General features: G+C 46.4%; 2 protein-coding genes across 7 annotated transcripts; one reads left to right on the top strand and one right to left on the bottom strand.

Annotated features, from left to right (window-relative positions):
• The first annotated feature begins 75,014 nt into the window (after positions 1-75,014).
• Positions 75,015-94,660, top strand: LOC118094331 (zinc finger matrin-type protein 1). 3 transcript variants are annotated; one of them, XM_088655915.1, is made up of 8 exons: positions 75,144-75,280; positions 75,606-75,925; positions 86,252-86,358; positions 88,133-88,237; positions 88,929-89,097; positions 90,312-90,578; positions 92,366-92,465; positions 93,390-94,660. In XM_088655915.1, the coding sequence occupies exons 2-8, from the start codon at positions 75,892-75,894 to the stop codon at positions 94,204-94,206; spliced, it is 1,599 nt and encodes a 532-aa protein (XP_088512041.1). In that variant the 5' UTR covers positions 75,144-75,280; positions 75,606-75,891; the 3' UTR covers positions 94,207-94,660. The 3 variants fall into 3 exon arrangements, with proteins under 3 accessions (XP_060138294.2, XP_088512041.1, XP_060138295.2); XM_060282311.2 differs by lacking the exon at positions 75,606-75,925 and having other exon boundaries at positions 75,015-75,280; XM_060282312.2 differs by lacking the exons at positions 75,144-75,280; positions 75,606-75,925 and adding an exon at positions 81,743-84,043.
• A 22-nt stretch (positions 94,661-94,682) lies between these two features.
• LOC118094330 (transcription initiation factor TFIID subunit 1) lies at positions 94,683-136,635 on the bottom strand. 4 transcript variants are annotated; one of them, XM_035134604.3, is made up of 40 exons: positions 136,413-136,635; positions 134,995-135,112; positions 133,764-133,880; positions 132,599-132,718; positions 131,484-131,725; positions 130,025-130,243; positions 128,926-129,147; positions 127,951-128,146; positions 126,425-126,541; positions 123,273-123,440; positions 122,404-122,531; positions 122,205-122,312; positions 121,639-121,812; positions 121,314-121,487; positions 121,119-121,223; positions 119,492-119,692; positions 118,857-118,998; positions 118,422-118,552; positions 116,888-116,968; positions 116,587-116,736; positions 116,186-116,308; positions 115,931-116,106; positions 114,905-115,146; positions 114,078-114,291; positions 113,292-113,457; positions 112,031-112,242; positions 109,681-109,789; positions 109,336-109,434; positions 108,397-108,574; positions 107,442-107,509; positions 107,085-107,207; positions 105,263-105,355; positions 104,324-104,408; positions 103,029-103,096; positions 102,817-102,933; positions 100,487-100,612; positions 99,227-99,328; positions 98,836-98,983; positions 97,005-97,182; positions 94,683-95,707 (listed from the first exon to the last, which is right to left on the bottom strand). In XM_035134604.3, exons 1-40 carry the CDS (start codon positions 136,539-136,541, stop codon positions 95,488-95,490), a joined length of 5,889 nt encoding a protein of 1,962 aa, XP_034990495.1. In that variant the 5' UTR covers positions 136,542-136,635; the 3' UTR covers positions 94,683-95,487. The 4 variants fall into 4 exon arrangements, with proteins under 4 accessions (XP_034990495.1, XP_034990498.1, XP_034990499.1 ...); XM_035134607.3 differs by having other exon boundaries at positions 116,186-116,305; XM_035134608.3 differs by lacking the exon at positions 99,227-99,328.
• Positions 136,636-143,670: the final 7,035 nt, after the last annotated feature.

Raw genomic sequence — 143,670 nt, 5'->3', positions numbered from 1 at the left:
TCAAACTAAAGGTAAACCACCAGAAGGGGGAGCCCTATGACTTACATCAAATAGGGACACCCCAAGGGGTCCCCGTTGGGGTTGTGGCATGGCCCTAGCCCACGTCCAGGCATCAGACAAGATCCACATACCCGGATCCCTTTAACAGGATACCCTTACTGAGGAGGGGCAGGCGAAGGCTACAACTTCCCCTCCCTCCTTAAACAAAGGCTTACCCAATGTGGTTTAAATTACTTGCGGCCACGCCTCCCGCTGGACGGGTGGGGGTAATGCGGCCAGAGTTGGCAATCCCCTGAGCCGGGTCACTACAGGGACCCAGATGCCTGGCCGCAACGCCGCTCACTGTGAAAGGTGAGCGTTTTTGTTTTTTTTAATGCTTTTTATTGATTTTCTTATATGGTAAAAATTATACATTCCAAATAAGATACAGAAGAAACAAAAGATCACCAAATAAACAAACATATATAAATCCTTAAATTCCTAAAGATGACTTGTATTATTTAAGTACTTTTCTTAATTCTCAATAACTTACCCAATTTCTCCATATGACTTCCAACCTCCTCATTGAGGGTTCATCCTTTTTTTTCTTTTTCATGATCACTGCTTCAATATTCCTTATCTCCATTTCTTTCTTTATCTATCTCATGTATTCTTTATCTAACTTACAGATTGCAGAGTTTAGTCAAAGCATGTCCAGGGTTTTCACTTGTGGACAATGTTTAATTAAATATTCTTTATAAGTTCCCCATTCTTTTTTATACCTTTGAGTTGGCTGTCTCCTAACTGTCTCTGTCATCTTTGCAAATTCAAGATATTCAAACAATTTCTCCTGACATTCCTCTTTTCTTATCAACTCCTATGCAGGGCTGGAGAACCAAACCCTTGATCTATTTCTGGGTGGAAACCTGGAGGTTGCCCAAGTGTGGCCAGACAATTATTCCTGTCATCACTGACCATTGGCCATGCTGGCTGGAACTGATGGGAATTGGTGTCCAGTCATATCTGTAGCAGCACAAGTTCCCCATCACTGTATTGCAAAACCCAGATTCTGTAGCAAGAAAAGACACTCTGCCAGGTCTCCATCACCTTCTTCTTCTACCCAAAAATTTATATTTTTGAGAGTAGTGAGAGTTGCTCGTAAGCACCCTCAAATATTTGCAATGAATGCTGGAGCCTTTACAGGTGTTCTAGTGGAACGTTGCAAAGGCCCAGCTTACCAGGTGAGCAATGGGATACTTGTGCATAGGGTTGTGGGGGAAGGGGGGAGGGAATTCAATTCAGTTCTCATTTGATGGTGAATCTATCAAATCCACACATTCTGAAACACAAGAACCGAATCACAGCCATCTTTCAAAATTCACACTTAGCCAAATTTTGTAATGCAGTTCTCCAACAAAACATTTTCAAAAATTCAGGCAATAGGTAAAATTCTGCTTAATCATGATATGTGTGAATGTATGTATGTAAAAAAGTAAAGGTACCCCTGACCGTTAGGTCCAGTTGCAGACAACTCTGGGGTTGTGGCACTCATCAGGCCGAGGGAGCTGGCGTTTGTCCACAGACAGCTTCCAGGTCATGTGGCCAGCATGACTAAGCTGCTTCTGGTGAACCAGAGCAGTGCATGGAAATGCCATTTACCTTCCCGACGGAGTGGTACCTATTTATGGTACCTATTTATCTACTTGCACTTTGACGTGCTTTCGAACTGCTAGGTTGGCAGGAGCTGGGACTGAGCAAAGGAACTCATCCCATCGCAGGGATTTGAACTGCCGACCTTCTGATCAACAAGCCCTAGGCTCAGTGGTTTAACCCACAGCGCCACCTGCATCCCTATGTATGTATGTATGTATGTGTGTGTGTGTGTGTATGAATATGAAGTATATTGGAATAAATTGCAAAAAAGGATACAGTAGTCAACACTGTGGGAGATTGCAATCAAACACAACTAGCAGGCATAGTGAGTGTGCGAAGGAGTAAAAACAATAGAGCTGGGTTCGTAGACTCAGCTAGGTCAACCCACTCTGCTCCAGAGAGAAGAGAAGGGAAGCTTTCCACTTTCCCTCTCTCTCTCCCCCTCTCTTTCTCTCTGTGCCATGTAACTGTCCAAGGAAGGGATGCCTAAGTAAGCTTACAGTACATGTTTGAATCTATATTTCTGTATTTTCTACCCAAGAATATTCTGCCTGTGTTTGCCTTGCTGCTGCTTGGATAAATGCATGAATCCAACCTTTGGAACATTTTGTAAGTAAATAATTTTAAACTGCCTTAACAGTGTGTGGTCTGTTCATTGCAGGAGGGCTAGAAAGAGGGGAGAGCTTGGCAAGCAGACTAAACGGGATATGCAGAAGGTTTAACAGCCTGGATTCCTAACGCTTCACTGTGCTGCTTGACTGTGAGTTTAAACTCTGCTACCAGGGACTCTCTCGCAGGAGAGTGAGTTTTTAGCCCCACTTTTTAATCCAGACAACCAGCCGATTCTTTTGTTATTCACCCCACACATGTGGGTCACAGCAATTCTATTCCCACCCCCCCACCCACCCCAGACACATATAAATTGCATGGAAACTGTGTTTATTAGAGAAATTTGCATTGAATTGCTGAAAAAATTACATGCAGCTATTCTAGAGACTGTTAAACCTAGCTGGTGATAGTTCATCATACAGCATTCTGAATCTGAATAACCTTGTTTTCACAAAAGTCATACCAGAGTGTTTTTTCTTCAGAGGTTAATTTGTCCCATGTTCATGCTTTTTGTGTGTGTTGTGTGTGTGTCTCTCTGTGTGTACATACATGCTTTACTGTGGAACTCGCTGCTCTGTCCTGAGGTCACATTCCCTGCGGCAGGTGAGAGAAGATTTCTCCACTCATAATTTGAGTTCAACTCAGGTCAGTCTGCAAGCAGCAAGAACCTTGGCGAGTACAGCTGTCTTTGAGCCCTGAGTTGGAGGATGCATACTGTACATCTGTGAGATCATAGCTCATAAACTCTTGAGGCAAAGAACTAGAAGAACAAAAATTGTACTGGATTGCATGTGCGATATTTATCGCCTGAGTGAGTTCATTTAGGGACTTAGTATGAGTGAACATCTAGCCCAAATAAACCATGTCCATTTCTTACATAAACTTACATAAACTTTTACGCCGCTTCCTAGTAAGCCCCAAAACCACCTTTTTTGTGTCTGGCCATGTTCCCATGGAGCATTTAAACCTCAGTTCTCCGTCCACTTTATATAAATACCTGCCTGTTTCTATTCGGCCACAGAGCTCTGGTTATTGGACCCCTTCATTGCTTAGCTTAAAAAAAAACCCCAAAACTAGCCTCTTCCTCTGGATAGGATTGCAGCCTTGCGTGCCCATCACATTGCTTTCCACACTCCAGTTCAATATGGTTCTTTGGAATGAATAGTCACCATTCCCTATGGATCCAGAATAAATATTCCCACTTGATTCCTGCCCCACTTTTGGAAACGCGCACTACTCAATAAGCATGAAATTAAAGGTTTGTGTGATGCTTAGAATAATTGTATTAATTTGTAATAGCCTGGTGACAATTTGTTAAAAATTATGGAAAATCAATTTTAAAAATTGGCATAAAAATAATAGAATTGTAGAGTTGGAAGGGAACCAGAGGTTCATCTAGTCCAACCCTCTAAAATGCAGGAAACCTTTTGCCCAACCCACGACCCAGAAATTTGTGAGATTTTTACGTTAGGGGGAAAGCGCTAAGAGTGTGCTCGGGGGTTTCATTCCCATCTCTTTCTCCCCCCCCCGCCCCCGCAAGTAAATGTGCTTAGCAGGTTCGCAGCATAAAAGTTTTCAGTAAGCAAACCAAGGGTACAATCCTAAGCACTCATACTGTGGAGTAAGGTTGCAGTTCTAGGAGAAAGTCTGCTCGATAGGGCTTACTCCTGAGTAAACATGCAGAGGGTTGCCTTGTAAAAGATCAGTGACCTTACTACGCCTCTGGTTATTGCCCCCTGCATCACAGGAGTCCTGGGCCCGCATCATGCCACCCCGCCAGCCAAAAGGTCGACTACTCTGGGAAATGGGGGGGGGGCGCCGGAGGGATCTTTGCACCACGGCGCTGGATATGCTTAAGACGGCCCTGCTCAGATAGATCCTGTAGCTGCCATATGTTGATGGACTCAAAATCCCGTCATCCCAGACCACTGGTTAGAACTGATGGGAACTGGAGCCAAACAATTCCTACAGCAGTGGTGGGGAACATGTGGCCCTAATTAGGGCCCCCAGGCCTCTCCATTTGACCCAGGCAGGGGGCCACCCTGGGTGTCACCACTGAGGGGGGTGACAAAATGCCTGGCGGCACTCACCACGGGGCCTACAGCGCGCCCGAGCCACGCGTCTCTCCTGGGAGTGACGCGGTGGCTTGGGCGCCCCAAGGGCAGCTGAGTGGGAGGAGGCAGGCAGGCTCCTCGGAGGCCCTGCAGAGCATCCTGTCCTGGCTCGCCCCGCCCACAGGCGACTGGCCCCGCCCCTGGGCGCAGGGCAGGCACACCGCCCCAGGCGCCCGATCAGCTTGCTCCACCACTAGACCCAAGAAGCCGTTTGGTACAAACCATGCCCGCAGGCCAATCACCTTGATATAACATGGCATCATATGATGTCAGGCATAGGACAATTAAAGGGATCTCTTACGCTTACTAGTGCTAAACGTATTGCTCTGCTTTCCTTTGGACCACATCAGCGAGGCCAAGAGGTAGGTCTTGGTAGCCCAGGACCTCCATACACACCGCCCAGGCTTGCACCCTGGGAATGTGCAGCAAAACCCATGTGGAAATACAGCAGTTACGAGTTATGGGTCTCTGAAGCCGCAGCAGTCTCCATGATTCTGTAAAGTTTTCACTTCACCCCTGCAGGTGCAACTCCAGGCAGCCCTGTTTAGGGAAGCTTTTAATGTTTAATAGATCATTGTATTTTAATATTCTGTTGAAAGCCGCCCAGAGTGGCTGGGGAAACCCAGCCAGATGGGCGGGGTATAAATAATAAATTATTATTATTGTTATTATTATTGTCTCTTGAGACAGACAGATGCTAACAGCTCTTATGGAATGGGAAGAAGCTTTATCTTTAATCTCAGGACCGTGGTGCTTTGCACTAAGTTCCAAAATAAAAGATCCCTCTTCCTGCTCTTTCAAGAAGGTACCAACCTTCTTGATGCATCTTTCCTTTCTCTCCTCCTCCTCCTGCTAGTGTGTGTGTGTGTGTGTGTGTGTGTGTGTGTGTGTGTGTGTGTGTGTGTGTTCGTTCTCAGGATTCTTTGTATTGAGAAAAAAAGTTGCGTACGGCACATTTTCCCATCAAAGGATCATGGGCACTGTAGTTTGCTAAGGGTACTGGGAATTGCAGCTCTGTGAGGGGTAAGCAACAGTTCCCAAAATTCTTGGGGAGGGGGGTTCCTTTAAAGGTTTGGTGCTTACACAGGCTGGAATTTTACAATCCTGTTGTTCCATTGTAGGAAGCTAGCTCTTTGTGTGAGTAATTTTTTGCCCCAACCTCCAGCCAAAAGGACGTCCAGAGTGTTTTACAGAAGATTAGTAGAAGCAATGGTGAACACAACAGTCTTTTCTTCCCACCCCATTTCCCCAAAATGTGTGAGCAGCTCCAAAAACAAACAGTGGGAGAGTGTGCCCTGGTCACAGAGTAATTGGCAATGCATACATACGCTAGGTCTCTCCAATCAAACCTGCTACCATCTTCTTCCCTCTCCCTCTCCTCCATCATTGCTGCGATCCTTCAACTCGTGGGAAATGATAATATAAGAGAATTTAATAGAAAATATGGATATTTTGAGGATATAAGATTGGGAGAGTATGGAAAATAGAATGGGGAATATGATAAGAAAACTGCTTAAATGAGTTTTAAAATGAAAATCAGAAAAGGGGGAGGTAGGGGAAGCCTACAAAACAATGTTTAGGGAAAAAAAGGAAAGGTATAATTATTATTATTTTTTTTAAAAAAAATCTTTCTTTTTGGGTTTTTCTTTTCCTTTTTCTTTATTAATATTTTTTATTATATCTTGTTTCTTCTTTTTCTTTTTTGTGATTTTGGTAAAGATTGGATAGATAGTTGGGTGGACACCCGCCTGTATCTCTTCCTGTTATCCTAGAGCCACTCGGTGGCGGGGGGGGGGATTCTGGGGAGAGGGAGGGAGGGGTAGGGGGATAAACCCAATTATAAAATGTACCACCTTTGACTGCTCACTTTTTGGGGGATTCTCTCGTGGCAGGAGAGATCCCATGGAGGGAGGGTAAGAAAAAGGGGGATAATATGTCATCTATGGGTATGTATTTTCTTATTATGCAAAATTAATAAAAATTATTATTAAAAAAAATTTTTTTTTGAAGTTTTAGTCCTTAAATGCAGCATCATCTCATGTTTCTTCAGTTTCACTTCCTTTCCGGCGGGCAAGGGAACAAGGTTATCCAGTTCCTCCTGTATTGGGATCTTCATCTGTTTTGATGATAGCTGCCAACTTTGTGGCATCAGGAAATTTCATTAACACACTCATGGCTTTGATGCCAAGGCTATTAATTAAAATATTTATAAGTCGGGTCCCATAATGAATTCCTGAGGAACCTGCCCAGTAACTTCTCTCTCTCTCTCTCTCTCCTCTCTCTCTCTCTCTCTCCTCTCTCTCTCTCTCTCTCTCTCTCTCTCTCTCTCTCTCTCTCCTCTCTCTCTCTCCTCTCTCTCTCTCTCTCTCTCTCATATTAATCCTTCACTTAAAACAAAAAAAAAACCCCTGTCATCTTCTCCAAAATACTGAACTCCAAATAGAAAAAAATTAAGCAGTGTTTGCCAGCCTGCAAGATGGGCTCATCCAAGATTGGCTCCTGCTCTGATCATCGTCTGGTGATCAGAGGATTCGGTCCGGCTGGAATCCACTTCCCCCATTCCTTCCCTTCTGGTGAGAACATCGGGGTTGCCTGCCTCTCCTTCTTCCCACCCCACCCTGCATCCCCTAACAGCCCCAGATCGCTCCAGTTGGCCACCTGGAATGCCCAGTGCCCAGATCCCCTCAAATGAGCCCAATTCAGTTTGGGATTTGAACCAACCTGGTGCACAGCCCTCCTTCTCAGCAGGTACAGTTGTTCAATGCCTTGCCTTAAGACTGTGGTCCCCTCATCCCAGCGCTGGTGCATGCCCAGAAGTGGAGCTCACGATGCTCTATCAATGGCATCAGTAGCAGCCATCGAGCAATGACAAGCTACTCCGTGCTCCGTGCCTGTCGTTCAGCAGGTAAACACCGCACAAGGGCACCAGTGAGGGCAACAACCTCAGCCATGGTGAGAACACGGGACAGGGCCTTCTCGGTGGTGGCTGCTCCCAGACTCTGGAACTCCCTCCCTAGAGAAGCCAGACTGGCTCCCTCCTTGCTGTCTTTCTGCGGGCAGCTGAAGACCTTGTTGCAACAGGCTTCCGGTAACTGACTGCTTTTAGCGAAAGGGCTGGTTCCATGCTTTGCTTTTTTAAAAAATTGTCATTATTTGTATGTTTTAAACAGTTTTTATATATGTATATAGTTTTAATCCTATGACAGTGTTGTTGCTTTTCCATGATTGTTTTTTCTTTGTTTTTAGCAATTTTAATCTGTAAACTGTCTTGAGCTCTGTCAGGGCAAAAGGTGGGGTAATCATAACATAATCATAATCATCATAATCATGTAATTCTCAATTCCATTTCAGCAGCAAATAATAATAATAATAATAATAATTTATTTATACTCCGCCCATCTGGCTGGGTTTTCCCAGCCACTCTGGGCGGCTTACAACAGAAAAATGAAATAAAATAATCTATTAACCATTAAAAGCCTCCCTAAACAGGGCTGCCTTCAGATGTCTTCTAAAAATCTGGTAGCTGTTTTTTTCTTTGACATCTGATGGGAGGGCGTTCCACAGGGCGGGTGCCACCACCGAGAAGGCCCTCTGCCTGGTTCCCTGCAACTTGGCTTCTCGCAACGAGGGAACCGCCAGAAGGCCCTCGGTACTGGACCTCAGTGTCCGGGCAGAACGATGGGGGTGGAGATGCTCCTTCAGCAAGGACAATTTGGTGACACAGTCCTGTACTTTCCTATCCCCCCCACGCCCCCCTGACGAGCAGGTTTGAGCCAGACATGCCACATCAGTCTTGCACATATTGAATGCTGCTTTAACCACAGAGAGGCGCATCAGAATGTATGTCATGACAAGTGAATTCTACGGAGGTAGTTTTGTTAATTTGATGCAGGAAAAACAAGCATGAGTCTTATGGCACATCCAAGCCAACTGCTGTCTTCGCAGAGTGCTCTGCACTGCCGTCTGGTGGCTAAAAAGTAACATCTATCTGCTCCACTTCCAGGTGTCTGAAGTACAACTTCTACCAGGGACGCGGGTGGCGCTGTGGTCTAAACCACTGAGCCTCTTGGGCTTGCCGATCTGAAGGTTGGTGGTTCGAATCCCCACAATGGGATCCGATCCCATTGCTCTGTCCCGGCTTCTGCCAACCTAGCAGTCCAAAAGGATGGCAGTGCAAGTAGATAAATAGGTACCACTGTGGCAGAAAGGTAAACAGTGTTTCCATGTGCTCTGGTTTCCATCACTGTGCTCTGTTGCACCAGAAGCAGTTTAGTTGTGCTGGCCACATGACCCGGAAAGCTGTCTGTGGACAAACACCGGCTCCCTCGGCCTGAAAGTGAGAAGTGCGCCACACCCCATAGTCGCCTTTGACTGGACTTAACGATCCAGGGGTCCTTTATTTACTTTTTTTACCTTACTACCCGGAGTACTTTGGGGTCAACATCCACTTTGAATTGGGCCAAGAACATAACTGACAGCCTATAAACCTAGGACGCAATTCAGGCTTAACTTCTCTAGGGTACCAGCCTCGTATAACTCTACATGTTTAGATCTAATTTGTGCATGAAGCAATGAAGCCATACAGTAAGCTGTGCTGTCAGGCTTAACCTATGTCATCACTTCCCACCTTGAGAGGAAATGGATCCCCAAGCCTTTGTTACCTCTCTCTCTCCATGTAAACTTTGGTATATAAGGAGCTCTGAGCATGGCTTTTACCAGCCTCTTTTGTTTCAGGCCAGAATAGGGTCTGAAATGAGCATTCACACACACACACACACACACACACACACACACACACACACACACACACCAATAGTTTAGGAACTTTTGCTTTTGGCACTAAGCAACATGTTGACTGCCTGTGCATCATTTCTGACTGCTGTATGAAAAAGCACATGAATCTAACCTTTGAAGACTTTTGTAAGTAAATCATTTTATGACCAACCAAACATGTGGTCTATCTCTATGCTAGAGAAGTGGGATAGCTTGGGAAAAGCTTTTGGAACTCAATGAAATGGCACCTTTTTAGGTTTTATAGCCTATATTTCCACGCAGTTTTTTGCTGCATGTTTTTCACATCCCTTCAAAACGCATTGCTTTTTGTACCTCAAAAATGTTTGTCATCATTTTCTTCTAAGACAGAGTTCAGAAGACTACTTGATTAGTTTGTGAAAAGTCTATCTACCTGCCAGACAGACAGGTCCTCTCCTTGTGGTATCATTCTGTCTAAATCTTTATTAGAAACATCTAATAAAGATCATCAAAGATCAGTATCACCAGTATCAGACAGCTGTGAAGCATAAACATAGCCCGCCATATAATTATTTTTAAAATCCAAATACAGCTCAGCAATTAGGTCTTGCATTTGACCAAATAACTCACGATCGTTTAAAAGAAAAACAGGAGCTGCATGAAACCCAACATCTAAGATATCCAGATGCTGGGAGTTATAATTTATCTGGAGGAATTTGTTTATTTACCTATTTAAAACCTCCCACAGCAGCTGAAAGGTCAGTGCAAACACCACAGTCCCTGCCCTTAGGCTAACAGACTGAAAGTACACAAAAGGAAAATGGTTTGGGAGGGAGAAGGAAATAAGCAAACACAGATACACGTTCTGCTCTGCCTAGCCTTGACCTCGCACCAGGGTCCTCGGACACACAGGTCAAGGAAGAAAAGGCAAGGCCCCCTGGGACATTTTGCCGCTCGAGGCAAAATAGACAATGTCACCTCTCCCTCTGCCTGAATCTCTCCGCCCCTCGCCCCCCCCCTAAAGGTGTGGAGTAAATGGCGACCAGAGAGGTGGTGGGCAGGCAGGAGACTGCATCAGCTATGACAGAGAACCGCCCACTCCTCGGAGGCTGGATCTGTCCCCTGAGGCAGCTGCCTCACCTCATAGGCAGCCTAGCCCTGACTGAGGATCCTCTGGGTTGATACTGGATGAAGATCCCCTGGAACTGTCAAAGGAAAAGGTGAAGCCACCCCTCCCATCAGACTATGGAGTGTGTGACTTTATACAGGGGTCCCCAAACTAAGGCCCGGGGGCCAGATGCGGCCCAATTGCCTTCTAAATCCGGCTCCCGGACGGTCTAGGAATCAGCATGTTTTTACATGAGTAGAATGTGTCCTTTTATTTAAAATGCATCTCTGGGTTATTTGTGGGCCATAGGAATTTGTTCATTCCCCCCCCAAAAAAATATATATAGTTTGCCCCCCCACAAGGTCTGAGGGACAGTAGACCGGCCCCCTGCTGAAAAAGTTTGCTGACCCCCTGCTTATATATGTCATAGGGAGATAAAATGTGAGGGAAGCTTCTCCTCCTTCTCATACCGCAGCACAAAGGCATGTGGATTTTTTTCGCCCTTCCTCCTTGCCTTGCCCTCACTCTGGATGCTTGGGCCACTTAAAATGTAGTAATTTCTAATGTGGATATTGAGGCAAAGTGATTTTTTTTCTTTCCTAGGAGAGGGACGCTGATACAGCTGCTTGCCAAGGGCACAAGCGACCCAAGGTACAATAATATTTGGGGGGGGACCACAAAGAAAGAAACATCTCATATCACCTCCATCACTGCCACTCAGCTCCCTGAAGTTCTTCAGGATGGGGCAGGTGACGGGGGGGGGGCTGGAACTTGTGAATGTGCAGCAATGCCTGCAGAAGAATCTGGGTTTGGCAAGTGTGCCAACAGAGTTGGTTCTGTTCCCCATTTGGGGCCAAATCCCCGGAAAAGTGCTTGTGCGTCCTCAAAGCAAGGATTCAGGTTGCTAGGGTGGATGTTAAAGAAATACAGATGTAGTCCAAAACACCTGGAAGGCCCCAAAAGGCTGGCATGCAGCATGGTGGCATGACTGAGTCAGGCATCCCCAAACTTTGGCCCTCCAGATGTTTTGGACTACAATTCCCATCATCCCTGACCACTGGTCCTGTTAGCTAGGGATCATGGGAGTTGTAGGCCAAAACAGCTGGAGGGCTGCAGTTTGGGGATAGAATCATAGAATCATAGAGTTGGAAGAGACCACAAGGGCCATCCAGTCCAACCCCCTGCCAAGGAGGAAACACCATCAAAGCATTCTTGACATATGCCTGTCAAGCCTCTGCTTAAAGACCTCCAAAGAAGGAGACTCCACCACACTCCTTGGTAGCAAGTTCCACTGCCGAACAGCTCTTACTGTCAGGAAGTTCTTCCTAATGTTTAGGTGGAATCTTTTTTCTTGAAGTTTGAATCCATTGCTCCGTGTCTGCTTCTCTGGAGCAGCAGAAAACAATCTTTCTCCCTCCTCCATATGACATCCTTTCATATATTTGAACATGGCTATCATATCACCCCTTAACCTTCTCTTCTCCAGGCTAAACATACCCAGCTCCCTAAGCCGCTCCTCATAAGGCATTGTTTCCAGGCCTTTGACCATTTTGGTTGCCCTCTTCTGGACACGTTCCAGCTTGTCAGTATCCTTCTTGAACTGTGGTGCCCAGAACTGGACACAGTACTCCAGATGAGGTCTGACCAGAGCAGAATACAGTGGTACTATTACTTCCCTAGATCTAGATGCTATACTCCTATTGATGCAGCCCAGAATTGCATTGGCTTTTTTAGCTGCTGCATCACACTGCTGACTCATGTCAAGTTTGTGGTCTACCAAGACTCCTAGATCCTTTTCACATGTACTGCTCTCAAGCCAGGTGTCACCCATCCTGTATTTGTGCCTTTCATTTTTTTTGCCCAAGTGTAGTACCTTACATTTCTCCCCTTACATTTCAGTCAGGGATGCCTGACTGAAATGGTCTTCAGTTGGTTTTTGGAATTGTGCTTCCTATTTTGCTTCCCCCCCCCCTCTATCTATCTCTCTCTCTCTATATATATATATATCTCCACAAGAAGACAAGTGCAGATAATATTTCACAGGTCTCTGTCAACCTGCAGTTAAAGGATACAGTTGCTTCTCCTTACTAGCAAAAATGCACAGAGGCATTAACACACTCCAAAGGAGTGAATCATTATAGAGAACAAAAGAAGGTAACTCCTTTTAGGCATTGTTGTTACCTAGGATATGAACACACGCCCAACCATTAACCCTTTATCAAAGAAAATAGGATATAGTCAGCACTACAGACGTTTAACTCGGGAAGAATCTCACTCGGCCACCTGTAACTGGAACAAGGTTAAAGTGCTTTCTTTACTCAACCAACAGGATGCTTAGCATCTGATAAAGGAGCTGAAGAGAAAAGCAGCAATGCAACGCTCCTCTCTAAGCAAAAACAGGCCTTACAAAGGAAACACGGATTCTCTCTACAGGTAGGTAGCCGTGTTGGTCTGCCGTAGTCAAAACAAAATAAAAAAAATTCATTCCAGTAGCACCTTAGAGACCAACTCCTTAACTGCACAATCTTATGGATGTATATTCAGAATTAAGTCCCACTGAGTTTCACAGAGTTTATTCCCAGTAAATAGTTTATAGGATTACAACTGTAATCCTGTTTTCCCTCATTGCTATTGCAACGGTTCCAGGTGTAAGTTAAGCAAACAAAAGAAGGGACATCCTTGCCTAGTATAAATGTGTTATTCAACATTAGGTTCCCAGACTACAACTTCCAACGTTCCCAGAGGAACTATCATTTAGCATGCGTAGAATCTGTGGCTTTGTATATATCAGATTAACCCATCAAACAGGATGAGAGTCGAATCCAAAATTATTTAATGTATACGTCAGACAATTCTAGTTAACACAATCATCAGCCTTTTGAAATGTAGTTATATTGTGTATTGCTTTAGCATTGATGCTGTTCAAGTTTTTACTGAATGAGTGAGTGTTGTATTAAACTATTGTTGTGTTATTTAACTGCTGGAAATGTAAAATCACAGAAGGGACATTTTTCCATATGTGGTGGGATTGCAAAATCATAAATAAATATTGGGAAATGATTTATAATGAAATGAAGAAGATGTTTAAAATAACCTTTGTTTTAAAAAAACCAGAAGCTTTCCTATTAGGTATTATAGGAGTGGCTCTACCAAAATCACAAAGGAATTTATTTATGTATGCAACTACGAATGCACGGACTTTATTAGCACAATATTGGAAAAGAAGAAGGTGTCCCAGCTAAAGAAGATTGGCAAGTTAAACTAATGGAATATGCTGAAATGGCAAAACTGAAAATGAAATTAGGAGGAAGAGACGACAACAAATTTAAGGAAGAATGGAAGGTGTTTATTGCATGTATACAGAAGCATTGTACAGAGGTTAATACATTAGCAGGGTTTTAGAATTACTTGTAATTTTGTTATGAATGGATAATAAGTAATTTAAATGAGATTTTAAACTGAGCAATGGACATGCAGTACATTGATAAATAATGGAACCAAGGAAGGGACTAGGAAGTCAATTTGTTTTGTTTTGTTTTGTTTTTGTATTGTTTTTATTGTTTGTTGTCTTTGGAAAATCAATAAATTGTTAATAAAAAAACCTGTTGTTGTGTTATTTACACCCCTCACCAGGTGGGGCGGTAGATCGCAACTGCCCCCCCTCCTGTGCCCCCCCCTTGTCTCATTTGCCCCCTGCTTTATCTAGTCTGTCTGAAGGCCACAACACTCAGCCAGTGACAGAACACAAAGAACCTTCCTGGGAGGCTTTTAACCAGAGGTTAGATGTCCCCCCTGTCAGGGATGCTTTCGTTGTGATTCCTACACAGCGAATTGGACTAGAGGACCCTCGTGGTCCCTTCCAGCTCTACAATTCTGGGATTCTATGACTGTTGCTTTTTTCAGCCCATTGATGCCTTGCAATGCAATTTTATTATGGAAACAGGGCGTATAATTAACTGTGATTAACAATGCAGGAGGTTGCTGGGTGCCGGCATATAGACAAAAACACACACCTATATAGACAAATGTCTTTTACACGTGAAGGTTACATAAAGCAGCCATCTTCCCAAAGGAATTGGCTAATAATAGACAAGCCTCCCACTCTGCCAGGAGTGCCAACTTGAATGAAATATTCAATAACTGATCACAAGACACAGAGCGCGCACACCATTTGAATAGCAGTAGACATCAACTTTGGCAGAGGATGGGCGCCTCAAATATTTCATTGGAGCGGACAAATGGACATCAGCCCCTAGGAGTTGGCTCCCATGCCCTCTGCCCCCTGCCAACCAGAGATCAGCTCACCTAGGGGACTGAAGATGACTGTGATGCTATAAAGTGATGCTATAAAGGAATTAAGCTATTTCGGTGGTGGAAGTCATGGGCGTACCCAGCGAGGGGCGGGGGGCAGCTGCCCCCCCCCAAAGCAAAAAAATTTTTTAATGGTTATAAAGTGATGAAACGAAACAAAATTAGGTAGGGTGGTGGCGAATAATCAGTATGTAGAGCCACCTAGCGACTGGTAGAGGAATCTATGTCAGCCAGCCATTGGGATTCAAGGGAGGGAGAGGTCTCTAGCGGGCTCTAGCAGAGAGAAGAGGGAATCTTCTAGAGGGGTCTAGTGAGTTCCGCGTCACTAAACTGAGTCGCCCGTCGCTAAACTGAGCTGCCCGCTATTAGTTTACCTTCTTATTTACATTTAGAAGACATGGAGGCTGCCTAAATGGATATAAGAAACTGGTTCCAAAAAGGTAAGTTAAGTCATTTCTGTAGAAAATTAAATTTTAAAGGGTAAAGACCTGGCTCAGAAGTACAATGGGAGAGGACAGACTTGACTGGGTTGTGTTTGATAAGCGTCCATCGGAAATTCTTCAAGGAAAATCAGGACTGGATTGAAACGAAAGTTTTGAACAAATTTTCTTCAAACCCAAGAAAAATGATAATAGTATAAGACATGTAACTAGAATAAAAATTATTATTTTTTCAAGCAAATAATTGTAATAACTACCGTAATAAAGCACTGCTATAATTATATATAATTTTCTTAAAATTTTGGTTTCATTCGCCTTTTCCGTGCTGAACGACCATGGCTTGCCCCCCACCCCACCCTAGTTTTGATCCTGGGTATGCCCCTGGTGGGAGTTCTTTCTCCTTAAAGAGGAAGAGCCTTAATGTCAGGGTCTGGGCAGAGGAGGAATGGGGGAGACTGACTACCAAGCCTGACCCCTTCAGGGAGAAGGAAGAGGAAGGCAGTTTAGATTTACAACAGGGATTTGAGGGAGGTCGCAGCTCAGAGGCAGATGAGGGGAGAAGTCGGGAAATAATGAGAGAGGAGGAAGCAGAAAAGGGGCGACAGCTTACAGACACAGTGTCTTTAGAAAGCAAGACCTACCCCTCTCCCAGAACCCGGCAAGCCTTGAAAGTAGGAGAGCAAAGAGCTAAAAGACAGAAGGCACGTAGCAGTACCCATAGAGGAGAATGACGAGTGAGGAAGTGGGAGAGTCAGGGAGTGGAGATTCATGTGGTACAGCGCCATTATCCAAGAGGCTGGGTGCTATAGCCTCTCTCTGTGAAGATTGAATTAAAAAAGGAAGGTAAGAAACTTTTCCTTGTCTTTATACTTTTCTGGGCAACCAGGCAGGAGCTGCTGGCAGAATCCTGACATTTAGCCTGAGCGGCAATTGACCAGTGAGATAATTCATTGAACAATCCACCTCAGTGTTTTCTTTTTCTTGGTGGATCAACAAAGCATCTCTTCTACAACAGAGACATATTTATCATTTAGGCTTCACAGGCTAGAAGCTTTTGAGAACTTCTACCCGGACTTCAATAATTTCCACTATCCTAGCCAACCTAGGTCTGTCATTTAAGCTAGTCCCTCGAGTGAAAGAGAGCTGGCTGCCTACGTTTCAGGTTAAGTACGGACTTCCGGAACCAATTACACTCACTCGGGTTAAGTACGCTTCAGGTTGAGTACTCTGCGGACCCGTCTGGAACAAATTAATCCACTTTCCATTACTTTCAATGGGAAAGTTTGCTTCAGGTTAAGTACAGACTTCCGGAACCAATTGTGTTTGTAAACCGAGGTACCACTGTATATCATCCAAAACCGGTTTGAAGTCCATACCGTGGTATAAGTTTCATAAGTTTTGACCCGGCAATATATCGCGAATCATGGTGTGTGTGTGTGTGTGTGTGTGTGTGTGTGTGTGTGTGTGTGTGTGTGTACTATGGAAAAATCACAGTGAGGGGGAAACTGTGAAGCCAGGCAGCGCCTCTACATAGCTCCATCCTTATTTCAGACATCGTGAGATATCGTTCTATCGCAATGATTAGCTGGTGCTGTATCACGGTGTTGAAAACCAGGTATCGCCCAGCCCTAGTCTGGAAGTACTTTAAGCCTTGCAAGTGATTTTCCACCACCTGCTTTGTTTGCATATTTATATGGAGTTTCCTCTGCTTCCTGGATTCTCATTCCTGGTTTCCTCCCGCATACAGTCTCATTAAGTTCAACAACACTACTTACTCCCAAGTAGGCATGTATAGGTTTCCGCCTTAATCATTTTGATCTCATCTTCATCACTCAAGCTCAGGACAGACCTTTTCTTCTGAAGAAATGATGGCTTTATTTTCCTGTGTGAGTACATAGCTACATGTTTGGTTGCCAACGCCACTCACATTCCTCATTCCAGCTTGATTCATGTCTTATATTTGTTCTTTCTCCAGGTAAATCATATAATCACCCTTTCCCTTCTTTCAATATTACATTGGGTGCTGCTTCCATTACAACATTTTGAACAGGCTGTTCTTGCGAACACTCCCTTTGTTCTCGCATTCCTCTAATAAGCAGCCTAAAAAAAGCTTGTCGAGGTGTTCTGTTGTAACAGTTGCATTTAGTGCTTGGAGCCAACAAAAGGATTATTTAAGGAAAGCAAATATCTAACTTCTGTTCATTCTGAATGTACACATCCAAGGTTATTTTAGATACGTCATTGCTAGGTAATCAGAATCAACATTTAATTCTCAACATTTTCCCCTCTAAAATTGAGCTACGCCTTGGAGAACACCAGCAAATAAAGAGGTCTGCAAAAGTGGATATCCTTCAAAATAAGCCCCCCCCCCATATGGGACAAAACCACCCAGAAATTAGTTGCTGAAAAGTGTGCATGCATATACAACCCCACCATTCTTCCTCAACAATTCACTTTGAACAATTCCGAGCTGGGAATTTGGGCATAGCAATGGGTGAAACTGTCAATTTTGATTGATTTTCCAATGTTGCCCAATTTTACACATTTTTGCAAAGCATATTTTCCTTTGGCAAATTGCATTTTCATTTTATTTCTTCACCGATATATGCATTTTGTACGCTCTCTAGCTCGGTGTGTGCATTTTTGCACACATCGGGTGGCTGGAGAACAGCATTGCAGGATGGGTCGGAAGTATGAATTTCAAAGGGTGCCCATGTGGTGTGGGAACTCAGTGCCGGATTTATGTATTTGCTAAACAAGCTATAGCTTAGGGCCCCACTCTCTTGGGGCCCCTGAAAAAATTATGAGTCTTTGTAAATTGTGTTTCTAAAGGAACATTTGTTATTGCCAAATGCCAATGTGTTTGCATTATTAAGTTTTGTTATGAATAAAAAATCATTTTAAGATAGAGCTTAATAATTATTTCACTATTAATAGACTCTCTTGGGGGCCCCGAAAAAATTATGAGTCTTTGTAAATTGTGTTTCTAAAGGAACATTTGCTATTGCCAAATGCCAATGTGTTTGCATTATTAAGTTTGTTATGAATAAAAAAATCATATTAAGTTAGAGCTTAATAATTTCACTATTAATAGACTTCTTCTTAATTGTATTTCACTATTAATAGACTTCTTCTTAATTGTATTTCAGTTCAACAATTACTTTGATAAAATACATTTTTTGTTATGTGCAAATGGCTTTAGATACCTATTGGGTCCATAAATTAAAGGTAAAGGACCCCTTACAGTTAAGTCCAGTCGCAGACGACTCTGGGGTTGCGGCGCCCATCTTGCTTTACAGGCCGAGGGAGCCGGCGTTTGTCCGCAGACAGTTTTTCCGGGTCATGTGGCCAGCATGACTAAGCCACTTCTGGCACAACGGAACACCGAAACCAGAGCAGTGCACGGAAACGCTGTTTACCTTCCCGCCGCAGCGGTACCTATTTATCTACTTGCACTTTGACGTGCTTTTGAACTGCTAGGTTGGCAGGAGCTGGGACAGAGCAACGGGAGCTCACCCCGTTGCGGGGATTCGAACCACCAACCTTCTGATCAGCAAGCCCAAGAGGCTCAGTGGTTTAGACCACAGCACCACCCGCGTACATATAGCGTATATTCAACACAAAAAAACAGTGACAATTAGTTGTTGACAAAGGACAGCTGGACATATAAAGGGCCCCATTACCTTCAGTAGCCTAGGACCTCATCAAACCTAAATCCGGCCCTGTGTGGTGTCATGTAACAGCAGTTCCCCAAAACTTTCTCATCCCTCCCAGCGTTGAAGCCTGGGCATTGCTGCTGCGCCTCATTGACAGCTGCGAAAGGAAAGGGCAGCAAACAGTCGACACCCATAAGCCCACCTCTGCCTCCCCCTCGTTCACCTTTGCAAACCACCCAGAACAAACTTCCCACCCTCAGTGACTCATGCTATCGCCTCCCATGGACTCAAATGACCCTTTGCCAACCTCTTCATACATCCAAGAGGGTCACACACCCTCTTCCGCCCTGCCCTCCAAGCGCTTCTCCACTTGCTACTGAACTGTCAATTTCCTTCTGGGTAGAGTGTATAGACACACAGCTTTAGGGCTAAATTTAGATGTGATGTTTAATGCCTCTTTGTACTTATCCTGCTTGGTTTTTGGTTTGTTTTTTAATGCAAATAGCAGCCACAGGGAAAGGTGGGCTGATAATTACTAGGATCACAGCAGGCAGGGGTGGGATTTTAACACTTTCCACTGCTGCCCAAAGTGGTTCCCTTTGAAGTCCTTCTTTGTGATGTCATAAGAAGAGACCTGCGGGGATCAGACCAAAGGCTTACCTAGAACAACCCGAAACCCACAAGCAGGGCAATCCCACTGTTCTTCCATAGCGACTAGTGTTCGCTTGTCCTGAATGGGGTGACTGTGCCCCTGAAGGACCGGGCGCAGGTTAATTCTGTGTCCAGGGCAGCTGTTTATCAGCTCCATCTGGTACGCAGGCTGAGACCCTACCTGCCCGCAGACTGTCTCTTCAGAGTGGTGCATGCTCTGGTTATCTCCCACTTGGACTACTGCAATGTGCTCTACGTGGGGCTACCTTTGAAGGTGACCCGGAAACTACAACTAATCCAGAATGTGGCAGCTAGACTGGTGACTGGGAGTGGCCGCTGAGACCATATAACCAATGGCATAGGAAGAGAAGTGTGTGGGGAGCGCACTGTCCTCGGCAGCGCGATCCCGGTGGGGTGCCGTCATGACTGCCCCACCCCCACCCCGCCTGCTCTGCCCCGCCCCCCAGTGCCAGAGCATGAAGCTCCACCATTGCATATAACACCAGTCCAGAAAGATCTACATTGGCTCCCAGTACATTACCGAGCACAATTCAAAGTGTTGGTGATGACCTTTGAAGCCCTAAATGGCCTCGGCCCAGTATACCTGAAGGAGCGTCTCCACCCCCATCGCTCAGCCCGGACACTGAGGTCCAGCTCCAAGGGCCTCCTGGCGGTTCCCTCACTGTGAGAAGTGAGGCTACAGGGAACCAGGCAGAGGGGCCTTCTCAGTAGTGGCGCTCGCCCTGTGGAACGCCCTCCCACCAGATGTCAAGGAAATAAACAACTATCTGACTTTTAGAAGACACCTGAAGGCAGCCCTGTTTAGGGAAGTTTTTAATGTTTGATGTTGAATCAAATACAGTGGTACCTCGGTTTAAGAACAGTCCGGTTTAAGAACGATTTGGTTTACAAACTCCGCAAAACCAGAAATAGTGTCCTGCTTTGAGAACTTTATCTCAGTCTAAGGACGGAATCCGAATGATGGAAGGGCACTGGCGGCGGGGAGCCTCATTAGAGAAAGCGCGCCTTGGTTTAAGAACGGTTTTGGTTTAAGAACAGACTTCTGGAACGGATTAAGTTCGTAAACCGAGGTACCACTGTATTCTGTTGGGAGCCGCGTTGTTGTTGTTGTTGTTGTTGTTGTTGTTGTTGTTGTTGTTGTTGTTGTTATATAAAATACATAATGACTAGGGTGCTTGGGGTGTTAGGGGAGGGGCAGTGCCTTTGGTCGCGGACACATTGTGCTCCTTGTTGTTGTTGTTGTTGTTGTTTAATCGTTTAGTCGTGTATGACTCTTCGTGACCCCATGGACCAGAGCACGCCAGGCACTCCTGTCTTCCACTGCCTCCCGCAGTTTGGTCAAACTCATGTTCGTAGCTTCGCAAACACTGTCCAACCATCTCGTCCTCTGTCGTCCCCTTCTCCTAGTGCCCTCCATCTTTCCCAACATCAGGGTCTTTTCCAAGGATTCTTCTCTTCTCATGAGGTGGCCAAAGTATTGGAGCCTCAGCTTCACGATCTGTCCTTCCAGGGAGCACTCAGGGCTGATTTCCTTAAGAATGGATAGGTTTGATCTTCTTGCAGTCCATGGGATTCTCAAGAGTCTCCTCCAGCACCATAATTCAAAAGCATCAATTCTTCGGCGATCAGCCTTCTTTATGGTCCAGCTCTCACTTCCATACATCACTACTGGGAAAACCATAGCTTTAACTATACAGACCTTTGTAGGCAAGGTGATGTCTCTGCTTTTTAAGATGCTGTCTAGGTTTGTCATTGCTTTTCTCCCAAGAAGCAGGCGTCTTTTAATTTCGTGACTGCTGTCACCATCTGCAGTGATCAAGGAGCCCAAGAAAGTAAAATCTCTCACTGCCTCCATTTCTTCCCCTTCCATTTGCCAGGAGGTGATGGGACCAGTGGCCATGATCTTGGTTTTTTTGATGTTGAGCTTCAGACCATATTTTGCGCTCTCCTCTTTCACCCTCATTAAAAGGTTCTTTAATTCCTCCTCGCTTTCTGCCATCAAGGTTGTGTCATCTGCATATTGTGCTCCTTATGGAGTAGTTTTTCCATCTTTCGTCCCCACCCTGCATTCAACTTTCACCTGTAGCTCCTAGAAGTTGTCAACATGCGACATCGGCCACACCCTGGGTACGTCTTCAACTGGCCGGCTAAACTAGGTGAGGGTAGCTGATGGGGTTCAAGCCCTTCTATGAGTTAAATACTTTTCCTGCATTTGAAGACAGGCTCCTGCAGATTGAAGGAGGAGAACAATAGTGGGTCCAGCATTCCTAGTATCCACAATTAGCTATAGGTCAGGTCCATTTAAATCAATGGGACTTACTTCTGAGTAGGCATTTGACACACTTTAAATAGTTGGGATCTTCACTTCTAGAGATGTATGAAGCACAGTAGATTTAAATTTTAAAACCATAAAGGCAATTACTGAAAATCTGAAAAGGTGGAAATCCTGAAAGATTCTCACAATAAATATCCACCCCTTTCTGGTGCATATTATTAGAGGCTTGCCTTTAACCAATCCTGAGTAGTAGTTTCATTAATTGAATATATTGCTTCATTACTTTCTTTGGGGGGGGGGGAAGCAACACTGAATAGTTTATAACAAATGATGGCTAGTAATGTCACCAAAACCCCAAATCAGAAGTCAAATCTACTATGTTCATGATTCTCAAACGTATTTACAAACCAATTAACTTTGGTATTTTACAAATGCTCCTTTTTGAGGGGTGGAGAAAGGGGGCTATTTGGGATTCCAACAGGATTTTGGCACAGCCCTTGGCCCTGTGGCGTGGCTCTATTGTCTTCTCTTCGGTGGAGTGCTCTGTGACGCAGGCAGTGACATGGCGGGTGACGTATTAATTCACATTTTTATCCTCCCTTCTTGCCTGACCTGCTCACACCTCTGACGTTCCCTTTCCTGCAGTATGGGCCCCCTGCTGCCCGTTGAAGCACTGTCTGTTAGAAGGTCAACGAACAGCTGTACACGAACAGCAAAACTTTTTGCCACATGGTAAGAAGGTGGTGGACCGCTGCCACTCTTTGGTTAGCAGTTGGCCACTGTGAGAACAGGATGCTAGACTAGATGGGCCATTGGCCTGATCCAGCAGGCTCTTATTTTATCGTAGTGGTGGTACCTTTCTTCCTCTCCAATCTTCCGTAGTCCAATTCCCCACCTTCCCATCAAACCCCCGGCCCTGTAAATACAGGGAAAGGTCTCATCCAGGCTTCTGTTTGTCCCTCCACTTTCCCCCAGGGAAACCCAATCTTAGCCTACCACCAGTGGCGTAGCATGGGGGGTAAGGGGGTGGTTGCTCCAGGTGCAAAATTGTTAGGGGTGGGAAAACTCAACACCCGGTACTGCCTCAATACAGTGGTACCTCGGTTTGAGTACACAATTGGTTCCAGAAGTCTGCACTTAACCTGATGCGTACTTAACCTGAAGCGAACTTTCCCATTGAAAGTAATGGAAAGTGGATTAATCCATTCCAGACGGTCCGCGGAGTACTTAAACTGAAGCGTACTTAACCTGAAGCGAACTTTCCCATTGAAAGTAATGGAAAGTGGATTAATCCGTTCCAGACGGGCCCGCGGAGTACTTAAACTGAAAGTACTCAAACCGAGGTGTACTTAAAGCTGCTTGCTTCCGTCCCTGGTCTCCACTGAAAATGGCTTCTGCATGCGAACCTCTCCACACAATGGGATGACCCTTCTTTTCTTATCTCTGTGACTGTGATCTCCTGGGTGATGGGGACGCTGTTAGGCAGTTGAATGTGCAGGCATACTCCATCTGTTTCCTGCCCTCCCCTCCTTCTCTGTGGCCTCAGGAGCCGGCAACCCACGCTATGCCACTGTTTGCCACTGAGTCAGAGCAAATGTCAATCGGGTCACAATTCACATTTCAGTATGGTTCTCAGGGTCTGGGTGTGTTGCTGTTGATTCCTTCTTTTTCAACTGCATGGAGCAGCCCATCTCACAGCGGCACTTTTGTCCTGGACTCTATAACACCCTTTTAGCCTTTGCTAACCCGGATCCAGCCAGATGTTTTGGCCTCAGCCAACACTTGCTGAATAAACAGTGAAACGGATTATCAAGAAGACACCCCCAGTCATATTGCAAAGAGCTTGCATCAGTAAACTGAAGAAACTTAATTAGATAGCATTGACAGGTGAAACTAAGATCGCATTGTTTGTTGTTGGCATCTGTCTGTCTCGAGAGACAATGGAGTGTATCTCCCGGGGTGAAGTCAAACTGATGCATTAGCAGCACCGAAGTAACCTCCCCGGGGCCCAAGCTTGGGGAGTGTGCCTGGAGGTCCTGGGCTGCCCTCTCGGCCTCGCTGATTTGGTCCAAAGGAAAGCAGAGCAATATGTTTGGCACCATCTTGGCTGCAGGAGTTGCTGGAAGGAGGCATACAAGGCGCCATCCAACCGTCTTAGGGACTCCACTCCGGAAATGTTTAGGGTTTACTCCTTAGCTTTTTCTTCTCTAGGCAGTGGGTCAGTGGACAAATAATATAAAATGGATTTAAAGCCAGTTCTCAATGCTGTATGACATGGGTAGGCAAACTAAGGCCTGGGGGCTGGATCCGGCCCAATCGCCTTCTAATTGCTGGTATGCCCCCCGCAGAGGACATTAAGGTCCACAAATAATAACATACTGGAGATCCCGAGTCACAAGGTGGTTAGACTGGCCTCGACCAGGACCAGGGCCTTCTCAGTACTAGCCCCGACCTGGTGGAACGCTCTCTCTCAGGAGGCTAGGGCCCAGCGGGAGTTGTCATCTTTTCGTAGGGCCTGCAAGTCAGAGCTGTTCCGCTTAGCCTTTGGACTGACTCAGTCTGACTCCGGTGTTACCCTCCCCTAAGGTTTTATCCTACAGATATTTAAATGAGGTTCCACTTGTAGATTCCTAATTTTAAAATTGAATTTTAACATTGTATTTAATCTGTATTTTAATTGAATTGTTTCTTTTATGTTTGCTTTGATATTCTTGTTGTTAGCTGCCCTGAGCCCGGTCTTGACTGGGAAGGGCGGGGTATAAATAAAATTAGTAGTAGTAGTAGTAGTAGTAGTAGTAAATCCAGCCCGTGGACGGTCCAGGAATCAGCGTATTTTTACATGAGTAGAATGTGTCCTTTTATTTTAAATGCGTCTCTGGGTTATTTGTGGGGCACAGGAATTCGTTCATTTTTTTCCTTCAAAATATAGTCCAGCCCCCCACAAGGTCTGAGGGACAGTGGACCAGCCCCCTGCTGAAAAAGTTTGCTGACCCCTGCTATATGACAAGTTTGTGCGAGAGAGTTGCCTGTGATGGGCAGCGATTTTTGTTTTGCATGGAGGGCCTGAAGTGTCCTAGTCACACGGAGATCCCATTCCATGGACCTAAAGATGGAAAAGGCGTAATTCAAGGCAACAAGTGGGACCTGCAACAAAATGTTGCAGCATATCCTCACATACTTTCGTTCAGACAGCTGGTTATGCCCTGCTTCAGGCTACTCCATTGCATTCCTCCACCCTCATTTGTTTATTTTCTAACTGACAGTCAACATTCCCTGAGAACTAAGCATGCCTGGTCTTCCTTAGGCTGTGTTTGGGGGGATGTTCCCTTCAGTTCTATTTAAATTGTACTTCTGCTAATGTTGGGGTTCACCTAAATGATAAAGGTAAAGGGGCCCCTGACCATCAGGTCCAGTCGTGTCCGACTCTGGGGTTGCGGCGCTCATCTCGCTCTATAGGCCGAGGGAGCCGGCGTTTGTCCACAGACAGCTTCCGGGTCATGTAGCCAGCATGACAAAGCTGCTTCTGGCGAACCAGAGCAGTGCATGGAAACGACGTTTACCTTCCTTCCCACTGTAGCGGTACCTATTTATCTACTTGCATTTTGACGTGCTTTTGAACTGCTAGGTTGGCAGGAGCTGGGACCGAGCAACGGGAGCTCACCCCATTGCAGGGATTCGAACCGCCGACCTTCTGATCAGCAAGCCCTAGACTCTGTGGTTTAACCCACAGCGCCACCTGGGTCCCTTGCTGATACCTACCTCTTATTTATCAATAGGCTCATTTTGATTCAATTTCTGTTGACACAGATTCCTCCATTCTTTCCATTTTTCCCCCTTTTGCTCCTCTGCTTTCTCCAGGAAAGCCCACATACTTCCAGAGTTTGCTTTTAGACGGATCTCCTTTGTGAACCATCATAGGGAGCAAGTTCAGGTGTGAAGTCACATTATTGCATCATCTTTATTTCCGTCTTTCACAGGTGCTAAACCATCAAACATCTTTTTCCCCAAGGCTGCTTCTGATTTCTGAATTATACCTATACCATCCAAACACCAGATCTGCTTGATAGGGCCTTTCTAGAAATCATTCTAAAAATCTGCTTGCATTCGTGCTCACCAGAGAAAAGAGGATGGGAGAAAGGCTTTACACGATGTGGGATTTTGTTGTCAGCTCAGCAGGACTTCTCGGAACTGTGTCTTTGCCCATAGTATAATTGAGCAAGCAGTGCCAAAGGGAGTAGCTTCTGGGAATTGAAGAAAGTTTTGCAGTCTGGGAACAGTGGTGAGGGAAGGTGTGCTAACCAACCAGAAACGTTTAGCTCTCGGTCTTAATCCTTTGGGTGGTAGTGAATGTGAAGCAGCAGGGAGGGAAATCCTCCTCACTGAGATCTAGCCACATGAAATTTAAACCTCTGTAAGATTTCCCTCACCAGATGAAAGGGGATGTTCACCCTCTGTTTCACTAGAATGTCATTTCCTTGAAAATGACATTGCCAAAACACTGAAAAGACTCTCTTTGAAATTCTAAGTTTTTAGGCTGTTGTTATTGCATTGCTGACTTTCTTTAAATTGCTCTAGTTGTTCTTAATTACTGATCTTATTGTTCCTTTGCTGTTTTTGCATTCCTATTAGCCACTCATTCTGAAAACCTCTGGGTTGAAGAACAGAATAACAATATTTAGGATAGTTTTAGAGCTTATCATGTGTGTCTAACCCAGAATCCCTTCCAGAGAGCCAGCATTTTCCTGATAATTGTCTCCCCATAAAATGTCCTTCATGCTCATGAAATATCTAATACCTAAGGTCCGCCTTGTTACCTCTTGCACTAATTACAGTTATTACCTGGCTAGACAAACGAGTCACAGGCTTATAATTCCATCGCGAAACAGAGACATCTCTGGGGATCCTTGCCGTTTCATTGTATGCAAATCTTTCACCTCTAGAACCAAACCTGAGTCAGGACTTTGGGGAACATGCCTCTATTGCAAAGACCAGGGGTGGAGAACTTTTTTTTTTCCAATCCAAGGCCCACATTACCTCATGGACAACTTTCCAAGGGCTGCGGCAGAAGGAAAAGGGGGTGGAGCAAAGGGTGCATCTCAACATAGTTGGATGCACTGCAGCCTTGCAAATGTCAGGCATGCATATTCTCCCCCCCTCCATGCATGCAAGAGGCGTTATCATGGTTCACGGCAGGGCCGGCTCTAGGTGTAGGCTGGGTGGTGCGGCGCACCAGGGCGCCGGCCCGGCAGGGGGGACGCCGTGTTGCGCCCTGCGCCCGCCCACCAGCCACGCCAAGAAACGGGCTAATGCTGCCAATTTCTTCAAAAGTCCAATACAAAACAAGCAGCACGCAAGGGCACAAGATTCAATCAAGTTTCAATCAAGTATTATTAATCCAAAAAGAAAACAATAAGAGAACCATATACAAGTGCTGACACAGAAGCCAAAATCAAACGTTAAACAGATAGCATGTACAGCAAAGTGGCAGCAGGTCGAACGAGGTGTCAATGGTAGACAGGCTGCCGGCGTTTTTCGCCTGTTTCGCCCATATGACGGGCTTCTTCAGTAGTTTCTCCTGAAGTTTCTCCTGCTGCCACTTTGCTGACCGCTATATAGCTTCAAAGACCATAAAGACTGGTTTGCCTTTTGGTATTTATTTGTACATGCTATCTGTTTAACGTTTGATTTTGGCTTCTGTGTCAGCACTTGTATATGGTTCTCTTATTGTTTTCTTTTCGGATTAATAATACTTGATTGAAACTTGATTGAATCTGGTGCCCTTGCGTGCTGCTTGTTTTGTATTGGACGCCAAGAAACGGGGCAGAGCGGGGCCGCCAGAGCGATCTCGGCACCACGGCGCCAGGGCGCGCGGCACGCTTGAGGCGGCCCTGGTTCAAGGACACAGTTCAGCCAGACCAAAGCACTCAAGGAGGGCATGGAGCAGGGCTGGCGAAGGCTGTGTCTTTGTGGCATACAGTGGTTACAGGCGCTTCAGGGCGTCTCAGGGCAGTTCACAGAAAAGACCAGCATATAAACCACAAAATATATAATCAAAACCACAACCCAATAACATCCCCCTAAAAAAAAAGCCACATTTTTAAAGGGTATAGGGTATAGGATGTCAATAAGGTCAACCAAAGGCCTGGTTAAAAAGGAACGTTTTTGCCTGGCGCCTAAAGGTGCATAACGAAGGCGCCAGGTGAACTTCCCTGGGGAGAACCTTCCACAGACGGGGAGCCACTGCAGAGAAGGCCCCGTTCTCGTGTTGCCACCTTCTGGTCCTCTCGAGGAGGAGGCACACGAAGGAGGACCTCGGAAGATGATATTAGGGTCCGGGTAGGTTCATATGGAAAGAGGCGGTCTTTGAGGTATTGTGGTCCTGAGCTGTTTAAGGTTGTAACCATAAGTTTCTGCAAGTAAAGTTTTTAAATGTTGAAGTCTGGCCGTTAGTTTAATTTCCAAAGAATGGTGTCAGTTTGCAGAGGCGGAGCTAGCTGCTCTGGCACCCGGAGCAGCGCACATGCTGTGTACCCAGGGGCGGGGCTAGCTGTCCGCAGGGGCGGGACGAGCATCCCAGGGTGGCAGGGCGGCGATGTCACCCACCCCTCAGGGATGACACCCGGGGCGGACCGCACCCACCGCACCCCCCCTTCCTCCGCCAGTGTCAGTTTGGGCTTCTTAACAGCAATTTCACTACCCTTACTTCAACATGGAAGCCGACCAGTGTACAACTACATGAACAAAGACCCACACCCTGCAGGTGTTTCTGCCAAATATGTAGGCATCGGGGCTACTCAGCACAGTCTTGGTCCTGGCTTCCCCATACAGCAGGTGTGAGGAACCTTTGGCCCTCCAGATGTTCCTGAAGTGGTTAGAGCGTTGGGCCAGGACCCAGGAGACCAAGGTTCAAATCCCTACTCTGGCATAAAGCCCATTGGGTGACCATGGGACGGTCACTATCTCTCAGCCTGGCCTGCTTCAGAGGGCTGTTGTGGAGATAAAAATGGGAAGACGCATGTACGCTCTGTGGAGGAAAGGTGGGGAAGAAATGCAATATTGGTTCGTTGGTTGGTTGGAAGCCAGTTTTTGTTGCATTGGGCAAGATAAAAGAACTAGCCGCTGCCACCACCAACAACAACAACAACAACAACAACAACTATTATTATTATTATTATTATTATTATTATTATTATTATTATTATTACATTTGAGCTCAAAGTTATTTTCCTGAGACAGTCATAAGAAAACCAGGGCAGCAGAGTTTGTCTGTTCTCTTTTCTGACCGACCTCTGTATTCTGTAAAAATAAATAAATTAGTCTGTTTGCTTCACAGTTAATGTGGCCAAGATGTAAGCAATACTATGGAGCCATCCCATTTGCCTTGGTAAGTAAACTGGGTGACTCCATAGAGGCTGATGTATTGATTGTTTCCCTCACCTTGCCTCTTGCTTGTCTCAATGCCCAGCTACTCAGAAGAAGATTCCTTTGCGGATCATCACGTTGGCTCCCGATTGGCTGGTTGTGATGTAACCTGACTTCTGAAGAAACTTCTAGGAAACAGGAGGAGGAGGATTTTCTCGCCAGTTCTGTGAACCATGCACCCATGTTGTTCACAACAGCAGATTCCTCTTCTTTGTCTTCAAGTCTGCCTTACCTAATCCCAGTTTTCCCAACAAGGGATTTTTAGCTTCTGTTGTGGCAAGACCTATCCTTTCGTGGCATTGCCCCATCTTTCATTCCCCACCCAGGATCTTTTATTTGAAAAGCGGCATTCCAAAATATAGTGCCTGCAAATTGTTTGCCATTCCACGCAAAAGCGTTTTTAATCTTGAAATTCCAGGGAGGGGATTTTTTATTTTGTACATTTGGATTTTAAAAAAATATATAAGGATGTACTACAGAAACAAAAAAAAGGCAAAACCCCAAAGACTTGTTCGGGGCGGTCGGATGCAGTCCTGCTTTCAATACTGGTCACACTGCTTTGTATCCGGTCAGTGCACATTCCATAACTTCCTGCTGAAATCCACAACTTTTAATATCAGAAATGTCTTGGTTCGTTTTTGCCCTGCTTTTGTTGCACTATAGCCGTTGCAGACAGCAATAACGTGGTATCATCGGGGAGGCATCACAGAACTAAAGCGGAATAAATCTGCTGTCGGTGCACTGATATTGTGCCAAGACCATGCTGCAGAATAATCTCAGGGTCATAGCTTCAAGCCCCATGGCGGGCAAAAGATTGCAGGTCCAACTCTAAAATTCTGTGATTCTATGAATATACCAACAATAAAACAGCAGGCTGAGAAGGCCCTGTGATGCAAAGACTAGTATTTGAACACTTTTTGAAACAAAAAAAACCATCTCCCTCACCCCTTTTAAAGGCACTTATAGAATCCCCAAGCTTCTTGCAGACATTCTTCACGGAAGCAAGTTTAATCTTTACAAAGGAAAAAGTGTCAACATGGAAGTATAAAAGCATTAATCTTGTCCCTTCCTCCTGGGCACACAGGTCTGAGGGTGAAGTTCTCTGGAGAATTCCGTGAGCTTGATCTTTCCATCTGAGAAGCGGAAACTAGCTGAACTGCAGCACTTTCACAAAGTGAAACTTGGCATCCTTTTTCAGCCTGCAAACTGAGATACAGCTTCTTCCAGGGAACTAATATCCTCCTGTTATTCTGGCCAAACAGGTTCATCTTCAGTTCACAGGCATGAGGTCACACAATGAAGGTTTCATCCCACGGCTGGTTTCCCCCCCCCCTCCCCCTGGAACAATGTTTCCCGATATACCCAGATAATTGGAGTACACATGAAAAGAAGTCTCCCAGGGATGCAAGGCAGGAAACGCCCGATGAAGTTATTCCAACGCGCTGTGCCACACAAAGAGTAAGATCTACAGCAGAGATGGAGAATCTTCAAAGATGCTGCAGGATTACAGCTCGCAGAACCCCTCGCTGGATTAAATGGGGCTGATGGGAGCTGGAATCCAACAACATATTGAGCATGTCGGATATGTGCATGGTGTCAGGAGCAAGCCAGCAGTAAATCACACTGTGCAAGTTGGAGTTAACTCTTTATTAGCAAAAACGCAATCTGTACAAGGAGTGTCAGGCCTAACGAGGACAGAAACCCATCTCCCCAATGAAGCAGGTGAAGGACTGAAGGTCCCTGCCTCCCCACAGCTTCTCAAGTCCCCTCCTCTCCAGGGTTGCTTCCCCAAGCAATCGGGGACTGCGCCTGCATGAAAACTGAGGCTGCTCTGCCCTTTTCATGCCTCTACTGGTTCTGGAAGACAGGAGGGAGAGGAGCTAGTTGCAGCAGGAGGGGGACACACCTGTGCCACTTCACTAGTTGGACTCATCTCTGCCTCTTGCCCCCCCCCCCACCCTCAAATTTCATTTGCCTGCTTCAGCCTCTGCCTCTGATTCTGGGCTTCTCTCTACCACAGACTCTCCCAGCTCACTAAGTCCTGTTACTTCTTCTTCAGGTTCTGACACCTTCTCTTCCCAGTTTGCTCCCTCTTCTCCCTCTGACCACTCATCATTGTCCCACCATCAATCCCCAGGCTCTGAGCCTTCTTCCCCTGGGGGTTCCACTGCCCCACCCCCAGTTCCTCCCAACATTTCTCTGTGTCCAACCAGTCCAGGACACAAAGGCACTTAAAAGAAGTACCAAAGATGCATTTATGATTTTAGGGCAAAGAGTAAAGTGTGTGTGTGAGAGAGAGAGAGATTCTAAATGGGTTCAAGGAAATAACACCATATAAACCAGGCATAGGCAAACTCCGGCCCTCCAAATGTTTGGGACTACAATTCCCATCATCCCTAGCCTTACCTTCCAAGTCCCAGACTGCAGAATCCGGGACTTGCAGCCGTGTGACACCGAAAGTTGCGTCAACGTAACTTCCGGTGTCGTTTTGCCCTTCTATGGGCACCAAAAATGGCAGCCGCCGCCAGCTTCGAAAGTCGCTTGTACGCATGTCAGGAAGTGCGTTGACACAACTTCCGGTGTCGGCAGCGGCCATTTTTCGTGCCCATAGATGGGTGGAGCGACACCGAAAGTTGCGTCGACACACTTCCTGACATGCATACAAGCGACTTTCGAAGCTGGCGGAGGCCATTTTTGGTGCCCATAGAAGGGCAAATCGCAAAGAAAAAAAATGGCCGCCAGCAGGAGAAAATAACGGAGAAAAACGGGAGACGAAGTGATATGGGGGACCACCGGGAAAAGGTAAGTAAAAAACGGGGGGTTTCCCGGGGAAAACGGGGTACTTGGCAGCTATGTCCCTAGCTAACAGTACCAGTGGTCAGGGATGATGGTAATTGTAGTCCCAAACATCTGGAGGGCCGGAGTTTGCCTATGCCTGAATAAACAGTTTATGCATTCTACAATCTCACATGTTGTGTTTTCTCACAATGCAGTCTCTGCACACCAAGGGTTTCCCTTAGTCTTAACCAAAGAAAAAAACCCATCTCTTTCTTGGCAGGTTGGGAGCAATGCTGAAGCCTGGATCAGTGTTAACGTCAAACTTTTAATATTATGTCACACTACTGATTGCTTATCTTATCTTAATTTGCAGGGCCCAACCCTATCCAAGTGTAATGATAACTTGGTCTGCTATGCTTTGACATTCTAAACCTTTAATTCCAAAAAAAAACAAAAAAAAAAACAGCTTCTTGTAAAGCTTATCTTGAGGTGCAGAGGGCAATCTTGTACATGCTTATCCAAAAACAAATAGTGCAGATTAACTATTCAGGGTTCTCGGGACATCAGACTTGCAGAGCTGCTTGGCTCCATTCGTCAATTCCAAAAAATACATTAAAAAATCATTCATTTTAAACAGGAATGCATGTTTACTCATTTATGCAGGACTGGACTCCTCCTTTATCCTGCTCTCTTCTGTGTTACCTCGGCGGGGGGGGGGGGGAGGCTGTATATGTTGGTTTTCCAATCTGAGGTTTGCTTTGACACATTTCTGCATCACTTTGCAATTTCCCCTAATGCGCATTTTTGCAAGCAATGCTCCCTCACGTAATGCATTTTTGTATGCTGTTTTCACTTGTATAATATGCATTACAGGTAGGTAGCCGTGTTGGTCTGAGTCGAAGCAAAATAAAAAAATTCCTTCAGTAGCACCTTAAAGACCAACTAAGTTTATATTTTGGTATGAGCTTTCGTGTGCATGCACACTTCTTCAGATACACTAGAAACAGAAGTGTCAGACCCTATATATATACAGAGGGTGGTGGGGGTGGGTGGCCATCTACAGGTTTACCACTCCCATCAGCCCATCACCCATTCCCACCCACCCCCACCACCCTCTGTATATATATATAGGGTCTGACACTTCTGTTTCTAGTGTATCTGAAGAAGTGTGCATGCACACGAAAGCTCATACCAAAATATAAACTTAGTTGGTCTTTAAGGTGCTACTGAAGGAATTTTTTTATAATATGCATTGTTCCTCACACTTTCCCCTCCTAGTTGTCTTCCTTTGTCTTCCTGTTGGCAAGTGAAGACCTTCTTATTCCAGCAGGTTTTGAGAACCGACTGTTTTAATGAAAGTGTTGTGCTGTATTATGGCAATTATCTGTATAGTTTTAATAGATGAGAGAGAGAGAGAGAGAGAGAGAGAGAGAGAGAGAGAGAGAGAGAGAGAGAGAGAGAGAGAGAGAGAGCTTTAATTCTATGAATGTTTAATTGTTTTTTAATCATGGATGTGGGTGTTTTCCTATGTTTTTAGCAGTTCTTATTCTAACTGCAAGTTCCTGTCAAGGGAAAAGGTGGAGTATAAACAAATATATAACAATTATAATAATCATAAAGTCATTAGGGAGGCTCATTAAAATGCAAGCTAGAGCAAACTTCCCCCCATTCCTAGTTATCTTATGGTGTTACACAGACCCTATAACTGTTTCCTCAAGTCTTGTGGCATAGCTGCCAAGTATCCCGTATCCGCCGGGAAAACCCCTTTTTTCTTACCGTTTCCCGGTGGTCTCCCGTTTGGTGAAAAATCCCGGTATTGTCCCTTAAATTGGCTTCTGCCCGGAGGCCATTTTTCTGGTGCCGCTTTGCCCTTCTATGGGCACCAGAAAATGGCGGCGGTGGCGCCAGAAGTCGCTTTTACGTGTTTCCGGTCATGCGCGGAAGCGACTTCCGGCGCTGGCGCCGCCATTTTCTGGTGCCCATAGAAGGGCAAAGCGCCACCGGAAGTTGCGTCACGCAACTTCCGGTCATGCGCGCGCTGCCGATCCCGGATCTTTACGACCCGGACTTGGCAGCTATGGTCTTGTGGTCCTCTCTGCATCCTGTCAAATTCATTCTCCTGTCCCCACAGAAAACCTAGCAGATGCCATTTTCACCAACCCAAAAGCAAATGTTTCCCTGGCTGGATCGAGACACATATAAAAAAATGCTTCAGGAAAACGTATTGTATAGCTCATACAGTCGTACCTTGGAAGTCAAACGGAATCCATTCCGGAAGTCCGTTCAACTTCGGAAACGTTTGACTTCCAAAGTGCGGCTTCTGATTGGCTGCAGGAAGCACCTGCAGCCAATCGGAAGCTGCAGAAGCCCTGTTGGATGTTCGGCTTCCAAAAGAATGTTCAAAAACTGGAACATTCACTTCCAGTTTTTGATTGGAACATTCGACTCCCAAGGCGTTCAGGAGCTGAGGTATGACTGTGATGGGAAATCACGTTGCCAAAGGATCAAGCTCTACAGTGCCATCTGGTGTTATAATGCATTTAATACGCTTTTTTTGACTAATGTAGCTGAGTCCCCTGAGATGACCTGGGTGACCCCGTGTCCCCTCTTGCTCACTAATATCCTGAGTCAGCCGAACCAGTTCCCAGCAGGCAGATGTTTCACTATAGCAGTCTAGTCCAGCCTGCTTCAAAAATGTGAATGGGAGTCCAGCCATATTGTACTTCATTGTATTTTTAAAAAGGGGTAAAGGTAAAGGACCCCTGGACGGTTAAGTCCAGCCAAAGGCGACTATGGGGTTGCGGCACTCATCTCGCTTTCAGGCCAAGGCAGCCGGCGTTTGTCCACAGACAGCTTTCCAGGTCATGTGGCCAGCATGACTAAACCACTTCTGGCGCAACGGAACCAGAGCGCACAGAAACGGTGTTTACCTTCCCGCCACAGCGGTACCTATTTATCTACCTGTGCTGGCGTGCTTTCGAACTGCTAGGTTGGCAGGAGCTGGGACAGAGCAATGGGAGCTCACCCCGTTGCGGGGATTCGAACCGCCGACCTTCCGATCGGCAAGCCCAAGGGGCTCAGTGGTTTAGACCACAGCACCACCCGCGTCCCATGCACTTCGTTGTGTATCTCATTGTGGAAAGGACACTGGGCCTGCAGTCTGGCTCACCCAGGAGGCCATTTGAGGCAACCACCTTGAGCAGCAGATCCAGCCTCCAAGGAATGAATCGCCTGCTGTTGCTACAACGGTGGCAATGATGGCTGTGATATGCTCCTCGGAGGCTGGATCTGCTGCGTCCTTGGCAGCCATCCTTCATGCCATCTCTACAGCGGCATCTTGGTGAATAGGAGGCTCTGCTAGTCTGCCCTTGTTCCCAATGTAGATCTTCACTTTCTCCTTCTTCCTTGGTGGGCGGGGGGGCACCATTTTGTGGTTTGCCTCAGGTGCCAAATTGTCTTGGGTCAACCCTGCTTCCTAAGCAATCTATTTGTGGCGGGTTTTCTGCATTATAGTAACCCAGCCACATTTCCCCAAGTATGAGAGGCACCAGCAATTTCATGATTTAGAACAGGCATCCCCAACCTTCGGCCCTCCAGATGTTTTGGACTACAATTCCCATCTTCCCCGACCACTGGTCCTGTTAGCTAGGGATCATGGGAGTTGTAGGCCAAAACATCTGGAGGGCCGCAGGTTGGGGATGCCTGATTTAGAAGAACGGTGAGCAAATTCTACAAGTGAATTAGGGGAAGCGACCTTTTTCTTTTCTTTTTGAGTCATTCCTCTTGATAATGACTTTACTGTACATTGCTGAAGTCACATTAAAACAAAAATGTAAGACGCTGAAAGAGTAAAATTAAGACGCCGCCTTCCTTGTTTTCTTATCTCAGTGCCATTTTGTTATGCTGCCATCTTATGGCCATCTGTAAGCATAACAGGAAAGTAGACTTGGGAGACTGTAGGATTTGAGAGCTTGGACCCTTAAGCTCTCCTTAATATCAGGTGTTGTTTCCAAATGAATTCTGTAACGTTTGCTTTTCAGTCCTCGAGTTCTGGAGTCCAGAGGGAGATAGCCAATGGAATAAAACACCTGGGAAAAGGGGAAAGAGCCAAACTCTGAGTTTCATGACATCTTTTGCAATGTTGTACATTTTCCAGATTGCATTATGGGAGAATGTGACGCTAAAGTCCAATACCAAGAGTAGGGTTGCCTTGTGTCCTCTTTTTCCAGGACACACCTTCTTTTTCAGTTCCGGTTACCATATTTCCTCCTTCTCCCTAAACATGTCCTCTTTTTCAGGATTAAAATTTCTATCAAGGTGGATTTTTTAAAATTGGCAAAATGTTGGGGGTTTTTTGTTTGGTTTTTTGGTTTACAGTAACCCAAGAATTTTTTTTCTAGTGCATTAGACTCAGATTTAAGGCACCCGGCTGAGTTAGTACAGTGGAACCTCGGTTTATGAACACCACGGTTTATGAATTTTCGGTTTATGAACGCCGCAGACCCATCTGGAACGGATTAATCCACTTTCCATTACTTTCAATGGGAAAGTTCGCTTCAGTTTATGAACGCTTCAGTTTATGAACAGACTTCCGGAACCAATTGTGTTCATAAACTGAGGTACCACTGTATGTATCAGAGAATCACAACAGAGCAGCATCTTAAACAAGCTACATACTGTTTAAATCCCTTCTCTTGTGGCTGAACTCAAAGGACGCTGGCTCAGCTACAAGATCTTGGAGAAGGAGTCTGGGACGGCAGGAGTTAATATCCCCCTGCCTTTAAGGAGAGTTCATATGTACATGTTAAGGAGTTTAGTACATTGTTCTCTGCACACCTATGTTCACAAAGATGTGAATATGTGCCCAAATACTTTCATGTGGCAAGTGAGGGAGCAGTATGTATGTATGTAAGAACATTGCTACTAGCAACATATCACAGCTTCTATAGCCTATATATAGCGGGGGGGTATTTAAAATGAGAGTTGTTGTTGTTGTTTAGTCATTTAGTTGTGTCCGACTCTTCGTGACCCCATGGACCATAGCACACCAGGCACTCCTGTCTTCCATTGCCTCCTGCAGTTTGGTCAGACTCATGTTCGTAGCTTCGAGAACACTGTCCAACCATCTCGTCCTCTGTCGTCCCCTTCTCCTAGTGCCCTCCATCTTTCCCAACATCAGGGTCTTTTCCAAGGATTCTTCTCTTCTCATGAGGCGGCCAAAGTATTGGAGCCTCAGCTTCACGATCTGTCCTTCCAGTGAGCACTCAGGGCTGATTTCCTTAAGAATGGATAGGTTTGATCTTCTTGCAGTCCATGGGACTCTCAAGAGTCTCCTCCAGCACCATAATTCAAAAGCATCAATTCTTCGGCGATCAGCCTTCTTGAGAGAAGTTATCAAAGCATTAAAAGCAGAAGTCGGCAAATGTGTCCTCTTTTCTGCTCTTCAAAATATGGCAACGCGGGTGGCACTGTGGGTTAAACCACAGAGCCTAGGGCTTGCCAATCAGAATATCAGCGGTTCGAATCCCCGCGATGGGGTGAGCTCCCATTGCTCGGTCCCAGCTCCTGCCAACCTAGCAGTTCAAAAGCACGTCAAAATGCAAGTAGATACCGTAAATAGGTACCGCTACAGTGGGAAGGAAGGTAAATGGCGTTTCCGTGTGCTGCTCTGGTTCGCCAGAAGCGGCTTTGTCATGCTGGCCACATGACCCAGAAGCTGTACACCGGCTCCCTTGGCCAATAAAGCGAGATGAGCTCCGCAACCCCAGAGTCGTCCGCGACTGGACCTAATGGTCAGGGGTACCTTTACCTTTAAGAAGGTCTGCCAGGCTTGCATGCTGAGCACTCTGCTTTATGGAAGTGAATCGTGGGCAACCTACACCTGCTAGGAGCAACGCTGTATGCGCTGTGTCGAACATGGATAAAAGCAGTCATCGAAGTGTTTTGGAATAGAATTAGACAATGTAAAAAAAAGGTAAAGGACCCCTGGACTGTTAAGTCCAATCAAAGGTGACTATGGGGTTGTGGCACTCATCTCGCTTTCAGGCCAAGGGAACTGGCGTTTGCCCACAGTCAGCTTTCCAGGTCATGTGGCCAGCATGACTAAACCGCTTCTGGCGCAACGGAACGTGATGAAAACCACAGCGCATGGAAACGCCGTTAACCTTCCCACTGCAGCAGCACCTATTTATCTACTTGCACTGGTGTGCTTTCGAACTGCTAGGTTGGCAGGAGCTGGGACAGAGCAATGGGAGCTCACCCCGTTGTGGGGATTCGAACAGCCGACCTTCTGATCAGCAAGCCCAAGAGGCTCAGTGGTTTAGACCACAGTGCTATCTGTGTCCCCTTAATTAGACAATGTATGTTATTATTAACAGTACTGGAATTCAAACAAATCTGCAAGTTGTCCTTTTTCTTTTCAGAAGAGGAGGAGGAGGAGGAGGAGGAGGAGGAGGAGGAGGAGGAGGAGGAGGAGGAGAGTTTGGACTTGATATCCCGCCTTTCACTAACCTTAAGGAGCCTCAAAGCGGCTAACAATCTCCTTTCCTCCCCCACAAGAAGCACTCTGAAAGTTGAGAGACTTCAGAGAAGAGTGACTAGCCCAAGGTCACCCAGCAGCTGCATGTGGTGGAGCGGGGAAGCGAACCCAGTTCACCAGATTATGAGTCCACCACTCTTAGCTGCTGATGCAGACACCTTGACTATAACTCTCTCTGCCCCCAGCTTTAGAACAGGGGATCCCTGGGGGGCACATGTGACCATTGGCACCACCCACCACCTCATTACATGGGGAAGAGAAGGTTTAAACCTTCCCCCAGATGTGTGGAAATCCCATGGTGCCTCCCCAGCTGATTCTAGAAGCTGTCGTGAGCCCTTCAAGTCTAAAATGGCACATTCCTATCACAGGGTAACCATCAAGTCTGTCGATATGCCTTTTCTGTGGCTTTTAAAATGTGTTTGTTGGAGGAGGGGTTATTGGTTTGTTTTTGTTTTATTACATATTTTATGTTCTCATTTTGTATTTTTCCACGGTGAACCGCCCTGGGATATTTGGATGATGGGCAATACACACATTTTAATAATAATAATAATAATAATAATAATAATAATAATAATAATAATATCCCAAAGTTGCTTGTAGTCACAATCATTTCTTTGTAGTGGTTTCTATTGCATTGTTCTTATCTTGCACATTGGCTTGAGCTGTATGCTCAACAAACAACCGGACCTGACAGTAAGGATTGTTCGTGCTGTGTGACAGCGGGGGGGGGGGGAGGATAAAGCACCCTCCTCCCACTTTGTGTCCACACAAATTTTGTCGTACGCTTTGTCCCTGTTCGCAGCCTCCATCCCCACATCACGAAAAGGCCGCCTGCAGCACGATTTAGGAGGAGGAATTTCGGCTTATTCTACTTCAAGAGCTTATTTGGGATGTAATAATAATAATGATGATAATAATAATAATAATAATAATTTATTATTTATACCCCACCCATCTGGCCGGGTTCCCCCAGCCACTCTGGGCAGCCTCCAACAGAATATCAAAATACAGAAATCCATCAAACATTAAAAGCTTCCCTAAACAGGGTTGCCTTGAGATGCCTTCTAAAGGTCTGGTAATTGTTGTTCTCTTTGACCTCTGGTGGGAAGGCGTTCCACAGGGTGGGTGCCACTACCGAGAAGGCCCTCTGCCTGGTTCCCTGTAACTTGGCTTCTCGTAGCGAGGGATCCGCCAGAAGGCCCTCGGCACTGAACCTCAGTGTCCGGGCAGAACGATGGGGGTGGAGACACCCCTTCAGGTATACTGGACCGAGGCTGTTTAGGGCTTTAAAGGTCAGCACCTGTATACATCTATCTATAGACTTACACCACCCTCAATTTGCTTGGGAGATATTAGGCATGGGAAAAGGGTCAGTCATGTGTTTTCTATGAGCGTAGTTCTCACACCCTTTCCTATTGCAGCCGAGAGGGTGTTGCCAGGGTAGCCTCTCAAATCTGCATAACCGGAAATTAAACAATGGAATGCCATTCCAAAAACTGAGATTGTCTTGAGGCTGTGGGAGGGTTTCCCCCTTTCTTTCAGGAATTGCTTCTGGGAAACTCTTGAGGTTGGCCAAACCATCTGACTTCCAAGTGTTACATGCAGTGCAACCTTCGCCAAACTGGTGCATTCCAGATGTTTTAGGTGTATTACTGGCCGGGCCTGATTGTTGTAGTCCAAAACATCTGGAAGGCATCAAAAGTTAATGTAATTATATATACAGTATATGTCTCTGTTGTAGTAGGTAGCCATTCCCCCCCCCCCCATATAAACACAAGATAAGCCCGGCTGCATCAGGCCCAAGTCTCATCAGGAACCGACTCTCACAGTGGCCAATCAGATCATAGCTGCCAAGTCTCCCGTTTTCCCCGGGAAATCCCTGTTTTCCCAGCTGTTCCTAGCTGAAAAAATGGATTTTTTTTGTTTTTCCCCGGTTTATTCTGGCGCGGCGGCCATTTTGGAACTGGGCGGAGCATGCTCAGAAGCGACTTTTGATGCTGCTCTGCCCAGTTCCAAAATGGCTGCAGTGCGAATTCTGGCGCGGCGGCCATTTTGGAACTGGGCAAAGCGGCATCAAAAGTCACTTCTGAGCATGCTCCGTTCAGTTCCAAAATGGCGGCAGCGCTACTTCCGGCCTGCTATTTCCGGCCCGGTCCCTTATTTCTCTGACAGCAACTTGGCAGGTATGAATCAGATACTTACAGGGAGCCCACAAAGAGGATGCTGGACTAGGTGAGGCAGTGAGTCTTAGGTCATATGAGAAATAAGGCCGGACTCTGACACCTTTAATAGGTGCATAAAAGAGAGAACCTCAGTGGGTGTCGCTGAAGTGGTCACCATTCCACCCTACTCCCCTTGGGAATGACGGGAATGACATCATGTAAGCCATGTCACCGTGTCCATATGTTATATCACTCCTCTGATGAAAATGGGACATTTCTCATTCTCCCCCCACCCTCAGCTGACCCTCCTCAACCCCCTCCCCCTGGAGGGCATTTCCTTTCAGAAGAAGGGCGAGTGCCTCGCTTGCAGAAGCCATATGAGGGCTCAGAAATAAAAGGTTCATAAATAGATCTATAATAAGCAATTAGGTATACAGTTCGTCGTGGGAACATGAAAGGCGCAGAACAAAATATGGCTGGAAGTATCAAATCACGCACGGTGGAGGGGAGGGGAGGGTGGTGGGGAAAAGGAACACAAGAATACAAGAAAATATTTGCAATTTGGGGGGGGAAAAGAATTGTTATTATGTTCTGTTTTTTGTCTGATGTTCTGTTATCATTTGGTGTTACTTTGTATAGTCTTCTTTTCTTTATTTGTACACATAATGTACATATTATGTTGAATTTTATATGATTATAATCTTATATGATTTATTATTATTTATTTTTTCTTCTTTTTTTCTCTCTCTCTTCTTTTGCTTCTTTCTGTTCATGCTTTTTGTGGCATTTTGATTTGTAACGTTGAAACATAAAATAAAAATTTATTAAAAAAGAAGAAGAAGAAGGGCGAGTGCCGCCATCACGACACCAACGGGACACAGCACAAACACCCTCCAATGTCCAGAGAAAACCCCTTAATCCTGATTTGATTTGTTGTTGTTTTTTGGTAGATTGACAACACACACACACACACACCAATAAATAAAGGGGAAAGATTAGACGTGGACACACAAAGCTTTTTTTTTTTTAAAGAAACAAGACTCCTTGAGCTCCCTCTTTCTTCCCACCCAGGGTGCCCCTGCCCTTTGCCTGCCCCTCGGAGCCAGCGCATCATGTGGGACTGGGTCTCGGCAGCAGCCTCTCCTCCTCGTCCTCACCCGCCCAAGGATGGAAGCCAGAAGCAATGGCCACGGAGAGGCAATGGGGTGCTTCCTCACTGCTGCTGCTGCTGCCACCTCTCGGGACAAGCGTCGGCTCATCCTCCTCCCTGAGCTTGTGGCACGCTGGCAGGGGAGATAGGGTCATTCCGGGATCAAATCAGAAGCCAGGACACTTGGAGGGTATAGTTACAGGTAGGTAGCCGTGTTGGTCTGAGTCGAAGCAAAATAAGAAAATTCCTTCAGTAGCACCTTAAAGACCAACTAAGTTTATATTTTGGTATGAGCTTTCGTGTGCATGCACACTTCTTCAGATACACTAGAAACAGAAGTGTCAGACCCTATATATATACAGAGGGTGGTGGGTGGGAATGGGAGATGGGCTGATGGGAGTGGTAAACCTGTAGATGGGTGTTAATGGCAGCCATTAAGAGGAGCCTATATATACCACATAACACCGGCCTTGAAATAATAATAATAATAATAATAATAATAATAATAATAATAATAATATATTATTTATACCCCGCCCATCTGGCCAGGTTCCCCCAGCCACTCTGGGCGGCTTCCAACAAAACATTAAAATACAGAAATCAAACATTAAAAGCTTCCCTAAACAGGGCTGCCTTGAGATGCCTTCTAAAGGTCTGGTAATTGTTGTTCTCTTTGACCTCTGGTGGGAGGGCATTCCACAAGGTGGGTGCCACTACCGAGAAGGCCCTCTGCCTGGTTCCCTGTAACTTGGCTTCTCGTAGCGAGGGAACTGCCAGAAGACCCTCGGCGCAGGACCTCAGTGTCCGGGCAGAACGATGGGGGTGGAGACGCTCCTTCAGGTATACTGGCCCGAGGCCGTTTAGGGCTTTAAAGGTCAACACCAACACTTTGAACTGTGCTCGGAAACGTACTGGGAGCCAATGTAGGTCTTTCAGGACTGGTGTTATGTGGTCTCGGCGGCCGCTCCCAGTCACCAGTCTAGCTGCCGCATTCTGGGTTAGTTGTAGTTTTCGGGTCACCTTCAAAGGTAGCCCCACGTAGAGAGCATTGCAGTAGTCCAAGCGGGAGATAACTAGAGCATGCACCACTTTGGCGAGACAGTCCGCGGGCAGGTAGGGACTCAGCCTGCGTACCAGATGAAGCTGATAAACAGCTGCCCTGGACACAGAATTGACCTGTGCCTCCATGGACAGCTGTGAGTCCAAAATGACTCCCAGGCTGCGCACCTGGTCCTTCAGGGGCACAGTTACCCCATTCAGAATCAGGGAGTCCCCCACACCCGCCCGCCTCCTGTCCCCCACAAACAGTACCTCTGTCTTGTCAGGATTCAATCTCAATCTGTTAGCCGCCATCCATCCTCCAACCGCCTCCAGACACTCACACAGGACCTTCACCGCCTTCACAGGTTCTGATTTGAAAGAGGCAGAACCACTAAATCGCACTTTGCACATGTGCAGAAGCGCTGAATCGCGACCCGCACATTCACAGATCCCGCACGGATCACGTTCGCAACCTGAGCGTCCACTGTATCTGACTTTTAGAAGACATCTGAAGGCAGCCCTGTTTAGGGAAGTTTCTAATGTTTGATGTTTTATTGTGTTTTTAATATTCTGTTGGGAGCCGCCATGAGTTGCTAGAGAAACCCAGCCAGATGGGCGGGGTATAAATAAATGATGATGATGATGATGATGATGATGATAGAAGGATAGCAACCCTTTCTTGTTTCTTCTGTCGCACCACATTTAGAGGTCGTTCTAAATTTGTTGGAGAGCAGCCCATTGCTGAGGCATCATTATTACCAACTTTCCCCAACTTTTTGGGAGGGGGGTTTCCTGAGAGTAAGCCCCACTGGACACCGTGGAACTGACTTCTGAGTCAACAGGTGGAAGATGCTACTCTTAGACATAGACATTTCCAGATTTCTGGGCATGGCAGGGGGGGAGGGGAGAGAGAGAACCAGCAAGTTCCTACAAGTTCAGGTTGTCGTGTTGAAATCAGGCACATTCCAAGGCCACAAGGAGTTTCATTTCTCGCTAGGTGTTGGCAAACATTGTGTCCCTCCTTGTTTGAAGAAGTAAGGAAAGTTCTCTCTTTTTCCTGGTGGATATTAAATGTCTGCCTGCGATCCTCTGAGCTCTGTAGCGACTGGCCCACGCCTCTAAAATAAATATAGCAACCAATACTTTCCAGAATGTACAAGTTATTGCTTGAGTGGCATACGAAAGACGAACAAACAAAGAATGTTATGATATTGTGGGCAAAGGACGTGGGACATAATATTTTGATGGAAGATTGGGAAAAATTATGGAAACAGAATTTAAAGTTTACTGCGTGTAATCTTTTAAGAGAAAATATAATGAAAATGATGTATAGATGGTATCTTTCACCAGTAAAATTAGCTAAGATTTATCATAATCAGGATAAAAAATGTTGGAAATGTAAGAAAGAGGAAGGATCTTTTTATCATATGTGGTGGACTTGCCCACTAGTAAGGGATTTCTGGGAGAAGATTTATAATGAATTAAAGAGAGTGTTGAAAAACACATTTATTAAGAAACCAGAATCCTTTCTATTGGGTATAGTTGGGAAAGAGATTCCTAAGAAAAATGGCGGCAAGAGTATTACTAGCCAAGAATTGGAAGACCCATGAATTACCAACAGTGGACGATTGGCAAATGAAAATGATGGAGTATATGGAACTGGCTGAGATGACCGGGAGACTCCGCGACCGGGGAGAAGAAGCGATAGAAGAAGATTGGAAAGATTTCAAAATTTATTTTAAAAAAATATGGTAAAATTGTATATTGAGATTAGATTTAGAAGTTTATAGAAACTGCGGGTTTGGGAATTATGTCAAGTAAATTGATGTATGAGAGATCTGAAATCATAAGGCGTTTTAAATAATGAATTGGAAATTGCTAAAGATAAAGGAGTATTGAACCGCAGACGGAGGGAACTCGAGGATACAATGCTAAAAGAAAAGGATTTTGCAGTTGGATTTATGTATTTGTCTTCTTAATGTTGTTTTATTGTGTTTATTGTTAGTCTCATATTGTTGTATTTATTGTTATTTTTATATTGTGCTGTTTCTTTTTGTTGTAAAAGTAATAAAAATTATTATAAAAAAATAAAATAAATATAGCAACCAGTTCCAATAAGTAGAGGAATCAGGTCGCAGGTTAAGACACATTAGAACAGGGGTAGGCAACCTAAGGCCCGTGGGCCAGATGCGGCCCAATCGCCTTCTCAATCCAGCCCACGGACGGTCCAGGAATCAGCGTGTTTTTACATGAGTAGAATATGTGCTTTTATTCAAAATGCATCTCTGGGCTATTTGTGGGGCATAGGAATTCGTTCATTCCCCCCCCCCCCCAAAAAAAATAGTCCGGCCCACCACATGGTCTGAGGGACGGCAGGACGGCCCACGGCTGAAAGCACACCAGTGCAAGCGGATAAATAGGTACCGCTGTGGTCGGAAGGTAAACAGCATTTCCATGCGCTCTGGTTTCCGGCACAGTGTCCCGTTGCACCAGAAGCGGTTTAGTCTAAGGTTACCAAACGTCCCTGTTTCCCAGGGACAGTCCCCTGACAAAATCCATTCCCGGAATGGGGAAGTTGAAAAGTGTCCCTGGATTCATTGGAGAAAAAAAATCTGGTAACCTTAGTTTAGTCCTGCTGGCCTGAAAGCGAGATGAGCACCGCAACCCCATAGTCGCCTTTGACTGGACTTAACCATTCAAGGGTCCTTTACCTTTTACCCTTTGTTATTATTTCAAATAATATGGAAATGTAAAGAGAAGGAGGGTACCTTTTTTCATATGCTGCGGTCATGTAAGATAGTAAAAGCATTCTGGGAAATGATTTATAATGAATTGGGGGGGGGGGTGAAAATAGTGTTTGTTAAAAAAACAACCCAGAAGCTTTTCTTTTAGGTACAATTGGGAAAAGAGGGGGGAGACTATTTATGTATGCGAGATGAGCGTGCAACCCCAGAGTCGGTCACGACTGGACCTAATGGTCAGGGGTCCCTTTACCTTTACCTTTACCACAGCTTGAAAGGGACCCAGGTGGGAAAGGGACCCAGGTGGCGCTGTGGTTAAACCACTGAGCCTAGGGCTTGCCGATCAGAAGGTCGGCGGTTCGAATCCCTGTGGCGGGGTGAGCTCCCGTTGCTTGGTCCCAGCTCCTGCCAACCTAGCAGTTCGAAAGCACGTCAAAATGCAGGTAAATAAATAGGAACCGCTACAGCGGGAAGGTAAACGGCGTTTCCGTGTGCTGCTCTGGTTCGCCAGAAGCGGCTTTGTCATGCTGGCCACATGACCTGGAAGCTTTACGCCGGCTCCCTCGGCCAATAATGCGAGATGAGCATAGCTGCCAAGTTTTCCCTTTTCTCGCGAGGAAGCCTATTCAGCATAAGGGAATTTCCCTTAAAAAAAGGGATAACTTGGCAGCTATGGAGATGAGCGCGCAACCCCAGAGTCGGTCACGACTGGACCTAATGGTCAGGGGTCCCTTTACCTTTACCACAGCTGCCCAAATGGTTTACGCCAAACAATGGAAAGAAGAAACAGTCCCAATGCAAGAAAATTGGCAATTAAAACTGATGGAATATGCAGAGATAGTGAAACTTACCAGAAGAATAAGAGATCAGGGTGAGAGACTTTTTTTACCAGAATGGGGAAAATTTGTTGTATACTGTATATGAAGACAAACTGTAAGCAATTAAAAATGTTAGCAGGATTGATATAAACACGAGCAGTAAAAAAATAACTTATAGGGAGCAAAAAGATTAAATTTAAAAATAGGTTGGAATTGGTTATGCAGTAAGACTGTGATATAAAATAAGGAACTGCACAGAGGGGGAGGGAAGTTGAATAAAATGTTTTGGGTTTTTTGTTTGGATGTCATTTTTGTTTTAGAAACATTGTAAAAACGAAAAATAGGAAAAATACAATATATTAAAAAAATTATTTCAAACCTCAAATTATTATTTCTCAGGCACATAAATAAATAAAAATCTAGTTAGGAGCTGTAAAATTAAACCACGACAAATTATCTTAATCTTTCTTGCTTTCACAATTTAATCTTACATGTATCCAGCAACAGGGTTCTAAAGCTTGCTGTAAATTTTACTCACCTGCCAACTTAAATTCCTTTTCTCCTTTCTACCGAAAGCTGAAATGACCCTCCTGAGTACCTGTTTGCTTTGAGTCTCTTTTTAAATGGTCAACTGGCAACCCATTTGGGACCTGCCTAATAATAATAATAATATAATCGTCATCATTATATAAATTTATATACCGCCCTTACAGTATAAAAACACAAAAACACATAATAACAGGAAAATAACCCCTCCACATAGAGAGAGATTAAAATGCATAGATCGTTTAATTAGCCAAAGGCCAGGGACAAGAGGAATGATTTCACCTGGCACCTAACGATATGTGACGAAGGCGCCGGGCAAGTGTCCCTGGGTAGATAGCTCAGTCCACAAAGCATGAGATTCTTAATCTCGGGGACGTGGGTTCGAGCCCCACGTTGGGCAAGAAGATTCCTGCATTGCAGGGGGTTGGACTAGATGACCCTCATGGTCCCATCCAACTCTGCAATTCTATGATTCTATGAAAGGAAGTAACAGAGCCAAACATTCCATCATTTCCACAATACATCTGACCTTTCACCCCCACCTCCATGCTAATGCCAACCCTTGCCTAATGAGCAGGTGACTAATTGTTTCAACCACCAGATCTAATCAAGGCATCATGGCACTTAAAGTGAAGCATTTTAAACCTTCACATTCTATTTTCAAATGTTGCCTAACCCAGGCATCCCCAAGCTGCGCCCCCCCCATATGTTTTGGCCTACAACTCCCATGATCCCTAGCTAACAGGACCAGTGGTCAGGGATGATGGGAATTGTAGTCCAAAACATCTGGAGGGCCGAAGTTTGGGGATGGATGCCTGGCCTAAACCCACATTTTTCCGCCTGCAGTTGAATCCCATAAGCAGTTGCGTCCCCAATCAAAATATTGCACAAGACATCTTCCATCCATGTCTTTTCTCATCTTGGGTTTGTACACCGGCGACATCTCAAATAACAAATTGTACGGTACCCGGTTACTATTGTTGCGAATGATGACAGTGTTTAAGTTGAGATAGAATTGTCCTAGGCTCCCGTATGCATTTTATGGCTATTTGAGCCCACTGTATTTGTTTCCCTGCTGTACGTTTCTGTGTGAGAGAGAGGGAGATGCTGATGAGACTGTCGTGCAAAAACGGGTAACCCCCCCATAAATTGTTAAACTGTTGTCTTAACCTCATTTATTTGGGAAGCCTTGACTTCAGCAGGACTTGCTTCACAGTATGTATGGTCAAGATCAGGGGTCAGCAATCTTTTTCAGCCGTGGGCCGGTCCACCCTCCCTCAGATCATGTGGTGAGCCGGACTATATTGGGGGGGGGGGTTGAACAAATTCCTATGCTCCACAAATAACCCAGAGATGCATTTTAAATAAAAGGACCCATTCTACTCATGTAAAAAAACGCTGATTCCCGGACCATCCGTGGGCCGGACTGAGAAGGAAATTGGGCTGCATCCGGCCCCCGGGCCTTAGATTGCCTACCCCTGGTAAAGATGGTACTATAAGTCTTGCAGGTTCAGAAATCCTCAAAAGCCCAGTTTGACCCCAGTTTGAGGACCGGCTAGTGGATTTTTGCTTGCCTTCTTTACCAATGCTCAGCTTTGCAGAGAAATGGGCTAGGGACTTATCCCAGGCAAAGTCCACACTTTAAAGCATGGGTGTCAAACACAAGGCCCGGGGGCCAAATCCGGCCCGCCAGACCTAGTCATGTGGCCCGCCGAGCGCCCCAGCCAGCGGGACCCAGCAGCGGGACCTTGCTGCTGAAGTGCCGCTCCGACAAAGCGCCGACAAACAGCTGGGGCCGGGGGGGGTAGAAAGGTGGCCGGAGCAGCGCTGCGTGGAGCGCCCCGAGCCACAGCAGGAGAAGGAGGAGGAGAGTACCGAGCCTCTGCGATGCAGCAGTGCTCTGTAGCACTTTGAATCCTCCTCCTCCTGCCAGGGCTCAGCGCCTGGAAACGGCTGCTGCTGCTGAAGCACAGACAAAGCACCCAGCAGCGCCGCATGGAGGAGAAGGAGGATTCAAAGTGCTACAGAGCACTGCTGCGTCCCAGAGGCTCGGGACTCTCTGCACGGTGCTGCCGGGCACCAACCCGGTAAGCCGCCTCCGCCTCCTACTCCTGTTGCCTCACCTCCTCCTCCTCCTGCCGCGGCTCAGCCTCATGAACGTGAGCTCAGCAGCGGCTCAGCCTCACGAACATGCAACTCTGAGGCTTTACGCACTTCTCCTAAAATGGACACCCGCTGCCTCACGCTGCACGGGAAATGCTTTTTGCCCCTGGGTCCCTTCGCGCTCTTTTCTGGCGCTGAATCAAGGCGGCGACCCCCCCTTCCCTTTCTTTCTTTCTTCCTCTCTCTCGTTCTTATTCTTTCTTTCCCTCTCCTTCCTTCCTTCTTTATCTCTGTCTTCTCTCCCTCTTTCTTTTTCTTTCCTTCTTTATTCCTTCTTTCCTACTCTTCTTTCTCTCACCTCTTTCCTTCCTTCCTCTCTCCCTCCCACTCCCTCTTTTCTTCCTTCCTTCCTTCCTTCCTTCCTTCCTTCCTTCCTTCCTTCCTTCCTTCCTTCCTTCCTCCCTCCCCTCCCCTCCCTCTCCCTCTCCCTCTCCCTCTCCTCAGAAACATAGGATGCTGCTTTATACTTCTGGCCCTTAAACCCTGGAACCAGGAGAGCAGCTTCAGTGAGTCAACCTCAGCCAGTCCCTTTGGTGAAGGGTGGTGGCTCACTGGCAGAACATCTGTCCTGCATGCAGAAGGACCCCAGCATCTCCAGGTACTAGTAGCTCTGCAAAGGTCCTGCATGAAACCCTAGCGAGCCTCCAACACCCAGTGCAGTTACCAAAAATCATTTTTCAATAAATTGTACAATAATTGTACATTTGAATATCTACTTGCCATTATTCTGACTATGTTTCTGCTTTCAGAGCTAGTTATTACTTACATTATTACAAAAAACAGTAATAATTGAATGCAGTGACAATAATTTAAGATAATAAAGAGTGGACACATAGTCCTACAGATACAACCGGCCCTTTGAGGGTGACCAAACTGCTGATGCGGCCCCCGATGAATTTGAGTTTGACACCCCTGCTTTAAAGCATTCCCTCTCTTCCTCCAACTCCAGAGCTTTCCCTGAAAAATCCTGCTCTTTGAAGCTCGGTCAGAGCAAACATCAGTCCACAGAAAGCTCGAACTGACGTTTGCTCTGATTCAACTTTAAAGAACGGGTTTTCACAGGGAAACCAGCTACGCAAACACGTGTCATCCCTATGAAAACATCAGATTCTATCTGTCTGACACTAGGCGGAATCCAATTCTACAAATCCCTCTAGTGCAAGGATATATGCTTGTGTAATGGATCTTCCCCTCCCGGTCCTCTCCCTACCCACAGCCCCACAGCCTCCCCAAATCTCATTGGAAGCATTGGGAGGAACCAAGAACAGAATGGTGGGTGCAGGAAGAGAACGAGGGGAGGTTCCTCTGGCCATCCTAAAGTCCTTTTCTCTTTAATGGGATGCCCAAGATTCTGTCACATTCCAGCATCAACTAACTATGCAGTTGATTCAATTCATTACAATTTGGAAATAAATGCAGGTGTGTCGATCACATATTTTGGGTCCTAGAATGAAGGCATACTGGGAACAAAGGTTAGGAGAGACCTTAATATAATCATGGGATGTGAACCACAAAGGGATCCACTAAGAGGGTGTGTTTCCGAGAAGACAAAGAAATGGTTATCCACCTACGAACAGCAGCTCATTTGACTATAGCACAAGTTTGGGGAAAGTCACAGACAGCTAAGCTTGAAGACTGATTGGCTCATCAAAAACTGGGGCATTGCACAAACGGTCAAAGAGGCAAATATAATTAGGGTGAGGCAAGATAGATTGCATGACAACCATTTCATGGAAAAGTGGAGCCTGTCCACAGACCACTCGGAGCACTTTGTGGTACTTGGATATTTTTTTGAAAGCTTCAGAAATACTCTGTTTTATTGGAGAAAAACTATCACTCTCTAACCACAGGGGAAATGCCAGGATGGGGTGAAGAAAGGGTGGAACTTTCCCCCAGAGCCTAAATTTACCATATAAGGGAAATGAGAGGGGAGAGGGAATGAAAGAACTCATTCATGACTGATATGTCTCATTGTCAATCAGAAAGGAAGACTTACCATAGCTCTACAGCAGGCATCCCCAAACTTCGGCCCTCCAGATGTTTTGGACTACAATTCCCATCATCCCTGACCACTGGTCCTGTTAGCTAGGGATCATGGGAGTTGTAGGCCAAAACATCTGGAGGGCCGCAGTTTGGGGATGCCTGCTCTACAGTCACAGTAGCTCTGGCTATTTTGGAAGGAAGGGCGGGATACAAATGTAATAATGAATACATGAATAATATAAATAAATATTTTCAAACCACATGGTGGAAAGGAAATCCCTTTTATTTCCAGCCAAGTCAACTTTGAAGCTGTGTGGCACAAAAGACCCTGGACCTGTTTGTCTGTAATTTGTCATATTAGTTACCCAAGGACGCCGCTGCCACCTCTTCAGTTTTCAGACCACTTGCCCACAAAACATTGAGTAAGGTTAAGTGATTCCTTGCTCACATAACCCTTGCAAAAGAAAACCATTGGAGATGTCCTGAAAATTGGTAGGTGTGATCCTAGCTGCCAATTTCATCCCATTTCCCCCCAAAAGAAAGATTAAAAAATGACATTTCTTTTTTTTAAACCAAAACAAGGGCTTCAGCTCCCAAACCCTGGATATATTTGCCTGTGATTTAGCAGGCTTAATCCACCCCCATGCAATGCCTCCAAATTTCATCCGCTTTTGTCAAAAAAGGATAAGTAATAGCCGTTTAAAAAATTCTTCATTATACTGAATGGTGGGAAATAGAGGTTTGTCCTTAACAAAGCTTCTTCAGGTTCCAGGCTGAATCAGACAGACGACAGAATGACTCAAAACAGAAAGGACTGCTTCCAAAGTGGCAGATACAGACCTAATATTGTGGACAGTGCACAGCTTTAGTTTTTATATCCTTTAGCAGAGGGTAAAAGGCTACAACTTTATTGATTACAGATGTAGGTTGAATTTTAGCTCAGGCAGCCATTGGGTTGCCATATTCCCCAAAGTGAAAATCTGGACCAAGTTTTCGAGCTATTTTGGGAACATCTACCCAAAAATATTACATTCTGGGGCGTTTTGTGATTTTTATGGGTTTTTCCAGTCATTTTGCCGATTCAGCAAAAATCCACCCGGCCGCCATTCTGCCGCCTAAATCCCTAGCTATATATCCCTAGAGGTATATCCATTTCAGGGTCTTGCCAAGGAAAATGGCCTCCTCCAGGACGCCAATTGGAGGGGAAGTATGCCTGGCTTTTATAGGCTGCCGGTTGACCAAACATGGCCCGCAGCCAATGCCCAGCCTGCCCACAGTGCACTACCCACCCTGTGGAGCTTCTGATTGGCCCAACTGAAGCAGGCATTTGGTAGGGAAGCCCTGTGCCTTGGTTCTTCTGGCCAGCAGAACAGGTAGGGGACGGAGGTGAGCTCTGCAACCACTGCCCACCTGAGAAGGGGTGAGCGGCCATTATAGGTTTAGCATCAACATCCTGAAGCTAGCAAGTAAAGGTAAAGGTACCCCTGACTGTGAGGTCCAGTCGCGGACGACTCTGGGGTTGTGCGCTCATCTCGCTCTATAGGCCAAGGGAGCCGGCGTTTGTCCGCAGATAGCTTCCGGGTCATGTGGCCAGCATGACAAAGCCGCTTCTGGCGAACCAGAGCAGCGCATGGAAACGCCGTTTACCTTCCCGCCAGAGCGGTACCTATTTATCTACTTGCACTTTGACATCCTTTTGAATGGCTAGGTGGGCAGGAGCTGGGACCGAACAACGGGCGCTCGCCCCGTTGCGAGGATTCGAACCGCCGACCTTCCGATCGGCAAGCCCTAGGTTCTGTGGTTTAGACCACAGCGCCACCCGCGTCCCCGAAGCTAGAAAGTAGGAAACATTAATCTACCCTTCAAGAACCAGACGCTTCTAGAAGCTTCCAAGCAAGTCATGAGGGTGCTGGCTTTCCCCTGTCATTACCCTCACCACCTGAGATGCGCTGCTTTTGAGCATGGAAATTACACCAGTTGTCACATAGGTAATAACCACGGCCGTTGCTACAACAGTAGTCAAATACTCTCCTGCCTTCCTGTACCTATGCAGCAGCACACAGCAATCTTGTGGGCATGCCCATTGCAGTGAAGAACCTCAGTTTAGGTGGGTGGCGGATGTGCATTAATTTCATATCGTGATTAGAATTACCTGCCGGCAAATTCGCATTACTTATCTGCAATTGTCCCATAAAATGCTAATGCAATGCCTTGACTTCTGACTGCATTGTTCTCATTAAGGCACGGCATGCTAGGTCACCCCAGCCTCACCCCCAGTTCCAAAACAACAAGTGGAGCTGGAAAATTACTACTAGGCTCACATGGCATTGCATCACATGGCTATTGGATTTCTAATGATGCAATGCAGGACACTGAAGGGTATTTGTTTGCCAAGCCTAGTTTTGGGCCAAAGACTGAAACTGGTGGGGCTGTTATAATTGCACAAAGCTGTCAATTGAGTCAAGAAGAAGGGGAAAAAATGCCCGCTAACTGTGGGCAGCATGCAGAATTATATCTGAGATGACTTAGTCATAATTTCATCACCATCAGTGCCTCAAACACGGCTGTGAATTGGCGCAAGGGAAACTTATTTAGGTTACAAGGCCACCAATTAAGCACAGAGAAGAAATTGCCCAAACATTGGTAACTTTTTAAAATGCTGTTTTCATGCAGCTTCTGATAACTTGGGACCGGTTTACCTACAAGATCACCTTACCCCACTCAACCATTTTGATCAGCGGAATTGGCACTACTAGAGGTGCCATATAAATACCCGTTCTGCATTTGTAAGAACTTGATTGTTTAGTGTTGGAACTCCCTGCCTTTTGAGACCAAGCAGGTGCCTTCAATGTACTCTTCTCAGCACCTGCTCCTAATACTTTTGCTTAGACAAGTCTACCCAGATGCTTAGGGCGCTGAGGGAATTTTAATCTCTTTGACTATTTTAACTTTCATATGTTTTAAAGTATGGTCGTAATTTTTTCTTGATTTTATTGTTTTATCTTTTTGTTTTTGTTTTTGTTTTACAATCAAGCGGTGTATAAATTTTATGAAAAATATATATAAAATAAACGCTAACTATGGACTCAGCTACATTAGTAAAGAAAAATACATTTTATATGCGTTATAACACTGTGACACCAGATGGCGCTGTGGAGTCATGTGGCCAGCATGACTAAGCCGCTTCTGGCGAACCAGAGCAGCGCACGGAAACGCCGTTTACCTTCCCGTCGTTTAGCTTCCCTACTTGCACTTTGATGTGCTTTCGAACTGCTAGGTGGGCAGGAGCAGGGACCGAACAACAGGAGCTCACCCCGTCGTGGGGATTCGAACGAACGACCTGATCGGCAAGCCCTAGGCTCTGCGGTTTAGACCACAGCGCCACCCACATCCCCTGGGGGTTGTTAGGAGAACCCTATTCCCCTCACAGAGCTACAGTTCCCAGAGTGGTTTAACAATCAATTCCTCTTCCCGTTGAACTCTGAGATTTGTAGCTCTATGAGGGACGCGGGTCCCCTAACAACAATCACCTTTATGTACTACAGCTTCCAGGGACGCCATTACTATTTAAGTGCTATAGTGCTGATAAGACCACTCTTTAAGAAACCATCCCTAGATTCTGAGAGCCTACGCAACCACCAGCCAGTTGCCAACCCCCCTTTGGGGAGGCAAGATTCTTGAGTGGGTAATCACTGACCAGATCCAGGCACCCTTGGAGGAGACTGTTTTTCTAAATCTATTTCAATTGGGGTTTTGGTGTAGTGTTGGCACAGAAACTGCCCTGGTCTAGTGTTGGCACAGAAGCAGCGTGGGCAGGGTGAGCTGTGTACGGGGGCGCCGCATGGGGATGCCGCGGCGATCCACCCAAAGGGGTGGCATGGTGATCCGCCCAGGGGGCTGGCGCGGCGAGCTGTCCATGGAGTCCGCCTGGTGGACACAAGCCCCACGCTGCCATTTCGGACAGCGCGGGGCCCCGAGCCACTGCATCACTCCCAGGAGAGACGTGTGGCTTGGGCGCGCTGCGGGTCAGGCCCCGCGGTAAGTGCGCCCCCCCCTCGCGGTGTGCCATTTTGTCACCACCTCAGGTATGAAACTTTGGGCAGACCACACACCCCTTCCTACGGCTCTGGGTCGCCTTACATAATGATCTCTGTCAGGAGACAGGCAGGAGCAATGTATTTTATATATATATATTAATTTTTTTATTGAAAAGCAATCAAATCATACATAAACAATAATCAAAATAAATTACAATTGAATAAACCCAAATAAACCTAAATAATAATAATAGGAGAGAAAAAGAAAAGCCTGATTACCCTTCACCCCCCAATGTTTTTCCCCCTCCCCCCTCAGACTTCCCTCCGCTGTTTCCTCGACTTTTGTTTCCAATTTTACTTCAGTTCTGCAAGTATAATTAATTACTTATTCCTCTGTATATGTTCTTTGCATGCATTCTGTTTTTGTATATTTTCCTATCTTCTTTATCTCCACTTTTTATCTTTAATCAAACTTCATACCTTTTTTATTCTAAGCATGAGAGCATATCCTCTCTTACATAATATTTCTTTATGTATTCATCCAAACATTCCCACTCGCTTCTTAATTTTTGTTTCGACTGATTTCTCAAAGCTGCTGTCAATTTGGCCATTAATAAGTACTCGCTGAATTTACTAATCCACTCCTCCTCTGTAGGTATTTTAGATGTCTTCCAATATGTAGCGATTAAAATCCTGGCTGCTGTACACGCATATAAGCACACTTTCTTGTTCTTTTTGGGGATCTCTTCATTTAATAATCCTAATAGGTACATCTCTGGTTTTTTTCTTTATTGATTTTTTCATGATTTTCTTCAATTCTTCATGTATCGTTGACCAAAACTTTTTTTATTTCTTGGCATGTCCACCACATATGTATAAATGTGCCAGGTTCCAGGCAGGAGCAATGTATGCACGATCTCTTAGCGGTTTTTGATACCATTCACGGCTGTATCTTCCTGAAGAGGTTATCCGAGATGGGGGTGAGTAGCACTGCTTTGAAGTGGTTCCAGTCCTACTCGGATGGTCGTCTTCAAAGGGTGATACTTGGGGTGTGTTATTTGGCACCATGAGGCCTTTGATGTGGGATTCCTCAGGGTTCCATTCTACCCTTCATGTTGTTCAATATCGATGTGAAGCCGCTGAGTGGGGTCAACTGGAGTTTTGGAGCGTACTTTCAGCAGGATGCCGACGACACACAGCTCTGCTTCTCATTTACATCTACAGGTGTGGCAACGGAAGTGCTGGACCGGTGTCTTGCCTTGGTAATGGACTGGATGAGAGCCAATGAACTGATGCTCAATCCAGGTAAGACAGAAGCACTGTTAGCGGGTGGTTCCCTAGGCCAGAAGGATGGAAGGTTGCCTGCTCTTGGTGGAGTTACGCTGCTTCTGAGGGAGTGGATACATAACTTGGGGGTACTCCTGGATCCTTTGCTGTGACCTGAAGCTCAAGTGGCCTTGGTGCCTTCCATTTGCTTCAGCTGAGCCCTTATCCGGACAGGGATAGCCTACCGTCTACGTTCTGGTAACCTCTAGGTTAGGTTACTGCGAGGCATTATAGTTAGGTTACTGCGATGCCTTATGAGGAACGGCTTAGGGAGCTGGGTATGTTTAGCCTGGAGAAGAGAAGGTTAAGGGGTGATATGATAGCCATGTTCAAATATATAAAAGGATGTCATATAGAGGAGGGAGAAAGGTTGTTTTCTGCTGCTCCAGAAAAGCGGACACGGAGCAATGGATTCAAACTAAAAGAAAGAAGATTCCACCGAAACATTAGGAAGAACTTCCTGACAGTAAGAGCTGTTCGGCAGTGGAATTTGCTACCAAGGAGTGTGGTGGAGTCTCCTTCTTTGGAGGTCTTTAAGCAGAGGCTTGACAGGCATATGTCAAGAATGCTTTGATAGTGTTTCCTGCTCGGCAGGGGGTTGGACTGGATGGCCCTTGTGGTCTCTTCCAACTCTACGATTCTATTATTCTATGTGAGGCTGCCTTTCAAGATGGTTCAGAAACTCAGCTTGTGCAGAATTCAGCGGCCAGGTTGTTCACCAGGGCAAGACAAGTTGAGCATATAACACCAATCCTGGCCTGACTGCACTGGCTGCCAATTATAGTAGTTTCCGGGCCAAATTCAAAGTACTGGTGCCGATCCATAAAGGCTTACATGGCTTAAAACCTCAGTACCTTAAGGACTCTCTCTCAAGAGATCGCTCCCACCCACCTGGGTCTCAGGGCTCATTCTCCTCCATCCTCTTGCTGTAGAGTAAATGCGAGGATTACAAATGTTTTACGGATTTATTGTCTAAATTAGGCCAGTAAAGGCTGAATGAATGAATGTCTCTCCCCATATGAACCAACCTGGACCATGCACTTGTCCTCTGAAGCCCTTCCCTGTCCCGGCCGCTGCTGCCATCATCATCATTGTTACCTGTCTTTAGGTGTCAGGTGAAAACAGTGCTCTTTACCTAGGCCTATGGCTTTTTAAATGTGGAGGTGGGGCTGTCATTGCGATATTTTCCCGTGATCGTTTATTGTCCTTTATTACGATGCTATGTAAATTATGTTTTTAATGTTGTACACCGCCCTGGGATCTTTGGCTAAAGGGCGGCGTTTAAATAAATGAATAAATAAATAAATAAATAAGTAACCTTCCAAAACAAAACAAAACACTCATAAGAAAGTTAAGATACGTTTTGCAACCAACAGTGTAACTGAAGTATATTTAGTCGGTATAGCGCACATAGCTGCCAAGTTACCCCTTTTTTAAAGGGATTTTCCCTTATGCTCAATAGGCTTCCTCACGAGAAAAGGGAAAACTTGGCAGCTATGATAGCACATGGATGGGGAAATCTTGTTGTCGAGAGCTTGGGGTGCTGGGGAGGGAGTCTCAGACCCAGTCTCCTAGGAACTGGGTTCCAGAATCATAGCTGCCAAGTTATCCCTTATTTTAAGGGATTTTCCCTTATGCTGAATAGGCTTCCTCGCGAGAAAAGGGAAAACTTGGCAGCTATGTCCAGAATAGGAATTCCTGAACAAACAGCTGTTCAGCATGTCTGGCGAGCTCAACTCTGTGGTTCAGGGGCTCCATCTGCAGGCCTGAGTGTCGTCAGATGACCCCAATGGCTGATCTTGCTTGAGGGGCCCACACAGAGCAACTCATCCCAAGGATGAGGATTCTGCGGACACTTCCACTTTCAAGACCCCTGATGAGTGACTGAGTGTGTAGCCTGCTTTTCCCCCTAATGGGACTCAAGGCAGCTTACAGATAAACAAAGAACCGCTAAAAACATAGGAAAAAAAACAATCTTTTTTTTTTAAAAAAAAAAAGCATTGATGGAATTAAAACAATAATAATCAGTGCTTTTTTTCTGGGGGGAACATTTTGTGAATCTAACAGGAGAAGAAATAACTTTTTTTTAAAAAAAAAATTGCTGTATTTTTCCACGTATAAGATGATGCTTTTTGCTAAAAAAGGGGGGGGGCAAAAATTGGGTGTCGTCTTATACATGGATAGTGAATAATAATAATAATAATAATAATAATAATAATAATAATAATAATTTATTATTTATACCCCGCCCATCTGGCTGGGTTTCCCCAGCCACTCTGGCAGCTTCCAACCGAATATTAAAACAGTACAACATTAAACATTAAAAACTTCCCTAAACAGAGGGGGGATGTGAAATTAACAGAATGCAGAGGGGGGGATGTGAAATTAATGGCAGCAGCAAGCAGGAGATTGGCAGCGGCAATTGGGCAGGTGATTGGTGGCTGCGGCAAGGCCTGCTGGTGATTAGCTGTGGCTGCGGCAGTTGGGCAGGCGACTGGCGGCTGTGGCAAGTAGACGGATGGGCTGGTGGTGGTGGCAAGCGGGCAGACAATTGGCAGCTGCAGCGAGGTGTGTGTTGGCAGTGGCAGTGTCAAGCAATCGGCAGTGGCGGGCAGGTGGGTGAGCGATTGGCGAAAGTGATCTCTCCCACCCCCACCCCCCCAAAAAAGCTAAATAACTTTATTTCTTAATTTTGGGTTTTAAAAAAAAATGAGTCGTCTTATACGTGGGGGCGTCTTATGTACGGAAAAGTACGGTAATTTCTTCTCTAGCACGGTGAATCATCAGTTACATTGCTACCCCCGATGGCGGCCTCATTCCCTATCACAGTGTTTTCTGAGTCTCAGATGGAAGCGAGCGTTTAATGTGTGAAGTAGGAGTTGGAATCTAGCATGGTAATTGGTCAGTTTCGTGGTTGCCACCTCCAATGGCAGCTTCCTTCCCTTTCCTGGTGATTTTCTTGTCAAAATGAGAGTACCCCTAAACTTTTTTTGGGGGGGGAAGCACTAATAATAATAATAATAATAATAATAATAATAATAATTTTATTACAGGTAACTAGCTGTGTTGGTCTGCCGTGGTCGAAACAAAATTTAAAAAATCCTTCCAGTAGCACCTTAGAGACCAACTAAGTTTGTTATTGGTATGAGCTTTCGTGTGCTCACGTACCTGAAGAAGTGTGCATACACACAAAAGCTCATACCAAACTTAGTTGGTCTCTAAGGTGCTACTGGAAGGAATTTTTTTTTTTAATTTTGTTTCGAATAAACTTGTATGCCACAGCACCTTGCTGAAGCCTGATTCTTGCAGAAGCTGCGGCACACTTTTCAAATAGAAAGTTTTCTCCCACAGACGTTGACATAAGATATATGTGTAATAAACGGCTTTAGATGACCGATTTCAAAGAAATTGTGCGAAAAGTGCAGTTTGCCTAAGGAAATGACTCTCTCCCTCTCTCATCTGTCAATACTGTTGCCTTGCAAGCACATTCAGGTGAGCTTAGTCATTTGCAGAATTCCTAGCCTCATGACTCCCAGTTTTATTACAGGGATAGGACTTGCTGAGACCAGCCCTCTCTGTATGCTAGGAAAGGTGCTTTGATTGGGGAGGTGTGTGACCAATGCATTTGTAAGCGTGGTGGTGATACAAAGTTGAGCGGCAGTGATGCAAGATGCATGGGCTTGGCTCACAGGGTTATTGTACCACACCTGCTTCCTGGGTGCTCTGATTGTTGCCGCAGCTACACAGCTGGTTGTTTCTTGGCTGCCGACTACGCTGAGTTGGCCAGCCCCAATGGCTGGTGTTTATGAGGCCGATCCCAAACCTCTAAAACAGTCCTGCACGGTTGGGTTGAATCCCGACAAGACAGAAGTACTGTTTCTGGGGGACAGGGGACAGGCGGCTGTGGGGGGATTCCCTGGTCCTCAACATAGCTGCCAAGTTTTCCCTTTTCTCATGAGGAAGCCTATTCAGCATTAGGGAATTTCCCTTAAAAAGGGGGAGAACTTGGCAGCTATGGTCCTCAACAGGGTAACTGTGCCCATAAAGGACCATGTGTGCAGCCTGGGAGTCGTTTTGGACTCACAGCTGTCCATGTCTTTTTAAAAACATTTCCGTTTTAGTTTTCGGTTTTACGACAAATACATAATTTTTGAAATCATCTTGTTACCTAAAACTTCCTTTCCCCACCTTCCGTGGTTTGTTAAAATTTCCCCTATTTGACTGCATATCCAAAATACTCCTTTACCCTTTTATTTCCACCTTCAAGTCTTATTTCATTTTATTGAACTTCCTCTACTCTGGTTATCCTAGTCCTGCTAGCATTTTAAGATGTTTACAATAATTCTTCATGTGTTCCATACATTTCTCCCATTCTTTCTTTAAAAACTCCTTCTCTTGGTCTCGAATTCTGCTTCCTAAATCCACCAGTTCAGCATATTCCCAGTTTCATCTGTCATTCCTCTTTTGTCGGTATTACTCCTTCCTTCCATTTCTGGGCGAATAACATCCATGGGGGCACGGGTCAATTCTGTGTCCGGGGCAGAGCGCCGGCTGAGACCCTACATGCCTGTGTCTCTCCAGAGTGGTATATGCACTGGTTATCTCCCGCTCGGACTACTGCTGGATCCAGTTAAAGGTAATAGAATCATAGAATTGTAGAGTTGGGAGTTACCCCGAGGTCATCTAGTCCAACCCCCTGGAATGCAGGAATCTCAGCTATAGCATCCATGACAGTTGGCCATCCAACCTCTGCTTAAAAACCTCCAAGGAAGGAGAGTCCACAACCTCCTGACATAGCTGTCAAGTTCCGGCCTGAGAAATAAGGGACTGGACCGGAAGGAGCAGACCGGAAGGAGCGCTGCCGCCATTTTAGAACTGGACGGAGCATGCTCAGAAGCTACTTTTGATGCTGCTCTGCCCTGTTCCAAAATGGCCACCACACCAGAAGTCGCGCTGCAGCCATTTTGGAACTGGGCAAAGCAGCATCAAAAGTTGCTTCTGAGCATGCTCCGCCCAGTTCCAAAATGCCCGCCGCGCCAGAATAAACCGGGGAAAAACAAAAAAATCTGTTTTTTTCGGCTGGGAACAACTGGAAAAACGGGGGTTTCCCGGGGAATACGGGAGACTTGGCAGCTATGCCTCCTGAGGACACCCAGTGGCTAACCAGGTGCCTCTGGGAAACCTACACTGATCACGCTGAGACATTCTAAGCATGCTGAATACACATAGAATACTTCCTTTTTCCATTCTGGTTTAATAAATTAATCCTGCTTGTATGTTTACCTAGAGGCCTTTCTGACTTGGCCGTGACACCGGCCCCATGAAGGAACTAATGAGGACTACAAAGGAATAGTTTCCTTGAGCAAATAATTAAACTGCCGCACTATATAGACAGCGAGATAAGAAAGCCAGATTCCCAGCTGTCACGGGGAGTCTTTGTTAGCAAAAATTGGCAGCCATTCCTGTTTGCTTTGCCGCACAACACCCACAAACATTCCTCTCAATGCCACCCTGTTTATAGGCAGTCCACACCTGGCAACGCACAAAGCCACAAAGGCTATCCTGGCAATCTTCAGGCAGTGCCAGGATCTCAGAGCTGTGGTATGCCTGCTCCACCAGTACTGATCCCTACCCTGCCCACCCCAATGTTCTTGTTAGCTGGGTCCTGGAGCCATTTAAGATTATCCACAGCGCTGTTGACCTAGCACAGGCATGCCCAAAGTCCGTTTCAGGGGGCCTAATCCGGCCCTCCAGTCAGCTTAATCCAGCCCCTGTGGCAGTTTATTTCCTGGGGTAAAATCCTTTAAAAACCTCCACAACTTCAATCCTAAAAAAATGTCAACAACTGTCAGGAGTATGGGCAGGGGTCAGGCTCTGGGGCCTGTAGTGCTTTGCAGGACTGGGGCCTGCCTCAGCTTGTGCTGGAGAAGCAAGGAGTGGCCACTCAGGTGAAGACCTCAGCTTGTGCTGGAGAGGCAAGGAGTGGCCACTCAGGTGAGGCCACTTGATACCTCACTGCACCTGGTGGCAGGAGCTGGCAGGGATAAAAGCTCAGCATTTCCCTTCAGCTCTTTGCCACAGCAACGCTATCCCTGCCTGGTTGCCTCTGGCCTCTTGCTCCTTGGACCCTTGCCGACCCCTTGACCCTTGGACCTTCGCCTTGCTGACGCCTTGATCCTCAACCCTTGGACCTTTGCCTTGCCGACGCCTTGCTCCTTGACTCCCAGACCTTCGCCTCTGCCTTGCTCCTTGACCCTGCGACTGCCTGCTGCTGGACCCTCAGCCCTGTACCTGCTCCTGCTTCTACACCACCATCTTGCCTCTGGTCCTGATGTCCTCAGCCAGGGCTTCAACCGCCCGCCAACCGGACCGTGACAACAACTTTGGTTGGCCCTATAGCCAGCCTTCACGGCCCTTCACTTCATCAAATCTGGCCCTCTTTGAAAGACGTTTGGACCCTACTGACCTAGCACCACATCCGTGGCAGTCTTGAGTAGCATGGCGCCCTGTGCAAGGCCAAAAATTGGCGTTCCCCCAGCCCAGTTCTCACGCTGCCTTCGCCATTGTGGGTAAAGAGGTGCCCAGCTTTGGGAAGGAGGCGTGTGGGCTCTGGCAGGGTCCTAAAATGGCGGGGAGAGAATTACATTCAAAGGCAAACCAACCTAATTTGAACTTTCTGAAACAATGTGTAAACTGAAACACGGTTGCCCTTCTAAATTCACGATTCTCTGAAATTCGCAGTGCCAAACTCCTGACAAGTGCTGTGTACAAAATTACAGATATTAGGGTAAAGTGTGCATTAAAATGCATTTATTTTTGTGAAAAAAGCATACAAAAGTTCATTACATTAAGAGAAGTATAAATATCCTGTGCAAAACTGTGTCTAGTAGGCAAGATCGCTTTTAAAAAATGCACTTTAAGGTTTCTTGAGAAAATTGCACAGAGGTGAATTTTCATGGGGATTTGATAGAAAAACCACAAACTGATGTGGAGAACTTAAGACTAAAAAAAAAATTAAAAATTGAGAGGAACCAAAAATGACAGATTTGCCCATCCCTAAGGCAGAGCCAGGTGGCGCTGTGGTTAAACCACTGAGCCTAGGGCTTGCTGATCAGAAGGTCGGCGGTTCGAATCCCTGTAATGGGGTGAGCTCCCGTTGCTCGGTCCCAGCTTCTGCCAACCTAGCAGTTCTAAAGCACGTCAAAATGCAAGTAGATAAATAGGAACCGCTACAGCGGGAAGGTAAACAGCATTTCCATGTGCTGCTCTGGTTTGCCAGAAGCGGCTTTGTCATGCTGGCCACATGACCTGGAAGCTGTACGCCAGCTCCCTCGGCCAATAATGCGAGATGAGCGCGCAACCCCAGAGTCGATCATGCCTGGACCTAATGGTCAGGGGTCCCTTTACCTTTAAGGCAGAGCCAACCCAAGATGTTTTTCTGCCCCGTGCTTAGAAGCTGGCCGGAAGCCAGTGCCCCACTTACAGAAGCTGGCTAGCCGAATCTCAGTTTGAACACTGGCAATGGGACAATGCAACTTGGATAAGAGGGCACAGGGCAAGCCGTGGGTCATACATGGCTCTGGCCTCCAAACACCTCACTGTTGCTCTCTGCTCCAAAGCATCAGCTACCTGATTCAAACACCTCACTCTGCCCATTGGGAGGGACAGACCATGGGCTTTATTTTTTTTCAGTCAGAACTCACCGGAACATAGTTCCGGCACCTCTCAGGTGGGCGCCATTGCCATGATAAGAGAACAAGGGAGGCATTTGTGGTGAGTTCCGGCACCTTTTTTTCTAGAAAAATAGCACTGGCAGAGTCGTTTAGTCGTGTCCGACTCTTCGTGACCCCATGGACCAGAGCACGCCAGGCACTCCTGTCTTGCACTGCCTCCCGCAGTTTAGTCAAACTCATGTTCGTAGCTTCAAGAACACTGTCCAACCATCTCATCCTCTGTCATCCCCTTCTCCTAGTGCCCTCAATCTTTCCCAACATCAGGGTCTTTTCCAGGGAGTCTTCTCTTCTCATGAGGTGGCCAAAGTATTGGAGCCTCAGCTTTATGATCTGTCCTTCCAGTGAGCACTCAGGGCTGATTTCCTTCAGAATGGATAGGTTTGATCTTCTTGCAGTCCATGGGACTCTCAAGAGTCTCCTCCAGCACCATAATTCAAAAGCATCAATTCTTCGGCGATCAGCCTTCTTTATGGTCCAGCTCTCACTTCCATACATCACTACTGGGAAAACCATAGCTTTAACTATATGGACCTTTGTCGGCAAGGTGATGTCTCTGCTTTTTAAGATGCTGTCTAGGTTTGTCATAGCTTTTCTCCTGAGAAGCAGGCGTCTTTTAATTTCGTGACTGCTGTCACCATCTGCAGTGATCAAGGAGCCCAAGAAAGTAAAATCTCTCACTGCCTCCATTTCTTCCCCTTCTATTTGCCAGGCAAAGACCCACTGTTAAATGTAAGATTCACTGGCACAGTCCAGCACAGGCCAAGTGACTCTGAAAAAGGAATGAGTAAACACTTTTTCAAAACTGTGAATGTTGCTTCCTGCCCCCCCCCCCTCCCCGAGCTGCATATCTGAATAGGCACAGGCAGGTGTGGTGTCAAGAAGTCATTTCCTAGGAAATTAAGGTAAAAATGAATCAGACCTCGGCAGCCTCCAAGTTGTGATGCGGGGAGGTTCCTTCCTCATTGCCGAGTGTTTAAATTATGTACCTGTCTCAAAGAGCTTGTGGTTTGCTTTGGAAGGCGGCCATGTCGTCGTTGCTGCAGGATATTTTACAAGAATGCTGATTTTGTAATAGAGATGACACGTGCTTTGTGCTACCGGGGTGGGTGGGGGTGGGGAGAGAGAAACAGAAGTGCCACTTGACGGCTGGTTTCCCTACCGTTTTTGCACCTTAGTAGTTGTGTTAAAATGGCATGAATTAAACTCAAAGAATTGTGCTCCTGATTTGAAAGCATGATCTCTCAGCAATTGAAACCTTAAAAGCAGCAGTAGTGGTGAGAGAGACTGGTTGGGTTGGGAATCTGGTGCTGGAGTGGAATAAAACATACAAGCATCTATATAATGAACTGAAAAAGATTTTTAAGTATACCTTTCCCAAAAAACCAGAGGCATTTTTATTAGGAATTATTGGACAAGAGATTGCAAAGGAGGACTATACAATATTTTTATATGCGACAACCGCGGCTAGGACTTTATTAGCCCAAAAATGGAAAACTCAGGATTTACCGATGATTGAAGAGTGGCAGACAAAAATGATAGACTATGCAGAACTAGCGAGACTGACTAGCAGGATCCGGAACCAGGGGGAAATAAGGTTCCAAAAAGATTGGAGTAAATTTGTGGACTATATGGAAAAGAACTGTAGAAGCTTAAAGACACTTGCAGGACTGAAATAAATCCTACGAATTGACTTTATATGGATGGAATAAAGGAACTGCGAGATAAGAGCTAAATAGAAAACCAAATGAGGGGAGGGAGGGAAGTCAAGCTCGGCAGAGCATTGAGAAGAAGAAATTTGGAAAGAATTGCTTAAAAGATAGTTGTGGGTGTTGTATTTGTTTTTGAATGTTTGTTTGTTTTGTTTATTGTTTTAAATGTGTTTATTTGGAAAATTTAATAAAATGCTTTATAAAAAGTAAAAATAAAACATACAAGCATCACAGAGCGTCATATTTGTAATTTAAGGCAAATTTTGTCTTGCGAGAAATCTTTGGGAGAAGAAAAGGCTAAGGAGTAAACCCTACCCAAACTTGGAGGGGAGTCCCTAAGGTGGTTGGATGGTGCCTTGCACGCCTCAGCTCTAGCCACCAAATCTGACGGGCACCACATTGGCCACCCCTGCTTTCGAGCTTCCATGCAACATGCTTTTATACCCAAGCTATCCTTTATACCTAAAAATGCCAAGCGCAGGTGAGACAGATACCCATTTTATACAGGTGCCTTCATCAAGAGACCAGGATTTGCTGCCTTAGTAGCCTGCTACTGTGTGAAATTATCGTTCAAAGAACCTAGCAGCAAAATATTTCCCCCTGTGCTTGATGATTGTGAGAATCATGGTATACAAAAGATGAACAGGTAAAATCAGTACTGATGCACTGGGCGAGAGACTTTGGGTATAATATGCAACTTACAGCACTAGAGAAGTTACGGAATTGGGATTTAAAGTTCACGGCATGTTATACGTCGAAAGAAAATTATATGAAAATGATGTACCGATGGTCTTTAACTCCTAGCAAATTAGCAAAAATGTATAAAACAGGCACAAATGCTGGAAATGTAAAGAAAAAGAAGGCACCTTTTATCATATGTGGTGGAAATGTAGAGGTAGTAAAAGGATTTTGGGGGATGATATATAATGAGTTGAAAAAAATGTTTAAAATAACATTTGCTTAAAAAAAACCTGAAGCCTTCCTTTTAGGAGCCGAAATCCCAATGGAGCAGAAAATATTATTAATGTATGTTTTTTATTATCTATTTACAGGTAGGTAGCCGTGTTGGTCTGAGTCGAAACAAAATAAAAAAATTCCTTCAGTAGCACCTTAAAGACCAACTAAGTTTTTATTTTGGTATGAGCTTTTGTGTGCATGCACACTTCTTCAGATACACTGAAACAGAAGCCACCAGACCCTTATGTATATTCAGAGGGTGGGGGGTGGGGGTGATGGGAATGGGTGATGGGCTGATAGGAGTGGTAAACCTGTTGATGACTGTTAACGACTGTTAATGACTGCAGTTGGTCTTGCGGGGGGGGGAGCAAGGGCTGAGGTGCTAAGGAAAGCTTGATCATGTATAATGAGATAAGAATCCTATGTCTTTGTTCATTCCAGGTGGCTCCATGGTTTTAAGCTTGCTAATGAGTTGCAATTCAGCAACTTCTCTTTCCAGTCTGTTTCTGAAATTTTTCTGTAATAAAACAGCTGCTTTGAAATCTTGTATAGAATGTCCTGGGAGATTGAAGTGTTCTCCTACTGGTTTCTCTGTCTTGTGGTTCCTGATGTCAGGCTCTGGTACCAGTGTCCATGACTTAACAGACTTAACTTAACTTAACTTAACAGACCAGACTTAACATGGACACTGGTACCAGAGCCTGCAATAAACCCAGACGCCAACTTTGCTGCCACATACATCCGGACAACACCATTACTGGCCCCAACAACATCCAACATACCATCTCAGGACTATTTAATTGCTCATCTTCTAACATTGTGTATGCCATCAAATGCCAACAGTGCCCTTCAGCTCTCTATATTGGACAAACAGGCCAAACCCTACGCCAAAGGATAAATGGACACAAATCAGGGCACAAACAGGCTGTGAAAGGAAGAAATTCATTTTACGCAGAGAATGGAGTGGGGATGGCCACTCTCCCTCGAACACGTCAACCCTTTTCTACAACAAAATTAGATGTGGAACAAAATACTAAATTTTAGTGCCTAACTTTGAAACAACTACATTGTCAGCGCTGCTGCAATTGATTTGGGCAGCGACTCTGGCATGAGGTAGGGAGAGTTCAAATGTAAGGAAACGGTCCACCAGACATCTCACTTGAGAGCAAAGGAGTGCAGGTATGGGCATGCACAGATCAGTAATGTGCCACCCCCTCATATGCTCGCATTGGACAGGCCCTGCAGAGAGAGATGGAGGAGAAATTTGCTTCAGTTCTCATTTGAATGTGAACTTAATTGATTCACAATTCCTGAAATTACATGTGTGAGAGAAAATGGCTTTTTTGGGGGGGGGGGTTCAATACAGAGACTCAAACCAGATTCCCAATTAGTCAGACTTTTATTTGGTAATACATTGCAGTCTAAAAGAGTCTGTGAGAGCACCCCAGTAAAACACTCCCTGTCTAGGAAAAAAAAGTCCTCTTGGCTCTTTCATCCTCTTAGCCAACCACCTGCTTCTACTCCGGCACCTCCTCATCCCAGCATAGTACTTGAAAACACATTTTTCCCCCTGTATATGCAGTGGCCTTCTTGCATCTGATCTAGAATCATAGAATCAGAGAGTTGGAAGGGACCCTGAGGTTCATCTAGTCCAGGCATCCCCCAAACTCGGCCCTCCAGATGTTTTGGGACTACAATTCCCATCATCCCTGACCACTGGTTCTGTTAGCTAGGGATCCTGGGAGTTGTAGTCCCAAAACATCTGGAGGGCCGAGTTTGCCTATGCCTGATCCAGTCCAACCTCTCAACAGTCTCCCATCCAATTTGAAACCATGCTGACTCCTGCTTAGCATTGCAAATATGTCAGCAGCTTTATCGCTGCACCACTGGAACTGTTTTTCACTGATTCCTCCTAAATTGGTTCTTGCCAGTTTTGTCAACAGGTCGTACGTGAAGTTGACCCTGCTTATAATGGGTTTTGCAGAATTTCCACCTCACGTGCAAACTGAAATGCAGCTATCCTTCCAAAATCACACTTATCCAAATTTTGCAATGCAGTTCTCCAGCCATGTAACGTGCTCAAAAATGCAGGTGGGGTGGGGAATATGCATTAAAATGCATACTGGTATATATTGGTGAAAATGAACCTACAGAACTGCATTATATTAGGTGAAATGGCCTAAATTTGGGGAGAAAATTGCATTAAAATGTGTGTATGTTGGGAGAAATTAGCACTTAAATACTGATGAATTTCCATGATGACCTTTTTTATTTAAAAAATTTTTTGCATAAGAGTGGAAAAATGAAAAACCATGATTGACAGACCCACCATCCCTCCCTCCCTGCAGATATTTTGTCCAGTGCCTCACCAATTCTGGTGCTTGCCCTGAGTTTTGGGCAGGCTTAGAGAAGTATAAAATAGCAAACGGGTGTCCCAAAGTATCTCTTGAAAATGAAGCCTAGCTCAGAAGGCACTGAAGGTCTTAGCAAGCAGCCTTTCCCCTCCCTGTGAGAATCTGAGATTTCCAAGTCCAACAACGACGCATGCTTGAACGGATGACCACAGTTTTCTTCCAATCCTTGTGATTTGGTGAATGGATATCAGGTTGCTCTCAGTGTAGGTTTGTTTGTGTGGGCTTGTGTGTGGAGAGGGGAGCTGAGCCCACTTCCTGTATATTGTGAAATTATTCCCACAAGTGATGCAAGGAGAGGAAGAAGGATTAGACCAGGCATCCCCAAACTTCAGCCCTCCAGATGTTTTGGACTACAATTCCCATCTTCCCTGACCACTGGTCCTGTTAGCTAGGGATCATGGGAGTTGTAGGCCAAAACATCTGGAGGGCCACAGTTTGGGGATGCCTGGATTAGACCAAAGAGAGGCATCTGCTTCTCTCCAAGGGGCAAATGAGGGTTCTTCTGTGACGACTGGATATGGACAAGGTGCAGGCAGCACATTTAACCATGTGTCCTCTTGACCCCTGTCCCGTGTGGCTTATTAAATCTAGCAGAGAGGGGGTCTTTCTAGTTGCATCCAGAGTATGCTTAATGTTTCATTGCAGGGGGGGTGGTCCCGCTTTTGGGACTGGGACAGCTACAAGCATTCCTGGATGAGACAGATTATTTACATCCATTTCGATCCGGGTTCAGGGCTGCTGACCATGGTACTGAGTTGACCTTGGTCACCCTGATGGGTGACATTTGCAGCGTGTGAGACAGGCAGAGAGCACCCTTGGTTTTGCTTCTTGATCCCTCTTCAGCTTTCGATATCATTGACCACGGTATCCTCATAGATTGGCTTCCTTAATTGCTTCTGAAACCTCAGACAGAGATGCCATCTAATTTGCTCTGCTAAGATGATAATTTACTGCATCTTGTTCATGAGTAACCCCATAATGCAGAAAAAAGAAAGAAGAATTGGCCTCAGCCCTGGTTCTTTGCCTTCTTTGCCTCCTCATACCCAGATGCCTGATAGCTTAGAGCAGGCATGTCCAACAGGTAGATCGTGCTCTACTGGTAGATCACTGGACGTCTGTGGTAGATCACTGGTAGATCACTGGCTCCCCCAAACTTTAGCTCCCCTAAAAAAAGCTCAACAAGTTTGCCCTGCACCCACCAAAAATGTGGCTTTCCTCCTCCCCAAAAGGTCAACAACTTTGACCTGAACCCCCCCCCCCCAAAAAAAACAGGGCTTTCCTCCTCCCTAAAAAGTTCAACAACCTTGACCTGAACCCACAAAAAGGGGGTAGATCACTGCCAGTTTTTAACTCTGTGAGTAGATTGCAGTCTCTTGGGAGTTGGCCACCCCTGGCTTAGAGCATGTCTGTGCATTGAAAAGTAGGGGGGTGGAGGATGTTGCAACTTGCTGAAGCAGAGGATGTTCTGCAGTGAAGCCTCCTCACGTCAGATCCTCAGCCCCTGACCTTTTTAGTCATCCAGGTGGGTGCACATTAGGTAAAGAGAGCTCTGATAAAATCAGTCTGGGAGATTAAAGGGCCATGGATTTCCCGTAGACTTGAGCGCAAATTGACGTGCAAATTCCACTAGAACAACGAAGTGTGCCAGTTCCAATCTTATTTTCATATTTGGGAAATGGGCAATTGTGTGCACAGGTGAAGCACACCAAACAAATTACCTCTGCGTCTGCTGTGCTCTTTCTTGTTACTGGCTTTGGCGTTGTTGTTGTTGTTTTTTTAAAAAAAAAACTTATTTAAAAGGCTTCACATTAACAGTGTCCTTAACCTGCCAAATGAGTTATGCTGCCAATTTCCCCCTTCTTATTGCTATTCCTGTAATGGCTATTTTGGGAAAACTGGTGTTATTGGGGGTGGGGTTTGGGGGGGGGGAAATAGGTTACAAAATGTGAGGTGGTAACAGAAAATCCCACAGGTCCTCTCCAATAGGGAACTTTGCTTCTGGGTAAAGATGCACATGATTGCACTCTCAGTCTACTCTACGGTATATCATTACTTAGAAAAAGCAAAAGGTATATGTTGGCCAATAAGAAGGGCAGTACTTTTACTAGGCCAACCAAAATGTAATAAAGTAGCAGGCAAGCTTTTTCAAGTTATCCAGAAGTCTTCATCAAGATGTATGTTAAACATCTTGCAAGCTATTTTGTAATGCTTTGGTTGCCCTTAGTAGAAGTATTGTTCTACCGGTACTACGGATTTCGGAATCAAACAAGTTTCAAAGTAACATCGTGATGGCTACTACGGTAGGATAATCAATTCATCCATGAGGGTGTAGTGCCATCTTGAGGTAAAATGCCAGATTCAAATTTCTTTCCCCGTAAATCCAGGGTGCCTCCAGACTAGGAGGGATTCAAGAGCATACTGGAACTGTAGGTTACATTAAAATGCGCTCTTGCCCTAGCAGAACAAATCTACCCTCTTTTAAAAATGGATCTTTTTCAGTTAAGTAAAGTGACAGGGAAATGAATTGAAAAGTGTGCAATGTGCCGTCGAATAATGGTAAGAAGTGTCAACAGCACCCTGCAAGCAAATCAGGATGAATGCTATATTGATTGGGAAGTTGAAGTGCTGGAGGGGCCATATGCAGAACATTTGGGAAACACCCAACGCAAGCATACTAAAGATCAGTAGTATTCTGGTTGACCCGAGAATCTCGCAATCAATCTAATCTCACCTTTTCTTCCCTGCAAGCTAAAAACAACAACAGGCGTTCATATGAAACAATGGAGAAACCTCCACCCCACCCAAAAAACGTAAGATAGGGGAGAAGAAAATATGTTCTCTCTAATTCTAATTAAGAACATTATCTCTAAATATATATATATATTAAAATGAACCACCAAAGTTTTTTGTTTTTTTTATAAAAAAGGTAAAGGACCCCAGGGCAGTTAAGTCCAGTCAAAGGCGACTATGGGGTTGCGGCGCTCATATCACTTTCAGGCCGAGGGAGCCGGCGCTTGTCCACAAACAGCTTTCCCAGCCATGTGGCCAACATGATTAAACCGCTTCTGGCGCAACGGAACAACGTGGCAGAAACCAGAGCGCAAAGAAATGCCGATTACCTTGCCGCTGCAGCAGTCCCTATTTATCTACTTGCACTGGTATGCTTTTAAACTGCTTGGTTGGCAGGAGCTGGGACAGAGCAATGGGAGCTCACCCCGTCGCGGGGATTCGAACCACTGATATTCTGATTGGCAGGCCTAAGAGGTTCAGTGGTTTTAGACCACAGCGACACCCAGGTCCCCAATAAACCACAAATGCAGATATACAGTTCGTATTGGCACATTGAAGTGTGGTTTGTGTGGCTGTGACCAAAACAGAGACTTAGGAGCAGGTATAGGCAAACTCAGCCCTCCAGATGTTTTGTGGTCCGCTGTTTACACTGAATGTTGGACAAGGTGGGACAATTTGCAACACCCCTGCAATGTTATGCTTAGCAGCAGAAGACCAAATGTGGGGGAACCTTTGGCCATCGTCCATACATTGCCAAACAGCATTGCTCTCGCCAGCCCCAGCAAACTTCCAACAGCCAGTTTCCAGAGATTATAGGGAGTGTAAGTTCAGCAACCTGGGGGGTGGGCAAAAGGTTCTCTACACCTGAAATATATCACAGAATCCTTTCCATATACGATGATCAATATTTTTTAAATGCCACTTTAAAAATGCATTGGTGGGATTTTAAAGGAAAAGCTCGTGTGCGTGCACATTGTCCATAAAGTTAGTATTTTAGAATTGCTTTTGCAGCCCCTCCAAAGAACCCAACTGGGAGGGGGGCACTTCCTGGTTGCAGCAAAGGTACACCCCACTTAAAATGCCACTTCAACCTTTCCACCTGGGTGGGATGTTTTTGTTTTCCACCTCAGCTTGAGCTAGTTCTGAGATCTATGAGGTTTTGGTTAGTTGGTTGTGATATAGAAAAATAAGGGCGATTGGCTTTTGCTGCCCTGCTCCCCAAGGGACTGAGTCCCCTAATTCCAGAGATGAATGGATGGAGGGCAGGATGAAGTGAAAGCAAGGCATATCTTTATTTTTCTGTTGCAACAGAGTTCCCTCCCCTCCTAGCAAGGAGGCAAGAGAGACCCAGAAGCCAGAAGAAGCCTCTTTTTTAGGGTTTGCATTTTGGCGTAGAGAAGAACGACATCCCCTCTACAAAAAGTCAGAAATTACATCACACTTCAGGTGGGGTTAATGTGGTTCAGGCAGGCCAAGGTGCAATATTACTGAGGATTTAGCAAGCTTTGCATAGTTCCAGACACAGTTTGCACAAAACATTCACATTTGATAAGACAATCAGGATGCCAGTCAGAGAACCCTCAATGACAATTAATACCAAGGAGACTCGTAGCTATAGGAGAGGAATCCGTTCAGGAACTTCCCCTGATTGCTATCAGGGAAGGGGGATTAAGGAGGCAGAGGAAATAAATATTGAGTGTCTTTAGGAGAGCAAGATGGCTTTTGGATTGCTCTCCTGTACTCTTTTAGACATGTGGTTTATATACTTATTTGTGTGTTTACCTTGTTTATGTATGTGTGTTTACTTTGTGCAATTATAAAAAATAACAACACCACAGAGGTGTTCTGTTTCATTCACCCAGTCAGGTGATTCATATTTTTATAAAGAAGCCCATCTTTTGGTCCAATAGCACACAGACACTGGGTGGAATTCAAATGTTTTAAAATTATTTTTCGCTTTTAACTTTTAAAAAAAACTTCTTAATGATTTCATGGTATATGATATATAACTATATATATATATATATATATATATATATATATATATATATATATATAAAACTATATATCAACAACCTCAGATATGCAGATGACACAACCTTGATGGCAGAAAGCGAGGAGGAATTAAAGAACCTTTTAATGAGGGTGAAAGAGGAGAGCGCAAAATATGGTCTGAAGCTCAACATCAAAAAAACCAAGATCATGGCCACTGGTCCCATCACCTCCTGGCAAACAGAAGGGGAAGAAATGGAGGCAGTGAGAGATTTTACTTTCTTGGGCTCCTTGATCACTGCAGATGGTGACAGCAGTCACGAAATTAAAAGACGCCTGCTTCTTGGGAGAAAAGCAATGACAAACCTAGACAGCATCTTAAAAAGCAGAGACATCACCTTGCCGACAAAGGTCCGTATAGTTAAAGCTATGGTTTTCCCAGTAGTGATATATGGAAGTGAGAGCTGGACCATAAAGAAGGCTGATCGCCGAAGAATTGATGCTTTTGAATTATGGTGCTGGAGGAGACTCTTGAGAGTCCCATGGACTGCAAGAAGATCAAACCTATCCATTATTAAGGAAATCAGCCCTGAGTGCTCACTGGAAGGACAGATCCTGAAGCTGAGGCTCCAATACTTTGGCCACCTCATGAGAAGAGAAGAATCCTTGGAAAAGACCCTGATGTTGGGAAAGATTGAGGGCACTAGGAGAAGGGGACGACAGAGGACAAGATGGTTGGACAGTGTTCTCGAAGCTACGAACATGAGTTTGACCAAACTGCGGGAGGCAGTGCAAGACAGGAGTGCCTGGCGTGCTCTGGTCCATGGGGTCACGAAGAGTCGGACACGACTAAACGACTAAACAACAACAACAATATATAACTATATATAACTATAACTATAACTATATATAATATATATATATATATAATAGATAAATAATAATAAATACATAAACGTACCCCGCCCCCTCTCCCCCCTCAGCGCAACTCCAAATCAATCCTGACTGCTTTTACATTCCATCGGACAGAGAGCACCTGATTGGACCGAAGCAGTGATTGACAGTGCCTCGAAGGCCAACCAGGAAGGCGCGGGGCTGGCGGGGCGGAGCTAAGCTATTTTTTAAAAAACCGTTCGAAAGGAGACGCCTGCTGCGGACGTGAAGTTCCGGCTTCCGACGCTGCCGCTTTCTCCTTCCGGGTCGCGGCTGCCATCTCCTCACCTCCACACCGCTCGCTTCCCCCCGCAAGGGCTTTGCCGCCAAGGGTGGGCGGGGCCCGCTTCCCCAGCCATGGCGGCGGCGGCGGCACCTGCTGCTACTGCTGCTGCTGTGGGGCGGGAGAGGGCAGTGGGGGGAGGGGGCGCCCCCTCCCCCCCGCTGCCGCCACCCCCCCGCGGCCAGAGAGCAGGTGAGTGGTGAGCTGAGTGGCCGGCAGGGAAAGGCCCTGCCCACCCCGACTCTTAGGTAGAGGAGGGGGTGCGAGAGGAGAAGGAGGAGGAAGTGACGCACAGGGACTGGGGGGGCTGTTGTTTCAGATAAATTGGGGGCTTTCTAGGATTTAGTGGCGGGTAGAGCAAAAGTGGCTGATAATGGGGTGATGTGTCTCTGGGAAAGAGGAAGCAGCTAGAAGAGGAACCTTATTTTTGAAGAAAAATTGTATTATTATTATTATTTAGAAAAATACTACTACTACTATTATTTATTTATTTATACACGGCCTTTTCCCCTGACAGAGACTCAAAGCGGCTTATAAAGAAAATAAGAAAAACTAAAAATGGGGGAGAATCCTTAAAACACACACACAATTAAACTTTGGTAGATTTTATACACAGTTTCTATTACAAACATGCATAGAATTCAAGTGTTGGGACGGCAAGAGTCATCTTAGTCCAGCCACCTGCCACGCAGGAATCTTTTGCCCATTGTGGGGCTCGAGCCCGTGACCCCGAGATTAGTAAGAGTCTCATGCTGAATTACAGTAAAAACCAGCACAGCGCCAGGTGCTGAAAGGGCGGTAGGATGGGGGTGCGTCGACACGGAACCAACCCAATAGGTGAGCCACCTCCTTGTGAGTTGTGTAGTGTTACAAACAATCAAAAACTTTAAAGGGAGAACAGAAGGAAAATAAGGGTTGGGTGTGTCCTGCTCAGGTGTAGATTTTACTTCTGTCATATTATGCTGCCCATGCACATCATCTGCTCAGATAAGTAGTAACTTGCTTAGATGAACTTGGAAGAAATACGGTCTGCGCCAGCTCTAGTGTCATTCTTGCATATAGAGTTGCTGCGGCATTGTGTTGGATTTATTGATTTGGACTTTGTGTCACACAGTTCTGGTAAGCACTCGAAAGCGGCTTCTATGGCAAAACAAAAAACAAAAACCATAATAAATGACAAACGGCAGCCAAAAGTTTGAAAACAAGCAATCATGATGTTGTAGGAACGAAGTGGTGTGGCAGGGGTCTAATGGCACAGTGGGTTTCATGGACAACACACATGGAAAAGATGGGGAAATGTAACTTTTCCCCATAAGTATTGGCCACACAGACCATCATGTGTTAAGAATCCTTTGTGCAGCCCAAACTTGCTTCGTACCACAGGGTTGCTACAGTTGTCAAAGCACGTTGCAGGCAAACTGTCCAAGAATCCATTAACAAGCAGACTTGGAGACCACCTCATAGAGAATCAGACTTGCAGCACTTCCCAGGAATGAGTGGCAAGAGATTTCCTCCCTACAACATTTTACTGGCTCTGAAAAATAGGCAGCAACAGTGAGTGAAATCTTAAATCTCATACAATACACCCACTAAAAGAAAACCCCAACTATTCAGAAACCAAACATTTGAAAAAATATCTTAAAACATATCACTTTGAGTTAGAAACAAAATTTTCAGCCCATATACAATCATAAAATTGTAGAGTTGGAAGAGACCCTGAGGGTCATCTAGTCTAAACCCCTGCAATGCAGTAATCTCAACTAAAGCATCAGTGGCAAATGGCCATCCAATCTCTGCTTAGAAACCTCCTTGGAAGGAGAGTCCACCACCCCTCTCTTTTGAGTGTTGAGCAGCCCTTACCATCTGAAAGTTCTTCCTGATATTTAATCAGAATCTCCTTTCTGGTAACTTGAATAAATTGGTTTGGGTCGTGCCCTCCCATGCAGGAGAAAACAAGCTTGCTCCATCCGCCCTTTAGATATTTGAAGATGGCTATCATATCTCCCCTCAGTCTCCTCTTATCCAGGCTAAATATAGCCAACTTCCTCAATTGTTCCTCATGAGGCTTGGTTTCAAGACTCTTGATCATCTTGGTCTCCCTCTTCTGCACTCATTCCAGCTTGTCAATATCCTTCTTAAATTATGGCACCCAGAACTGGACACAGTATTCCAGGTGCTGTCTGACCAAGGCAGAATAGAGCGGTACCATTGCTTCCCTTGATTTGGACACTAGACTTCTGTTGATGCAGCCTAGAATAGCATTAACTCTTTCTTTCTTTCTTTCTTTCTTTCTTTCTTTCTTTCTTTCTTTCTTTCTTTCTTTCTTTCTTTCTTTCTTTGCTATTGCATTACACTGTTGACTCATGTTAAGCTTTTGGTCTACTAAGACCCCTAGATCCTTTTCACATGTACTACCAGCAGGCCAATCTTACATTTGTGCAACTGGTTCTTCCTGCCTGTGTGTAGAGCCTGACATTTGTCCCTACTGAAATGCATTCTGTTAGTTTGGGCCCAGTTTTCCAATCCGTTAAGGTCATTTTGAATCCCAATTCTGTCTTTGGTGGCATTGGCTGTCCTTCCCAGTTTGGTGTCATCTGCAGATTTGATTAGCCTCCGATCAATGTCATATAACGTTGCTTCATACTACATCAGACACTTGGTTCATCAAAGCCTTGTGGTATCTGCTTTGGCTTGGAGTGGTTCTGCTATCCAGTCCTGCTATTCAAGTTCCTCTTAACTGGAGATGGCATGGAATTATATTTGGAAGTTTTTTTCATGCAGGGCATGTACTCTACCACAGAGCTATGTGTCCGCCACAACAGCTGATCTATGGCATTACATTTTCTTTGGTCTTCGAAGATGGATGGACCTTAGTTTGCATCACACATGTGATGCCTTACAGAAAATATATGCCACTTAAGCCAAGGGAGGTTTGGTGCACATTCCAAATAATTGTCAGAGTTTGAACCTCTCCTTTTGAGAGATTGGACTTTGTGTGTGCTTCAGTGAGACATTTAAAATCTCACTCACTCAGATTGTCACAGCTTGTGGGGTCATAAACCCTTATTCATATCCCAGCAGATTTCACAACGGCCTTTAGGTATGGATTTTTTTTTCTAACTTACGTTCTCATTATTTAAAACAATGAAAATACAGAGACAAGGGCAGTAGAATTTTGTCACTATAATAAAAGTTGCCACTTGTTCCTTTCCATTTCTTCTCTTTTTTCGGGCTCATTATACCTAAAGAGGAATAAGAAGTGATGAGCGAGGCTTATGCTATTCTTAGCAACAAGCACGCACCATTGAATTCTGGGGGTTTTGAGTCGGCATGCATAGGATTGTGCTGCAAAGTAGATTCATTTTTAAACAAATACAATTCTTTCATGAAGTAACTTGCTCCAGAGAGCAATTTTAAACAACCCCAGGAGTTTGCATGCACCAAGGGGTTTTTCGCTTTCCCCCCTTCAAACTTATCTCACATACACATTGTATTACAAACTGGTTTTGAGACTCCCTGCAGTTTTCACAGGGGTTTGCCATGCAGTGAAAGTTGTTGGCTGTGTAGGAAAGAAATTTTAATGTTTCCTTAAGCACATGGAGCTACAGTGGTGCCTCGCTAGCAGTGGTGCTACAGTGGTGCCTCGCTAGACGAAATTAAAGACCACAGGTCTTTTCTTATAGCGAAAAATTAGTCTAGCGAATCCCATAGGAATGCACTGAATTTTTTTCGCCTTTTTTGCCCATAGGAACGCATTAATTGAATTTCAATGCATTCCTATGGGAAACCGTGATTCGCTAGACGAATTTTTCGTAAAACGCATTCATCTAGCGAGGCAAGCTCCGCTCGAAAAATCCTTTCGTTAAGCAGAAATTTCGTTAAGCAGGGCATTCGTTAAGCGAGGCACCACTGTATTCCTGGGATAGCCAGTGTGGTGCCTTTGAGATGTTGTGAACGTTATTCCTGACCTGAGACTGATAGGTGCTGGAGTCCATGACATCTAGAGAACACAAAGCTGGCTACCCTTGAACAGGTCTTCCTGCTTATGTATCATCAGGATCCAGTGTGCTTGAGCCTCTGTGTTTTGCCTTTACAGCTAATCCGAGTACATACAGTGGTACCTCGGGTTACAGACACTTCAGGTTACAGACGCTTCAGGTTACAGACTCCGCTAACCCAGAAATAGTACCTCGGGTTAAGAACTTTGCATCAGGGTGAGAACAGAAATCGCGCGGCGGCAGCGGGAGGCCCCAGTAGCTAAAGTGGTAACTCAGGTTAAGAACAGTTTCAGGTTAAGAACGGACCTCCAGAACGAATTAAGTTCTTAACCCAAGGTACCACTGTATACATTTCTGTTCAAAGCTGGAGGATCTTGAAATATATGTGCTCCCATATTGGTCTTTGTAGATTTAATGTTCATAGCTCATCTCAAATGGATAATGAGGGTGTTATCTGCGTCTGAAAATACGTTCACTGTATGCATTAATATTTAGGCAGGTACACTGAGGCTGAACATTATTGGCTCTATTTGTGAGTAAAATGTCTTGAAGATGAGTACAGTGTGGATCCTTCATGCCTTTTCTGTGAACCAATGAATAAAATTTCTATAGACTCCCATTCATGCATCAAAGGTGTACACTGCAGTCCTGATGAAAGTCCCTTTCCTCGTCCATGCATGCTGTTTGGCATGGGAGGGAAGTTTGCATTGGTGCCAGTCAGAGCTATATGTGCCGGATAGCAGGCTTTGGAGGCAGGGAGCTGTGAGACCAATCCTGGTAGCCCTTTCCCACACCTGCAATTTAATGTTTTGAAAAGATTCACCCAACCACACACGGCGCATTGTAATGTCAGTGTGCACTGACCTGGGATTAAGCCCTGCTCAGGTAAAAATGCAGGGCAAACCTCATGCGTTCCTACTCAAAAGCAAATGCCTTTTATGTTCACTGAGACTTACTCCCAGGTAAATGCATAATGTGCAGGGCTGCAGCCTTAAATATATATGTTGAGTTATCCAGTTGCCCAATACCACTGTGGGGGAAATACAGGTGAAACTCGGAAAATTAGAATATCGTCGAAAAGTGCATTTATTTCAGTAATGAAACTTTTTATTTTTTTATTTTTCTTTTAATTTTTACAAATGCTTTCTTTTGGAAATTCCACAGTAATAAAACAAATAGTACAAAAATAAACATCGCTATTACATTTCATTATTTACATTCCATTTACTGTATAATTGACCCGCCTAATGACAAATATTTACAATTACAACAAATAAAGCCTTGACATCTTGCTCTGCATGTCATGCATCTATCGCATATATTGGTTTCACCTTTTAAGTTGCATTGATGAAATAAATGCACTTTTCGGCGACATTCAAATTTTCCGAGTTTCACCTGTACCTCTCTCGCATTAAATGCATTATTATTGCTATGGTTTTGCTGTTGTTGCTTATATGTACACGGAGTGGCTCAGGGCAAGATTGCGGGGGGGGGGAGAGAGGACTGGCCCATTTGGCATTGAAGGAGACACAACATGCACTTCTACAGCTTGTTTTTGTGTGTTCCTCACAGCAACAACAAAAAGCCGGCTATTCAAGCCACTTTAAGAAGCCCTGAATGTTGCCGAGGGCCACCAAAAACCCACCTCGAGGGCTGCTTACAGCCCCCAGGCCGCATGTCGGACCACTCTCATATAGGCTGTAACTCTGGTTTGTAGTAGGAAGAGCCTTTCATTCTGAGTATTCCTGCATTGCAGGGGGTTGAACTAGATGACCCTCAGGGTCCCTTCCTACTCTGCAATTCTATTATTCCTTCCTGTAGGTGGTTGTAAGGTTAAATGGAGGCAGGAGGGGGCCTATGCATTCCAACCATGTGTTACGTCCCAACAGAACAATCTTCTGTTTGGGGTTAGTAAGCAGGCGATTTCTCTCTTTCTCTAATCCTTAAGAGACTGTTTGAACTGCACAAAGCAGCAAGCTATGGGGAACGATTGTGATTTAAGAGCTGAGTCGTGTACTGTTGTTCTTCCAGGTTCATACACGCCACAAATTGTTGCCCCACTGATCTGCACTGACTCTCCAAGGGTCTCCAGCAAATGGGGCTCCCAGACCTTCTAACTCAGATCATTTAGCTGGGAGTGCCGTGGATTGAGCCTGGGAACTTACTCATGGAAAATATGTGTTCTTGAACCACAGGGTTTAAGCCCCTTCTTCCTCAAGCAGGAAAATGTATTTTCCTGTACAGTGAGTTGAGGAGTCATTATCTTGCGCAAGTTCCTCGTTCCACCAATTCTCTGCTCAAACAAGTTGAATGCTTACAGTACACAAATTATATATGTGGCAATATTTGAGACAACTCATAGGCTCAAAGCCCTGAGCCAGATGCCGCTCTGCCACTTTGACAGGCAATAAACATAAGCTCAAATTATGAGATGGAATGCAGGAATGCCTAATGTGAAGTAACTCTCTCACTCGGCATTAGACACCAGGAAACTTGCAGCAGTGGGGCTTGTGTGCTGCTGAACTTGCGCAAAGCGCGGCAAAAGGTGGGAGGCAGACCCTGCCGCCTTCGCCCGGGACCAACAATAAATGGCTGGCTAACACGTTGGACTGGAATTTTTTGTGAACTGATGATAGTGGGGCATGAGTATATGGAAGCAGGATGAGAAAGAATTTGAGGCCTTATGTCATGGCAAAATCACTCCAATACTATTTTCTTGCACCAGTTTCACACAGTGAATCTTATTCATCAGTGTTTCTACAGCTGGCATTTCCCATGTATGGTAAAAAAAAAAATGCAAGCCCCCCGATGTGGTAAATATCTGCTCATCACTGCATGGGGTACATTAATAAGAAATACACACCACGTGAAATTGTTGAGACAAAAACTACCGGGAGCTAAGCAACATGAAATGGATTGCAACCCAAACATAGCTGTCAACTTTCGGATTTGAAAAGAAGGGATCAGCAGCAGCCTCACCTGTCCCGGGGACAGTTCAGATTCTCATATGGGATGGAGAATACATTCTGCAGCTCCAAAAACTCATCTCTCATTTGTGGTGACCTTTTAAGAGCCTCTGGATTTAGTTTTTGAGCTTGGTTTGGAAAATCTTTGTCAACAACTCTAAAGTAAGCTCAAAAATGCTTTCCGTGCTTAAAGTGGATACTGCTTTTGGCAGTGTTGTTTCAACAAATGAGAGATGAGTTTTTGGAGCTGCAGAATGTATTCTTCATCCCATATGAGAATCTGAGCTGCAGAAGAATTATGGGCTCGTTTTCCTGCCACCTGCTGTTCCCAGACCTCCAAAACACACATTCCTTCTAGCTTTTACTCTTCAAGCAGCAGGAGAAGCAACAGCCATGCCATATTGAGAGGGGAGAGCTTCCTGAGATTGTCTTCATAATCTAGGTAACAGAGCATTAGGGTGCAATGTTTAGGGGATTTGGGGAGACACAGTTTTTGTGAGGACTCCTGCAATTGCAGTAATGTCTCGTAATCCTCTGCTAACTCAAAGCAACAGTTACAGGTAGGTAGCCAGGTTGGTCTGCCGTAGTAAAAGAAAAAATCTTTCCAGTAGCACCTTAGAGACCAGCTAAATTTGTCATTGGTATGAGCTTTCGTGTGCATGCACACAAAAGCTCATACCAATGACAAACTTAGTTGGTTTCTAAGGTGCTACTGGAAGGATTTTTTTTATTTTGTTTCAAAGCAACGGGGCATTGTAGAATGTGAGCCCTGCTGAATCAGACCAAAGACCCTTCAAGTTCAGCATCCTGTTTTCTTCAGTGGCCGGCCAGATGCCCACAAGAAACCTAGAAGTCGAGGCAGTAGTCCTCCCTGTAACTGGTATTCAGAACCCCCAACCCTTCCATCTTGGTTCTGCTGCTGCATGTAACATATGGGGTGCAGGGACTGGTTGGCAAAAAGATCTCAGAAACAGTATTTTCAAAATTAATCAAAGGCAAGCTTGGGCCTGGGCATCCACCTCCAGTTTACATCTATTAAATATCAAAGCTGCTTGGTGAAGCAGATTATCCGTAAGTGTACATTTATAAGCAACATTTAGGGTTCAGACATAATGTTAAAAATGTGGTTCATCATCAATGGAAGCAAAAGTTTCTGATCTTGCGGTTGCTTTGGAAGGGGAACAGGGCCTCGTGAGACCAAAGCTCCCCATAATTTGTTCATAATGCTAAACCGTGGTTTGCCATGGTATTCAAACAAGACCAATGTGGATGTGAAGAAGAATATGCTAAGCTGAATTAAAGTTTTGATAATCAAAAGAATTAAACATGGCAATTGCCTCAGGAGCATGGCATGGGTATTAATAAAATCTGCATAAATTTGCATACAAATAATACAGTAATCTTAAAGCATTGTTTCTTGTTTTAAAATGAGGCATACCACATGTCACCACATGTGCCACTAAGAAGAGGCATCCCCTCTTGTGTGAGAAGGGAAGTGGAATGATGATCCCTGTTTAATTCATTGAAATGTTTTTGTTTCCTAAGTGCCCAATTAATTAGGGCCAGCTTGTCAACTGATCAAAAAGTTTTTAATTCATCTGATGCGAATGTGCATTTGTAGATCGGCACCTGAATGTTCCACTCTGCCCTGTGTTTGGTTGTTCATACGTAACCTTGCAGAATAAGTACCTACTCGGGAGCGAGTCCTGCTGGTTGGACTGAGATGGCTTAGTTGACAGAGCATGACAATCTCAGGGTTGTGGGTTCAAGCCCTACACTGGACAAAAGATTCCTGCATTGCAGGGGGTTGACCTCACGGTCCCTGACCACACTGCAATTCTATAATTTTAAATTCAGTGGGGCTTACTTCTGAATAAACTTTGCAGCAGTAGATTTGAGCAGCTACTAGCGTTCATATCTGGCCGATCTTGAAAAAACTATTCTGGATAACAATTTAGAATGTGTTTTTACAAGCAAATCCTCACATTCAGGTACAGTACTTTGTTTTAAATTTGAAACCTAAATTTTGATTTATGTTCGTTTACAGAAAGCCATTGACTCCCATTGAATCTTTATCCATGTAAATGGATTTTGGGCTTCAGCTGGATGTCGTCACTTGTTGCCTCGAGGCATGTGCACAGACACCCGCATAAACACACTGCTCTCCCACCGATTCCCATGTTCATTCTCTTCCTCCACTTGCTGTGGGTGGTGTGGGTGTGGGTGTTCTGCCTGGTACAGCATGCAGGAGAGTAGTTGGGGCAGGCAACACAAAGATGGCTGCTGGTGTGAACCCATTTAAGAAATAGCTAGGACAGGCTTCCTCAACCTCGGCGCTCCAGATGCTTTTGGCCTACAACTCCCATGAACCCTAGCTAGCAGGACCAGTGGTCAGGGATGATGGGAATTGTAGTCTCAAAACATCTGGAGAGCCGAGGTTGTGGAAGCCTGTCCTAGCTATTTCTTAAATAGCTTCACACCAGCAGCCATCTTTGTGTTCCCTGCCCCAACTACTCTCCTGCATGCTGTACCAAGCAGAACACTTTTATAAGTGGACCCAGAAGAAGGCAAAACAGGTGTGTATGCACTCTGCCAACATGTCCGGGGACCAGGAACAGAACCCCTGCCCGAAATGGTCACCACCTGTATTATGACTAAACTTCCACCCATTAACTTCACTGGGTCTACTCTTAAAGGTAAAGGGACCCCTGACCATTAGGTCCAGTCGTGACTGACTCTGGGGTTGCGGCGCTCATCTCGCATTATTGGCCGAGGGAGCTGGCGTACAGCTTCCAGGTCATGTGGCCAGCATGACGAAGCCGCTTCTGGCGAACCAGAGCAGCGCACGGAAACGCCGTTTACCTTCCCGCTGTACCTATTTATCTACTTGCACTTTGACGTGCTTTCGAACTGCTAGGTTGGCAGGAGCTGGGACTCTTAGTGGTATGCAATCCTTTATTATTGTTTTGGGCGTGTTTAGCACATCAGTGTTTTCCACAGCAAACGCCTAACATGTAGACATTGCAGACAAGTGTACATGCTCCTTTACATCACTTTTCACATATCTAAGAAGCATCTGTTCCCCACCCCTAGCAGCTGTAATGAGTGAAACTGGTTTAATTCAATCTCCACTGGGACAAGAGTTGCCTGGATCGCAAATTCTGCCACAAATATCCAAGGTCCAGTTCAGATTATCCTCGAGAAGCAGGAATCCTTACCGTGCTTGAACTTTGTCCACAACACTCAAGGGCCACTTAAAATTCATTACAATTTCCTAAATGCCAAAAGTGATGGGTTTTGTAGCATAAGGTTTGTCCTATCTGCAGCTGCCTGCCTTTATTAACCCCTGAGGCTGTGCTGACCTGTAAGGAAAGTAGAACCTACAAAAACCCAATACCTTTAATAAGACACACCAAAATCTCACAAAACAGTGTCCAAATTTTTGAGTTCTGTGTATCTCTTCATCGAGCTAGATCAGGCACCCCCAAACTTCAGCTCTCCAGATGTTTTGGACTACAATTCCCATCATCCCTGACCACTGGTCCTGTTAAGCTAGGGATCATGGGAGTTGTAGGCCAAAACATCTGGAGGGCCGCAGTTTGGGGATGCCTGAGCTAGATGCTACACAGAACGGGTTGGAGGATTAAGTAGAAAAAGAGAAAAAACAAAAAGGCTGGGCATTACAGCCCTGATGTTATAGGAATCTAGGGCTGCTTCGAGATGGACACTATTTTGCCAAAACAAAATTAAAAAATTCCTTCCAGTAGCACCTTAGGGACCAATGAAATTTGTTATTGGTATGAGCTTTCGTGTGCATCCGCACTTCTTCAGATACCGGTACTATTTTGCCAGTTCAATTAACACGCAGACCAACAGATTTGGTCAAAGTGGATTTGTCACTTGTGCGCACACACCCTCAAAAGAACAACAAAAACAACCCGGACTTTTTGTAGGAAGAAAAGTGGGGGATAACAATTCCTTGATAAGACTTAACTGCAAACAAATCAGGATGAGTGTTCACTGAAGGATGTTATATAACCTCCCTGCAAACTTTGTGCAAACAAATCATGATGGATGCCCAGCAAATGGGTCGCTCAGTTCCAAAATCAAAATTGTGGGCTGAATTAGTCTCTGCTAAATGCTAAAGGTAATCAGATCACTATGCTTATTGACTGCTATGTCCTTAATTGTTCATTTAGATGATACTTTGGATGAAGTGACAAGGAAAGAACTGTGCACAGACACTTTCTGCAAAGTTTGTGGAGCTGTACTGCAGTTTGAATCGCAAAGGGCTGCACACTATGAGGTAAGCTTTTGGAGCGGAATATGTCAGTTGTGTTTCCAGCACCCCCACCCTTAACCCCTAGCAAAGGACGTTTCAGTGTTTGCCAGTACAGGCTCAGTTTCCTTGGGAGGAAAGTCCACTGGAGAATTGTAGCATTTTTATAATATCTGTTTGTTTGTTTGTTTGTTTGTTTGTTTGTTTGTTTATAAATATTCAAAGTGAGTAGGCACACACTCAGACATAGAGTGTTGCACTTTGAAACAGTTCATTTATTTCATTTGTTTATTAAATTTGTTAGTCGCTTTTATCTTGCCCAGGGCAGCCCAAAACAACTTACAAACAAACAACAAAGATAGATAGATAAATAAATAGAGTAAAACCAAGGGGTTTTCTCCAAAAATAGGCAGCATATTGGGGGGGGGCTGTCTCCTCAAAGCTACCTGCAAAAACTCAGACCTGTCTGTGGGTTGCAATCCAAGTCATGCCCACAAATGCCCCTTGGCTGGCAAGTCTTAAGAATCTCCATGAGCTTGTAATCACCAGCCAGAATTGTTCATTGAAGAAACCTGTTCTAGCCATCTGTGCCCTTTGAAGAAATATCTTGACCCATTGGCAAAAGATCAAGTAACGGGTTACATCATTGCCTGACAGCTGTAACAATATTATCCCATGTAAGATGCAAATTCCTGCTGTCCTGCATTAGTCGCTTCTCCTAGTCCTGAACACATGTCAATATAAGGCCACAGTTATTAATTTTCCTGAGACGCACACCCAAGTAAAATATTTGTCTTGTTTCATTGCTAATAACATTGTTTTGGCCAGGGAAATCAACATATTAAAGGCATGGGATCCTTTTTTTCTTTATCCTGCGCCACTTTGATTTAATCCTTTCTCTAAGCCAGCTTGTTAAAGTTTTCCCCTGAGCATTTTAGCATCAGCTGCTGCGGGCATTCTGAGACAAGTAGCCTCTGAACTGTCTGTGTTGCCATGCTCCCTTCTCTCCCTTCTCATCATCCTGCCTGGACACTTGAGCCTCTGCAGACACATTGCCTTGGGAAGCCCTGCACCAAACAAGACAAGAAAGGGGCGGGAGCTGTGCTAGGGCACCAAAGAGCTCTTCTGTGGCTCCCATTCATTCTGATGGGGCTCATACGGAATAGCTTCTGTAAGGAGAGTCGCGCGCCACCCTGCATCCCAGCCAGCCATGCCTTGGCCACTGTTGGGATGCAAAGAAGAAACTCTCTAGCAAAGGTAGTGGTCAGGCTGGCAGGGGAGGAGGCAGTCTCTTAAGTATCTGGGGTCAAGCTATTTAATGTTTTGGAGCAGGGGTCCCCAAACTAAGGCCCAGGGGCCGGATGCGGCCCAATCGCCTACTAAATCCGGCCCGCGGACGGTCCGAGAATCAGCATGTTTTTATATGAGTAGAATGTGCCCTTTTATTTAAAATGCATCTTTGGGTTATTTGTGGGGCACAGGAATTCATTCCTTTTTTTCCCTTCAAAATAATAGTCCGGACCCCCACAAGGTCTGACGGACAGTGGACCGGCCCCCTGCTGAAAAAGTTTGCTGACCCCTGTTTTAGAGGTAGCCGCAAGCACTTTAAACTGGCAAGCAATTGCTGCTGTTGCGAAATGGGGACAACATTTTCTCATGGCTAAGGAATTCTCTAAACACTACAGTTCCCCAAGTTTCTCCCCCCCCCCCCCAAAGGTATTTTCCAGGCCTTACTCGTTTTATCTCAAAAAGAGAATCCCAAGGTGCATCCTGATGTAAAACCAATCCTTCTGTTTTCCAGGGCAAAAGGCATGCTCAGAAAGTCCGGCTTTATTTACAGATGCATAGTGAACAAAAGGATGGGCAGGAGCCCAGCAAACAGAAGTTACAGTATGTGAATTTCCAGGTAATGTTATCTCATCCTCAGCATAAGCCTGGCAGGCATCAGAGATTGGGCTGGCAGCCAGTTTTGGGGAAACTGTGGCCACCTTTCCTGTGCCTGATGCCATCAGAAATGGGAAATTTCAAGCTGTGGCCAAAGTGAAGAAGAGCCAGGAGCATGCCGTGCATGGCAAAAAAGGCAAAGGTACCAAATTCAAGAAGTGCCAATGTTTTTGGTGCAAAGAAAGAATCAAGAGCATACTTAGAGAGTGCATTCCCGATTATTCCTTTAAATCAAAAGCTTGAATTGCAGGGAGCTTTGCAATGCAAATAATCCTTGCCCAGGGTGGCATCTGCCGCCCAAAGGGAGCTTGTTGCTCAGGTGGAATCAGGTGATTGGCAAGTGGGTGTCTCTAGTCACCTGTTAGAATGGCCCAGCCGGGTGGGGGAGCTCAGGACCCATCCTGGAGTTAGATCTTGTTTTCAACCCTGCTCTATATGGCTAGTTGCTGCTTAAGACCAAAACCTTTTCAAACCTGGAATATGTATTTAATCCCAAACTGTGACGTAAACCCTGTTGTTGTTGTTGTTGTTGTTTGCACCATTTATGCCTGTTTTTTTCCCCTTTCTCTTTCTTTGTCCCATTCATTCTCCTCTCAGAAATTTCCCATCGGTTTAGCACTGGTGGATTAAATGTCTTCGCGCTTTGATTTCAGATGGACCCAAATGTGGACGAAAACACCTACTGCAGGCTTTGCAACATGGTCTTCACGTCCCCAATAGTTGCTCAATCACACTACCTGGGAAAGATTCACACCAAGAAGCTGAAGAGGTTGTCGGAAGATCAGGCACAACAGCCTGCGCCGAACGCTCAGCCAGAACCTGGTGAAGACCCAGTGGTTTTTAATAATAATAATAATAATAATAATAATAATAATAATAATAATACCCCAACTATCTGGCTGGGTTGCTCCGGCCACTCTGTCCTCTGTCAGGGCAAAGTGGTGCAACATTTTAGCTGAAGTGATGCGATCCAAGGAACTGTCAGGCTTCAGGGAATCTGATCCCTTCCATGGTGGGCAGCCAAGAAGTAGATAACAAGAAGAGTTCTTACCAAGTCCTTTATTCAATATTCACATAGAGAGGCTTTGAGAAGTGCCTCTCCATTCCTGTAGTGGCGTTGCTCTGAGTAAAGTCGTTGGTCCAAGTCCCACGCCCTCCGTCTCTCCTATCATACATCATCCCTGCACCAGCTGATCTGAGCTTTCTGCTCTCCTACTCTCAATGCTTGCCAGGACCTGGGAGAGGGGGGTGGGATCTGGCATGCTTTCCAAAGACAGCTGGCAGTCTGTCAGCTGTCTCTCCTCTGGTGCTGCTTCTTCCTCCTACTCCTCTCCCAACAGTTCCCAGCTTCTCCCCTCTATAGCCTCTGAACTGTGACCTTCTGCAAACCACTGTTCTAAATCTATACTGTCTCCCTCTTCTCTGGAAAGTGCCGGGGGGGGGGGGCGGGCGGTCTCCACCATTCCTCCTCAGTCCAGTCCCTGACAGGAACAAGGGAAGCAAAATTTCCCTTCTTCTTTGCTCCCTTCTTCACTTCTGCTTGTCCCCTGGTCTTTCCGCACAGTGCAGAAAGGGAAGGGAAAAAGTATTGACTTAGGGCTGCCAACCAGCCACTTGCAGGAGGCTACATCTATAGCAGCACACCACCAAGTGTATTTGTCATCAAGAGAGATAGATGCACATAGGATGAGGCATACAGTGGAACTTCGGTTTATGAACACCTCGGTTTATGAATTTTCGGTTTACGAACGCTGCGGACCCATCTGGAACGGATTAATTCACTTTCCATTACTTTCAATGGGAAAGTTCGCTTCAGTTTATGAACGCTTCAGTTTCTGAACAGACTTCCGGAACCAATTGTGTTCATAAACCGAGGTACCACTGTATTTGTATGTCGGGCATTCCTTCTTGATACATAAGAGCTGCAAGGAATATATTCTCTCAGCGTAACCGAAAGACTTACAGGGCCATTACCGTCTCTTTCCTGGCTGCTTTGGTGGGAGAGCTGACCTTCCTTCGTTGCACTTATTTCTCAGGTCCCTCTGCGGCTCCATCTCTGCCGGAGCCATCTGCTGAAAACGCATCACAGGACACTGATGTGAAAGACCCGTCACCATCCTGTAAAACCGCATTGGATCTAGACGATCCAGATAAATTCTGCAAGCTTTGCTCGGCGCCCTTCAACAACCCGCTTATGGCCCACCAACACTATGTGGGCAAGAAGCACAAAAGGAACGAAGCGCGCAAGAAGCTGATGACAGAGATGGGATCTGAGGCCGTTCCTGTGGAATCCCAGGCCAATGGTAAGCAGGCAACACAGGGAGACGCCGCCCATTTTTTGCATCAGCTGAGCGTGGCTCAGAACCAAGCTGCATGGAAAGCAGACTTGTGGGATTTGGTGGCTGCTGCTGCAGCGTTTGAGGCAGAAGGGAGTCCATGTTTTCTTGGAATGCTTCCCTGTATTTCACACACACACACACACACACACACACACACACACACACAACTGCTGCTTTGACAATCATTAGTGCACCTCCGGGGCGAAGTCAATCACTCTGTTAGCAGCATAAAAGTGATCTCCTTTAGGTGTGCAAGAAGGTCCTGGGCTGCCCAGATGACAAGACACACACACCCCAAGCCTCGCTGATGTGTTCCAAAGGAGAGCAGAGTAATATGTTTGGCACCAGTTTGGCTGCAGGAGTTGCTGGAAGGAGGCATACAAGGTGCCATCTCAACCACCTTATGGACTCCGGATTTTTGTAGGCTTTACTGACCAGGGGTCAGCAAACGTTTTCAGCAGGGGGCCAGTCCACTGTCCCTCAGACCTGGGGGGGGCTAATTTTTTTGGGGGGGTGAACGAATTCCTATGCCCCACAAATAACCCAGAGATGCATTTTAAATAAAAGGACACATTCTACTCATGTAAAAACATCAGGCAGGCCCCACAAATAACCCAGAGATGCATTTTAAATAAAAGGACACGTTCTACTCATGTAAAAAGATGCTGATTCACAGACCATCTGCAGGGTGGATTTAGAAGGCGATTGGACCGGATCCGGCCCCTGGGCCTTGCTTTGCCTACCCATGGTTTACTCCTTAGCCTTTTCTTCTCCTGAAGATACCTCACAAGGCAGCGGAGGTTTAGGATCAGAATTTTCCTTTTCCTAGATGGGTTACCTTCCTAGGTTGACGAGCCCCATTTGCCCCTCACTTCCCTCTGCAGCACGTGCAGAAACCGCTGTCTTGACCATTGGACCCACGATTGGTCTCGTCCACTCAGTCAGCCGGAGCCTGTCTTGGCAGCAGGAGAAGACCCTGTTCACCAAAGGTTTCAGTGCATTGTGAATTTTGTAATTCTACACACAGATAACGGAAGGTTCCTTCCCCCCCCCCCCCCAAAGGAACTGACAGGCAGAGAGAGATGGCAGAAGGAATTCGGACACGTTTTGGGCATGCTCGGGGGGTTATTTTCACTGCAATCTATCTGACAAAGCTCCCACTTGCCGTACTAAGAATCGCTTTTACAGAATTACGATTCCAACCGATGCCCTCGGCGGTGGTGGATGGTCGGTACGGCAAGGTACAGTACAAGGAGAGACTTTGTCTGTGTGGGCAACCTTGTGCTGTAGAGGACCTGTACCACTATTTATTGCAATGCCCGCTATATATAGAACCATGAGACCGATTTATAAAAACCCCTGCTTACGAATGGAACACACTCAAACAGGGTGGAAAGGGTGAAATGGCTGCTGAGTGATACTGATGACTTCGTAACTTATAAAGTAGCACTATATGCGTTGCAAGCTAAGAAGATCAGAAGAAAAGAACTAGATAAAATAACGGTCAATTGCAAAGGTGATTCGGACATTTAAGCTGGCACATTCTATCTGGGGACCCCCTGTATTCCATCGAACGCAGCAAATAATTTCTAGGAGACGGGACCGTGGTCTATTGTATTTGCAGTGCCTGATGTTTTTATGGTTATTGCTGCTTTTTGCATGGCCTTTGGCTAGTGCAATGAAGTTTATGAGATGAGAATTGTCTTGTCACCACTGCAATCTGTTTAACCTGAAGCCCTGTGTTCTTTTAGCAGTTGGAGTGGGCAAGTATATATGCCCCATTTGCACCATCAGTCTCACATCCATAGAAATGTACCAGTCGCACATGCAAGGAAATAAGCATCAGATAAAGTAAGTGTTTTCCCAGCTCTGTGCATTTCTCTCTTCCCCACCCCCCTCCGCACCCCAGAACCAGACTGACAGTTCAGTGCGGGACGTGTGGGCTAATGTTTGCAGTGGAGCCTCACAAAGACTGAGTGGCGATCTCTGTGCAGCCCTTCATCTGGGTTCTGTACCTGCAAAGCTTTCTCTTAGAAGGCAGAGGAGAAGAGATCTTTCTTCTCTTGCAAATGCCTTGCTTCTCAGTTCTCTTCTGGTTGCTGCACTAACAGCAGTGCTTTTTTCTTGGGGTGGGGGGATGCAGGGGGGTGCATACCCCTAAACATTTTCTGAATGTAATGTTGAGGGGGCAGTATTTTCGATATGCTTAGGAAAATGAGAGTACCCCTAAACGTTTTTTAAAGAAAAAAAACACTGACTAGCAACAACAAACGGACCCAGGTGGCGCCGTGGTTAAACCACAGAGCCTAGGGGCTTGCTGATCAGAAGGTCGGTGTAGAAAGACCCTTTGCCCCACGAGGAAGACCTTTGATCAAAATATGTTGGGAAGTCTTGGCAGAAAAGCCTTGAGGCCTATTTCTTCCATCAAATTATATCACAGGAGATCAGGATCAAGTACAGCCTCTCTTAATTCAGCTCCTGAATACGTATGCATGTACTGGGAAGACAAAGGATTTGTTTCTCTGGCAAAAATTGATTTATCACACATATTATGTAAACTTTAAATCCAGGCTTACTTCCCAGTAAAATGTGGGTAGAATAATACTGCAGGAATCTAGGTGGTGCTAAAGTGGAACTATAAATCATTTAGTTGACATTTTGGTCCACAGGCACTTTTTTCTGACTTCAGCCAATTTGTTTGGTTAAAAATTATGTTGTTGTCATTTTTGCTCATTCCCGCCACACTTGTATCTCTTCTCCCTTTTATTCTTGTAGAGAAACCATGATTTCCAATCTAATAACGAACTCCAAGAAAACATACAGCTCCTTCCAAGATGAATTGGAAGATTATATTAAAGTGCAAAAAGCAAGGGGGCTGGAACCAAAGACCCACTTCAGAAAGCCAGAAGAGTTTCAAATGGAAGAGTATGGTGCCATGAATGGCCATGAACGGGGCTTTGGATTTGATCAGGATCAATTTTCCAGCGACGCTAACACACCAGAGCAGTATTCTGGTATTTTCTCAGAAACAAGTCCACCTTTGTATTCTGTTGGAAGCAGATTGTCCCATTGGCCGCCAGGGTACAGAGACCTGCCAAAACTAGAAAATGCACCCATTTCTCAGCACAGCACAGGTTCCCTAGAAAAGCAGGCATCTCCATTGGCCACCTACAAAAGTGACAATTGCAACCCATCACCATCCGAATCCATTGATGGCTACAAACATGTACCTTCTGACAGTAGCTCTGCCTTTCATAGGAGGAGCCAGAAGTCACCAAAGACACTCAGAAAGGAGAAAGAATGTGTAGGAGAGGAAGACAGCGACCCTCGCCCACCCCTTGCGAAGTTCAAGAGAAAACAGCACTGTGAAGGAGACGCAAACTTTGGAAAGGGCGGAGAGAAGAGAAAGAGAAAGAAAGATGACGCTGACTTAAGTGCCGAGTCGAAATCGAAGCATGGCAAAGACAGAGGAAATACAGAGGGATCTTCCGAGAAGGAGAGCAGGAAGCACAAGAAGGAGAAAAAGAAGGCGGAAGCCAGTGGACCAACAGAGGAGGAGATGCTGTGGGATGAATCCATCCTGGGATTTTGAGCTTCTCATAATTAATTAATTTTTTGCGTTCATTTGAACCGTTGTGCACTTTTATGTTTCAATTACTGGTTACTCTCCCCCCCCCTTTTACTTGCTTGTTCAGGAATAATGAATGATGGGCACAAGATCTCTTAGCAAAGCACTAGGGAAGAAGTGGAACTGAAATTTTGTTGTACTCTAAGAAACATAATTAGCAATTTTCAGTACTTATCCTGAAGCGACATTTAATGCATTAGGAATTTAGTGTGCAATATTCTTTCCGGTAGCATTTAAATGCAGGTTTAAAAAAAAACAAAGCTATGCATTGTCTACGGTTGCAGCGATATCTGTGTTGTTGAAAGCTTTAATATGAAAGTATGGGGAGAGGGTTTATTCCATTTCTTCTTTATAACTGTTTTCCCCTTCCAGTTCTGAAAGTATAAAATAACACATTAAACCAACAAGAGAAAACTAATTGAATGTATCCACACACGCCCTTTACATCTCAGGTACATTTTATTTAGGTATAGTACTTAATCCTAGCCCCAACACCACCACATCAAAAACTCTCAAAGGTTTGTTTGACTACAACAGGTTTCACTGTTGAAACTGGGGTGAGGACCTTGCTTTCTGCAGTGCCACACTGCCCACTGGTGCTTTGAAGCCCCAATTTCAGGACTTCAAAGCACCACATCCCCTGACGTCATTTGTAAACTCAAGTGATTGCCCACCTTTCAAATTTGGCCTGTGAGCAATAACATCCTTGCTTGGAAGCAAAAGGGTATTTTGGGGTAAAGCATGACAAAAAGGTTGTGCAAGTCAGCCATTTTAAACTCCAAAGCTTACAACATTTTTCTTCAAAAATGCCAGGGATGGACAAATTATTACTATCTATCTCCAGTGGTATTTTTCTAGGGGGGAAAGGATGTTGGAACTGAACATGAACACTTCCCTTGTTCTCTTAGAATGGCAATGGCGCCCACCTGAGAGGTGTCAGAACTGAGTTCTGGCTAGAAAAAAACACTATAAGCAAATATACAGCATTTGCTGGCAAAATGAGACTTTTGTCATGAGTGCTTGTGTGAACAAAGAACAGACCTCATCTAGTTGCTAGTAATTATATATATATATATATATATATGTACACACACACCTTTATACACAATAACAAATTATATATATATTTTTAAAAATGGACCAAAACAGGTGTCTCCAGTTTACCAGGAGACACATTTTGATACAACAAAAAATCTTTACATTTGAGTCCAGGGCGCAAATTTATCAATCCCCCAGGAAAGGGGCTCATTCATCTGAATCCAGGTCACTGTCTCCTGCGATGGAATGGAAGTCTTCACTATCTTCCTCATCCTCCGACAGATGAACCTGACTTAACACACTAGGGCCGCGCCTCTGGTCCTCCTCTTCTTCCTCCTCCTCTTCCGAGACCTCATAACCTCCAATGCTGCTGAAGCTAGTATCTCGGGTGTTGGATTTGGGGTCTGGTTCCTCGTAGCTACCGTAACTGGAGAAAGAGAGAAATTTCACGGGGATGCTTTTGTTATTGTTCGTGCATGCCGAGCGCTTTACAGAAGAGAAACCATACGGTGAAGGGAAACACAAAAGTGTGACAGATTAGTGTTTACTTGGTGCTTTTCTGCATATTTTTAGCGTCATGAGTGCCGCAGGATCAGGCCATGGGTCCGTCTGGTGCAGCATCCAGTTTTCAGTGGCCTATCAGTTGCCCATGAGAAGCCCACAAGTGGGACTTGAGTACAATAGCACCCTCCCCACCTGTAATTCCGAACAGGTATCCAGAAACAGATTGCCTCTAGCAGTAGAACATAGACTTTTTTCTATTTTTTGTAAAGCATCTAAGCTGGTGGCCACCTCATTTGTGCACCAACCTTTGAGGTGTGCCTATGAGTGCAGGGTTTCCCAGACTTTGGTCTCCAGCAGCTCTTGGACTACAAATCTCATCGTCCCTAGCTAGCAGGACCAGTGGTCAGGGGTGATGGGGATTGTAGTCCAAAAACAGCTGGAGACCCAAACTTGGGAAACACTGCTCTGGTGCAAGCAATACCACCGTAACTCTAGCACTCGAGATTGCAACATTTGGGTTGCTGTCCTGGATGTGGTTATGCGATGTCTTGGGCAGAAGCCCAGAGACTGAACTCTGCTCAACTTTTTTTTTAAAATAAAAAAAAGCCTTTTAGAGACAGAACAAACCTTTCAAAGGCAGCTGAAACAGCAATGCATAGGTTTAAGCCTACATGGCAACAACAATGCTCTACACTTTGTAATTTTATGTATGTTTAAGAACTACTCCAAATACATTTTAAAAGGAAAGGAAAGGCTGAGATCCTGCCCATTACTAGCCCTATGAATCACATCTACAAAACCCGAGAGTTACTACTAAAGGATTGTTGATAGCATTTGATGATGTTACTTATCTGCTCACGGCATCACAGCAATTGAAAAACGGAATTGCTCTCAATGTTTTAGCTGCTGTGTTTTCTGATGGTTTTGGCTGGGGGTTTTGCTGGGCTTTCTCCCACTATGCAATTTCCCTCCCCAACCCCAGTTTTAACTGTGAATTGTATTCAGCCTTTTCATGTTTGAGCAACCAGCCCAGAGAACTTGGTTGGATGGATGGCACAGAAGTGCTCTAAGTCAGTCAACAGAAGAGCAGTAAAGAGCAGAGAGACCCGGGCCTCGTGAGGCTTTGCATGAGAGTCGTTTGAACTGGGCACGGCCAACCTGCATCCATGAGAGCCAAGCACTTGCTTACTGCCTCCAACAGCGTGCTTGTGTGTGGTCACCTGGCATTGCTGTCTTCCAGGGCATGCGATGTCTCTCCTCCAGCTCCCTCGTACGACATCATGCTTTCTTCGTTATCCATGCCCATCCGCGTATTCTCCTGAAGAACGTGAGGCTGCTTGGGTCTCACGGCACTGGACTCCACATCGGAATCGCTCCCGCTTTCACTGAGCTGAATAGCTGGGCAGAGAAAGGGTAGCCACATTGCAGTTACCCGGGCCTGATCTCCGCAACAGCATCTCTCAGGAGTTTAGCATTCTGGCTAAGCCGCAGTTCAGAAACTCTCTGCAGCTCAACAAGGCAACTAAGGCTGGGCAATGATGCATCAATATATCACCCCAAAAGTGGTTCGAAGTCCACATCGTGGTACTGGTTTCCTAAGATTTGGTATGGCAACATATTGCAAATCACAATGTGTGTCCGCGCTATGTAAAATAAGCACGCTGTGGGGGAAACTGAAGGATCTTTCCTCCTGTCTCCCCTTCTGTGTGTGTACATGCGAGTGTCTGTGTCTTCTTTCTTTTTCTTCCCTGCCACCCTGCTCACTGGCAGAAGAAAATAAAGTGGTGCCTTGGTTTAAGAACAGCTTACTGCAGGGGTAGGCAAACTAAGGCCCGTGGGCCGGATCCGGCCCAATTACCTCAATCTGGCCCGCAGATGGTCCGGGAATCAGTGTTTTTTTACATGAGTAGAATGTGTCCTTTTATTTAAAATGCATCTCTGGGTTGTTTGTGGGGCCTGCCTGGTGTTTTTACATGAGTTATTTGTGGGGCATAGGAATTCGTTCCATTCCCCCCCCCAAAAAAAATATATAGTCCAGCCCACTACAAGGCCTGAGGGACGGTGGACCAGCCAATGAAAAAGGTTGCTGACGCCTGGCTTGGTGTATGAACAACTTGGATTAAGAACGCTGTAAATCCAGAAGTAGATGTTTGGGTTTGTGAACTTTGCCTTGGAAGCAGAACATGTTCCGCTTCCTGTTGAGCGTGTTCCATTTGTAAATTGAGTCCCCCGCTGCTATGGGAAAGCACGCCTTGGTTTAAGAACGCTTTGGTTTAAGAACGGACTTCCCCCAGCCTGGAAGCCACACTCACTTGTAGCCGGTCTTCTGGGGTCCACTCGCCAGCGTGAATCTTCGAGCATACTAACTTTTTGCCATGTTATGTCGTTTGCACCCTAAGGCTTTCCCAAAATGCAAGTTTAATTTAAGCTCCTCGGCAAGGGAAGGAAACGGCTTCATTATACACCTTTAGGTGCCAAGCAAAAAACATTCCTCTTTAACAAGGCTTTTGGTGGAGCGAAATCCAAAGCCCTTTTAAAATGTGTCGGGGAGGGTAGGGTTATTGGGGTGGGTTTCGTTTTTATTACGTATTTTGTTGCATTTTTATATTGTGGGTTGCCCCAAGACATGCGGGGTATAGGGTGGTATAAAATTTAATTAATAAAAATCATAATAATAGAAGACAAAGGTTATATTCCCATGAAGGAAAGTGGTGGGGAAGCAGATACTGGCAACTGGCAGAGCCAAAGCTGGAAGTTTTTTTGGGGGGGGGGCATCCATCCCTCCACATGTAGTCATTTCAGTCACCTTTCCACTTAGCTCTTCCCCAGCCCCCACTGCATAACTGTTTGCCCCCTTTTCTACTCCCCCCCCCTAAACCTAGTTGTCATGTAGCGAGGACAATTTTCAAGGAGCATTATCCCTCCCCTCCTTTCTGCCCCCTCCCAAAAGAAGCCCCCACCAGCAGCAGCACAGCAATTAGGCTCAGGATATAGAGAGAGATGGACCCATCACCTGACTTGGGCCCTGCTGTGTAAAGACGGACAACTTACACATGAAAGGGTTGTCGCCTTCCTCGTCGCTGCCGTCATCATCCTCTCCGTCTGACATGAGCAAGTCCTCGTAAAGAACGCTGGCTTGAGGCTGCTGCGCCGAGCCTTCTTCCTCGTCGGCCAGGTCTCCATCACCATCTTCCACTTCCTGTCAGGGCAGAACAGCCAGTGGTAAAAAAGAGGGGGGGCAGCTGCCAGCTGTGGCATCTCTCTACCCGCGGACGTCCCTCACCGGCAAGGCCGTCTCTTTCTAAAGAACAACGATGGGCCTGGCTTGCATTTCCAGCCACTGCTACCAACGTCCCTCAGAAGGGGCCCTGAGCTGCCGCAGCTTCTGCCGCGAGGGCAGAAGTTCAACCCACAAACTAGGGATGGGATCAAAGATACTCACTGGGGCTGGAGTCTTAGGTTTCCCATCCTCATCCTCCTCATCAAACCCTTCAATATCTACGTCAGAGTCTTCCTCGCCCAGCCTACCTCGGCCCTGCCGCATCTGAGTGGGGAACAGAGACAACACGGTTGAGGAAGGGTACAGGCACTCTGAAGCAGGCCGCAGCGGAGGGGCTTGCGGCACTTCCTGCCCGTCCCTAAGCTCTTACTTCTGAAATGCCTTCCTATGCTCCCCCCACGGCTTTGCACCTCCAGGACTTGCTCAGGATATCAAGCCAAAGCGCACAGGGCCTCTTAAGAAGCTAGCAAACAGCATTTCCTTTACTCCAGCTCCACTGCCCTCTCTCTCCCCAAGAGCAGAGAGCCACCTTCCTGCAATGGCAGAAACCCATTTCGCAGGGCAACCTGGGTTCAAAACCCACAGCTGCAAACCGATACCCTGCTTCTGCTATACCAGAACATCCTCTGGTAAACGGGTGAAGACAGTTCTGTCCCAGCCCTGTACTTTTCTGCAACGCACGCTTCATGTTTACACAGCCCCTTGCCCTTTTCTTTCCCCTCCTGCTACAAATCACACCACATTTAGGCCCAACGCATAAAAAAAACCTGCACAAAATGTATTTATCCCCAGTTAAATGGCCCAGAGCATGCGTCCCATCCCTTATCTCCAATAAATGCCTCTTCCCCCATTTGCCTACAATACAGGCATCCTGCAATCAGAACCTCCACAATATAATTCTTCCAGATTTGTGGCATGCAGAGTTCTCATGCTGCGCTAAAACCAGGGGAGGACTTGATACCTGGTATTGCTGTAGCATATTGATGCTCAGCCCAGAAGGGCTGTTGCATTTATGAACTGCTTTGACACAGTTTCCACTTGAAAAGGGTAAGGGCTAAACCGTGGCCCTTCTACGCCTTGTGGACCATTGGCTTTTATTTTATCCATTCTTTGTGTCTATTCATAAAATAAGAACACCAAGCCCTTTCCCAAGGTGTCTTGGAGCTAATGGGCTACCCCCTCCACAGTCCCAGCTATTCTGATTTTATTGAAAATCTTTACAACAAAGCCTCCTCCCACAGCTCTGTCCCCATTTCTTTGACCAGGAATTAACGATGGTGCCAAATTATATCCGTCTTGATACCGCATGCCCTGTTACAAACTTTCCGTGCAGCTTCTGCCACAGGGAAAGCTTTAACCCCTCTCTCCCCTGCCTTTTCCCAGTAGATATTTTTGCCCTCTCTGCTTCCAGATTTTTCTGACCTGTATTCCCTGCTTCTCAGGGGTGGTTGTGGGAATATCCAAAGCAGACAGGATGCTCTCATCTTGGTAGACCGAGGCATCGTGGGACATGCTGAGAGAAGTGTTGGTGTCATACAGATCTGGCGGCTGGAGTACGTTTGAAAAGAAGAAATCAGAATTTCTTAGCAGTTTGGTAATGGCTCCTGCCCTCCTTTACTGACTGTGGTTCTCTCTATAGAAACTGGCTGGAGATTTCAGCCCTTTCTCATGGGGAAAACCCAGAAGCCATAGGGAAACGGGTAACAGATTCCAATATGCAACATGCACAGGGGAAGTGCCCAAAGGTCGGGCAGGGGGGCGAAATAGGAGCCAACTGCTATGGAAGCAAGTGTTGTATGCTACCTGGTTTCAGACACAAAAAGCTTATATGGAGTTCAGTAGAAGGAAACTGACAGCAACAACCCTTGACAGAAGGAAAAGAGGGCAGGATAGAGAGGACAGAAGGGATGGGGCAATTGACTCAACCTGCAATGCACTGTCTGTTGGTCAACCCAACACCCAATTTGGCCATGCTGCAAGGAAGCAGGAGGGCTGCTAGGCCACTGCAAATTAGAGCAGGTGCCTCTATTGCGCTTGGCCAAGGTACAGAAATGGACCTTGTACAAGGGTGCTTGGGAGTTTGGTGACAGCTCCTTGCAAGCACAAAGTTTAGTTGAATCCAGCCCATGAAATCCGGCCACCTTCTAAAGTCTCATCAGGATAACACCAGAAGCTGACTTACAGTAGTAGGTCAGAATATCTGTCCATCTAGACAAGTGTTTCCCAACCTTGGGTGTCCAGCTGTTATCAGACTACAATTCCCATCATCCCTGACAACTGGTCTTGTTAAGCAAGGGATGGAGGGAACTGTAGTCCAAAAACAACTGGAGACCCTAGGTTGGGAAACGCTGTGTAACAAAACCACTGGGTCCACTCCAGCTGGTCTTAGTTGCAGAGTAGGGCTGGGCGATATTAGGCTTTCAACATCATGCTTTATCACCAACCAAACATTGATGTTGAGAAAAGCTGTGTTGGCCCCAGTCCTTCAGGCGCCGAGTGAAACTCTTGCAGTTCTCACTGCGGAAGCTGAGGCTCTTTCACCCCAGGGCCTTGCAGGTCGGGGCCAATGCAGCAGGCCCAAGCCCGCTGCTCGGCTGTGGGGGGAGGCTCCTGCCCCGACAGCTGAGCGAGCCAGACCACAGCCCAAGACGAAGGGAGCCCTGACAGGCTCGGACCACAGAGCTCTTTCACTGGCAAGAGGAAGGGGGCAGGCAAGCAAGCTCCTTCTCCTTGGAGAAAGCTGCTTGCTTGCCCGCCCCGCCCCACAGCTGAGGGAGCCCAAATCCTTCTCCTGCTTGCACAGCTGACGGAGCGGGAGCAGTTTAATGGTGCCCCCCTTGGGCGATGGCTCGTGCGAACCGGTGGCAGCTCCGTAAAACTGCTTGGCTGAGGCGAGGGCAGCTGCGCTCTCTGCAGCCAAACAGTTTAAAGACGCGGAGAGGAAGAAACAAGTTGTACTGGCGCCTTGTTTCTCCCTCTCCACTGGCACAAGGGACCGACAGCGGCAGTTTCACTCGGTGGCATATCGCTGGTGAAACCGCTGTGGCTCCCAAGTCCCAAGCAATTTAGTGCTTCTGGCGCATGCGCACAGGTTACAGACACGCCAAACCCAGAAGTAACCTGAAAAGAAGCAACATGAAGCAAGACGTATCATGAGGTATGACTGTATCAATATATCGCCCAGGTCTACTGCAGAGATATGTCCCATCAGCTGCTATCTGAGCCCCGCCCCCGCTTTTTTAAAAAACTGGGGGTGCCAGGGACTGAACAATGTGAAAGGGATAGCACAGGCATCCCCAAACTTTGGCCCTCCAGATGTTTTGGACTACAATTCCCATCTTCCCCAGCCACTGGTCCTGTTAGCTAGGGATCATGGGAGTTGTAGGCCAAAACATCTGGAGGGCCGCAGTTTGGGGATGCCTGGGATAGCAACTCACTAGCATGCTTTGCATGCCACCAGTTCCAGATTCAATCTCTGGCATCTTCAGTTTAAAAAACAGAGCAGGTGATAGGAGAAACTCCTTCCTGCTGGAGAGAACTGGTCTAGCTGAACAAGAGTCTCTCCGAAAGGCTCCTTCCAAACCAGACGCCTCCCGGCGCTACTAGGCCAAGCCTGTGGGCTCAGAAATCTAATAAAACAAAAACTTTACACAAGCATGTGCGATCTTCTGCTGCAGCCCCACCCCATGCTAGGGCCACAGCATTTGATAGCAGAAGGGGGTCCTGGAAAAAGCTTTGGCGGGAAGCCTCACCTGGGGAGTGTAAGGCCCCGGGGTCATTGGGTCAAGGCTTTCCAGATCTGCCTCCTCTAAGGCCGCTTCCTTGGCGGTGCAAATATCCCTCTCGAGCTGGGTCAGGTGCTCGTCATACTGAAGGAGCAAACAGAGAGAGAGAAAAGCATTTGCTGAGGGCTGCCGAGAATTCGGAACGGTCCTTGGCAGGCTCAGCTTGCTGGGCCACTTACCTCTGCCAGCGTCTGGTAGCAGATGTTCACAATCTCTTGGGCTGTTTTTGTGTATTGGCTGTCAGGCCCTGAAATGGGGAAAAAAAACAAAGGAACAACCCACATCTCCTTAGCGCTAGCCCGCTGGTACCTGAGCCCAGGAGAAAGCCACTAGTTCCACATGGCCCTCTTCATTTCACAGAAGCAGAGATCCCAGTTAAGTACTCCTTTTGCGATACACACCCAGAGCTTTCCAAAGCTTTGCCAGTGTGCAACTTTCAAGGACTCTTCTTTCCTGGGAAGTGGCTTCTCTCAGCCAGCCAGCCAGCCAGCCAAAATTTACAAGATCTCCTTGAGCTCTGGCCCTGTAGGACTCCTGAATCTGCTCTGCCCCACAGCACACTTAAATAGCCCTTGGGATTTAATTAAAAATCAATCCTCTCTTCCAGGGGCAGCTAATGTTTATTGGCTATCTTGTTAATCCTCCAGGGACGGTTTGCCTGTACAGTGGTACCTCTGGATGCGAACGAGATCTGTTCCGGAGCCCCGTACCCAACCAGAGCAGTACACAACCTGAAGCGCTGAATCTGCGCATGCTCGCCACGCGATTCGGCGCTTCTGCGCATGCGCGTGGCATTATTCGGAGCATCTGCGCGAATCACCGAACCCGGAAGTAACCCATTCCGGCACTTCCAGGTTCAGCGCGTTCGTAACCTGTGATGTACGCAACCTGCAGTGAACGTAACCAGAGGTATGACTGTAGTGGATGTGGGCTTTTGCACATTCTTGCACACACACCACACCAGGCATGCAGCTGCTCCCAACAGCTGGCTGGAAGGGGTTATCCCCCCCCCCTTCCCATGCATCAAATTATCAATCTAATGATGGGGGGTGGGGAGAATAAGTTACATCCCCACCAGGGCACTGGGCTGAGTGGAGGGAGTTAAAGCTTTCCACCTCCCCAGCTTTTGCTACTGTCACCAAAATTGATGGGATCTTGGAGGACAGAAAAATACATTGCTTTGGGGGAAGACAGATTAGAGCCCCGAGGCTTTGGAATAAGTTATCCCTCCTCTGTTCTGTTTGTGCCTACTCACAGAGTAGGATTGGGCCCCAGGAGCTAAAGAGGCGTAACACGAAAGCGCCCAGAAGGAAGAAGCAACTTTCATCAAGGGACCCAGCCACCTTTTAGGAAAAGAGACTTACTCATGTCTTCATGAGCAGATGTGGAGTCAGGCTCAGCTCTCGCCCTGAAAACTACACAAACATGAGTCAACGGGCTACAGATGCGGCACAGAGCTAACGGGGTCACTCACCATTGTATCTGATGCTGTTGGCAAGGATCAGGTTCACGTCATCCAGAAAGACTTCTCGGTTCTGGTATTTGTGTTTGGAAATATTCTAGAATGAACAGAGAGGAGGGCAAGGTGGGAGTGTAGAACTTTAAGGAGTCTAATAATAATAATTAATAATAATTAATAATAATAATAATAATAATAATAATTTATTATTTATACCCCGCCCATCTGGCTGGGTTCCCCCAGCCACTCTGGGCGGCTTCCAACAAAATATTAAAATACAGAAATTCATAAAACATTAAAAGCTTCCCTAAACAGGGCTGCCTTGAGATGCCTTCTAAAGGTCTGGTAATTGTTGTTCTCTTTGACCTCTGGTGGGAGGGCATTCCACAGGGTGGGTGCCACTACCGAGAAGGCCCTCCGCCTGGTTCCCTGTAACTTGGCTTCTCGTAGCGAGGGAACCGCCAGAAGGCCCTCGGCACTGTGAAGTCTGTGTGAAGTCTTTGATCTTGGCCTGCAAAATGTCCTTTACCCCTCCGGGCCAACTAGGGGCCACTTCTTTCCTCACACCCCGTTGTAGGATCTCAGCATTCTGGGTATCCTTTCAAATGTGAAGCTGCGCACCCCCTGCTCAACAGGACCCAAGCCAGAGTTATCCAAAGCAGCACATGTCTCTGGGTTATTTATTTCTCCCCATGTGACTTTTTGGCCCCCAAATCAGCAGCTGATGGCTCGCCCTCAGCCCATATATTTCCATATTGAGGTTCTGTTCTCAGTACTTTATCTAATATTTAAAATACAGCCAGCCAGCCAGCTATCCTGGTCCTTTGCTTCGCTGCTAAGGGTTTGTTTATCTTATTTGACAAAACTTATGTGGTGCTCAGTTGTAAGAGAACCTCTAAGCAGTTTACAAAAGGCAGTTCTGAGAAGCTGCCAACGTAAAAGCACAGTACGCACCTTCCGGATTGTCTCTAGGTCCATCGGGCTGACAATGACTTTGTAATAATCGGGCACGAATTTCTTGTTTACAGGATGGTGGAAGGGCCAAGACTGCAAGCGACAAGAGGGCGAGAGAGATGATGAGCAAGCCACTCTTGCAGAGTGAACGGCATCCAGTTCTGGAAGCCCGCAATTTACACGGGATCTGTGTTGCAGGAGGAATCACGCCCAAAGCCAAAATCACATACAGTTGGAACACATTGGAGGCAATGGTGAGTAGGACTACCCAAGCCTTTTTTTTCCTGAATGCCCACTCCCTTTTATTTTATGGGTTTTTTTAATTGCCAAGCACATAAAGTCGAATGCACAGGTGTTAAATGGGCGCAAGCTGTGGGTTTCATGCATCTTCAGGATACACTGAAAGGCTTTTACAGAACACCTAGCTGAACCTAAAGGAAATGTTCAATTTCCTGCACCTGCCAGCAAATCCTAAATACTGTGGTGGTTTTCTTGCAGCACACCATTCTTGCTACACCATTTTAGCCAAACCCAAGTAAATACAGGGATAAGAATACTCCAGACTTTTTGGCTTAGAGAAAAAGGCAAGTAAGAGTTGGCATGATAAATATAGATATAGATATATAGATAGAGATATATGAAAATGAAATTTTGCACGGCGTGTAGAAATGTGGATAGAAAAAGGGCTTTCTCCCTCTCTCATAGCTCTAGAACTCAAGGGCATTGAGTGAAGCTGAATGTTGGAAGAAGAAAAAGAGTTTGGATTTGATATCCCGCTTTATCACTACCCTAAGGAGTCTCAAACCGGCTAACAATCTCCTTTCCCTTCCTCCCCCACAACAAACACTCTGTGAGGTGAGTGAGGCTGGGAGACTTCAGAGAAGTGTGACTGGCCCAAGGTCACCAAGCAGCTGCATGTGGAGGAGCAGGGACGCGAACCCGGTTCACCAGATTACGAGTCGACTGCTCCTAACCACTACACCACACTGGCAAAAGTCAAAGGGCCCCTGGATGGTTAAGTCCAGTCAAAGGCGACGATGGGGTTGCGGCGCTCATCTTGCTTTCAGGCTGAGGGAGCCGGCGTTTGTCCACAGAAAGCTTTCGGGTCATGTGGCCAGCACGACTAAACCACTGCTGGCGCAACAGAACACTGCGGTAGAAAGCAGAGCGCACGGAAATGCCGTTGGAGGAAGGAAAGTACTTCTACAGCAGGGGTGGCCAACTCCCGAGAGACTGTGATCTACTTTCAAAATTAAAATCTGGCAGTGATCTAGCCCCGTTTTTTAGGGGTTCAGGCCAAAGTTGTTGACCTTTTTATAGGGAGGATGACCCGTTTTATAGGGGTTCAGTGACTTTTTTGCAGCTCTTCTGGGGAGGGAAAAGACCCCTATTTGCGGGAGGAACAGAAGCAGCCACTAACCTTACAATTGCTAGCCAGATAACAGCCCCCGTTTCTAAGCTCCGGCTTCCCTTCTGCAACAACAGAGGCCGGCCCTGGGCTGAGGCCGGAAGGGGGCCAGCGATTGACCGCGATCTACAAAAACCTCGCAGGGATCCACCAGTAGATCGCGATCAAAGTGTTGGACATCCCTGTTCTACAGGAAGCATGTAGTTAAATTGGAACTTGCTCCCACGGGAGGCAGAGATGGCCACCAGGCCGTTAAAAAGAATTAGACAAATTCATAGGGGAGAGGGCTATTGATGGCCGCTAGCCAGGATGGCTATGCTCTGCCTTCCAGAGCTGGGGGCACCAATGCTTCCGAATGCCAGTTGCTGGAAACCACAGATGGGAACCACCACAATATGCCAGGGGCAGACCTACATCAGGAACAGCCATCATCTTCTGGGTGACAATGTTGTCCAGAATAAAAGAGAAGGCCACTTGGTCGTCGTCATCTAGTAGGGGGTTAATTGCCTTTTCCAAACGAGCCAGTTTATCTTCCTTCTGAAACGGCAGTAATGCGCACAGGTTTACGGCAACTCCTTTATAAATCCCCCCCAAAAAATCGTCTCCACACTAGAAAGGACCATAGCTCACTGGCAGAGTTCAATCCTTGGCATTTCCAGGTAGAAACGGGAATGACTCCTCCCTGAAACCTCGGAGAGTGGCTTTCACTGTGAGCAGTCCTGAGTTAGTTGCTAAGGCACAAGCAATCCCTCCCTCCACACCCTGACTTGCCTCTTTTAATTTTTGGTCACAGAGGTCCAGCATCGACTGAGAGATCTGGGTCAAAGAGTGCTTTGGGCCTGCAAACACACAACAGAAACATTTATTGTGGGATGCCGCTGTTGCGAGCTGCCTTGAGAACCTTGCTAGATCGAAAGGAGAATCACAAGTTTAAGATTCCATACAGCTAGGTTAGTCGCATCCCCCAGTGGCACACGGAGAGTGAACTCAAGATTCATCAAGAGTCTCAGGGAGCAACTCTCCCCTTTTGCAACCAGCTGGTGTCCCCCAGGTGTTTTGGAACTGCAACTCCCATCAGCCCAAGCCAATAAGGTCTGGGACTGATGGGAGTTGTAGTCCAAAAGATCTGGGACGGCATCAGATTGGCAAAGGCTTCCCTTTGGTGGGATGGAGACTGAGAAGCAGCAGGCAAAGCAAGCTGCTGGGGGATCACAGCACCAGAGAAAAGGAGCAGGTATCACAGCTTTTCCCAAGTAGTCCAGGAGGACTAGTTCAGTTCTAACTGAAAATCACCCAAAGCAAGGTAGGTGCCGGTCCTGCTGATAAATCGGACAAGGAGAGGAAAGGGAATCAGCCACACTGAAAGAAGAGGAAAATCAGGAAACTGCAAGAAGGAAATATGCTGGCAAGCTACAAATATGCAAGGCTGTAAGTCAAGGAAATAGCTGGACACCTAATGAAGATAGGACAAGCACACTTTAAAGCATAAAATGGGTTGCAACGTAAAGCAGGTGAGCACCAGAAGGAATTTCCTTGGTACCAGGCAGCCTTACCAATGAATACTTAAAAGCCACCCTTCGCCTCCTCAGAAAGAGCACCAGGCCACTGCCCCATTTGCCATGACTAGTATTTTAAGGCTGGGACACTTCATGCAAGGAGCTCAGTAGAAATGTTTGTTTCATTGTTTTTAAAAAAATAAAATAAAATAAAACTAATTAACCATCACCATTGTATGTGGCACTGTTCTTCACGATCAGCTCCACCTGCTCCCGGAATTCTTCGCGGGATGGGTAAAGGCGCTTGCGGACATTTTCGCGCAGGGTCTGCAGGTCCATTGGCTTAGTGATGATCTTGTAATAATCTTTGACGACCTTCCCGTTAACAGGCTGGTGGAAGGGATATGTCTGGGAGAAGCAGGGGAAAACCGGAAAGGAAGGTGAGCTTCCCTTTCTTTGCAATATCACTCCCTTAAGGTATCAGGGCTGGGTACAGCAACACAAAAGCATTCAAAACCCATTAAAAGCACTGCTTACCAGGCAGAGGGCAGAAAACAGCCTGCCTGCCTCCAAAAGGCTACCAGAGCCATTCCAAGCAAGCATCCTCCCTATGAGAAACGTTTTACACAATTCACCTTCGAGGGGGTTCTTGGTTTGTTTTTCTTACGTATTTTGTGTTCTCGTTTTCAACTTTTGTCTTGTGAACCCACCCTACAAGCTTTGGATGAAGGGCAGTTTGGAAAAGGACACCCTGTAGAAAAATCTCCTACAAAATCTCGTAAATCAGGGTTTCTCTTGTTCACGTACAACCAAGGAGCTAAGCCCTCCTGGTACCGTGTTTCTCCGAAAATAAGACACCGTCTTATATTTATTTTTCCTCAAAACCCCCCCATGGAGGCTTATTTTCAGGGGATGTCTTATTTTTTATTACATGTCCAGCCTAGCCTCTTCCTTGGCGCCCTCCAGAACTGCGCCTATCACTATGTCTTATTTTCGGGGTATGGCTTATATTGCACAAATGCTTAGAAATTCTGCTACAGCTTATTTTATGGGTATGTCTTATTTTAGGAGAAACAGGGTATCTGGGAAGCAAAGAGCCGCCTTGCCTCTGCACGTAAGACACAACCAGAAGAGGCCAAAATCAAACCCCGCAGGGAAAGAGATCTTACATTGGGAAGATCTCGCATCTCGTTGATAATGCTTTCCAGGATAGAGGACAGGGTCACCATGGGGTCGGTGCGCCGCCGGTGGATGGATTTGTGAGGCCGCTGAAAGAGACAGAAGCGACACATTAAAGACCCTTCCAAGGTTTGCACAAAGATCTTCACAAGGAGCATCGCCAAGCATTCAGCCGGCCTCTGCTCTTTAGGGGAGGGATTGCCCTCTAGCTGCGGCCAGCTTGCAGCCTACTGGCCCTCTGACCGAGGATTGAAATAAGTCTTGTCTCCCTGCAACTGTCTCCCAGACGGACCGTGGGCAGGCGGAAGGAGCACGAAAGTCAGGGAAGGGCTCACGTTCAAGTAGTCGCAATGAACCGTGGTCCCGACGCGCCGTTTCTTCTTCGGTGGAAGCTGCTGTTTCGGGAACTTCAGCACTAAAGACTTCCTGCGAACTTCATCCGCGCTGCGAGGAGAGAGGAGAGAGACGTGAGCTGTAGCTTGCACCCCCCTCTTCCTTCGGTGCATCTAGCCGCCACTCTGGGAGGGACTGAGTCAACCACAAAGAGCACAACAAGAAGCCCGTTTACTCTTTCAGTGGGTCTAGTTTGTGGTCAAAGGAGCTGGAAGTTGAAGACCTGTAACCCCACCACGGGTCAGCTCACAAAACAGCCTGCTGTATCTTTAAGGTGCTACCAATTCTACCTTGTGCATCAGTCAGTCGCTGCTCCTGCTGCTATTAGTAATTTACGTTTAGTGACTTGCTATGAGCTGCTGCATGGTTATTTTAAAAGGATTATGTTATTTTATGGGTGTTTTGGATTCTTTTTACTTTACCTTGCTGGTTAACTGCCTTGCACCCTGTGCAATGGGTGGTATGTGAGCCATCTCTTCAGTTATCCAATGGTCTCTCTTTTGGGGAACAGCCTTGCCAAACAGACCCATGAGGCATTTTCACTGATGATCTTTGGGCAACGGCATTTCTTTTCTGCAAATCTTCTGACTGGCGGGTCACAGCATTTCATGGTTTTACCATTTATGGATTCATTGCTGAGCAAAACGTTTGAGCTAGACCAGGCATAGGAAAACTCAGCCCTCCAGATGTTTTTGGCCTACAACTCCCATGATCCCTGGGCTAACAGGACCAGTGGTCAGGGATGATGGGAATTGTAGTCCCAAAACATCTAGAGGGCAGAGTTTGCCTATGCCTGAGCTAGATGATCTAAAAGACCTCTTCAGACTAAGTACTACTTGGAACAGATCCACTAAAATTAACGAGCGTAAGTTAGGCATATTCATTCTTTGGGTCTGCTCTCAGTTATGATTAACACAGGAGACAACCTTACTGTTCTATTTAGGGTGGTTACGTGCCTGCCCAAAAGGGTGCCAGAAAGGAGCAGGGCAGAAGCAGAACGGGGAAATCCCCACTTACTGCAAAGGAACCCTAGGATAAGTGGCTTCCACAGGGGAGCAGCAGAAAGAATGTGATTGGTCAAGCGAGATGTGGACTCGAAAAGGTTAAAAACCACTGATGTAGGGGAAAGTTTTTCTCCTTTTCTGATAACACTAGAAATTGTGGTCATTCAATGAAGCTGAATGTTGGAAGATTTGGCACTTATTCCTGCAACACATAGTTAAACTATGGAATTTGCTCCCACAGGAGACCGTATGTAAGGGACAAAAGGTACAGAGACCCCCCTTCCATCCTGAGGAGTAGTTCCTCTACCAGCAGCAGCGCCAGTGGGGAGGGGGGAGAGTCCAGTGGGGAAGGAGGAAGTAGGGGACAGGGCTCTGGCAGGGTAGCAGAGCCTCTATTGCACGTGAGAGGAAGAGAGAGCGGGGGAAAGGGGGGAGAAGGAAAACAGGGAAAGGAGACCCTCTTTCCCTCCAGTTCTGGAATTACGCAGGAGGAAATGTGGAAGAAGATTTGGGGTGCCCAGACTCTTATGTTGGAAGAAAACGCGGGAAGCGCCATTCCAGGGTTCTGACCCAGACTGAGAACATGTATCCTGTACAGCTCTAGCACTGTAAATAGCCTGCACACAATAAAAGCATGAAAAGGCAACGGTTTGGAGAGTCGTTACTCTAGAGTAGTCGCAACGCCCCCTCTGTGACACCGTATGACGGTGGTGCTCTGTCAATGGCTACCAACCACAATGGCTATGACTTGCCTCCACGGTCAGAGCCAGTAATGCTTCTGAATAAAGGTAAAGGTAAAGGGACCCCTGACCATTAGGTCCAGTCGTGACCGACTCTGGGGTTGTGCGCTCATCTCGCATTATTGGCCGAGGGAGCCGGCGTACAGCTTCCAGGTCATGTGGCCAGCATGACAAAGCCGCTTCTGGCAAACCAGAGCAGCACATGGAAACGCCGTTTACCTTCCCGCTGTAGCGGTTCCTATTTATCTACTTGCATTTTGACGTGCTTTCGAACTGCTAGGTTGGCAGGAGCCACAGGGATTCGAACCGCCGACCTTCTGATCAGCAAGCCCTAGGCTCAGTGGTTTAACCACAGCGCCACCTGGGTCCTTAATGCTTCTGAATGCCAGATGCTAAAGATCAGAGGGGGGCAGACATGCTCTTGCGCTTGGGGGGCTTCCCACAGACATTTGGGTCCCCACTGTGAGATTAGGATGCTGGACTAGATGGGCCATGGCCCTGATCCAGCAGGCTCCCCTATCTGTCAGATGATGCCGAGCGCCTCTCACCTCTCGATGAGCTGCTTCCCCAAGACAATCTTGGTCCCCTCCACTTTGATCAGCTCCTCGTTATCGTTGGGGATGACGGTCTTCTCCAGCTCCTCCTCCTGCTCCTCCGTCATGGCAACGGGGTTGGAGGGCGGAGCGTTGGTTTGGTAGTAGAGGGGGCAGAATTTGTTGGTCCGCATGTGGCCAATGGCACCGCAAGCGCCACACTTTAACTGCAAGCAAAAGCAAAGGAGTGAAGGCTTAGCTCCAGAAGCAAAAAAAAAAGAGGGGGGGGAGTTCTCAAGGGACACAGTCAAGGCTTTCATCAGCTGCAGCAGCAGCAGCAGCAGCAACACAAAAGCAGCTTAAAGCTAAATTGTTTTACGTACTAAGTTGCATAGCTGCAGAATCCAGATTTAGGGGGAGGAAATCCCAGACAGGTAGACATGTAGCTAAAAAAAAATTAAAGAGTCTTGTGGCACGCTTAAAGACTAACAAATTTATTATGCTGTAATCTTTCGGGGATTCAAGCTCACCCTGTCAGTGACATGGATTTCTTAGCTGGAAGGTAGATAAAGGAGAGACTTTTAAGGTGGGAGCTGAATGGCAAGGAGATGCAAAAAAAAAACACTAGTCTGTGATAAACTAGAGTTGAAACTTATTAAAATTTCTGCTTTCTAACTGCCAACTTTCACCTAATGCTTCTGACAAAGGGGATTTGAGCCCACAAAATTTTATGCCTTAATAAAATGTGTTAGATCAGGCATCCCCAAACTGCGGCCCTCCAGATGTTTTGGCCTACAACTCCCATGATCCCTAGCTAACAGGACCTGTGGTTGGGGAAGATGGGAATTGTAGTCCAAAAATCTGGAGGGCCGAAGTTTGGGGATGCCTGTGTTAGACTTTAAGGTGCCACGGACCTCTAATTTTTTTTTAGCTGCATGGCTACTATTTTGGGATTTCTTTTAAAAAAAATTGATTCTGCAGCTATGCAATCTAAATTCAGCAAAGTCTCTCAACAGCAACTGAATTAAGCTGGGCTACATGTTTCCTTCCCTGCCGAATTTATTCTGCTTCTACTAGATATTGAAGAGAGGACAAGAACAGGATAACACCCCCAAGCAACACCTGCTAAGGCCTGCACTCTGGTTTCGGAGATGCTGCCACGCATGCTTGCTTGTTTTTCCTCCACAAACACAACAGCTGGACTAGTATTTTAAAATTTAAAGACCACAAGAGAAGGAGCCAAAGGCAGCCAAAGTTTTCAAGAGAGACGGCTTACCTTAAGGTCTGTCCGCTCCTTCATCTTCTTGGGCTTCTTCTCAGGAGGACCCTTCAGCTTCTCCTTCTCTTGGTTTCGTTTGAGCCGCCGCAGCTGCTCCTGGATCCGGCGCCTCTCTTTCCGCATCTCCTCCCGATGCTGCTCGTCAAAGAGGGCAAACTTCCGACTGGAAACACAAAGGCCTTTGGTCAACACAGCGGGGGAGGGACTTTGATGTTGCAGGACTCAAACTCCCATCATCCCAGACAAGTGGCTCTGCTGGCAAGCCCTGACGGGAGCTGTGTATAGCCAGCAACTTCCAGGTGACCACGGGTTTCCCTGGCCCAACGGTAGGGCCGGCCACTAAGCATTAAAGCACACAGATAAACAAAAACTAGGCATATGGCTTTTCAGATGTTGCTGGACTACAGCTCCCATCATCCTTGACCACTGGCTATGCCAGCTAGGGCTGATGGGATTTGGAGTCCAACAACATCTGATGGGGCCACAGGTTCCTCACCTCTGGACTACAATGTTGGCTGCTGCCCAATTTTATTCACTCTGCCTGACTCCTGGTGCTGGTTCCATATTTTCTTATTTGCTGTATCCCGGCCATGTATATTTTTAAATATTTTTTTCCCACGTAGAAAAAGGCACAAAGGCAGGATACAACTCTTTTTTTAAAGGAACAAATATAAATGCACTGCACATTTTCTGGCCTCTCACCGCTCTCCTTTGGCAAGGAGATTCCCACCCTACCAACATGTCACTCCCAAGAGGAGAGCAGCATCTCTGGAATGCCCTTACATGAACTCATCGTCCTTGGTTGTCCGTATCCTGCTGTAGGCATCGATGACTGAGGGCTTGCGGACCGTCTCGCACCTCACGTACTCCTTCCCGTCCTCGTCGCGGAAAGTGCGGTAGATTTTCAAGCGGCGGCCCGTGGCGGAGGAGTTCAGGCTGGTCACAGAAGCCGTGTCGTCATCTTTGTGAGAGCCTCCCAGGCTGCCAGGGGTGGAGGCTGCAAGGAAAAACAGGTGCTGCGTTGCCGAGGGGACAGCCAAAGCGGTGAGCTCTCCACACGGAAACCGAAATGCCTAGTGTCTCCAATATCCAATGGGAAGGGGCAAAGGCAGGCCTCAGGACTGGACGTTCAGGAGAGAGCACACAGGAACCGCCATACACGCACACACACCCTTAAACCATGCACCTTTTAAGCAATGCGCACCCTAGGAGAGCACCTTCAACAATCTCTTGCGCCCACTTCTGTTCCCACTTTCCAAGTTCCCTTTCTCTGTAAGCCTTAAATGCCCAAAGACCTAAATGATCCTTATACACTGACCATCTGAAGAAGCCCTCTGGACTATCCCAGTGTTATGTGGCATTTGTTTAGTTTCTCTGTGTACACACACACACGAGAGAGAGAGAGAGAGAGAGAGCGCTATATATAGCTATAGCTATATCTGGACCACAACTCCCATCATCACTGACCATTGGGCCATACTGGCAGGGGATGATGGGAGTTGGAGTCCAAGAACACGAGGAATGCCGCAGCTGCTGCTGCATTAATACTACAGCTGGATACCAGAGCTGCCCCCTATCTCGGGACCTTCCTGCCCCTGCCAGGCACTCACAGAGCCCTTTCTTGTCCTTCCTGTCTTTCTTGCCCCTCTCCTTCTCGTTCATGCTGTCCTCCCCCATCAACATCCTCTGCAGTTCCTTCCGCTCCTGCTCCTCCCTCTCCCGTGACAGCTGGGAGCTGGTCTTCTTGTTCTGGAGCATGTTCTCAATGTTCTTCCCCATCTCCTCAAAGTCGCTGTCCTCGGCAGAGCTGCTGTCGGTGTCCGTGGATAAGATCTCCGTAGACTCCAGGACCCTGAAGCAGAAAACCACCACCGGGGTCAACCCCTTTGGGTTTGTAGCATGTAAGGCGCCGGGCCGCAAACAGGAGGGCGGAAACACAAACATCGCAGCGGCTTTCAAGGAGTCACAACCACAGAGCCCTGGAGACTCTCCTGCACACACTAGGACACCGAAAGATGCCTAAAGCATAGTCAGGACGGACACTATGGCACCCTATTTGCAAAATTTAACAATTCCAAAATACAGACGTGCCTTCACTTTTGTAAGATTGAATATACTGCCTTCGGCTGTACTTGAGGGTCGATTTCAAAAAATTCCACTGGAAAAGCAGTTATGTCCATGTGGAGATGGCACTTATTTGAGTCAGTGGCTCATGTGCTTCTGGCTTGCGCTCTTTATAAAGATTTGAGGAGTGAGGTTATCACCCCTCTCTTATTGTCCATGCCGGGTCACTCAACAATTGCTACTGGGTCCTTTCTTTTAACAGACCAAGATAATCAGGCAACAGAAAAAAACTGCAAGGTTTTTAGTGGGGGCAATCAGAATAAGATCGGTTATTGGATTATTGATGTAAACCTCCAAAATGTATTTTGCATAGTTAAGTTTTTACCTCTATCTCCAGTACATTTTATTTTATTGCTGTGGCTAGAGGCTGATGCAAATAAAGGTTCTTCTGTTCATAGTCAGGACACTGGTCCATCTATCTCAGGACTGACAACACTGACTGGTAGAAGGATGGGTGGGGGAAGCATGGCAGAAAAGGTCACATGCCCGTGGTACAGGCCAAAGAAACTCACTTGTTCTGCAGGTCAAAGATGCGCTGGCACTCCTCCTTGTACCTCTCCTGGTGCTCCGCCACAGAGAAGCGAGACCCACGGGCAAATTTGCTCATCGGGGTTTCACCCGAGCGAGCCTGCTCCGTGGACATGGTGCGCACAACGTCGATCACCTCCCAGCGGGAGAGCTTTTTGATCTGCAGAGAGAGATTGGCTGAGTGCAAGAGGCTGCCGAGGGGAGGCTCTGGGCACAAGCCTGAGACAGCGCCTACTCACCTCCTCCTCGGGAACGCCAAACTTGCGCAGAAGCTGCTTGGCGTTTTTGAGCGACAGGCGCCGCAAGTCCGCATCCGTCCCAGTCACAGTCTTCTTCACCGGCTGGGGCTCCTTGTCATCCTGCTTGAAGGAGAAGGAGAGCAGGACTCTTCCTGCCAGAGTCCCGTCCAGTTACCCTCCCGCTTCCCAGGCCTGGGCAAAGAGGTTGGGGAAGGAAATGCTTCAGGCCTAGCCGCCTCCCTAACCTTATCCAAGTCCTCTGAGGTAGTCAGGGGGCAGAATAGGAAAGCTCATCTTCTGCTCCCTTCCTCACCGGCGAATAAGAGAAGGAGCAGGCCTCACAACCATGGCTGGCCTGGGTCCTTCCTCCACACTTTTCTAACCTGGCCCTTTCCACTTACTTTCTGCTGCGTTGGCTTGTTTGGGATCTTTACGTAGGAGAAGCCTTCCCCACATCCGGTAGGGTCTGCCACTCCCGTCACTTCCAAGAGACATTTCCCCTTCATGGCTGCAATGAAGGCCCGTGTGGTGTTCCAGGGAGCTGTGCGGACCTGAGAAGACGACGGGAGGAAGCCATGTCACTCCAGGCCTGGGCAGCCGAGGCTGTGAGAAGAGATTATCTCCACCTGAGAACATTCACCACTCCCCCAGTGGCCTAGCACCCGCGGGCCCCTATTGCACCCTGGATACCGCAAGTTGTACCTCATCATCTATCTTCATCTGGAAATCCTCCTCGTTTTCTTCTTCTGGGGCAAAAAAGGATTTCTCTCCATAACCTGCGTCCTGAGGAAAGAGAGGGTTAGGAAGCAGTTTTCTGAGTCACGTGGGACACCCCTATATGCCAGGTGAATGTCAGGAGCTGGAGTCAAGTGTAGGTCAGCAATTAAAAACAACCACCACCACACTGTCTGTGCAGTTAACTCTTCATTCAAAGAAACCCAAACAACAGCAGGCCTAGTGGTCCCAGTGAGGCTGGATCTAGGCACCTCAAAGCAGCGATTCAGTTAAATGCATTGTAGACTCATACAGGGAAAGACGGGACTCCACAGCGCCACCTGGTGTCACAGCGTTATATCGCATATACAATGCCTATAGAACGCTTTTTCTTTGCCAGTCTAGCTGAGTCCCAGGTCTTAATCCAATGAGGCAGTTGTGAGGCCTTAAAAGTCCCTGCCTTCCCACCACCTCTCTAAGGCTCCTCCTCTCCAGGGTCTTTCCCAAACTGCCTCTGCGTGCAACCATTTTCTGCTCTGTTCTTTTCCTTTCTCTGCATGTTTTGGAGACGGGGGGAAGAGGAGCTGGTTGCAGCAGGAGGGGGAGACTCCCTGGCTTCTTCAGCAGCTTGCCTCTACTATGCTTCTTGCCCCCCTCCTCAACAACCTGTCTTTGACCCCACCTTCTTCCTTCTCACTAAACTCAGCTGCCTCTTCAAGTTTCCAACACCTCTTCCTCCCTGACCACTCATTGTCGCCACACCACCATTCCCCTGGGGGCTCACAAACTAGTGCCGCCACCCCACCCCCCTCCTTGCATCCAGTCAGTCCATGACACTCCAGGGAGGACAGTCGAGGACACAGGATCATCTACTCCCTTGGGCTAGTCTACTTGCTAACAAGAAATTTATTTACCGTATTGGCCTGAATATAAGCCACACTTTTCCCCCCACATTCCAATCATGAAAAGTTAAAGTGTGGCTTATATTCGCGACCTTACACCACCGCCAAAGCGGCATGACTCCCACCCCCAGGAAGTAGCCCAGGAGCGCAAGGCAATGGCGCCCAGCCCACCCCACCCACCCGCCTGCCTGCCCCTCCCAAGCCTCCCCCAAGCTGCCAAATTTTAAAGGTGTGGCTTATTTACGGGTGCAACTTATATTCGGGTATTATTTATTTAGGATGCGTTTAAGGTTTATTTATTTACTGCATTTATATCCAATGAGCTCACAGCAGCCCTGTGAGGTAGGTTAGGCTGAGAGGCAGTGACCGGCCCAAGGTCACGCGAGCTGCATGGCTGAGATGGGGATTTGAAACCCCAATCTCCCAGGTCCTAGTCTGACATTCTAACCACGACACCACCACTGACCAGGTTTTGCAGCATATGCTTTGCCTTTATGATTCTCCCACCGGTGGAGATTGGCAGGAGGAAGATGGCCTTGGCATTTCTCAAAATACCTTGCAAAGCGCAAAAGCAAGCAACCAACAAGGACTGAGGAAACTCACAAAAGGCATAGGCTCACCTTCAAGCGCTGCTCGGCAGAGATCATGCTGTAATAGGCACAGCACTGCTCTGGAGACACCATCGCTCTGATCTCCTCTTCGGTGGGTAGTCGGAAATCTGGCTTTAGAACCCACCAGTTTGAGTCCATCCCTGAAACAGGCAGGGGTACCCAATAAGCCAGGCTAGGAAATATTCCCTCCCTCCTCTCATAGTTCCAAGAGCAGGACAAGCAAGCAGACATTTCAGATACGGGAAGTGTCGGAAGGCATTCCAATTACAGCACTCGTGCCCCGATCCTTTCAACTGGAGATGGCAGAGACAAAACACAGGACCTTCTGCTGGCAACGAAGGTGCTCTAACACCGAGCTGTGGCCCCTTCTCAGAAAAACGATGCTACGCTCAGCGACTGGCCACCTCGGTGGAGCGGGGCACCTGCGAAGTGAGCAACGCCTACCTGTGCGCTTGAAGTCTGCGCAGAGCTTCAGCCGCTTGCGGATGCTGCTCTCCGAGTGGGAAGGAAAGGCCTTCTTAATATCCTCCATGCGGATCCTTCGGGGCCGGTCTCTGCTCTTCCAGAACAGGCGATATATGAAGACCTGGCAAGGAAGCCCAAGGAACAGTATGAATTACAAGCAGGGCGTAGTGTGAGGGGGTGCCAGTAGGGGGCGTGAGGGCCAGCCCAGTGCTCCTCTCTGCCCACCAAGGGCCAAACTGGCCAGCTGGGGTTTCTCTATGTTGTGCATGACCTTTTGATTTGATTTGCTCAATTTTATTGTTTGCTTTTTTGGAAAATACTAATGACATTTTAAAAGAGAACAACAACAACAACAACAACAACAACAACAACAACAGTAGTCTCTAGCAAGTGAGCAAAAATGCAAGAGAGGACAAGTACTCTGAGGTTACTAGCCAACCTGAGCTGATCCCTTTCTGATCTCAAGTATGAAGACCTTTTTCTAACCGTTGGTCCTTGCAGAGGCCCATGTCTCACACCAGTTGTATGTGCTAAGTAACTTGCTAAAAAAAAATTTTTTTCCCTCTTCCCTGAGCTTGCTAAAGAGATAATTTGCACAAACCACAAAAACAAACCTGTAGAAAGTCTCGGATGTGAGTATTGGCCCGTTTAGAGTTAGGTCCAGGAACTTCAAAGAGAGGGCATTCCTGTCCAACCACAAATATATCCACCAGCTCACGGATGTAATAAGCTTGCCGCGTCCGGATAACTAAGAAGTCCGTTTCAGGCATCTTGTGAAGGTAGATCGGAGCCCGGAAGAGATTGTTTTCAAATGCCTGGTGAAAGAAAAAGGGGCCACCTTTTGGTGAAAGCAGTCAGAGGAAGAAAAGGAATCCGGCATGACCTTACAGGCCAGTTTCAGTCCTTGAGATGCATTGGGATTATCCACCAAACCCAAGAGACAGTCGAGATAACACAGCAGGCTCCAAGATGGGCAAGCACCACAAAAATATTTATACGCCAGAATTTAATGCTCGCAACACACACAGCCAGTCATTTTCCATTCTCCAAAGGTGACTGATGTGCAAAAAAAATAAAAAATAGAAAGCAGGAAGAACTGGTTGCTTGCCTGCATCTGCTTTAAGTATACTCTCTGCAGCCACGGACCAGGTGGAGTATTGGATGCAGCCCATGGATGAGTCTGCCATGAACTGGGATGCCTTAATCAAGTTGTTTTCCCACCCCCGCCTCTGGCGTCTGTTGGTACCTTGGGTAAGAGGCACCCATGCAGAAAACACAAACTCCCTAGCCACGACAGAGTGTCCATCACAACTTTACTTGCCAGGGCCGAGGCTTCGTGTAAGCATCTGAGCAATTTGGCAGTAAACACTCCTGCCTCTTTTTAGGTGTCTTCCGGAAGCTGCATTGTTTAGACAGGACTTTACGTTTATTTATTTTTAACAGTATTTGCTGATGTTTTTTTAAAAAAATGAAGTTTTTGCCTGACACTTTCCCTGATTTTATTATAGTCTTGTATTTTGCATACTGCTCTCGTTATACTTTCAGGAAATGTGGATTATTAACACTGAAATAAAAAAATAAGCAAATGAATTCTGGATAGCTCCGTTGGTACCGCATGAGACTCTTAAATCGCAGGGTTGTGGGTTCGAGCCCCACACTGGGCAAAACGGCCTCGGCCCAGTATACCTGAAGGAGCGTCTCCACCCCAATCGTTCACCAAGGTCCAGCTCTGAGGGCCTTCTGGCGGTTATCTCCCTGCGAGAAGTGAAGCTACAGGGAACCAGGCAGAGGGTCCTCCCATCAAAAATAAACAACTATCTGATTTTTAGAAGACATCTTAAGGCATCCCTGTTTAGAGAAGTTTTTAATGTTTGATGTTTTATCGTGATTTTAATATTCTGTTGGGAGCTTCCCAGAGTGGCTGGGGAAAATCCAGCCAGATGGGTAGGGTATAAATAAATTATTATTATTATTATTATTATTATTATTATTATTATTATTATTAGGAGATTCCTGCATTGCAGGAGTTTGGGTTAGACAACCCTTGTGGTCCCTTCCAACTCTACGTTCCTATGATTCTATGAATTAATATTGCTGCTGCGCACAAAATGCCTGCATTGGGAAAGAGATGGGCAGAACTTAGAAAGGCCACTTGCTCAACCCATTGCAGCTGGTTATAATTTGAAGCACACACAAACTCCATCCTGGCCCCCGCGCCCTCATGAAAGTCAGATCTCTCACCTGGAGCAGCTGGCCCGGATGAAGAGAGCCCAAGAACGGGGAGGTGTGGCAGTAAACCGTCTCTCCGTATTTACAGTCTGGGGCACCAGGATCCTTGCCCGGTTTCTGCCAGGAAGGAAGACAGGATTAAGTCAGAAGGGGAGGTTCAAATTGCAGAAGCTCAAAACCATGGTAGCCAAACCCCAGGGCACTCACCCGCTTGTAGTAGTTCTTGATCTTGGTCGCCATGCCGACCTGCATCATCAAAGGGGCGTTCTCCTCACTGTACTCGGCTAGGATGAGGTCGCCGTCCTTGCCGGTGAGGTCGACAGGAGTGCGCATGAAGAACATCTCCCCGCCGCCAGAGGCTTGCCGCTCCTGTTCTCTCATCTGGGCGCGGAGCAAGGAGGAGGTTATCAAGGGAGCAAAAGACAACGGAAACCTACACGCCAAGCAGGGGATCCCAGGATCCCAGGAAGAGAGGGAAGCCCCTCAAAGTGATGAGCAGTCAAAGAAAAACCAGGAAGTGGGAGGGGCTCACCTTGGCTTTCTTCTTTATGTGCTTCAGCAGCGGCTGCACCGAATGAGGGCCGGGCTGGGAAATGGTCCCGAAGGAGTATTTCTTCAGGGGAGGCCGGTGAGCCTGGCGCAACTTCATGGGGCCCATGTGGGTGGGGAAGAAGGGCTGCCGAAGCTCCACCGCAGGGATTGAGTGCTGCACCAAGGCAAAAAACACACGTGCGCTGTCACTCGAGGGGCACAAAAATCAGGGCGCACATTACTGCCAGCCACAGGGACACCTCCCCATCCCAGAACAGGGAAATCCTGGGTCACAGGAAGGGAAGGGGCTGAGGGATGTGTCTGCCCAAAGGACCTGCTGCTTTCTATGGCATGCAAAGCTTTGGGAAGAGGCCCTGCAAGCTTCCAATAGAAAGCTGGGTCACCAGTTATACCTGCACAGGGCACCTTGTCCTATGATGAAGGCAGGGAACACCATTCAATGGCACATGGTTCTCAGAATGATAGAATTCTGCAGGAAATTGCATTTTGCATACTTAAATGCACACATACAGAGAGATGGAGAGAGTTGCCCCTACTGGTTCTAACCTGGATGATGTTGCCTCCAAAGGTTCCACGAAGCCCCTGCTGCTTTGGATAGTAAAATTCATCATTTGAGAGGTTCCAGGGATCCTTCACCTCCGGTTGAGACATATTCTAGAGTTGCAACACAGGGAAGAAAGAGTCAGAATTTGTCTTCTGTTCATCATTCTTATGTGGGGGGGAAACCCAAGCCATTCCCACAAACCTGCTGAGTTTCTTCCTTAATGACTCCTGTCTTGCCCAGCAGAATCCGGCTCTTCTTTAGAGAAGATTCTTTCTTGCTCTCTTTGGAAGGAGAGTTCAACGTCATCTCTTCCTTCTCATCAGGAATTTCTAGGAAGGAACATACAAGAGAAAGGGACTCTGAATGCTTGCCTGCAGATATCCCCAGCACCACTTCAAGTACATAAAAGAAGCCCATTTGAATGCAGGGATTATAATCACCAATCACTTTTAAGTCTGGATTGATGGAATATTCTTATTTTTAATACCAGCTAACAATATCTTTATTCTCTCCTGTTACATTTGCATAATTATTATTTTTTTAAATGGCCTGACTGATTTTGTTAAAAATAGCCGTCTAAACTTAAAACAGTCAGAGATTATGGGGATTTTTAAGCCTGAGGCAATGGTTCAGTTCCTCCCTATGGGATCTTTTACATAACAGGTTACCTCACCCCCTGCTTCTGCAGTTTAAGCCCCACTGCTCATTACAGTATAGAAATAGCTACAGTGCAAATTTAAATAGGGGGGGGGGGGTGAGGCAGTTAACTGTCACGGTTGCTGCAAAAGAACCTTGGCAATTACAGTTTACTGAAAGTTCTGTATGAGATCCTCAGGCTCCTCATATTAACTACAATTCCCAGAATTCATTAGGAGAGGTAGTTTACTGGGAGATAGAAAAAGCAAGAGCTTCACCGCCCTTGGATAGGTGGTTGCTTAGGAAAACATTTCCCCCAGCCCACCTGAATTTTGCATCCTCATCCCTAGTTACAAAATCACCATGCTTCAGAAAGCCAGAGATCTTTTCTTTACTAAGCCCAAAGGGAAAGCACAATGGTTCTGTGGACATACCCAGGATTATATTTTCATCATTTGGGTCAAGGGTCAGAACCGGTGGGGTCAAGACTTTCTCCATCGCCTCGTCATCCCAGATGATGTTGTCCTCCCAACGGCCATAAACCAGCTCTTCGTTGTCAATGGGGAAAATAGAAAACCACGGCTTGTCTTCATCCAGAGATGCTGCAACAACAAAACATACAACACTTCTCTCAAGATTTCCGGAATACTAGGATACCGTCAAGTTCCTCTTCCCCCAAACGAGGTCTGCCACCCTCTCCAAAAGGCAGACCCCACCCCACAGAGTACCACCAGAAGAGACCAACTCCAGGCTGTTGCCAAGGAGGAAGAGCACAGTGTCAATGGAGAATGGTTCCAAGTGGAGATCTCATGTGGAATCAATGCTGCTCATTTAACACAAGTTTTTTGCACAGTCCACAAGACATAGATAAAAGTAAAGGGACCCCTGACTGTTAGGTCCAGTCATGAACGACTCTGGGGTTGCAGCACTCATCTCGCTTTACTGGCCGTGTGGCGAACCAGAGCAGCGCACGGAAACACCATTTACCTTCCCGCCGGAGCGGTACCTTTTTAATCTACTTGCACTTTTTGGCGTGCTTTCAAACTGCTAGGTTGGCAGGAGCTGGGACCAAGCAACGGGAGCTCACCCCGTCGCGGGGATTCGAACTGCTGACCTTCTGATTGGCAAGCCCTAGGCTCGGTGGTTTAGACCACAGCGCCACCCGCAAGACATAGTCAACATCAAAATAGCATCACCTGTGCTTTTTTCACCTTTATTCCGTATTCCTCTTACAGAATATGCATTCAGTAAAAAATAACCATTATACACTCACAGGAACCACTAGTGCAAAAACTTATTAGCACACTGTCAGTTTGCATTTCTTAGTGTAGAAAGCATTGATCTAATGTGTAGAGATCTTTCCTATTCTAATTAATTCAAGAGGGTTCTGGAAGCTTCTCTGTGTGAAACAAACAAGTGGAAGGTTCATGATGCTTAGCTTATTCCTTCAGAGAAGCTGAGTACCGCTGGTTTAAACTAGTTCTCTTATCTCTTTCTGTCAAGGTCATGCCGACTATATAAAATTAAGGCCGGAAGGAGCCTGGGTTTCACTCTCTCTCTCTCTTCCTTCTGGTGTGATGTTCTGTATATAGTATGCTTAGCTTTAAGGTTTAGTCTTATTATACCATATTTTTTTCATGTATAAGATGACCCAAAATTAAGAAATTAAGTTGTTTAACTTTGGGGGTGGGGGTGGGGAAGGTCACTTCCGCCAATCGCTCACCCGCCTGCCCGCCACTGATGATCGCTTGCCACAGCCACTGCCGATTGCACACCTAGCCACAGCCAATTGTCTGCCCACTCGCTGCCACCAACAGCCCACCCGCCCACTTGCCGCAGACGCCAATTGTCTGCCCAATCGCCACAGCCACTCACCAGCGGACCTTGCCGCTGCCATCAATCATCTACTCAATCACCGCTGCCAATCTCCTGCTTGCTTGCTGCCATTAATCGCACGGGACACACACCCCCTCTGCATTCACTATCCGTGTATGAGCATAGCTGCCAAGTTTCCCCTTTTCTCGCGAGGAAGCCTATTCAGCATAAGGGAAAATCCCTTAAAAAAAGGGATAACTTGGCAGCTATGTGTATGAGACACCCAATTTTTGCCTAATTCTTTTTAGCAAAAAAGCATCGTCTTATACACGGAAAAATACGGTAAGTTATTGTAGGTTTAAGTTAAGTCTGCTGCAACTGGATTTCTTACGGACAGCGCCAATCCTGAATCTATTGCATTTGTGACCATTATGCTCATTTGCCTTCAGTAGCAGTAAAGCTCTGCTGGATGAAATACAATTGCCTCTGGTCTATTTTTTGGGAATCCTGCAACGTGTTTAAGTTTTTACTCAGCTAACTATACATTGGGATTCTACTCTGGGTCAATATATGAGTAGAATTCCATATACAAGCAGAATTCCCTACTTCTACTTGTTCCTCACCAGAGCACACCCCTGCTGTCTTGTTCCTGGAAACCCATAGGGCTCCCATTTGCACCGACTGTGCCACCTGCTAACTTAAGGCACACTGGAATTTAAGTCACTCAACGGCAAGGCGCTGCTCTCTCAATGCCTCGTAAGACAAGCCCTTCTAGACCAAGCCAGTGGCCAATCTAGTCCCACACTATTCTCACAGTGGCCAACCAGAAATCCACAAGCAAGCTGCTGTTCCCAGCAACGGATATTCTAAAGAATACTGCCTCCAATAGTGAACATAGCCATCCGGGTTAGGAGCCTTTGACAGTCTTACCCTCCATAGATTTGTCGAATCCTGTGCACATTTACCTTAACGGTCAATAAAATTATTACACTTAACTAACTAATTGGTGAAAGTGGGTCATGCAGCCACTAGTGGGTGAACGCTGTAACTAGAGAGATTGAGGTTACAATTCTATACATTCTTACCTTGGAGTCAAGTCCCACAGAATTTAACAGAACATGCTGCTAATTAGACATACATAGGATTATGTTGCTGCAACGCATGCTCCTCGGCTCCCAGTATTATTGGGGATTTCACTGATCTCTGTTTAGAATTGAGGTCATCACATCCCCACCTTCTTTGGGGCTACTTAAGAAAGACTTGTGTGCTCTGAGCGAAAGCAGAAGCAAGTTCCTGAATTTGGCCTGAGAATGCATCGCAGTTTGTGTTTATGTTTTAAATTGTGAACCGCCCTGAGACATATGGATGAAGGGTGGTATACAAAATTAATCATCATCATCCCCTTTTAAAGCCATCTGAGTAGTCTTGTGTGCTCTGAAGCTCCTACCTGGCTCACTACTCTCCCGTGCTGCTGGGAGAGATGGGCAAGGGTGGAATCAGAAAGCTAGCCAGGAACCCAGGTGTGGGGATCGCTGGTCCTGGGGCAGGGATGCCAGGATTCAACAACTCTTCAGGGTCACTGGCGGTGTAGAGATCTATTGTGGGGTGTTGCTTCTCCTCTGAAGAAACCTTAAATTTAACACGTTTGGGCAGGGCTGCAGCCGATACGTCAGACCCAGATCCTGCCAGGTAATTACCACCAGTTCCCTTTTTGCTGACCAACACATACCATCTCCCTCACTGTGTGCCACAAGCTTCCTCTCCTCCTTACCTTGCTGCTCAGGGAGCTGCTTCTCTTTGCACTTGGCAAGGCCCATGACTCCTGCCATGCTGGGCTTCTGCATTAGAGGGACAGGCAAATTGAGCAGGGACCCACTGCGGTTCAGCCCTGTAGACAGAAGCAAGAGGGCGTTGGAAAGGTCAGGGAGCCTCTGCTGAAACCAAGCGGCAGCTGGCTAAGAAAGCTTCCAGGGCGATTCTCATTTATTTCCTTGACAAGATATTTAAATGCCAAGTAAATCAGCAAAAACCTCTGAGCCATTCATGTAACACAGCATATTTGTTAAAAAATAGCAATAAAACCAGGCATTTTAAAAAAACCGTTGACATTTTTGTTTCAATAAACTTTTGCAGCGAGATGAAGGATCTCTGCTGTATTCATTTTGCATTGCTTTTAAAGCTGTAGTATTTTTAAAAACCATTTTAGCCATTCTTATTGTATGCCTGCAGATCACCTTGAGGCATATGTAAAAGGAGTAACAGTAATAATAATAATTCCATTCTCAAAAGAGCAACAAAAAAGTCAGCAGCTTTGAAGAGACATAATTATCTGGAAGTTGCCATATATTGAGTCAGACCATTGGTCCATTAAGCTCAGTATTGAGGACACTGACTGGCAGCAGCATTCTGGGCTTTCCAGCAGCATTTCCTGGCCATACCTGGAGATGCCAGGGATATTATTATTTATACTCCGCCTATCTGGCTGGGTTTCCCCAGCCACTCTGGGTGGCTCCCAACATATTAAAAACACAATAGTACATCAAACATTAAAAACTTTCCTAAACAGATGTCTTCTAAAAATCAGATACCGGTAGTTGTTTATTTCTAATGGGAGGGCGTTCTAAAAGGAGGGTGCCACTACCAAGAAGGCCCTCTGCCTGGTTCCCTGTAACTTCACTTCTTGCAGTGAGGGAACAGTCAGGAGGCCCTCAGCGCTGGACCTCAGTGTCCAGGCTGAACGATAGGGGTGGAGACACTCCTTCAGGTATACTGGGCCGAGGCCGTTTAGGGCTTTAAAGGTCAGGACCAACCTTTTGAATTGTGCTCAGAAACATACTGGGAGCCAATGGTAGGTCTTTCAGGACCAGTGTTATATGGTCTCGGCGGCCACTCCCAGTCACCAGTCTAGCTGCCGCATTCTGGATTAGTTGCAGTTTCTGGGTCACCTTCAAAGGTAGCCTTACGTAGAGCGCATTGCAGTAGTCCAAGCGGGAGATAACCAGAGCATGCACCACTCTGGTCCGAGAGTCTGCGGGCAGGTAGGGTCTCAGCCTGTGTACCAGATGGAGCTGTTGGCAGCTGCCCTGGACACGAAACTCACCTGTGCCTCCATGGACAGCTGTGAGTCCAAAATAATTCCCAGGCTGCGCACCTGGTCCTTCAGGGGCACAGTTACCCCATTCAGGACTAGGGAGTCCTTCACACCTGCCCAGGGACAGAACCTGGGACCTTTTGCATGCAAGGCAAGTGCTCTGACACTGAACTATGGCCCTCGGCCCAACTGCCTGCTGAGCTCACCTTGCTGGGCATTGTAAGCAGTAGCATTCCTGGTCATGCTGGAGGGCAGCCAGCCAGCCAGACTAGCCCGCTGCGTCTTGGTCCCCTTGTGCTTGATGTCCTCCCCGTTCCAGATGACGTCGTCCTCCCACTGCAGCTGGGTCACCATGAGGAAGTGCTCGTCTGCCAGCAGCTCATCCTTCTCCACCACAGTGCCCTGCAAGGGCAGAACAGAAAAGCGTCAAGGTTTTTTGACAGAAACGATGATTACTACTATGGAAACTACCACCTGCTGTCTAAAATGAATGTCGATGAATATTTTAGACAACGCCAATGCAGATATATGGCCAAAAGAATTGGTCTTGTATATGATCCTGGAAGCACAAATTGCAACTCAATGGGAAACAGCCCCAAACCTTGCACTGGACACCTGGTACCACTCACTCTGGAATACAGCCATAATGGAGAAAACTGCACATAATTTGAGATTTCCACAAGGACTAGAACCTCCAGGCACTTTTAGTATACTTGGAGTTCTTTTATGACATATAGAGCAGAACCAGACCTTTTTTTCAACTCAATTCCAGCACCTCTCAGGTGCGTGCCATCGCCATTCTAAGAGAACGAGGGAGGTATAAATGATGAGTTCCAGCACCTCTTTTTAAAGAAAAATAGCACTGAGCAGAACTGTCATTTTCAAGACGACCCTCGTCATAAGCCTGACAAAATTATACTTCATTATCTGAGAACACTGATAGTCTTTACTTGAACTTTGTTGTTTTAACTCACGTGGTCATTCTAAGTTCCTGTTTTATAGTTCTGTTTTTCCGCTTTTTAATTTTTGTTCATGGTTATAATTGTTCTCTGTTTTATATACATTATAACACGAAATAAAACTTTACAAAAAGAAATTTTAAAAACTGCCAAGGCACTGGTAGGAAGGCCCTGTCCTCCTGCCTCAAGAGAGACAAATTCAAGCCTTTCCTCCCAACTCACCACCTCCTCCTCCTCCGCCTCCTCCTCCTCTTCATCTTTGTGCTCTTTCATCTTGAAGCCATAGTCGAAGCCACTGCCATCTTCAGGAACGCCCAACATGTCATACCAGAGCTGGGCAGGCCCGTAGCGCCATTCAGCCACCTTGGGCCTGGTGTCGGCCACCTTGTCCGCATCTCCTGTAGACTGGGAGAACTTGGACTCCACCGGTGCCATCATGGTGATCTGGAGGACAAGAGGGTGTTGAAGGGTCAAGGGAGACGGAACTGGGATCATGCTGAGATGATGTCAAGGCAGGAGTCAGGTGCAGGTCAGAAATAACTAACAAGGTGCCAGTGAAGTTAACTCTTTATTCAAAGAAACTAAGCAGCTCAGACCTAGTGAGCACAGCAACTCTTCCCAGTAGGTCTTGCCCCCATGAGGCAGTTGTGAGGACTAAAGGTTCCTTCCCACTGCTCTCCAAGGCCCCTCCTACCCCAGGCCCTTTCCAAGCAACCTGATACTTCTCCAACTTATCTTTGTTCCAAGTCCTCTGGGTTCTGGGAGACCCGGGGGGGGGGGGGGACTGGTCACAGCAGGACGGGGAGACCCCCCTGGCTTCTTCAGCAGCCTGCCTCATCTCTGCCTCTTAGCCCTCTCCCCTCCAGTCTCCACCTCTGCCTCCGATTCTGGGCTGCTCTCTGCCACAGACTCTTCCTGCTCACTAAACCCTGTGGCCTCTTCAGCTTCCAACTTCTCCTCCTACCAATCTGCTCCCTCTGACCACTCACTGTCTTCCCACCACCACCACCCTGGCTCTGAGCCTTCTTCCCTCGGGGGTCCCCCAGCTGTTGCCTCTCACCACTCTGCATCCAGCAAATCCATGACCAAAGACTCCAGCCGCACAGATTCACGCTTGGCATCTGCCTTATGGAGACTGCCATTTCCCAGCCTGCCTTGTTACTTGGAATAGATCCAGCCGTTGTCGGCAGGGGGACAGTCCTACTGCAAGGCAGACAGGAAACCTCACCCTCTCTCCTGGAGTAGCAACAAAGCCATGTGACGTGACACACACACACACACACACCCTTTTCTATCATCCTCTCTGCTCCTGAAGACTCACCTCGTCGTCTGAAAGGCACTGCTCCGGAGGAGGAGGCGGGGCATATTCATACTCCCAGGGAGATTTCTCTTCCACAATTGTCTCGACCGCAGCTTCTCCCTCCAGGACCTGCACTTCCGGAGTGAATTCCCGGTGCTTCTTCTTGCGCTTCCTGCGGGCGCTGCGCCAGACCGATGGAATGTTTTTCCCAGGGCCAAAGAGGCGCAGGAAGCGCAGCACCTACAGGGAGACGCAGAGAGGGGAGGAAAGGTTGGGAGGCGCAAGCGACTGGCCTCTGGTCACTCAGCTGTGTCAGAGGCAAGTTCACATCTCTCTGGCTCACTGGGGAGGCAGCCCTCTGCAGATGGGGATGCTAGACCAGGAGAAGGAGTGGGGGAGCCCCCCAACTTGGGGGACACACACAGAGTTATTCATTCAGATAACTCTCTCCACTACACTCATGGACACCAACATCCATCCTGTCAAAGTAACATTTCCCTCCGCCACAACCAGGCTTGAGAAACTGCTATAAAATAGGAGGCTTTTTCCAAGCCTAACTGCATTGGGGCAGCATTTTCAGTAGCAGGGAGGGGCGCTTTTTGGACGGGGTGGGAAGAGCTGCAATCCCCCCACCAAAAAAGTGCCCCTGTGGTGAATAAAGACATTGATGCACCTCCTGAAAGATAGCTTACTGGCAGTAAAAGCAAGTGTGAAGAGATTATTGAGTGAAAGGATGTTGTAAAAGAGCAAAAATGTCTGTAATAAAGTGTGAAGGAATCTGCTGAAACTGAAAGATGAATATATGAACTTGCTATTCAAGCCTTTTCCTATGATGTTACATTTGCTCTTCTGATAAGGCCACTACTTGGTTTCCCAATTGCAATCCTGCTTGCTATAAGACTTGATTCCTACACATGTGAATATCTAAGACGAGGTTATGCCTCGATAGAAGCCTGGGTAACATAAGCCTGTGAACTCAATTTGTTTGGGTTCCCAGCAACCACTGTTGTTCTCACCTAGTGAAGCTGTATTAAACACCACAATTCATTTGTTTTAGCATTTTGTCCTCTGTATGCTTTTAAGTATGGCTGTGATTCCCCCCCCCTCAATTTCATTGTTTTACCTTTTTGCCCAGACAACAAGCCTCGCTGATGTGGGCCAAAGGAATGCAGAGCAATACATTTGGCACCAGCTTGACTGCAGGAGCTGCTGGAAGGAGGCATGCAACATGTCATCCAACCATGTTAGCTAATCCACCCCAGATTTGTGTAGGGTAGTGGAGGTTTGGGATCAGAGTTTCCTTTCTCCTACATGGGGCTCATCAACCCGAGAAGGTAGCCCATCTGTTTCACTAACTTATATAACAAAAAATAAAGTGAATAAAGCATGGGGGGCCCTCCATCCTTTTAGCACAAAGCACAGCCTTTCACTTGGTCCCCCACCTGTCATTTTCTGCAGAGTGTCAACCTTCAAGCCCTACCTTGCCTGGTCTGAACTCGGGGAACAGGGCCGTGACACTGGGCAGCTGCTTGGTGGTATCCTGCTGCATTATCCCTGCAAGTGGCAGCGTAAGTCTGCTGTCCTTGGATTCTGCCTTCCGCGAGTCCTGGGAACCCGACTCCGATTCAGAATCCGAAGAGCTGCTGAAGTCATTTTTCTCCAAGGTAGCGGATGAAGGGGCAATGATGGATGGAAGGATGATACCATCATTGTCTTCAGACCCTGGAAGAGAGTACCTCTCAGGAAGGAAGGCACTACTTCCTAACCTCAAAATGACAGAAATCTAACCCTGGGTCACATGCCTTATTCCAGGCATCAAAGACAAACGTGCAGTTTTTCAAATGGAAGCCAGCATCTTGAAATTATCAGCTTGCATTTTTAAAAGGGTCAAGTGAGTGGGAGGGGAAGAGACGCCAAGAGAATCCTCCTAGACACATCAAAAACTCCGCACTCAGGGAGTTTTAAATTCTCAGATCCAATTCTCCTGCTTCCGGTAGATTCTACGGTTATTGAATAAATGAAGCACATTTGTATACGTACTGCCTTTTCACAAAGCTGAAAGCACTTTAAAGTGAAAAACTGCAAGCCAGAAAAAAGTACATCAAAATAAAACCACATTTCAGCTGAGGCAGCAACGCAAAAGGGAAATCCCAGCTTAGGGTTGTATCCAAAGTGGCACAGTGTGAATGTTCTGCCAGCGCAAAAATTTCTGATTGTGCAACAGAACATCCTATGCCTCCCCTCCCCCGACACGCCCCCCTCCAGAACAGACTGGATGTGCGGTGCACATGGGGGGGAGTTACAAGGCACAAGCTAAAATTATTGTGCTAACAGAACAACAGGTGCTGCTACACTGGATTCCACCCACTATTTTTCATTGTGTTTGTTTCAGACCTGGGATAGCTCAGTGGGTAGAGCATGATACTCTTAATCTCAGGGTCGTGGGTTTGAGCCCGAGTTGGGTCAAAGATTTCTGCATTGCAGGGGGTTGGACTAGATGACCCTTGGGTTCCCTTCCAACTCTACAAGCCTATGATACTGCTCACCCCTGGGCTCTGCATGGCTTACAGCTATTTCCCAGGAGTACATACGCACCGGAAGCAGCCGCGTCCTTTTCGTCCTCTTTTCTCATCGGCCCTGGAGGTGGTGGTGGGGGAGGCATCAGCTTGGAGTCAATATCTTCGGAGTCAGCATCATAATCGTCATCGTCGTCATCTAAGGAAAGGAAGAGAAGAACAGAGTGGTGGGCAGCCCTTCCATCACATCACAACTTCGGCTTATTGTACAATACCTTGTTAAAAACCACAAGGATTAAACATTCCAAGAAGATCCAGGCACCCTCCATCATCCAAAACAGATCTTCTATTCCCACCATCTGAACTAGATGGTAAAAAATGTAAAGGTTTACCCTGGATGGTTAAGTCCAGTCAAATTCAACTATGGGGTGCAGCACTCATCTCCGCTTTCAAGCTGAGGGAGCCGGCGTTTGTTCGCAGACAGTTCTTTTGGGTCATGTGGCGAGCATGACTAAACCGCTTGTGGCGCAAAGGGGCACCGCAACAAGTGCCAGAGTGCATGGAAACGCTATATACCTTCCCACCGCAGCGGTACCTATTTATTCACTTGCGCTGGTATGCTTTCGAACTGATAGGTTAGCAGGAGCTGGGACAAAGTGACAGGATCTCACCCCGACGTGTGGATTCGAACTGCCGACCTTAAGATCAGCAAGCCCAAGAGACTCGGTGGTTTAGATCACAGTGCACCCGCATCCCATTTGAACCAGATGTATGAGGGATCTGGACCAATTTAGGGCAGCTTCCTATGTTCCTTTAACATAAAACTCCCAGATGGGTGTACAGTAAATTTAAAAACAAAGGGAATGTGACAGCATGTGACAGCAGCCACACCCTGGAATTGGCTTCAACTGGCCAGCTAAACCAGTTGAGGGTAGCCGACTGGTCTCAAACCCCTGGTTAGTTAGGGACTTCCCATGCATGCGGAAACAAGCTCCGGCAGATTGAGAGGACAAGAACAATAGTGGGCCCAATGATTTCTGCACATGCTGTAGAGGGAGTTGAGGAGCAGATGGGGCTGGTCATCCTAGTAGCCCATCTACCATGAGTACTACCCTTCCTCTAACGCCCCATACACAGGATGCAAGAAGAGCAAAAGGGAGCCAGAGCAAGTGTCAGGTTAGCAAGGACCAGTTGAAGAGGTGAAAGATCAGTTGTGACAAAGGAAAGCAGCTGCCACCACCTACCTGCCCTCTGAACTGGCTGAAGGTTGCCCATTGCCTGCCGGTACCTCCGGCTCTCATCTTCAGCCACTTCGGTGATGTCAGAATAATCGACAGCATCTTCAGTGCTCTTAACCCAGCCTGGCAGGCAGGGAGAGGAACAGGGAACACAGAAAAATTACAGACCCAACAGGCCACACCATTTTTCTATCCCAGCTTCCGCACCCACATTCAAGAATAATATTGCTCACCAGGGCAATACGGGTTTCAGCATATAATGCCAATTCTAGCCCCACTGCACTGACTGCCAGGTAGTTTCCGGGCCCAATTCAAAGTGCTGGTTTTGATCTATAAAGCCTTAAATGGCTCAGGACCACAATACCTCAAGGACCACCTCTCTCCATATGAACCTACCCAGACCTTGAGACGACTGTTGGAGGCCCTTCTAGGTATGCCTCCTCCACATGAGGTCAGGAGGGTGGCAACACAAGAACAAGCCTTTTTTTCTGCAGTGGGTCTCTGCCTGTAGAATGCTCTCCCCAGGGAGGCTTACCTGGGGCCTTCATTATACACCTTTAGGCACCATGTGAAACCGTTCTTCTTCAACCAGGCCTTGGGCTGATTAACATCTTATACCACGTTTACACAAGGTTGTAGGAGAGGGTATGGGGGGTTCATTGGTTTGTGGGGGTTTTCTGTTCTTGTTTTATTATGTATTTTGTGTTTTTATTTTGTATTTTTATGTTTAAACCACCCTGAGATCTATGGATGAAGAGTGGTATTCAAATTAAAATAAAATATTGTGCTATCATGGTGGTGCTGGACTTTACAGGCTTTGCTACTAAGTTCAGCCATTACTTGCAACCCCTGAGTAAGCAATGCCAGAACACTGAATTAACCAGCTGCAACCTATTTTTAAATGCACAAAGAGGAGTCAGCCTTGATCCCTGAGGGAGCAAAGCCCTTATATCTGGCATCCCCAAACTGAGGCCCTCCAGATGTTTTGGCCTACAACTCCCATGATTCCTAGCTAACAGGACCAGTGATCGGGGAAGATGGGAATTGTAGTCTAAAACATCTGGAGGGCCGAAGTTTGGAGATGCCTGCCTTGTATCCTAGCCTTTCCCAACCTAGTGCCCTAAGTAAGTTGTTGCACCACAAGTACTATCATCCTTGCGCTCCCAACAACATATGAAAGGCACCAGCCTAGAGAAAGCTATTCTGTCCCAGTCCTAAGACAAAAACGTTCTCCTACCTTCCTCATCCAACTGGGCTTCATCTGACTCAGAAGCATCATCTTCGCTGGCTGTGATTTCTGTTATGAGGCTCCCCAGACCCAATGCCCCAAGTCCGGCCAAATGTTTTTTTGACTCCTGTGGGGGACAGAAAGAAAACAGGATTTTGGATGGAAGTGGAGGGAAAGAACCTTAAGACCATACTGTGACCTTCCTCATACAAAGTAGATGCTCTAACTCAAACCACTGTGCCTTACTCAGAGATCTGCACTAGTTGACAATTTGCTACCAGGTCAGGTTCAAGGTGTTACTCTGTTGGCATATAAAGCCCTTAATAGTTTGAGACCAGTTTACCTAAAGGTCATCCTACCCCACGTGTGCCCCCATCCCTTCCTTGTTGCCTCCCTTCCCCTCCTCGCTCGCTCGCTCGCTCCCTCCATCTTCTCTTCCCTGCTCCAGCTTGACCCAGAACCATAGCTGTCAAGTTCTCCCTTTCTTTAAGAGAAATTCCCTTATGCTGAATCGGCTTCCTCATGAGAAAATAATAATAATAATAACAACAACAACTTATTATTTATACCCCGCCCATCTGGCTGGGTTTCCCCAGCCACTCTGGGCGGCTTCCAACAGAAAAATGAAATAAAATAATCTATTAAACATTAAAAGCCTCCCAATCTGGTAGCTGGTTTTCTCTTTGACATCTGATGGGAGGGCGTTCCACAGGACGGGCGCCACCACCGAGAAGGCCCTCTGCCTTGTTCCCTGCAACTTGGCTTCTCGCAACGAGGGAACCGCCAGAAGGCCCTCAGTACTGGACCTCAGTGTCTGGGCAGAACGATGGGGGTGGAGATGCTCCTTCAGGTATACTGGACCGACACCATTTAGGGCTTTAAAGGTCAGAATCAACACTTTGAACTGTGCTCAGAAACGTACTGGGAAAGGGAAAACTTGACAGCTATGCCCAGAAGCCTCCCCCATTCTGACAGCTGGGCAGCCCTGACCCCCATCCTCATGGCTGGGCAGCCCCCGCCCCCCGCCTGCACAGCTCTCGCCCCCCCCATGGCTTGGCAGCCCCCCCCCCGATCCCCTCCCTTCTCCCGAGTGGGGTCCTGCACCCCCCACACACACCTCCAGCTCCACCCGACTGGCCAGCCCCTACCGTTCCCAGTCCCCCCTCCCCCGTTCAGCTCGACCCGACTAGCCAGTCCCCCGACCCTACCTTTCCCCTGTGCCCCCCTTGTCCTGTCCCCATTCCAATTGTTCCCCCCCCCCACTTCCCGGTCCCTCTCCCTTTCAACTCGGCCCCTCCCACTGTACCCTGTGCCACGCCCCACTCCGCGCTCCACCTTTACCTTGACACGGCTAGCTAGCCAGCCTCCCCTTCCTTCGTCCCCTGCCCCTCCGGGCCTGTAAGCCCCCACCCCCGAGAAGCGCCCACCTGGTCAAGGAGCCCCTCTCCCTCGAGCTGGCCCTGCTCGTTGATGTTGCCGAAGAGGAAGCCGGCCAGGGAGAAGGGCGCCGCCCGGCTGTCGCCGCCCTCGTCTTCCTCGCTCTCCGAGTCCGACATCTCCACGACGGAGCAGCAGCCGACTCCGTTCCTAAGAGTACCGCCACCTCAGCCGCCTGCCTTTAAGTGTTTACGCCGGAAGCGGAAGCTGCCGCAACCATGAAAAGCACGCCGGGAGAGTAGAGCGGCGCTAGGAGGCCCCCTGGGCGAGTTCCGCAGCATCCGCTACAGCGGCGCCTCTAGGATTCCATCTGCCGGCTTCTCTGTCGTTTGACATATGCGCCGCTTTCCCCGCAATCGCCTGTGCCAAAGCGGTTTATGGTCCCGAAAACATTGGAATAAGTCGGAAATATATAAAAATGCAGACGATGAAGTTTCAAAAAACAACAACAACACACAACCCGGCAAAAATTAACGATTTTGCAAACGCAGCATGAATATAAACAGTGCCTTTTTCTGGGGGACGCAGGGGGACGCATAGGCCTACCCCAAACATTTTGTGAATCTTTATACTTTTGCCCATTTATTTTTTCCCCAATTTGAACTATAAAATGGTGATTTTCTTGAGTCAAAATGAGAGTACCCCCTAAACTTTTTTTTTAAAGGAAAAAAAGCACTGAATATAAACAAACAATCTAGGCTGAAGTACTTAAATATGTATGGCAAAACAAGAGTTCACGGGCCAATGCAGTGTCTGGCAATTGGCCTTGCTGTGCTCCTGCCTTAAATATAGTTCAGAGGGGAGGGGTAGATGGCATACAGCTGGCTCCCACAGGGGGGTGTTATTGGGTGGTTGTTTTTATTTTGAGTATATATACGTTGTGGTTTTTATGTTGATCTTTTCTGTGAACCGCCCTAAGACCTCCGGGTAATATGTTGTTGTTTAGTCGTTTGGTCGAGTCCGACTCTTTGTGACCCCATGGACCAGAGCACACCAGGCACTCCTGTCTTCCACTGCCTCCCGCAGTTTGGTCAAACTCATGTTAGTAGCTTCCTCCAGGTATAGGGCGGTATATAAATTCAATAAATAATAATAATAATACTCCCAGAGGAGGCTGGCAGCAGCAAAAGGCGACTATCAGGGAGGGCACATCTTACTGGAGTAATTGTGTATACTAGGGGTCCCCAAACTAAGGCCCGGGGGGGGGGGCGGATGCGTCCCAATCGCCTTCTCAATCCGGCCCGCGGATGGCCCAGGAATCGGCATGTTTTTACATGAGTAGAATGTGTCCTTTTATTTAAAATGCATCTCTGGGTTATTAAAATATAGTCCGGCCCCCAACATGGTCTGAGGGACAGTGGACCGGCCCCCTGCTGAAAAAGTTTGCTGACCCCTGGTGTATGCTCTTCCTAGCTTTGCCATATCCTTTTGTGGGGCAGGTTGTGTCATGGAATTCTACTCAGCAGTGATCCAGAGCAGAACTCCAATCTAAAACTTAAACATGTTGCAGGATTCCCCCCAAAAAATAAACCAGAGGCAATTAATATTTCATCCAGCAGAGCTTTACTGCTACTGAAGGCAAATGAGCATAATGGTCACAAATCCAATACATTCAGGATTGGCACTGTCCATAAGAAAACCAGCTGCAGCAGACTTAAACTTACAATAACTTATAATATGTCTAAACCATAACACTATGCAAAGTGAAACCCAGGCTCCTTCTGGCCTCTTATTACAGTATAGTCAGCATAACCTTGAAGAAGAGATAAGATAACCAGTTTAAGCCAGCTGTACTCAGCTTCTCTGAAGGAATAGCCCAAACATTATGAACCTTCTGCTCCCATAACCCTCTTGAATGAATTAGAATAGGAAGCTCAGGGATGGGTTAAAATAGAGGTCCCTCGACACAAATTTGCTGGCATCCCATTGGTCTGATTGCACCCAGCATCGAGGGACCTCCAATGGTGTGTTGTGGCCATCCAAACGTTCCCACCCACAACACAGGGTCTGGTTGCAAGGTCACACTACAACATGTGCCCTCTTGCTAGGGAGGATCCGATTTCCCAGGAAAGCTCAAAACAGCAGAATGAGCAACCTCAACAAGAAACTGAAATTTCTAGGCAAGACTATTACTTGTCCAAAAATGGAAAGAAGAAGAAGTCCCAGCAAAGGAAGAATGGATACAAAAACTTATGGAATATACAGAAATGGTGAAACTTACCGGAAAAATAAGAAATCAAGATAAAAGAATGGAGATGGTTTATTAAATCAGGCCTTCGGACTGACGCAGTCTGACCCCATGGTTACCCTCCCCTAAGGTTTTATTTCATAATGGTTTTATCTTATTCATAGATTTTTAATTTTAAAATTGAATTTTAACATTGTATTAATCTGCATTTTAACTGAATTGTTTCTTTTATACTTGTGTTGATATTATTTGTTGTTAGCTGCCCTGAGCCTGGTCTTGACTGGGAAGGGCAGAGTATAAATAAAAATTATTATTATTATTATTATTATTATTAAATATTTACAAATAAACTGTGAACATTGGCAGGATTATTGTAATAACCTGCAGTTTTATAAGAGCATATATTTAAAGTAGATGAATAAATGAGTAAATTAAGTTAATTTGGAATATGCAGAAAATATAAAAAATAAATTTAAGGAACCGTAGAAAGAGGGGGAAGGAAGTCAAGTTTTGAAATGTTAAAATGATTGTAGAATTATTGAAACGTATAAAACTGAAAAACATAAAAAGCTGATGGTGATGATGATGATAATGATAAAGAAACTGAAGTTTCTATGACCTTGCACTGCAAAATAAGCTTTGGGCTGCCCTTTATAACACTATGACCAGGGGTGGGAGAGAGAGACACTGTCCTCTTCAAGATCCACAATAATCCTCTACAAAATGGGCAGCACACTGAGAACCCCTTGCCTGTATATGTGATTTATGTCCCTGCGCACTACTGCTTCATGCCCACAGATGGCAGTAAACTCTCTTTTTTGTAACCCTCAATCCTGTGCATGTTTACTCAAAATTGAATCTTGCAGAGGTCAGTGGGACTTTGGGTCCATAACAAATGCAGGAGATCCATCTTTGGCTTTGGAGGACAGGAGTTAAAGCAGCCATGCCGGGGGTGGGGTGGGGGTAGGATCCCACATGTTGTTATCGGAGAGGGAGGATAACCTTTCCCACGCCAGGTCCATGCCATTTTCTAGATTCACCACCTCCACCCAATGCTATGAATTGGGGAGTGGAAAAATACAGGCAGCATTGTGGTACCTGAGTGTGATGTGTGGGGTATTTTCTTCTTGCTGCAGGACACATAGTACCTTTAAGGAATGTTGGGCTCAAAAAAGGGGGGAGTGCAGGCATCATATTAAGCATCCTCTTGCACAAGTTGCTGTTTTCATCAAAAGTTGAGAGCCTTCCCTCCTCTCACTGCTTTACATGTTCAGGGTTTGGGGCTTTGGCTATTTTTAAAGCAAAAGATCTAATGCAGATCTCACATGTCACGTTCATTATTTTGTTTATTTTATGTATTCCCAAACAGATAATTACAATCTCAAATATGGAAAGGATTGCGGAAGCAATTTCTGCAAGGGGTTTTCTTTTGAACACCGGAAAGGGAAAAAAAGGGAAGTATTCTGAATCACAAGTCATGGTTTCACTAAAGAGAAGCAATTTATTTTGTGTGTGCATAAACACATCTCCCCTCTAGCCAGCTTGTGCTCTGAAAAGGAGCAGCCCCTTTGCCAGGAATATTGACAGACCGCCTGCTATCAGTAACGATCAGACGCACATCACGCTTTACCAGCACCTGTCTGCACCCAGCTAAGCCTGGGCACATGAAAAGGTTCCACTGAGTCCCATGAGAATTCCCTTCTCCATGCCCGACTCCAGGCACTTGGGAGGGGGTGGGTCATGCCGTGTAATCTTTCATCAAACCAGCTGCATTGACTTGCGGATGCTGCATATAATGGAAGATTCCATGTATAGAAGTTATGCTGGCTACAAAGAGAGGGGCACAGAGTAAAGCGGCTTGTGAGACCCTCTGGAGATAGGCAGAGACGTGCTAATCTAGACCCTGCTAGTTCAGATGTTGTACTAATAGCACATCCAGCTTTTCATGCTCTCTTTTTCTGTGACCGACATCACATTCACTGCCTATATACACAGTTATTGCTCTGAATAAGAAAAGAAAAAAAAAGCCAATAGGCTGTGCATGATCCTGTTGCCTGCTTTCTCCTGTTGTGAAAATGTGATCTGTAAATGGTGTGTTGTTTTTCCTATAGTCATTCATTTAAATATTAAATCAAGGCATCTGTACCCTACGCTGTTTTCAGCCAAAAAGACTCCCAGCGTGTCTTAATGATCAATAAAAACTAGACAATCCCTGACCTCAGTTTTCAAATCTAAAAAGACATGATACAAAAGGGAATGGAGAGAGGGAAGCAGGATATTGCCATGGTGGTGATGTGATATATATGCTCATGGTTGCTGAAACATATTTAGATGGTATATAAAATAATAAACCATTGACCTCAGTGTCCATGGTCCATAAATCATCTTTAGCCTTTAGCTTTTACACAGGATCCCTTGTTGCTTTTTTTTTCTAGTTTGAGACGTTCTTGTTCATAACCAATGAGTAAGTGCTGAATTTTTGTGTCAGCTCAGTTTGCAAAGCTTGTGGTGAGGCCTGACATCCAACATAGCAACACCTGGGTACCGTGAGATAGAGCTTGGCTGCATTTCTCAATGCTGGTGGGTTCGTTAGACCCCCTAAATGTGACTGAGGTTTCCTGTTGTTCTGAAAACTTCCTGTCTTTCTTTTACTGCCTCTTCTAATCTACATTACAAAAAAACAAACGCCCTGAGGACTATTAAACATCTCGCTGTGAAGGACTAAAACTATTTGCACTCGAGACTGAATTATGTCCAGGATAGATTGCTATTAATAATAATAAAAAGACTATGCATCTAAGAAACACATTCAACGGCTATTAGATATCTTTATTTAGTAACACATAACGTAATATTTCGGGACGCGGGTGGCACTGTGGTCTAAACCACAGAGCCTAGGGCTTGCCGATCGGAAGGTCGGCAGTTCGAATCCCCGCGACGGGGTGAGCTCCCGTTGCTCAGTCCCAGCTCCTGCCCACCTAGCAGTTCGAAAGCACGTCAAAGTGCAAGTAGATAAATAGGGACCGCTCCGGCGGGAAGGTAAACGGCGTTTCCATGCGCTGCTCTGGTTCGCCAGAAGCGGCTTAGTCATGCTGGCCACATGACCCAGAAGCTGTCTATGGACAAACGCCGGCTCCCTCGGCCTATAGAGCAAGATGAGCACACAACCCCAGAGTCGTCCTTTACCTTTTTTAGATTGCTTTTTTAAAAAATGACTATGCATCTAAGAAACACTTTCAATTGCTATTAGATATCTTTATTTAGTAACATATAACGTAATATTTAGTAACACATAAGCGGCTTTGTCATGCTGGCCACATGACCTGGAAACTATACGCCGGCTCCCTCGCCACTAACGCAAGATGAGCGCCGCAACCCCAGAGTCGGTCACGACTGGACCTAATGGTCAGGGGTCCCTTTAACCTTTATCTTTAACGTAATATTTAGCATCCGTTTTTAAACAATGACAAACTAATGCTAATTGACAGGTCTTATGCAGTAGTCTGGTTTAGTTGAATCTGAGCCCATATCAAATTTAAGATGCTGGAGAGGGGCTGGGCTGGAAGTTTCTACTCCTATCCAGCAGTGATGCATAAAAACTGGCTGTACTGGGCACCTTCAGTGCAGTTAGCAGAAGAGCAAACCCTCCCTCCCTTCATCCTCCTATAAATGTTTAGTTTAACCTTTTATTGCCTTTTAGGTCATTAGCTTCTTATGAAATTTAACCATATTTTCTTCCAGGGTCACATGTTCAACTGTGTTTCATTTTTCTTCTCTATGTAGCTGCTGTTGCTTCTACTTCTTCTTCTTCCTCTTCTTCCTCTTCTTCTCCTCCTCCTCCTCCTCCTCCTCCTCCTCCTCCTCCTCCTCCTCCTTATTGTTTGACCTTGTTATGGTTGCTAACGGTTGTCATATTTGGAGCCAGGAAGGAATTTGCCTGCAGACAGATTGGCCAGTCTGAAGGTTTTGCCTTCCTCATAGCAAATGTCACAACGTTTGGTAATAAAAGGCTTCCAACGTTTGGGTGGAATCCTAGTCATCAAGCGGAGCCAAACCAGTGGTGAATTCAGGGTACCCTGTTAGAGAGGTGTAAGTGGATGTGTCTGTGCAGAAGCAAAGTGTGGCTCAGACAGGCCTTTAGAGCTTCCAGTTGTGGCCTGAGGAGAGAACATAGTCCTTGACCCATCCCTATAGAAGTTTCAGTCCTCCACCAGGAGGCTGAAATAGAATAAACAACCAATGCTACAATAGTTGGGGCTTTTTAATAGAGAGGGGGGAAAGATAAAGGTAAAGGACCCCTGGACAGTTAAGTCCAGTCAAAGGCAACTATGGGGTTGCGGCTCTCATCTCGCTTTCAGGCTGAGGGAGCCAGCATTTGTCCACAGACAGCTTTCCGGGTCATCTGGCCAGCATGACTAAACTGCTTCTAGAGCAATGAGACACCATGACAGAAGCCAGAGCGCATGGAAATGCCCTTTACCTTCCCACCACAGTGGTACCTATTTATCTACTTGCACTGGTGTGCTTTTGAACTGCTAGGTTGGCAGGAACTGGGACAGAGCAACGGGAGCTCACTCCATCACAGGGATTCGAACCGCTGACCTTCTGATCGGCAAGCCCAAGAGGCTCAGTGGTTTAGATCACCCATGTCCCTAAATATAGAGAAAAGGGAGGCATGAAAGAGGTGTATATATTATACAAAGTATTGAGAAAGCAGATAGGATGAGGTTTTTCTCTCTCTCAAAATACTTGAACTCAGGGCCATCTAATGAAGTTGGAAGATTTGGGACAGACAAAAGAAAGTGCCTTTTTCACACAGCTCATAGCCAAACTATGAAATTAATGAACCTGACTAAGTTAGGTCCATTAATTTCAGTAAGTCTGCTCTGAGTAAAACTTAAATTGAATATCACCCAGAATGCTTCAACTAGATAGTTCCTGGCTTGAACATTTGTTCCATTTTCAAGTACTGTTTCCTCCTGGTAATTGCATACGCGAATTTGTATATCAGGAGAGATTAGCAGAAAATGCTGGTGGATTTTCATGAGGACTTCTTTTTT

Source organism: Zootoca vivipara, chromosome 12 (assembly GCF_965207765.1).
Source record: "Zootoca vivipara chromosome 12, rZooViv2.hap1.1, whole genome shotgun sequence".
Lineage (NCBI taxonomy): Eukaryota > Metazoa > Chordata > Lepidosauria > Squamata > Lacertidae > Zootoca > Zootoca vivipara.
The sequence above is the reverse complement of the archived record's forward strand: the minus strand, read 5'-3'. Positions and strand labels throughout refer to the sequence as shown.

Bases quoted from the DNA above. Each gene is read 5' to 3' on its own strand.
- LOC118094331 (XM_060282311.2), top strand. From the start codon at position 75,163: ATGGCGGCGGCGGCGGCACCTGCTGCTACTGCTGCTGCTGTGGGGCGG. The intron at 88,238-88,928 runs GTAATGTTATCT...CTTTGATTTCAG, and splicing joins TACAGTATGTGAATTTCCAG to ATGGACCCAAATGTGGACGA. The intron at 90,579-92,365 runs GTAAGCAGGCAA...GTGTTCTTTTAG, and splicing joins TGTGGAATCCCAGGCCAATG to CAGTTGGAGTGGGCAAGTAT.
- LOC118094330 (XM_035134604.3), bottom strand. From the start codon at position 136,541: ATGTCGGACTCGGAGAGCGAGGAAGACGAGGGCGGCGACAGCCGGGCG. The intron at 116,969-118,421 runs GTGAGCCTATGC...CTCTTTCCTCAG, and splicing joins CTGCCGAGCAGCGCTTGAAG to GACGCAGGTTATGGAGAGAA. The intron at 116,737-116,887 runs GTACAACTTGCG...TCGTCTTCTCAG, and splicing joins AGATGAAGATAGATGATGAG to GTCCGCACAGCTCCCTGGAA.